This window comes from Psittacula echo (assembly GCF_963264785.1).
Source record: "Psittacula echo genome assembly, chromosome: 1".
Taxonomy (NCBI): domain Eukaryota; kingdom Metazoa; phylum Chordata; class Aves; order Psittaciformes; family Psittacidae; genus Psittacula; species Psittacula echo.
This window is the reverse complement of record NC_137735.1, coordinates 39,952,951-40,097,129: the sequence shown is the minus strand read 5'-3', so window position 1 is coordinate 40,097,129 and position 144,179 is coordinate 39,952,951.

Here is a 144,179-nt window from a genome sequence, read left to right as displayed (position 1 = left end):
GTTAGTTTGAAAGTGCAAGATTCAATGATGTTACTTTTCCTTCCTACCTTAAATAGGGAAAACTTAATCTAAGTTGTCCTTATGTGCAGCAGCTCTCTCTATATTTTTCTTAATATCAAATACCTGAGAACCAAAATATTTTAGTTTAGGTAGCCAGCCACAATATCTTAAAGGAACTGTATTTTGATGGGTTTTTTCGCCCCTTGCTTAACACGTCTTCATGGACTGAACTCTCCAGCCAGGTTACATATTCTTCAACACTGTAATCAGGGACTTTCTAATAAAGCAACCTCTTTTACTGCTGTTGTTTTCTTCAGAAAGCCTTTGCTACAGAGGAAGATGGGAATATGAAGATTATGAACTACAGCTGCTTGAGGTAATATGGTAGTGTTTCATTACTGAACTATTTTAATTGTGAGCCAAAATATTTCAGATTTTGTTTACTTTTGAAGCTGAATTTTTCCACTGTTTAATTTCCCTAAATAGATTTAATGCTATGCAGTCTGAAAATGGTCCTAGATAGCTCACGCTGGACATCCAAAATTAATGAAGCTGTTTTTGCTTATCCCCATGTTACTGCTCTTAACAATTGACATAATAATAGAATGGCACCATTTTGAAGAGTTGCAAAATTAAATTAATGTTAAAGCATGTAATACTGGAGGATAAACTTTGTAAAACTGTTGTCAAAGTAGGAATGTGTTCAAAAAATATTGCTGGAGGTTCATAATTCTGGAATTAAACAGGATTTTGGTTGGAATATGTGTATTTAATTTACTAAAACTTCGAGTTCGTACTTCAGACATTAGGATTGTGTAAAGCTTTTGTAACAGCATTGCAAATTAAATATAACTACTGAAAACATTATACAGCATCTTTATTCAAGAACTCTTTTGAGTAAGCATAAACAAAGTTTTCAACATGCTTTTTGTACTAGAATAAATTTTTCTTCACATATACAATACTACAGTATTTCATAGCACTATGCATCATAAAATGGTTTGGGTTGGAGGGGATCTTAAAGATTATCTAGCTACAACCTCTCTGCCATAGGCAGGGACATCCCTCACTAGAGCAGGTTGCTCAACAATGCAAGCAATTTGCTAACAATAAGTGTGACCTTCAGTAAGTTTATAACCGGATTTCACTCTTTCCAAGGTGGTGGTAGGAAGGAGCAAGTATTCTTACCAGCTGCAATCTTCAGCCTTTTTTAGTGCTGTCAGGCCAGAAATATTCACTCTTGGCTCTTCTTTGGGATACTAATCTGTCCATGCTGCGCACTGTCAGGTTTGGATTGCAGAGACAATCACATTGTTTCTGTGAGTTTATTGACAATGTTATACCTGCTCATATGCAAGCAACATAACCCACCCAAGATACCCCTGGTTACGCAGGAACTTTAAAGTTTGGTGACGACATTAAGTCTCAGCTTTGGAAATGGCGCTGTTTTTAGTAGAACATGCTTATCTATTACTGTGGTGTGCTAATGACATGTATTGCTTTGTCAGAATTGCCTTAAAAATGTCTGTAAGGGATCTTTACTGTATGCATTTACAGTGTTTGCTCCTTGTCAATTGGAGGAGACACTACAGCTTAGTAGGCTCATACACAGATTTTATGGGATGTCAGAACAAAATGATTTTTTATTGAGGAAGGGTCAAACAAGTTGTGCTTTTTGTTGTATCACACTAAACAATATAAGAAGCATGTTAAAAAAGCTCAGGGCTCTCACTAGAAGGCAAAGGCTATGAGAAATGATTTAAAGCTACATTATCCTGTTTCTAATTCCTTTTCTTTCTTCCTGCGGAAATGTAATTGCAAGAGGCTGAGAGAAGGGATTGGAACATTGGCTTCTATGTCAGCCTTGAAGAGAGTCATAAAGTCTCTTTTATGGGTTTCTCTCTAGCCCAGTTCTACTTTTCCAAATTAGAGGAGACAATATGACAATCTTAGCTAGCTCTGATCTTACATCTTAATTTGCAAACTCAGCAGCAATATCAGTGACAAACTTCACTGGATATGAGGAAATATTTTTGAATTTAAACAATTTTCCACTGACCTCCAGTAAAGGCCTTTTTTATAATTGTCTGCACGTTTCCTTAAAGACCTCCTCCCCCTCAAATTCAATAGGCTTTGATAATAAATATTCTGGATAACTAATGTCTGTCTCAGTTAAGATGTCTGTTAGATCTTAGATATAGAAGTCAAATATGCAGCTGGAAGTTTCAAACAATAAATTAATTGTGATTTTTTTTCTGAATTAAGCACAGCAAACAGACACTATGAATAAATTTAGAATTCTGTGAAGCAGCTGAAGCTTCTGAGAACTGGCTCAGATTGGTTTGTGTAACTTAAATAAACTTAAACTAATGTCATTATGTATAAAATCCCAACAACCCAACAGTTCCCTGTATCATCTATTCCTTCACATTTCTTGGCATCATTTAATAAAATACTTGAAGTTCCAGCATTTTGCTGCTGCTGCTTGTATACCTTGGTCATGACCTGGAAGGACCACCCACTCCTGTAAAAGAGAGGGTAAGTCTGTCTCTATGCTAATTTGATTTTAGACCTCCTTTGAAGAGAAAATACAGGTACCCTTCAGTCAGCTTCAGTCTGGGCTGAGCTACTTCTGTGATGCAAGTTTTGGTCTGTAGAAGCCACTTATAGCTGTGTGCATAAGGCAAAGGGTGTTTTGTGTGTGTATGTGTGAAGGAGAAGAGAAACTTTTATTTGTGCTTTTGTTTCTTTTCCACTTGAAGAAAAGCCAGATATTTTTTTAATTATGTTTGAAAAAATGTCCAAGAAAAACAAAAGCATTAATATTAGTCCAAATGCATCTTTAGTTAATGAGATGCGATTGATTATTTGGAAAGGAAAAAAGTAATATATTATGACATATAAATCTAAATGTACTGGTTAAAGATCTAAATAATTTTATTTCCCATAAAAGAAGCACTTGTAATTAGGAATGAAAAATGCAGTAAGCTGATGAAGAGAAAATAAATTTATTGAAGTGATTTTGCAAATCATGGTTAATTGAGCCACAAACAAAGCAACAAATAAAGGAAATAATGTGGTAATTGGAACCCTCATCCCTTATTGGCATACATTATGGCTTGCTATCTTTTAGCAGTATTAAATCATTGTATGTGAATGTTGCCAAAAAAACTCTTCATTTCCTTTTAGTGACTTCTTACTGCCCTCAGTTGAAGTTTAATAGAAAAGGAAGGACATGATGTAGTTTTAATGACAGGAAACCCATGGCTTTCAAATGAATAAATTCCATCACTGGCTGCCACAAAGTGTGCTAATTATTTCCTTTGATAAATTAAAAGCCGTAAAAGTCCAAAGTATATAGCATGTGGTTTACAGTTATAGTCTGCCTGTCTGCATTATTGAAAGTTCATATAAACCTCATTATTTTAATTTAATAAACATTATAATTATTTTTTACACCAGTAGGCTGTATAGAAAGCATATGTCAAAGACAAACTTGTCTGACAGGAGGGTAAATTGTCCACAAAATGAATAAGCAAAGAACATGATGTGTCATGTTGTGATAGATCAATTTTTTTATGATACTTTTGAATGAGCAGATGCTTAAATATTTTTCAGCTTTATAAACCAGAGACTAGTGAACTAACTTTATCTTGTAAATGAGTATTTCATTCTGTAAAGTGTGCTGTGATGAACAATACAGTCTCTTGTGCTTTAGAACAGAAGCAGAGAAAACTTGGGAAAAATTTAGGGAAATGTAGAGAGGAAAATGGAGATTTTATAATAAACATTGAAAGGCAGATAAAATAAAATCCTATTCTATCTGAAAAAATGAAACAGATATCCAACAGCAATGTGAGTAACCAGAAGTGGGTTTTTTTCTTAAGAAAGATCATATCCTATAAGGGTCTGAATATTTTTAATGACTATTGTACTAATGACATTCAGATCTGCTCAGTACCTCACAGGATTAGACCTTAACCTTAATATAGATAAAAGAAAAAAAAGGAAAGAAGACTGAAGAATGAGAAGCAAACCCAGTTTTTAGAAGTTATGGAAGTTCATGTCAGGTTATGATTCTAAAACATTTTAAAAGGCAAACACTTTCAGGTTAGCCAGTCAATCCAGTACTGTTACAGTACCACCTCTTTTGCTGTGTCCTGATCTAATGCACCTGACTCCAACTGTAAACTAATTCAAATGTGTTTTTAAAGTGGAAAAAAGAAAAAAGAGATAATTTAGCTGGACTGCATTACTAATTTTACTAAGCATAATGATTCAGTAATGAGACTAGGAGTTTCTGGAGACATGAGACAGCAGTGACATGCCGGAATAGAGGGCACAGGATCACACAGCAGATATCTGGAACCAGCAGACAGATGTACAGAGCTAGGTCTGGCAGGACCAGGAAAAAGCAAAAGATAGGCAAACCACTTTGCTGTCTTAAATTTAAAATGCATGTTATAGACAGCGATTAGAGATACTGATTAAAATTACAGGAATTGGAGCATGTATTGTTTTTCCTTGGTATTGGACCAAATGTGTTACAGAAGTGGGTATTCACAGAGCTGTGTCTTACAGCTGGGGAGCTGCAGCTCCCAAATGACTGGATCAAATGGGTGTTGTTACAGATTATATTGGACAGCTCTTTTGTGCTGCTTATTGGTCTATACTGTCTCCTTAGCACAAGTCAAACCCTATGGACCAATTCAAATGTACAGCTGGTCTGACTTGTGCTGGAGAGCAGCTTTCCTGCAAACCTATAGGGAATATTGAGGCCAGTTGCCATGTATGTCAATGACTAATTAGTTTAGTAGTTCCGTGTAAGACTAAGGATGTATTTTGCTTTTGCTTAGAAGTGTATGCCTAGACTTTATGAAGAAAATTCAGACTTGCATGTGCTACAGGGCTGAAGCCAGTGGAATTGTTTCTGAGTGGCAGTGATGCTGACTTGGTGTTATAATGACTCTATGTATCAGCTAGAACTTACCAGTTTAGTGTCTGACACTGCACCACGTTACGGGGAAATGTGTTATTCTCTGGAACAAAAAAAAAAAAAAAAAGAAAAAGAAAAAGTACCTAACTTTATGAACAAATGTCTGATTCTGCTTCTGAGAGACATTATTCTGCCCTTCAGTCAACTGAAATGGAAACATATAACATTTTTTGTTTGATGTGCTATACTAGCATTTTTCTGTCATTTCATTTGTATACAGTAACATGAAAAATGATTTTGAGGGAAATAGAAAGGGTAAGAAGTTTTCTGAATCTTTTTAGTTGAAAGGGAGTTTGAAAGAGAGCTGGGGGAGGCATTTTAATATTCTTGCAGAGGTAATTGGTGTTGCAAGGAAATGTAGGAGGCTGAATTCTTCCGCATTGCAACATACTGCAGCCTCAGAAATATACCATACGTTCTAGCTGAAGTATTCTTAATTGCAAAGATTTAAATAAAGTAATTCGAAAATGCCAAATCTGTGGTAGCGTTTGCAAGAATATCTCCTTGAAGGCACCTTTCCTCTATGTGTCACTACTCTTCTTCAATAATAAACTTATGAAAAAAGAAAATAAAGTGCTATAAATAGCATATATGAAGACATATTAGTGCCTGCTTGGAAAATGCTGACACACTTTGACCATGCAAAGGAATTCTGTTCCTTTGCTCTTCCTTTACATTTTTCCATCTTTTTTTAATTAATGGGAGGAAGACAACATTACTGCTTCTCTAGAAATTATTTCCTTCATTGATTTTTCCTTCTGTAGTCATAACAAATCTGCTGGCAAGATGAAAATGGCTCACATAACCGTTGACTATGCTTATTTTCATAGTATTTTATTTGGAATAATAATTAACTTTTTTATTAACACTGCTTTGAAACTAGCTATAAAGACAAAAGTATATTGTAAAATACTAGTGGGACTTGAATACTTGATTAATATTAACACCATAGAATAGAAATATTTTGTTTTAAAGATTTTCATTATCTTTTTATTATTTCTTCTCATAGTTGACCTTCAGAAAATATGTGTTTTGAATCTGAAATTTTATAGGTATTGATTTTTCTCTTTGATAACATATTATATTTAGAGAGAGATACATGAACAGCATTTGTATCAGGGGCAGAAAAACTGTTGTCTGTAAGTTGTGTGGAAATATAAGACTAATTAGTCTTGCAGTACAAAGGCAATCTGTGATGGACATGATATTTATGGAGCAGATAGAAAGGGAAAGACAGGGTTACTGTGAAAATCCTTCCATCTTACCATTTATCAGAGGTTAAAGAAGGTCCTGAAGGAGCTGGACAGAACTATGATCAAGTTGATAGTCTGTCACTTGCTGGCTTTTCAGTCAAAGCAAATAGGAGCTACTTCTCTGTGAAGAATTATTTCAGTTGACTATGAGAAACAGAAGAAGGAGGGGCTGTGGTTTCTTTCTATACCTGCAGGAGGTCAATGTCAGAGGCAGTGATGAAATTCTGTCCTTGATTTTTCTGGGCTGTTTACAGCTCGTGTAGTATACCACCACAGCATGTGTGAATGAGAGTATGACACAAGATCTGTCTGATGTTCTGGAGTAGTATAAATGCATGTTCAAATGTTTTCTTTTGTTTAGGCACTAGAAGTGTTCTTGATTTAAAAGCCATAAATCAAACGTTCTTCCATACTCTAAACATATCACTGCCATTCCCTAGAGAGTTGGTTGGGGCTTCTTGGTTTCAGGTTAGGAGGAAGCAACGATATTTTTCTGGGTAGTGTGGCTACTTCTGCTCTATCCAAGGAGCACAGAGCAAGGAGATGATGAAATTTTGGTGTGTTTTGTGACATAGGCCCACCTTTAAATTACAATGTATATTTACCTTGTTATTAACTCATCCTGTGTATCTTATTTTCTGGACATCTGTAATTTTAGGGAAGAAAGGTTAATTTTTATGGGGATCATGGTATTCTTGCTTCATACCAGCAGTGGTTCACTTAAACTGTGGACAAATTCAGAGAAATTTTAATTTCACTTTTCTAAATCCTGCATCATACCAGTAGTGACTGTGTTAACACAGGAGCTCTGCAGTCATCCTGACACTCAGTTTAAGTGTACTGAGAGTGAGGACCTGTCTACATGTTCACCAAAGCCCCATCACACAGCGGGGCAGCAGGGTACCTGGATACCCCATTTGAGTTAGTGTGCCCCCCCCCTCAGTTTTCTGAGGGAGGTGCATGGGACCCATTTCTAGGAGACTTTCTATATGCAGCTCATAAAGGTTAGCCAGCTTTACACACATTAGTTTTGTGATTTTGTTTTTGTTTTTTCCTGGACTTCTTTAGCAGTTGTTTTTCCCTAAAATTTGCCTTGTGGTCTATGCAAAGTGGCTGAGGAAGAGAAGATTATTTTTAGGTTGGTCTTCATGCATTATTGCTAATTGACAGAATAGGATGCATAGGTAGCACACTATTTTCTCATTTCCAGATGCCACAGCCAACACAGGCAGTGCAAAGCCGTAGATGTAATTACCCCAAGAAAAATGTTAGATGAAAAAAATTTGTTGAAACACTGGGTTTCTTATTGTCACAAACATTTTACCTGCTTTTATCTGGTATCTCTCCCTATCGAATGAATGAGCTACAAAAATATTATGCTATGATATATAATGTTTCCGTTGCCATGATGTGGAAAAGCAAGAGGGTTAAATATCAAATGGTTTGCTTGAAGCTCTAATTTGAAATCCCATCAGGGTCACTTGTTTACTAGCACTAATAGTTAACTAGTGCACAGCCTTTAAATTACAGCTTATTATAGCAGTGCTGTTCACACCACTGTGCTTAAGGACCTGTCAGCGTTTCCAGTGGAAAACTGTTTTCAAAGGCTTATGACTTTGTCATGAATATTTGCTCTGAAACTTGCCAAATGTCATCTCAGGCTAGAAACAGATTATTTCCCTTATTGAAGACTGCTTGACTTGAGTGGGGAATAAATCAGCTTTCAAATTATTTTGAAGATAAGAAGAGTTGATTGACATGTTTCCCCACGACCATAGCCTACTGTATTTAGAATAATGTAAATGAGGAGAGTTCTGGGACTCTGGGCCAATGAAGGGGTAATAGAGTGAAAAAAATGAACACAAAGGTACATTGATTTTTTGCAGCTTCGCAGTGGGTTCTGTGGTGGTAACAATACACATTGGCAAATTTCTCTAGTTTTTGCAAAATATTTTTGAGGCTTTTGCCAGTAGAATTCAGATTTTCCTCACTGCTTTGATACTTCAATGTAGTCCTTTATATTGACCTTTTCATTCCTATCTATTTGATCTAACTACACTCAAAGTGATTTTTGATTCTTTGCTGTCCTTAGATAATTTTAAAGCCTCAGAAGTGTAATATAGAGAAACTTGTGTCTCATTACCCCATCAGTAATGTTACCCCACAGCTACCTTCAAACCCCCTAGGATCTGGTCAGAAGATGAGAGCTGCTTCAAGACTTTAGCTTCACTGTTGTAAATGGCACTCAGAATCCTCCAGTTGGAGAAGTGTTATTTTTGGGGAATTTCCTCTTGCCTTTTGGAAAACAGATACTTTTTTAGGCTTCTCTTTGCCACTGATCAGTGGTCAAGGAGTACTTTTTTATCCAGAACATAACTCAGAGCTTCGAATGGTAACTTGCTTTATGAAGGAGCATCATTCATGTTTTTCTGTTAACATGGTGGAGGATTTCTTTCCTTCATTTTGTTGCTTTTGTTTCTTAATTTTTCTTGAACAAAATATGTGCCTAGACTCCAGCAGTTTAAACTTTGCTAAATTTTGTTGACTTCTTTTCAATTTAAGTTACCTGAATACTCATGAATCAAATTAGAGTCTTTCTTGATGCAGGGTGTTACATTGTACTAAAACTGGGCAGATAAGAGCTTCAAACTTTCAAAGGTGTTTAGTTTGTTTGTTTATTTGTGTTAAGGTATTGTTTGATAAAACTGTTATTTTAAAAACTCATGCATTGTGGACATGCACATTAACAAATATTACTGTTTGGAGAGGTAAAGATACTCTAAAGTGTCGGGGCTGTTGGTGGAGAACTCTATTGTTCATCCGTAGTATGCTAGTGAGCTAGGATTACAGGAATATTATTTTAACCCCTTGTCTTTGCCATGAACATCTGTGTAGAATTCACCCCCTAGGCTTCTGAACATATCATGAACACTCATGTCCTCACTGATCTGAGTGCAATACTAACAACGTTGATTCATTGTTGCAGTGATTATGCTCAATGCAGAAAAAAATTAACCTTGAAAACCAGTAAATTTACTTTCTTTCGAAATCTTTGCACCACATGCAGATGTTAATTATTTCCTATACTATTTCTGGCATTTAGGTGAAGGATCCATGTGTGCCTTCCGTGACCCCAACTAGGTTGTTAGCTGTAACAGAGAAACAGGACTTCAGAGGGAGTTGCTAACCTTCGCTGCATAGCTTGTCAGCCAGAGAATGATACAGAGCACCTTCAAAAGGTCCCCTAAGTAATGAACACTAAGGAAGGTTATAATAGGCCCATCATTAGCTCCAGCTAATATTTTGACCTAATGCCCACGTATACTACAGGTGTCATGCAGGGCCACCATAGGATTAATCTGCAGGATGTTTTGTGGCTATATGATGACAACACATTTCTTCAGCATGCTCCCCTGCTTGTAAGCCTTTATACATTATTTTCTATAATGTAAGTAAATTATGACCTCTTGCATGCATTTTTTAGATCTTTCCTCAAGCTCAGTGACCCACAGTGACCAATGACTCAAGCCCATAACCATGCAAAAGAGAAAAATAAATGGCAAGGCATTAAAAGTTTATCCTCTAACAAGGATATAACAAAATGTAAATACAGTTACTAGGAAATCTCATCCTTCCTCCTATTGTGTGTTCTTTTCTTCAAGTGGTTTTTTTTTGGTTTTTTTTTTTTTTTTTCCCCTGAATCCTGGTACCAACAATTTTGAAAAGGATGAAGACTTGCGCACTTCACTTTTGCATGCATTTTTAAGGATCTTCTGTAAACTCATCCCCTGCCTTCCATGGAGAGATTATTTTCATGACAAATAATTTCCTTCAGTCTTTCCATTCATGTGTCTGTTTTCTACTTTATCAAACTTACTTATTCACTCAAAATATTGGACAATCTTGCCTTCTTACTTGATTGTTAAGGATCCTAGTCATTATTAAGGTGTTAAGGATTCACCTTCTCAGAAGTTACAGCTTTCATTTCTTTTGCATTCATAATTTCTTTACATTGTTTCCTGAAGAATGGCAGCCACTTTGTAAACTGAACTGAGCAACTATTAATATTATTCATATTCTCAACCAAATTCAGGGAAAAAGTCATCTGACTCCATTTGTCTGCGATCTTCTCCACATTGTTATTAACCTGGGCAAACTGTTAAGTGAATTTCATGTGACTGTAATCTGGCAGTCATATTGTAGAATGCATTAATTATAAAAATTACTATAGTTTTTGTCCCATAATACCAAAGAGACATCAGAAGATTATGATCAGTTCGTTTAGTAATAGAATATTTAATATAAGAAGGAGGAAATATTTGACTGGTAAGTGTCTACTCTTTGCTCACACAGACAACACACTCCACTGAGATTTTTGTTCTTGTAGCACTTATATTAAAAATATGCACACTCAAAATTCTGGGTGTTATTTAAACTTATAAAGATGAAGAAACAGAGAATTCACACTAGTGCTCCAATGTCAGTGGATTAAAGCAAAAAAATCTAGTAAGATAGTAAAAACATATATTCTTTAAGAGTGATGCAGATTCAGCTAGAATTTCTATTGAGCTTGTAAACAGAGAGCTTATTCTCAGATTAACTCAAATACAGAGTGCAGGCTATATATGTGTGTGCACTCATGCAGAATTTTTTTCTTTAAATTAAATAACTGAAGATGAACACAAGTTGCTTTTTCTCTATCCAGGAACTTCTTAAGAGACAAGAACAGAGCTCACAAAGAAATGTTAGATGTTGGTTTAAAACCAGTATTACCAAAACTTACTGCATTTCTGAATACCTTTATAATCAACATTTAGGTTAACCTTGCACATTTGGTGCTGAACTACTTGTTAGAAATGGAATTTGCATAGCTCTCCCAATTTAGATAACTTATTAAAGGCCCTATTATTTTGAGGAGCTGGATAATGTTAAACATTAAAGGGCCATTGCAAAAAATTTCATCCACTGAGAGACAACACTTAGCAGAGAAGGGAAAAGAAAGAATTTTTAATGACATTTAACTTGACTTTATTTGGGTATAAGATCTTGAAATGCTTATATGGGCTTAGTGAGCACAAATTAATGTTTTGTTAGTATTTTCTTTTTTTTTTTTTCTTTTTCCCTTTCTCAATTGAGCTATTTTCATGGATTTTCAAGCACTCTCAGTGCAGTTTTTTTTTTAATAAAAAAAAACACACTCCCCAAAAACCCAAAAACTTTTCTTGAGACAAAGCTATTCAGTGCTTAAAATGATAAAATCTGGTCAATCCATGTTTGTTGTTTCTTTCTCTATAGCCACTAAAAATAAATCCTTCATGAGAACATTTCTTTAGCTCCCTTTTTCATTATTTCCAGAGGCAAAAGCTGGCAAGGCAATTTATAATTCAATTTTTGCTAAATCCACAACACCTAATATATATGTCAGGCATTTCAACGGCAGGGTACTTTGGGGATAGGTGATAAATTGTACTGATTATAAGTGCAAGCTGTTCTTCCAAAACATCATATCAAAAAGAAGGCAGGTATTATTAGGAGAATGTAATGTATCTTTAGAATGTCCAGAAACATAAGAGATAATCACTTCATGTGAATATATTCTCCCTTGAGTTTTACAGCTCAATATTAAGGTCTTACCATGGTTTTGATAGCACTCATCTGGACGGAGGAGCCATCATGAGTAGGTAGTCTTTCAGCAACCATATAGCTCTTAGGCCTGCAATAATTCGTTTCTCAAAAAAAAAGGGCTTACTATGAAACCTGAAACATGTTCATAATAATTTTCTATGTTGGGGCATATGAAAAGTATAAATATTATTTTATAATATAATCTCCCCTGATCTTTTAAACGTCCTTCCAATGTTTCCTTGTATTTTCCTGTGAGATACACGTAATTTTAACTGTTTACCAATACCACTGAGCAAACCCAAAATAGTTCTTCAGGTTCATCTTAGTTGTCAAGCTAATGTGAAGATAAGCAAAAAGACACTATGTTTTGAGATCTCTCGTCTTAGCTTCTGCTTTTTTAAACCACAAATCTTGTAATCTTACAAAGATGAGAATGATAGATCAACCAGAAATGGTTACAACCAAAAAATATACAAATGAATCTAGTTATTTGAGATTTGCAAGAATGATGTAAACTTTTTCACCTTTATGTTGTTGGTCTGAATTAGGCTCAATTGATTTTGACTTGGCTGCTCAGCAGATGTTTTTTTTTTCATCTTGTCAACTATAATCGATATCCTGTTCAGATTCTTTAAGGAACTGAATGTTTTTGTTACCATGGCATTGATTTAGGACCTATCATATACATATCATCCTGTGTTAGGCATTATTTCTCTCTCTTTAGCATTTCAGAAAATTGTTTTCTTGCTTTGAAGACGGGAATCCTTATTAATTTTTCTAAACAAATAGATAAAATTCAACTTAATTAATTTTGAAAGCATCAGTTTTCTTTCACACTTTTAATGAAAACACAGAATACCTTTTAAAACATTTTAGTTGACATTACCTGGCTCCATGAGCCCACTTTTAAACTGAGCCTTGCCTGAAGGAATACAGCAATGAAAATAGGAACTGAAAGTGAATGAGGAGAAAATCATTGCCCTCCTTCTGAAAGAGAGTTTCAGATCAATGACTTTGGGGAGCTGAGTGCAGAGAAGATTTTTTTTTCCCTTTCTCTGTTTTACATTGATCCTCCTCACACTCAAACTCTCAGTCTTGTCATTTTTATATCACCTAAAATCATTAAATGAGGAAGATGAACAAAAGTGGAAAACAAATGATCACTCATGAACCAAACCAGATTAGTGTGCAAGCTTGTCTAAAAGACTGATGAGATAATACCTGCAAAAGAATGGTCTGCTCTGACAGGAAAAGGAGAACCAATGTATCCAGAACACCCAATAGCTCATCTGGCAGTAAACGAGAGGTCAAAATGTCAGTCTCCCAGTCCTGCCCCTTATGGCGTTAGAAATCTATTAAAGAGGTCCTAACATCTATTCAGTACTATTATAGGAAATCTTTATAGCATGGATGGGAAATTAAAAATAAGTGGATATATGTATAACAAAAAGGTACTCTCAAAGGAAAAATGAAACAAGGTTGGAGAAAGATTGAAAAATACACTGCAAAAAGTCAATGAGAAATAAACTGTCAAAAGGCAGGGGGGGAGATGCTCAAAGATATTTGGAGAAATAGCAAAGAATAAAATGAGGAAGAATCATGAGGATGTTTGCCTTCTTATTTCAGTCTTTCCCTTTGAGATTCAAAAATAATTCCTTTAAAAATGTGGATAAGTGTAGCTCAATTCTGTTCATGATTGATGATACCAGGCAGGCATGGTTTCTGTTTGGCTGCATTTCTTGGGCACAGAAGGACACTGTGTTATAATACCCTGCTGGATAAAGACATGCTGAAATTCGTAAGGCTGTTAGTTGAACCTAATCTCACACTGGCAAAAGCTGTTACTACAGCAAGCCAGATTGAATCAGCTATTAATAATGCAAAGATGTCATTGCTTCCCCAAAGAGATTCTTAGCACAGCTTGTAGGAGAGATTACTATTATTCATGTTATTAGAAGCAGACTTAAAAGGGACATTGTCTATTGTATGAGTAGAAAGATTTTTGTTTTTTTCCTGAAAAGCCTTTGAAAGAGCAAAGAAAGGATCCAGACTAGAGGAGTTAAACCATCCTGTATTTTCCTCATAATTTTCCCTTAGAATAATTAAAATTTGGGCTTGTATTTATACAAAGTTCTTATTAGGGATACATTCTTGGCCTTCAAAAGCATAGTGAAGACAGTAATTTTTTTTAGAGTGAATGTTTACTTTTGGACATATTTGCTTATGCCTTGATGACACATTAATGGGCTTGTTAGAGACCCTATGACTTTAATGGGACAGTATTGAGGCTGGTGTGTAAATATATTCACAAGCCAGTGTAAAAAGCATAGTTCTCAGCCCTCTGGAATAAGGGAAGACTTTTGGTGCAGATGCAAAGTTATGACTTTACACTATCTTTTCTTACACTTGATTTTTTTTTTGGGGGGTGGAGGAAGATTTATTAGTGAATTTTGGGGACAGCATCTTGTATCTTCTACTCTTGTGCACGATTTTCTGAACACAAGTCTAGCATTTGAACCACTGGCATGGTGTTTCTAAGACTTTCTTAGCTGAAAGGGTTGAAGCGGATAGATGGGAAGGTTGTATTTTTTCATGAGTCTGAGAGACCTTGAAGCCAAGAAAAGCATCATCTTGATATTGAGATATAAACAATTGTTTTCAAAATAAGTATAAATGTGGCTCTTCCTGAATACTATAATCATTAAGCAGAGTGTTAAAAATGCTACTGGCCCTTTATCTGTGAGATTAAGAAAGACAATTTCAGCCTTCACACAGAGGCAGCCTTCAGCCAGTCCCCTAGTTATGAGAGTCTCTTTCTGTACACTCCCTAGAGAAGCAAAAGTTGCATAAAGTTCCAATCCTTTTCTCTTCTCTTCGGAGAAATGAAGAGAGGATAGCACTGACTTTCAAAATATTTTACAGAAACATCGTGTTGGGTGCATGTGTTTGTAAAAGAGATGCTGATATAGCATAGGAAGTGGTGGGTGAAATAAGGCAAGAACAGCAGCCCTGAGTAGCATCTGAGTAGTATGATGTAAATGCTGAGATGTCACTAAAGTGGCTCTTCGAGATTTAAGTCCTCTTCTGGTAAAAAGGAATGGACACAGAGTCTGGATCAGCCCCATGATCTGTAAATTTAGGCAGAAGTAAATCTTATCTCAACAAATTTGATGAAATTTTAGTGAATGAAAGCAAGTTCTTTGGGCAATGTCATAGGCCTGGAAACAGATGGTGGGATCAAAAGAGTAAAATGGAAGGTTTTCTTAAATTACTTCAAAATAAATGTGATTTGTTTTTTAGTTACTTCAAAGGCTTCTTTGAGAGGTATTCCTCCTGGCTTTCTTTTTACTACTGCATGTTGAGTTAAAAATAGGCATGTGTCCATCAGAATATGGAACAGCAGGTAGTTCCATGTGAGGTTCCCCCAGTTTCATTGTAAGAAGCAGATAGCTAGCATTGAGATATTTGTAAGAAACATTTCAGAGGCTGCTGGCATGAGGGAAAGATAACAGGACTGCAATTAATTTTATAACGCTGAGGGAATTTTAGTGAAGTTAAAATAAATAAATAGAGTTCTTGGGGAAATGGAAGTCAAACTTTCAATTACTCTAAAAGATTCTGGCTCATTCGATCTAGCTGACACTTTGATGTGTTTAAATCTTTGCAGACATTATGTAAGAACTGAATCAAGGCCAACTGCACCCCCTCTGTTGTTGCAAATGCAGAAGCAGTGGTATCTAAACAGTAAGAAGACCAGCTTTTTCAAGAAGGAAATTTGTAGAGATAACATGAACAGTGGCTGTCATTAAAAGTCAAATGACTACTTTTAGATGTTGTTGGTGAGGATTATCAGAAGGCAAATATGGCACATTAGATTATGCAACCTTCTTTCAGGGTTTTGCTGCGTTTTCTTGTCTTAAGAAGAGCATCTTGTGTTTTCTGATAAAACAAAGGCCATGTTGGAAAAACCTGATTCAGCAGAAGAGGAAAAAGTGCAGTATACACAGTATTCATTTAACTGTAATTCAACAGAAATTCCATAGCCAGAGATATCTTTTAAAGTATAAACATTTCCCATTCCTACAGTTAATATCCTAAAAGTGCACACCCATAGCAGTACTTTTACAGTAAGCAACAAAACAAAATATTTATCATGGTATTTACAAGACACCATTAAAAGCAAAGTTTGTGCTCTCAACAATTTTTTCTGTTGTGAACTGAGCACAAAAAAGTCAGGAAACATGAGGAAACCCAAAGACAGTATAATTCTAACACTTGGTTTTAATTAAAAGCTTTTTCTATACTTTATGCCACATGTTACTTGTATATATTATCAAGATACAGGAATGAATAGGAATTTCACTAAGGCTTGTTAACAAAATATTCAAGGCAGACCAGCAAAGAGAGGATCAAACAACAAATAGGGGAAGCTGTGAAGAGCAGGTGAGATTCTTTCCATGAAATCAGAGCACTAGCATGAGATTCCAGAAAGTGATCAAAATTTCTGTAAGGATAATGAATCCTTTAGTTTGTTTCATAACATATTCCTCTGAATGTATAAAACACCAGGAACAGCTACTTACTAGATCTAAAAAGCCATTAAACAAAGATTAAGTCTTTCCCGAAATGAAAATGTAAAAATGAACTGTTCCCCAAATGAAGGTCTTATGTGTACCTTTCCGGATTTTTTAACTTTGCATTTCACCAGTAACTGAAGTTCTGTGTCAGTATTCTAAGCTGAATTTCCTGATTGCAAAGAAGGTAACTTAAAGTGGCTCTGTGATTCACCTCAGACTGGTGAAATCATGGTACTGTAGCTCATTCTACAAATATTCCAGTATATGATGCAGGATTGTTGCCAAATAAAGTGCTCTCTGATGGATTTGTAAGTAGATAGGAAGGTGGATCAGCTGAAAAAAGTTGTTATCTGAAAAAGGATTGACTTCCAAGGCTGCCTGTGAAATAGCTTTAGCCATGAAATATGTGCTAGAACAAGAAAGGAAAACCACCAGATGACAAAACGGGATGGATAAAGTGCATGACACAACAAAACAAAAAGCTTTCTTTAAAACTACGTTGTCATAACATATTCCTCCACTGGGTCCATGAACAAAACACTTCCCAGGAAGTGCAGTGCAAGAGCAGGAGGTCGGCGAAAGTTATAGATGGGGAAGCAAACGCAGCTGCTGTAGATAGAAAATGAGAGGTTCAGAACGGGGTATGTAGCTCGTACCAGAGCAGCTCCAAATACTGTGCTGATCACAGGATGGGAAAATGCACAGGAGCAAGCATTTTCTGGGACTGAGCTGAGCTGGGTATAACTGAAGTGTTCTTACAGACAAGCTACTTTAAGAGCAAAATGATGTCACTGTTTTTACATTGCAAAAATGTAGTCGAGCATACCCTCGTGATGGGGAGTGCAGATACAGTGATAGGGCCAGCAGAGCTATGCTTGAGGTTAACTGAATGCCTAACATGTGTGTCCAAGTGGGAGGAAGCAGTGGTGAGACAAGAAATGAGAGAAATAATTCATTTAGTGTCTGGCATGATGACTGTGAATTTCTTTAAAGATTATTTCTGTATATTGTGTACATTTGTAGGCTTTTGTGTCTTTATTGCTGCTACAAAGAAGTACATCTCTCTGCTAGAACTAAATTATGATCACTTCAGTTTTGTGACTATTAATCAAGAGAAGGCATTTGCAAGCCTTTCCCAGCCACATAGCTTTTGAGGGTTTTGAAAGCTATAGAATGCAGTTTGTTATCTGTCACTGTGAGGCCGTGCCAAGTTCCATGATGCAGTGAAAGCGGAGTCATACGCTGCAGCTGACACTTTCCCACTGACCTCAGCTTGTTGCACTGCATAAACAGAAGCTATTACAAGTCAGTATGGTTCTTGGAGAGGGGTTACGCTGAAAGGAGTATAAGAAAGTTTTCCATGTTTCTGCAAGGTTCAAAGTGAACGATGTACTTTTTCTGTCACATCAGCTGACAAGGCTGTCATATCCTCAGTTCACCTCATAAATAACAGTCATAGAGGATGGTTGTATAAAGCTGCAGTTCAAAAGGATTGAAATCTGACATCAGACACTGCCTTTCCTCGACATGCTCACCCTTAGCCATGCTTAATGGTTGGTATGTTTCGATTTAATGCCTCACTTGATGAATCAGAACCCAGCCTTGTAGACAGTCCTGCAGGGTTGCAGGGGGAAGCCACTGGAGCAAAGGATGAAGAAATAATTGTTGTGTAAAGCCTGTCAGCACTGTGACAGCAACTGAGAGATGACATAGACCTGGGAGTGTGTCACTGGTCTTGGAGACCTGACACAAACCTTGCCTGGGTTGGTGGCACTGGTCAGGGAAGGGTATTGAAAGAAATTGGCTGTGGGGTCCAGGGAGTCACCAGTGATCTGGAGGTGGCGGAAGGCAGGGGGGTTGTTTTCTTTTCCTTTCCCCCACCCTTTATCCCCAGAGCTAAATGTGAAGGACTGGAGAAATAAAGTAGGGATTTATTGGGAGGGAGCAGATTTACTAGGAATTGGTGAGCAGGGGAGCACTAACCTTCTGCTCCTTCTCTGAACTGATCTGATCACAGGGCTCACAGCTCCTCTCCCTGCCTGTCTTTCTCTTAGGGTCCACAAAACAGGCAACGGGGCCATGGCACCCTGTACTGGGGCATTTCATTTCCTCCCTTCCCCCCTGTGATCTGCCAATGTAAACAACTGCCTACATTTACCTAAACCAAAAACCAGATCTGCCTCTAATCAAGTTGGGTGACTGTTGACATGTGTAGAGTTTGATATTTTGATAATATTATATGTCCGTGATAATACTTCATTACAGTTATGTCCTTGGCTATAATTCTTTCAACACAGTCACTTTTGTATAGCCCTTTGAGTAATAGGAAAGCATTGTAAGGCCAAGTTTTGCTCTGATGGTCACATTACAATTCAGAAGACGTAGAATTAATCAGCATTTGATATACCTCTGAGAAACAGCAAGTAATGCATTTATTTGTCTTGCATTTTCTTGTAAAGGAAATTATGTGTGTGTTTGGGGGAAAGGGGAGAAGACTTTTTTCCCCCCACCTTGTCTAGGTTTGCTTGCAATTTGAAACCATCACTGGTGTGTTGTCATATAATATTATACACCTCCATTTTACAGACTCTCAGTTATTTCCCTTATATTCACTTACCTACACAGAGGAGATCATTAAACTATGACTTGCAAATTACTATGCTGATCAGCAGTTCATATTATGAATATATGGGGGCTTTCTGCATATAGAAAAAGAAACATGTTAGATTGTGCTTTTAGTTTAATTTCTATGAAGTAATCTGTCTTGTGATAGGAACAGTAGAAACTTGTTCTTTTATTTTGAAGGATCGAAACCGTTAAATTACCACATCTTTCATAAAAGGTAAATACTCTGCCTATGTCATCTCTCCAATTTGCATTTCATGAATGCTCTAGTGGAGACAATATAATATTTTGTCATCTGCCAAAACGAAAGTTTAGGCGTGGTTTGAAAATGCATTTTGTGACCACTAAAATCTTTAAGAATATTTCCAGTATTTTCTTGAAGTAAAATTTTCCTTTGGATCAATCAATCAAAACATTTCATGTAGATAAACATTTAGTGTGCTGATGTTGGCCAGCTTTTAATAATCATATAAGGTAAATTTAAAGTGGAAATAGAAATAGAGCACTTTGACTGATATATAAAAACATTTCTATTTTTGAGACCAACAGTGTAATTGTATTTGCAAAGTTGCCCAATGTTTTATAGAAATTTGTTTTGAAGGTTGAAGGGATGAACTGTTAATTGTGCCTTTGTTTAGGATCCTAAAAATAGCAAATTACACCAAGAAAAAAATATTTCTACTCCATTAGGAAAATAGAGAATGAGTTCTTTTTTCACAAGATTCTATGCCTGCACTAAAATGCAGGTTTTGTAGTTGACTCTAATTTCTAGAAAATTTTCAGGAAAATTTGCCTGGCATATCTCCATCATCCAGGATTTTCAAAAGATTTACATTTTGGGTCTGCTAAAGCACACATCTGATGCATCTCCCTGCCTGTAATCTTGAGCCCCCAGGATTCTAGGCAATGCAAATGTTCCTCTTCTGTTGTTTGCAATGGAAGATGGAGGTGAACAAATCTGCACAGGAGCAACTGGCAGTGTCGTGACTTAATCCTTAATGAGAATTGTAAGAATGTTTTTCTTATACAGTCTTATCATTTGACTGTCATCAGTAGTCAAGACACCACTACAATCTTTTTAGAGGTAGTCAGGATTATGGCCTTTCTTGGTTCATTTAGATTTACTTTTCTGCTGATGTTTGGCCTCAAGGCAGGGTTATTTCACACAGATGGTAGAGTGTCTGCAAAACTGCAGAGCATACAAATTCGTGTGTCTCTTTGGGCATGGAGTTCAGCTTAAATCTTAATCATGTAAACAGTATGCACATCTATTATAGTGTTCATATTGCAGTTTTTCAGCAGAATCGTGGGAGCTCTTCCCTGACTACATGCAAATGACTCTGGTGGAGGTTTGCATTTGAATTCCCACTGCAGTTGATATGGAGGTATTTATCTCAGACGTAAAGTAAGTCTGAGTATACATGCCCAAACATTACATATTTCTCCACAACATCTCTACAAAGAGATTCTTGCAAACACCTAAATTCAGATGAGATAAATGCCTCCTCTCTTTACAGCACTACAGCAATTTGCACTGTCAAAAATTATCTGCAGGCTTGAAATAAAGCTGCAGGCTTCTTATTTCTCATATGAACATGATCTATCTCATCTTTTAATTTTAATTTCCTGTTGTTTTACGTGGAGTGGGAGAGAGTTGAAAGACAGGCACTGACACTGCAGATATAGGAGCTTGAATACATATTTTGGAAGTAGAAGACACAAGGACCAAAAACACAACCCAGGAATGGCTTCTGTTCCTCTTGCTGGCCCAGTTAGTTTTTAACCAATGGGGAAAGCAATTGACATAAGAACCAGGCAAGAACTAGACCCAACTGCTATCTGTCTATCAATGCCTACCCAAAACCTCTGAGTTTTTTGTGAATGTCTCCTTTCCATATTGAAGTCATCCACCCTGAGCCCGAAATTTTTCCCCAGCAGATGTTAAATCAAAACCAACATTTTGATTGCAAGTTTTGTTTTGATGATTCAGCATAGTTTGAAATAAAAAAAAAATACAAAAAAAAGAAAAAAAAAAGAAAGAAAGGAAAATGTTCCCACTCAGCTTAGTTAGATAAGCAAAGAATAAAGCAGTGTTGGGAGAATCTAACTGTCAAAATTGACCTGGTTGATTACAGTGTTAGCTGTTGGTGTTTCACTTACTAAACTAAATATTCACAATCCCTTTTCCACTTAGGTATTCAAAGTATAGACAGATCTTTTCTTTCTCAATGAACCTTTCATCCTTTTACTGACATTTATTCTTCTTTTTATTCAATTAACGCAGAAAGAAAGCTTCTGGCAAGGCAAGTCAGCTGTTGTCTGCCTAAAAGAGACATACAAATCTTGTCACATAGCTTTTATTTTTATGGTCAGGAACCCTCAGGCCTAGTATTAAGGCAACTTAGGCTTGTGTGGAACTTTACTGTCTCCTGCACACTCTGAAATAAGATTACATGATGGAGAAGATCAATTTACTGAGAACATTTAAGCTCAGAATATTAAGCTTTTTGTGCAATCACATCTCCTCTCTAGCTGTGTGGCAGAAAAGGGAGCCACAAGATCCTTGACAAATTAGATATTACCACATCTAACAGTGTATGTTTAAGCTTATCAAACTGAATCGTTGCATTGTAACTGTGCTCTTACGCAGACAAGGACTCCATTTAATAAATGCAGTGCCATTTAATAGTAATTAATCACCCAACTAAAATGTCACATTAAGGTCAAAGAGACCAGAAGACAAAAAGAAGAGAACATTAAATTCAGCTGACAAACATAGGAAGGGAGAATATAGAGCCAAAGAAAGTTCTGGGACATTGGCACTGGTAAAACATTTAATCCAAACTTCTTAACTTTCCGTTCAGTTCAGAAGTAATCACATTCACTTGGTTCAAAGCAGGGTCATTTTTGTAACTTTTAACTGAAATTTCCTCTTTGCGTGTGCAGTGACAGCCCACTGCAAGCTTGGAATTGTTGGTGCATTTTACAGATGTTGTGTTCTCAAGTATTTGCTGTTTCCTTCCTCCCTGCTTCTGTCTTTTTGCTATTATGATATTCTTTTATTTGGGTGGAATTTTTCTCACATATCCTGAAATAGAAACAGCTTGGACATACAGCTTTTCTAAGGTGGAAAGGAATAAAAATAAGTATGTAGAAACAAGGAGAGAATAAAACACCAAAGCATCTTCATTCATGTACTTTATTAATTTGAGAAGTATTTAGGAATAAATATTCTGAATATTTGCAAATTTTGGCAAAATTCAAAAGCATGCTGCCGAAGTTTTTAATACAGCTGTTGTTTGTCCTAGAACTAAAGACTGTAATCAAAGCACCCTAGAAAATCTCAGGTTTATGGAGTATATAATACAGAATTTGATTTCACGTTATGAATGTGTAGTGCTTTAGCATTCAATATCAAAGAAAGAAAAAGAAATTATTGAGTTGAATAAGAGGATTATTTGTGACCAGTATTTTTCATATAAACAGAAACTCTAAACAAAAGGCTCTGTTTCAGAGGAAGTACAATTATCACCTGCAGAAGTAAAAATTTAGGGAGTTCCACATACTAAACATGAAAGGCTGCAGAAAAGATAAATCTCCACTGTTGATTCTACTTCTGCAAAATGGAGTTTATCAACTGCAGTAAAAGGGTTTGAGTAGGTTTATATATGTGGCATTATGTATATATGTTTGCATTCTTTCTCACAATGTCTTTTTCATTTCCTTTCTTTTGTAAAATGTAGAAATAAGCAAGCACCATTCATTTTTAAAACATATATTTTGAAATGCCATTGTGCTAAATATGCTACTTTCTGTGCACGAAGAGCTAGCAAAATACAGTCAAGAATGAAAATGTGCTATTGTCAGTGTATGTTACAGAATTCAGACAAACTGCTGCTAAATAGACTTGTTCTTTAAAGCATCTATCATTCCTCCTTCCTGTTTCAGAGTTCTCAGTTTCATGTCCAAGAATTTTTGTATTAGTATTGTGAAAAAGAGTAATTCTTCAAAAATTATGTTTGGCAAGATCTGTCTGTATAACTTTTGCGTCAGTCCAAAGAATTTTGGCCTTTCCAAATGTTAAAAATTATCTTTCAAAATTGTGTAACTCTGACTTTGTCAGGAAATGCGTCAATTTTCTAAAATACTCCTTTCTTTTATTATCTTTTACGTCCAAAATTTATAATGGGCCAAGTAATTATTAATTATTTGTTCATATATGAAAGCTCAAACTCATAATATTGAATTATTTGGCATTAATTTTTCACACTTCACTGCATGATAAATATTAACTTGGTACTGGTCAGGGCTGTGACACATCCAGGGAGATATTTTCATGCGTGAAGTAGAACCAATGTTTATGGTGCTGATTAACACGCATGGATATACCTTTTCAAATTTTAATGAAGGCTTTGATGATGCAAAATTTGAGAGTTCTAATGTTCACATCTGAAAGACCTTTACAACCTTTGTAGAGGAAAAAATACCATTCTCTTTGAGTTATCTGTTGTGCTAATTTTTAGAAGAGCATATTTCCCTTCACACAGTTCACTGTAGTTCCACTCAGCTTCTGTGGCAATCCTATAGACTATATCCTATAGACTGTATAATCCTATAGAGTCTATCTCTTATTCTGTCCTGACAGTCCTCCAAGAAAAGCTCTCCTCTGCATGTTTGGCATTACAGAATAAAAAGTTTTAGTGTTTATTTCATAATCCAGTGGTTTTCAAATTATGATCTGCATTCTAACCTGGTGGGCCACCATGAGCAGTGCTTGGCTGGTCTGCAGCAGATCTTATGACCTGGGGAAGTTCAATTAGGGACTTCATCCTCTGGCCACAGTACAGCACCACAGCCTCTTTCAAACTGGGTACCCATAGCACTTGGAATGCAACAAGTCCTATTTTAGACCTTGAACATATATGAATGAGCTGCATGGGAAAAAAAACCTGGGACCTGTTCTCATGAAAGATGTGGATAAGTGAGAGGAATTAAAGTCACCCGGATGACTGGAACACCTAGAGATTTGTAACATTGGGAGGTTAGTTTTGAAATGTAGTTTCCCTTTTTGTGCTTTGTTTATTAAAAACAACGAGAAAAGCTCCTTAGTGTCAGTTCTGTCATGTGGCATGCTGTAAGGCACTAACAGATATCATAGGCAGTTTTTTGACTCAAAACCTAGCTTGCACCTTGTTTAAACAAATGTTTAGCAATTGATGGCTGTAGTAGTAGCAGATTCGCCTTTTTTAGGCTATTTTCAGCAGCTAGAGGAAAGCCAGTCATTTTTGCAAGTGCATTTCACAGCTTGTTGCAGAGGCAGTGTGGAAACTTTGAACTAAAATAGAACATCACTGACATCTACAACTTTGCTGCTTCTCAGCATCCCTATAGTGACTCTCTCTTCTCAACCTCTTGCATCTTGCATTCATCTTCATACGCCCTAGCTCTTCCCCTTCTCTTTTTCTTTTACTTCACCTTTGGTCTCTCTCTTTTTGTTTTCTTCCCGCCTTATTTCCTCTCCTTTCTCATCTTTTCAGCTCCTATAAACTTGCTGCAGCTCTGAATGAACCTTCTATTCTCGTGGCTCTGCAGGCCAGTACTTTTCCTCCATTACCTTTCTGTCTGGAGTGCCTTGAGAGCAAAAGGGCTTTGCTCTCCTCTCTGTCCAAGGGAAAACCCTTGTTCAGCTCCTTGTAGCTCTAAATTGAAACATGCTCTTCTGACAGACTTCTTGAGGAGTAAGTAATTTTTGTATGTACACTCTGAGCATGTACAGTGTGAGCTTTTGTGGAGATTTTTGGTTAAATATAGATGCAAGTATGTTGCTGTTGCTTTGGTAACCTTGCCAAAGTACACAGCTAAACAAACAAGTACACAAAAAGAGAGAGACCTGGCAGGTAATACTTGCCATAGCAAAAATTCTAGCTTAGTGATAAAAGGTTAGCGATGCTTTAAGCAAATGTTGATGTGGGAAGTTTTCACCTTTGCCTTATTGGTTCTACCAGTTTCATCTGCAATATATGTTTGTCTAGTGGAAAGACAGAGAGACAAGCTCTGAACATGTGTGATTTATTACAAAGGGCTTCTTCGACTTTGAACATATGGCAGGGAACAGACACTTCTTTCTTTATATCCTGTGTATTTGAAGCACTTTTAGAAAATGTTTCTTTGTGAAGGAAACTTATTAAGCAAAAATCTCATTCTAAAATGTATCTTTTGCCAGAAAATTTGGCTCTGAGATACATAACACTGTGCTGTCTATACGCTTTGCATTTTGTTACACAACACGATGGGTGTGACATGGTGTCTTTACTTTCTGCCTATGATTTGCCTGTGTTCTGCACATCTTTTCCATGGAGCAGTTGCCAGAAACTGAGGCTTTCTAAACCGAAAGAAATACAGAGTAGTTTGCTGTCGAATTGAAATGTTGTAGCTTGACTTCCATTTTCCTATAACCAAAGGTCACTGTGACAGGAAAAATGAACGCTTTTAAAATGAATTCAAGTTTAGTTAAAAAAAGAAGTCTTGAGCTAGTGTTTGTCAGACACTGCTTTTGATAGTGACATAAAACCACTGTTACAGTTGCCTCAGTTTAAATTCCCGAGACATTATTTACTGCAATAGATCTCAGGGCAGAAATAAATCACTGATCCAAATGCTAATTTCATCTTCACTAAGTGTTTGCATGAGGCCAATTATGTCAGTGCTGTCCCGTAACTAGCAAAACCTGGGGTGCTCTCCTATCCAAACTCCCACCCTCTCCATGAGAAAAGCCCGATTTAATTGGGTTTTGTCTTCTGTGCTGAGCTTAATGCAAAAATCTATCTGTGATGCCATGAATTGGGACATATACTTTTAAAATCCCTACATGTTTGCTATTTGTAGTGGAATAGAAGTCTGCTGGCTTGCAATGGAGGATGATGAGGATGAATATGCCCTTGGTACAGTCCTCTCCTGCCTTGGGTGATACTGGTGCCTTTGAAAGGTGTGCCCCCATGATGGGGCTCGCGGGGAATCGGGGCAAATGTTGTACATGTATATATGTAAATGCTGTACAGACTGGTTACAGTACAGAAAAAACAGGCAATGCTGACAGAATCTCTTTATTCCCTGAGCTGCTTGCCCTCTTCCTAAGCACTGCTGTAAGGAGCTTGGTGGGCTGATGGCTCCTCACCCCTTGATGAGATGATGGTTCCCCAGCCTATGCCTCCACTGGGACATGCTGGGTGCCTTTTATTTGTTTTCTTTCCTGGCGATACTACCCCTCTTGGGGCAGGCGCTTTAGTGAGATGGATCACACTCAGGTAACCGGCAGTTCAAGGAAGTCCGTCCCCGGGTTGTTTACACCAAGGCGTTTTAGAGCAGCCATTTAGCTTCCACCCAGTCCCACCCCGCTGACCAGCTGTAAGTGTAAAGGCCGCCAGCGGGCCCGCGGGTCGCTGATAAACTAAACCCCCATTTGGCAGGCAAGGAAGCCGGGATGATAAGGATGTTGATTTATGTTTTATCTGTCACTACATTTTCAGTAAAGCTGGGCAGCCAGCCTTAACGGAGCGAAGGCTGTTATCACCTCTCCTTAGCCCTTTAAGTGCAGCAGGCTCTTTGGTGTCTCTCACTGAACGCCGCTTCATTAATTGTGGGGTAAACAGGACATACAGCACCAGCCCTCACTGCGTTTTGCTCAGGCAGCACTTAGCACAAAACCAGCAGATTTGGGGAAGCGGTCCGGGTCCAGGGGGTGCACACATGAAAGAGTTTGTAGAAGTGCTTGGCATTTCCTAGACTTGTTGCTATCATTTAAAATGTATTGCATACCTTGAAGCGAAAGTAATGGCTAGCTTAATTGGAGATAACTTCACTGAAGTGGCCGTAGTTACTGTTTATGTCAGCAGTGAATGTGCCCTTTAACGCAGTGCACCTCAGGTATGGCAGCTTAACGAAGGAAAAACCTGACAACATCCATTACTGGGGAAATAAATGTTGTGAATTATATGTATGATTATGTACCATTTTCCCCTCATTTTGGAGGTGAGCATTATTTTTCTGAAAGCATTGTAAGATTTTACACATTATATTTAATGGCAAACACATTTTTAGTTTTGAGAAGCACCACGTGCCTTTTGGGGCCAGTGGAAGCACCCACAGAGAAGAGGGTGGAAGGAGCTGGGAGAGAAATGTGAGCATTGAAATACTTACATATTCCATCAAAACCAGAACATGGAAAACCTGAAATAAAAACCCTAAGCAATTCTTGTTACATCCTTTCTAAAATGTTAAATAGATAACTTTTGCTTTTCCCTCATTCCTGACTGATTTCTTTTCCTTTATTTCTCTTTCTCTCCCTCTCCCCAAATATTTCATCTTACCTTTCAGGTCTGTCATTATATTTCTTTCTAAACAAAACTAGAAAGAGAAAAAGAAGCTAGTTCCTGCTTGAGGTCAGTGGGAACTTTGCCATTGACTTTAAATAGGTCCAGAAGAGGGTCCAACATTGCATTTTATAGCTTCCTTTGTTTATCTTAGATTTTATTTTGAGTAAAGTGTCTTTTGTATGACTGCATTATTTCCACAGCGAACACCATAATAGTGGCCTAATATACATTATTATATGCATACATACTGAAGAGAGCATTGTTGATAGTTATACTCTTTTAAAAAAGAATAAAAGACAGTTATAAAAGTATGACACAAGGATCCTTGTGTGGTGCAGGTTCAATGTAGTAATAGTGTTCTCTGTAAGTCTGTACTTGGTGTTACTCCATACCAGTTTTCAAGTACAAACAAGAATAATGTTAATTTCTGAGAAACAGGTGATTAAAAAGAAGTAAATAAAACCCAGGCTGCAGTTTCTTCAAAATTGTTAATAATGCCTATAGCAAATCTATTCTTCCTGACAAGAAATGGGGGAATGACTAACCATTCTCCAGATTAGAATACGATAGGAACTGTACCAAGATGTTTGAGTTTAATATCATTATGCTAGTAGGCCAAGGATAACAATACAAAGTTTGGCAGAAATTTGGCTGATATCCAGGGATATCAGCTGTGGAGTGTGTTGGTCATTTGTAATACATGATTCAGAAGCATAAATGATGGTAGAAACTATTTCTGTTTCTTGTTGATGACAGTTATGAATCTTGGGTTCTTCTCAAAACTGTGTCCAAGGAATCCCCAAAGAGCCATCTCATGGATAGGGATAATTTATCACAATTACAAGTACAGTGTATTACAACCATGAGTAGAATAACCAAAAGAGCAAATAAATGAAAGAGATGTAGGTGGTTTTGCTGCAGCCATGAATCAGACTTACCAGCCTCCCTCTGTCTTGTCAAAAAATAAGGTAGACCCTCAGCCAGATAAAAGCTTCAGCTCACAAAGATCTGACAATTGGGCTGGACCAATGGCATATTTTTCTCTCACAGTCCTACCAAGGGATACTCTGGATCAGCTGTACTCAGGAGATATTGGTCTGAGAGAGCAGTGCCTCTTCTTTCACCCCACCCAAACCAGCCATCTGTTTGCGAATGTGTTGCAGGAACAAGACAAAGTCACTGTTGTGCCATTTACCTTCAGCTAGTTGAAGTTAAAAATCAATTTTCCCTTCGGTTAATATAGGTACTCTACTTTTAGGGCAGCTTTGATACTGCTGGGTTTGTCTTCCACAGTAAATTACAGCAGCTGCCTGGAGAGCATACAACCCATTTACTCCTGGTTGTCATGGAAAGAAATCTGCTGTTAGGCAAAACAGAAGCATTTGTGGAAACCCATCAGTGACTATAGGCCACAGAGCCTGGGGCTTACAGCAGCTGTAGTCCTTTCCTCTGAACAGGGGCACACAGGCGCTGTCCTGCACCCCGGGTGAATACCAGCATGTCACAACATACGCACTGGGGTTGGTGACACTGCTCACATCCCAATATGTTTCTGAAGATGAAAACAAATTGTAGTAATTAGATACCACAAAAAATATACTGTTGCAATGAAACATCATTCTAGCAACCTCAAGGGAAAGAACAACTGCTTGCTGGGAAAGTAGCCTTGGCTGCAGCATAACAGCCCAGTATATTTGTTAGACTGGAGCTGAGTAAGAAAATTTATTAATATAATCTGTTTTTTAATTGATAAATTTCCTACAAGCCATCATGGATTCTCTCCTGTGTATTTGTTTTCCCAGGTATTTGCTGATAGCTTTCTGCAGACATTTCTTTTGTGTTCATATCTAAATTTGCCTAAATGCAGTTTTCTGGTATTTTTATTATTATCTGTGGTGGAACAAATGCATCTCTTAGAATTTGAATCTTATAATGAATATATAGTCTGTAAATGACATATATTCCTGCACAGACTTAAGTTTCTGGTTTTCCAAACTTTCCTACCAGTAAACTGAATATTCATGGAAAATGGATTGAGAAAGGGTGTCAATAACACAGAAATACATCCAGTGTTTTATTCAAGTGATTATCCAGGAACATTTTTGGGCCATTTTCCCATTTTCTATTAAAAATTTTATAAAAGAAGGAAATAAATGCTCCCATTCCTTTATGAGTTAAGCCATTTTTAAAGTTGCTGTATTCCATTACACAGTCTCACACCCATTTGTTTGCCCAAATGCAGTTTGCTACTGGATCCAGAGCAACCGCCTTGCCCCAGACCAGCTGCTGGTGCTCTGTATTTGCAGCTTCCTCTTGCTCTCTGATACCCCATAAAACTGTTTATATTCACTGTAAAAGTATTTTCACTCTGTTTTCCTAGCGACCATGCACTACAAATATTCTCTGTGCCACTAACAATCATGAAATGAAAATGTTTAAAAAACTTTATATTTAGTGCCAGTACCTAATAAGTTATAGAAATGTTCTGAAGTGAATGTGCATATGCATGTGCACTTGTGTATGAATAAATTATTTGCCTAACATTTCTGTGCAGCAGAATGGTGGTGATGTACTTTTACTAGGAGTACTCTGAGACTGCATGCATTTGGTGTCTGCTGCCTGGTTTTATAACTCTTTGAAGCTTATTTATGGCCTGTGGAAGAACTGACATGTGAACTAGGCTAACTATTTTTGAAGCTTTTTTTTTGGGGTCTTGGCCATATCTATTCGAGATCACATGTTTATGCTGCATCAAAGTGAAGTTGTTTCTCCTACCTCAGATCAGGTGTTTGAGCTCGTTTGTCCTGCACTGCTTTAATGTTATCAATCATAAACAGTTTACACACTTTTCGCTGCATTGTTGAAGCCTCACATGTGTTCTGAAAGAGGAATTGGCCCACAGCTTTTATTATGGTAATACATTTGAAAACATTTGCTTCAATATTTGGAGGGTGAATATTCACCTTTAAAGGGACTCTGCTCCATAAGAGGGAATTATACAACACATTTTAGCTCATTGAGTAGACTTGTTTGCTGTTCTGCTTGCAGCTGACTGGTCTTTCTTAGATGATACGGGATGGCTGAGCAACACTTGCTAGCTTTGCTGCTTTCATTTAGTATCTCACACACAGTATGTATTTCCAGTGCCAAATCCCCTTTATCTCGCTCACAAAAATAGGCTGTGATGTGTTGCCAGCAGGAACAACATGCAAAGGGGTAAACTCTTGGAAAGGAAAGCTTTGCTTCTGCACAGAAAGTATTCAGATCCAGCAGCAGCAGCATTTGCTCTATTGCTCATCTGCTTTTGAGGCAGGGTGGGATTTAGGTGGGAAGAACCACTGTACCCTGTCTCTCTGAAGTTCAGGGACTGAGAAGCTGATATTTTACCTATTTTGGTTATTTTTCCAGCATCTAGGTTGGCTTAGAATATTTTTTCCTTCTTTTGAAACCCATGGCTACTGTCAGCGCAGTAGCTGGACTTCTTTTATGTCTAGATCTTGTTCCCACAGTTTGAGCATGTGACAGAAATTCTTTTGGTTTGTGCTTTTTATTCACATATAAGTGAAGAGCAATAAATGTATGGATCCTTTATTTTCATACTTGCTAATAATCTTGAAAATTAAATAAATTGGGATTTTTTTATTATAATGATTTTTTTTCTATTAATTTATTTACCATTTCTACCCAAGTACATAACTCGGGAGTCTTCAGTTGAATTTAGTGATCAGTTTCTTTTCCTGCTTTCATCAAGTGCAGGGACCAACACTACAAGGAGACAGACTGGGAAACTTTTATGTTACAAATACACCCCTGTTGCCTCCTGCATTACAAGAGTCTCACACTCCAAACATTAGAGCCCTTCACCTTGCACAACAACTATCTGACAGTCCACAGGGAGGCCAAAGAAGGTGTGTGCCAACGCTGACAGATCTGCCAGTGGCACTGCCAGATGTACCTCTCTCCTAACTGGATCTCGAAACACAGAGCTTAACAAACTGTCTGGACTGACAGACAACTTGGGGCTAAGAATGTTTATAACAGGCAGGTGCATGATAGCTTTATTTAGTCTGGGATCTCAGTAGAAGAACTGTCCTGAAAATTGAGACATTTGTGACATGGAGACTTTTGAGGTTTCAGAACAAAATCTTTCAAAATGCCCATGAAAATGTTCTCTACATCTCTTTGTCTGGCCATAAATACCTTCAGTTTTAAACAAGACATGATTTTGGTATCTCTTGGCAGTGGAGAGTTGTTTGTTTTTCTTCTTTGCAGCATTAAAGAAATTGTGTCTGCTCCTGTTCCTCATTTTATAGTGCACAGATAGATAATGTGTGATCCTTCTACCTGGTATTCTTCAACAACATTCATGTTGTTGTGAACAGGTACCTCTCTAATTCAATTAAGACACCATAGATTAGCTTCTGCACACTGAGGAACAGGGTTTGTGTTTCTCACTGTCTCTGGGAAAACAGCCAGAGCTGCCTCATGCACCCTAAATTCAGAGGGGCCTCTGCTTGTCCAAACCAGTTGAGAATATCTGATACTATAAAATGTGTGGAGGAGATGGTTTTATCTCTTAAGCATCCCCATCCATAGTTTCAGGAATAACTAACTTTTCCTTTAATTCTGTAGACTGCATATGTTTCAGATTAGTTTCATTTGTGTTTTTGGAGGTTTTATGAGTTTTTTAAATAATTTTCCTGGTTTCTGAGTAAGTTATATGAAACATCTGCCCTAAATTTAATCTATCAAGCTCATAAAGGGAAAAGGCAGACGTTTTATGAGTGATATTATAAAATTTAGATAATTATCTTGTTTGTTTTAGCAGTTTCTATTTTGGTCTCTGTACAGTATTCTTCCATTAAAAAACAATTTTTATATGGTGCACCGGTTGAGAGTAACATCCAGTGATCACATAAAACATATATCTAATAATTTTCATGTTAATCAGTAATACTGTATGTATTTTTAACTGATTTATATTCATTGTATAAGCATAAACCTAATTTCAAGTCTGTTATATGCTTCTCAGATTAAAAAGGAAACAAAAGCTTCTGCATAGGCAGCACATAATTCCACTAACCTTCATTAGCAATGCTACTTATGCAAGTGCAAGTAGGATATATAAAAGTACACCTAGAGCAATGGATATAGGGCATATTCGTGGTAGTCTTTTCCACTGTCATCTACATCAGTGTACTGAAGTTCTGCCATCCTTTATTTACTGTATGTACAAATCTTTTTAAAGGATGGTGGAAAAATATTCTGGGGAGACATAGCCATGTGCACGCCTGTTCTTATGTTCTTTACTAGACATCTGCCACTGACTGCTGTCAAAGACAGTATACTGTGCTAGTTTAAACCTGTGGTATGCCCTGATGTGGTTATCCTTGCTTGGTATGTGGTTTTTCTTGCCCAATTTTTTTAAATTTTTATATTTTTTGTTGTCAAAAGCAGCTCCTTCCATTAATTTTGCAGGATAGAACCAAGTATTTGAGCTAACATCCAAAACTGATGACAAGAGTATTTTATTTAGAAGATAGTGATGTGCTTGATGGTTTAGCTTCAAACGAAATGCCACTAGGGTTCTGCTGCTTGTAGGCATTTGTGAGAATACTCACCAAAAAAAACCTTATTAGAGTTGTAAGTGATCTTCCTTCTCTTAGAGCTGGACCACAACCTTTCAAAGCTCATATGGATTCACAATGATGTTTTGAGTGTCTTGGTCAGACCCTAACTATTTTGAGTAGTTTTTGGATGACACTTGCTCCAGCCCTACTTACACCTTCCTTAAACTCTTCTAGGTGATGTATCAATTTCTATCTCTCTGCTAGTTCACATATTTTTTCCTGCTTTCCACAAGACTTTCCTCTACCATGCTGAGCTTGCATCTTGGGATTTTGCACTGGTCAGGAGGTCCAACATGTATCTAGTTAAAGTAGCTTCTGTACTGGATTAAGCGGAAAGACCAGTCATGTGTGGCTTTAAAATTTTTCACATGGTCTGTAATAAAAAGGCAAAAATATGAATGAAAACAAATGCTCAGAAGAAATACAGCCCTTTTTTTTTTTTTCAGCAATGTAAAGCCAGTGCATATTTCTGAAGGCTTTTTATGTTGAGGAAGAGCTAAGAGAGGAAAGCAAGAGCAGCATGCATGTTATTTTTCAGTGCAGAGAGGCTGCATTCTTTTTCCTTTTTTCCTTTTCCAGTATATATCAATGGATAGAGAATTCATTCATTTGGAACTTGCTAAGTGGTGCCAGAAGGCAACAGAAAATAATAGCAGTGCTAAAGGCTTAGCTGTATGAATGATATGCAGTTTGTGTCCAGAATCTTTTAATTACAGTTAGTTGGAAATTCAGGGTTTAAAAGACAGATTTTTTTTGATTTTTTTTGTTAATCCAAAGACTATGCCAACACAGCTCCAGGGTCATGAACTAGTTAACATTCTGTTAATTCTCCCTTATGGATAGACTATGCATTTGTAGTTCTTGTTCTCATACTGAATATGAGAATCAAATATCTGAATAGTTTTTCTTGCTTTTTGTTTGAGGATTCTTGATTTCCACACACTCATGCACGATACAGTTTGTTGAAATGCTTCTTCACATTTTTGTGACCACTCGATGCTTTAAATTCAGGGTTTTGTTAGTTAGCTTCTCTTTGTTATCTTTGTCATTATTACTGCTGTCCCGTTGGATATTTTTAACCACTTCCTGATCAGTAAGTTTAAATGAAGGCAGCACCACCAACCAGAGATGTCTGTGACCCCATATGGATTTCAGGGTCTCCCTACAAGCCACTACCACAGTTTTATGATGAATTTAAACCCCACAAACCTATACTGTCAGTGAGAGGCACTCCTGCTCTGCCTGCTTCTCTGACGACTCTCATCTGCAGTCCTGGCACCCATGCCTTGTCTGGTGACACAAGCACTCACAAAGCCATGCCACCCTGTGCCAGCTTGTCCTGCAGCCATATCCATTATGTGCTCTATGGAGGCCTGAGGAGGAGCAGTCAGAGAGTGGCTTGGTGATTTTACTGTACAACAGCAGTGGCAGCCCCTTATCTTAAGCTGATCATGAGGCTGTGGGCTGAGTAACAGTAATAGGAAAATGTAGCTGCCTGCCTCAGGACATGGCTACTTACAATTTTTCTCCGTTATAGTAATTTCTGATGGCTGACTTCACTATTTATCTTCTCCAGGTACAGGTCAATGAACAGTCACTTAGACTTTGATTTTAAGCAAAGTTGAACTGCCATGTTGCCACTGCCTGCTTCCAAGCAACGTCAGAATCTGTGAGAAATCGGTAGTCTTTCCAGTACTTGAACACTGAATAAGTCACACTTGCCTGTAATCCCATGCTGGGAGTAAAAGTGCTAACTACACACCTGAGAAACTTCTTCCTGAAAGGAAAAGTAATTTTCACCATAGAAGCCAGGGAAGTAAAGGGAATTTAAATGCTGGGAGATGCTGGGGGTTCTGTTTTGTTGCAGTGTGAGTGGAGCCAGAGGGCAAATGCTTCCCTTTCCCTCCTGCTCAGCCTTGTTATTCTGCCCTCTGGATATCCCACCAGCCCACTGATGTCCTGAGCATGAAAGGGAAAACATACACTTTTGGGACCCTGCAGGAGTGCTGATTTAGTCTTCCTATTCTCCTGCATGTGTAAATCTGGTATAAGCCCGATCAGAGTGTGAAATTAAAATATTTTCTCCTTTATATATTTTCCTTAATACAATTTCTTTGAGGATTTGAAATGCCAGAAGGGATTGCCAAGCTTTCATCTGGTTAGCTTACATGCTGATTGATGAGTTTGATAATATGTGTAGTTTAATGATATTTACACTGTTTATCCAGGTAGGTATATTAAAACAATGTTGAGAAAATAGTAGACGTGCTAAAATCCTACGGTAACAGCTCATACATTAGTGGTGTTTCGTTGTGAACAAAGTCATTTTTCAGCCAAGTCATAAAGTAGCCTAAAAACAAGTGTGGCACTGTTTGCTTCAAATGAGACTGTTGCCATGTGACCACCATTCATCTGACATCATTACTGACATAGCTTTCGTTAGTATGATATCTGATTAAGGCTCCCAGCCATGGTGGAGCCAGACTAAGTAGTCTGAGTGAGGTGGCTGAGGAAAGTTAATGTGTCAATGTTACTATTGGGTGAGAGGGTCTGCTCAAAGTTTCCTTTGGAGAACAGGATAGAAATGGTTGATGATCTTTCTAATGGGAATCTTCTGAAAATATTTGAAGATCTGGTAGTAATTAAAGACGTGCTGAACTCCAATGAGAGATGTAATCACTTCAGCAAAACATAAAGGTACCACTTCTGAATGAGGAAAGGTGAATATGGCTAAGAAAAAAAAAGAAAAAAGAAAAAACAAAATACAAGAGATTAATCATGCATTGGCAGAAACCGATTAATTAAATCTATGTGTTGCATGTGAATAAATGCCTGGCTTGTGTATGTAAATAAAAATAAGTTTTGTTTAGGTCTATATTTCTATTTTCTAAAAAAAATTATAAGGCTTGATGAATTCTGCTACCTTAGGAACAAATAATTTTCAACAGGTACTGTAAGATACACTTGCAGTGTCCATCTGAGATGGGATAAGCTCCACTATTTCTGCTTCAGCTTTTAAAATGCAGAATGATTACTACTGTATCTAGTAATTTAGAAAACATACTGATTAGCCTGCTAAAGCAAAAAAAAAAAAACCAAACCAAAAAAACCCAACAACAAACCAAACCCAAAACCAAAAGCCAAACATAATTTACTTTACCATTATGCAGTGGGATGATGGAACAATTTATTTTAAAAATTACATTTCTAAAGTCTGATATTAACCTGTGCTCCAATTTTGCTTTTGGACAAGGGACTTCTGCTATTGTTCACTTTTTCATTTTTAAACTAGAATATGGTTATTTTCCTTGCACAGATGTCATAATGCTTGATATACCTATTATGCTTTGAACTGTTATGAGACTAAGACTCATCTTAGACGGTAATGGGACTAAGATCCACAACTAAGAACCCCAGAGGGCTAGAAGCATTAACATACCTGATGCTAAATGACAGCTCAATGACTTGGGAGCCTGCTTCACATTGTCAAAGGTGGTAGAAAAGCATAAACCCCAGTAACTTCCAGTGGGAAGTGTGAATCTCAGTGCTTAGATCCCCTTGGAAAAAGGATTTAGGTAATTTAAACTATGATTTTCACTGTCAAAGAGAGGAGTTAATGATTTGGCATAAGAAAGATATAACACACATGAATGAATAGGTTACATATAGTTTTAATAACAATTTTTAGGTCAAGGAAATCTTTAATGGTAATGTTAAATGATGGCCTGACCCATAGTGTCTTGGCACTGACTTTGTCTAGATGACCAGAACTCAGCAGTTCAGAAGGTGTACTGCATTTGCATGGCACTTTTTCTTAAAAACACAGCTGTTGCCACCATCAACTGATCCATTACAAATCCAGAAAGGGGAAATCTCAAAGGATATGGCTTCAAACAAAACTCTTCAGATAAGACCTTTTTTTTCTTGTACAAATATACTTGAAGAAGAATAGAGCGTATTTCAAAGAAATGCTATAGTATTCATGGTATGGATTACTCATCCACATTCAAAATGTTTAATGGCCTAAATTCTGTATAATTTGGCCTGTGGCCAGCCAATGGAAAATACTAAGGTTTTATGTGGGATTAAGTTGGTGCAATTTGGACATTACTCCTCTAATAGAACCAGTGAAATGAATGGATAGACTTAAACATTGAGCTGCAGTTTATTTTTGCAAGAAAGTAAAGTCTATCTTCATATACCTTGTAAAAATGTAAAAAGAGATATTTGTTTCAGCTCAAAGGAATAATGGTAAAATCTTTGAAATTTTTAGAAAATCAGTATTAATCTATTATAACATTTTAAATGGCTGTTCATATACAATTAATCTTCTTTACCTTTAATTAGAAAGCTTGTAAAATGATAGATCCATTTGACGCTAGACTCAGCAACACATTACTTAGATGAAATCACACTTAAGAGTCCTGTGGACTGGACCCAAGTAGCTTAGCTGATAAGGCTCTGGTTTGTCATCTACAAGACAACAGTTCAAGACTCCTCTGATTTCTTAAGTCAAATTAATTTAGTTATGTCAGCTATGCTGCCATAAGATGATAATCCAAGCTGCATGGATGCCAGACATACTTTTACCTTCTTTGGCTAGATTGAAACTGTGTCAGAAACACTGGGGGTAGCTAGAATTCATTGCAGGTGTGAAGAGGAAAATGGAGCTTTCAAACTGCATGAATTACGAAGTAAGTGTCAATATATACATATTGGCTCCCCTGTTTCAACTGGTCTAGGATTTTTTTCCTGTAAGACCTGCTAAGTCCCAGAGTGAAACACTTCAAGCCCACTTGAACTTTGGTTGGATTTAAGACTTATCTAATTAAGCTTACTTAAAACCCCAACAACCAAACACCCATTCCCCCCACTCCCTACCACCCCCCACCTTCTCTGTGCAGAGGTCTAGCATGCTTTATTATTGTGACTCAGCAGAGGAACTGATCACTTTGGGTGTTTCTAGGATCAGCCAGCGTTTTGCAAACCATTCCTCTGAAGACACAGAGTCTCCAGTGCAAAGCTATCTCTCCTAGGGTGCCTATTTCCTCTATGAATTTCCATGGTGACAGTAAATCTTTTCAGGAGAGATACGAGGATAACAGAGCCTAAATGCTTACAGAGAAAACACAAACATTCTTGTGCAAAAGTGACTCATTTAGTGAGAGATAAAGGGGCTGGAATTTTCCTAAGGAAATGTCTTATTCACTTGTATTTTCTGTCTGTATCTCTGTCAGAAAAAGCTGCCATTCCCTCTCCTTCCTCAAAAACTTCCATTCCAGTCAAAATGCTACAGATGGAGAAAGGTCTCAGAAATGTAAAATACATCCCGGTTTTGTCAAAATATGTGCCTGGATAGGGAAACAAAATCTCTTATCAGTCCCACTGATAAAAATGACTTTCAGCATGAACCATCAATATATCCACTTATGAAAGACTTATTATGAAGATTCAAACTACAACATGTGTACTTATAGTACTGCTAGCATTGCGCACAAATTGCCATCCTGAAGTAAGTATGCTGTATAGTAAGAGTGTCTGGGAGAAAATGTTGACAGAAACCAGCATAAAAGGAGAATGAAATAATTCTGATTCTGGAAACAACTGCCCAAATTTATGTAGCATTGCACATAGATCTGGAAACACTTTTACCATTCAGTAATATTAAACCTGGAAATAATGAAGCTAAAATAATATCTCTCCTTATTTTGATGCTAAGGGAAGACATTTGTGTCTGTTGCATAAGTTTAAGATATCAGGGGCTGAAAGAGAGGTGCAAATAAAACTTTAGAAGTAGTGTTGACTGTAGGAATTCTATCAGTTTAGTCTACTTCAAGCATGGCAACTGATAGCTCAGCTTGAAAGGTAACTGATTTGGAAATGTGCCATGGTCATGTCATTTCCAAGAGACCTTGATCACTGTGGAGGCATGTGATTAAAATTCTTATTCACTATTAAAAAATGTGCTTAATTAGTCTTCTCATGCAACCTCTACATTGATATCTCAATTACAGGATTTACTTGGCTGGTAGAATCACTTTAGTTTTTGCAATAGCCCTAGTGATGATCAAATTTCTCAGGAATTATTGTCCACAATCCATCAGAGCTTGTAAAACTTTTACATTTATCATAGAGCAAATAATCTGGTAAGCAGCCAAGCCTTCATTTTCCATCAAAGAAACTAAAAAGGATTTAATTCCTGGAATCTGATGCAAATGTGTTTTCCGTGAACTGTTCTGTATCCATGCACAGTTCAGAAGACTGCATCAGAGAAGTTATTTAATGAGTAAAATATTGTTGTTTCTCCTCCTCCCTCCACTAGAATTCCATATATCAAGTTTTCCAAGACACATATGCTCTTTTTAATGATTTGAAATACTTTCCTAATGATTAAACTCTGCTTAGCTGCAATAGGCTCTTCTTGACCTTTTAGAAGCCAATATAATGTATGCAACTGATGGTAGGCTATAAACATTCATTTTAGGCCACTAAAAACAATGCTTGGAAAACTGAGTTGTCCATACCAGCTGTGCTTAACAGCTTGTATGATAATCATTCCTAAAATTATATTATGACTCAGTAAAGCCGTTTGGCAGTGCAGTAGTGCTGTCCAGGTGTCCATACTGTCCAGCTACTTGAACTTGCAATGTCTAAATTATTCAGTTGCATTTCTGCAGTACTTCTGAGTCATGTAGAGCATTTTTTGCCTTGAACTTCTGTAGGCTGCTTGACATTTAGAAGGCACTTTTTGAATATTTGAAAAGTGAAAATCAGTTACTCTATAAAATGTGAAAGTCATACTTTCACGTTAGTAGTGGTTTCTGTTTCTTGTGCTTTTTCAAGGTTCAATAACTTCCAGCTTCAAAATACTGGTTATTTTTTTAGTGCGCAGCAGAAAGCTACTCTCTGGCACTTTACCTCTCACAAGTTTCAGGAGATAACAGGAGATACACATGCAGCAAACTGGATAAAGACCAGCTTGGCCAAAGACAAGTAATGCTGTGGACAAGGTGCCATCTTCAGTGCAACTTCTGGGGTGAGGCAATCAGTCAGACTCACTTTCTCAATGACAACTGAGACAATTTTCTCAATGAGCAATTGTTTATTAACATGTGAAGTTATCAGCTGTGCTGCACGTGGAAAGTGGTATATGCTGCTGTCCCAGGCAGTATCTTTAAGTGCTTTGTGGTAGCTCGGCTACAGTAGGTACTGAGAAGTTGGGCAGTGCTGCAAAATTAGGCATCTACACTGCAAACACAGGCTGGCAGAGGTACTGTCTTTCTAAGTTGTCTTCCCACAGCTGCTGACAAGAAACACTAATTTGTATGTTGCAAGGAAGTTTCTTTTCTACTCACACACCACCCTTATTTAACAAGTTGAAACATTTAATATAAAATCACCTTATTAACTGTATAGTTTCCAATTGTTCAAAGTGTTGTGAAGAAGAGACAGTTGTGACATAGAGGAGAAGGAGATCTCAGCATGGAGATAGTTGAGCTGTGCATCACCTTTCATTACTCCCAAAACAGTTTGTATCCTGTATATATTCGTTCCTGCGGAGATTAGGATAACCTTTGCAGATTTCAACAGATACAGATGATACAAGAATTGCATGTTAATTCTATAGCCTGAACAACCAAACTTGCTCAGGCTCCTGGCCATTATTCAGAGTTCACATCTCTATGCACACTGTGTCACCTTCACCAACTCTTTCTTTCAGTAATTCTTTCATATATGCCAAGCATCCTGTAGATCAATGACACCCCGATTTCCACCTTTGGCAGGAGTAAGACATTCTGTCATCTTAGGTCTCTCTCTTTTCCTGCATAGCCAAGTTGCTAGTTCTTCTGATGTCTTGACTCTGGATCCCTGCTTTTAAACTTGTAAAATTTTTCCTGTTTTTCATTAAGTTTTCCTGCTCTGTTTTCTGGGTTCTTGTCTTTTGCTCATGTTTCCAAGTTCACTTTTTCATTACTTCCTCTTCACCTCACATCTGCCGTTGCTCTGGTGCCTGCTGTTTCTTTCTTCCTGCATTGGAGTTTTTGCTTCTTCCCACAGGCAACTCTGGAAAGGTCTTTTTTTTTTTTTTAAGTAGACTCTCAGCCATTATCTGCTCATACATAAGATTAATTTGCTGCCTTTGAGGTATGCAGGCAGTAGAAGGGAGCAGTGATAGAATTAAACACTGGAAAGCCCAACTGTTCCCTAAGCAAGGTTTTACTTGTGTTTTAAATCGCATGAAAATCAAAGCATTTGTGTCTATGTCCTGGAACATTTTGACACTTATCAGCTGAAGCACTCCCAGGTTGTCATCCTGTAAAAAGAGTGACTGGGCCTGGTGCTGGCTTTTGTTTTGCCATGCCATTCAGAAGCTAATACCATGATATAAAGGGAGGGGGAAAAAAGATTTAAAGTGCTGTGGAAGTTCCGTGGAAGTTTTAGGGAAGTTGTACAGTTCTTTTATATAACCATTTTTTTTTCCATACTTGTATTGAGTAGCATTCAAGTTCGTATTTTCTCAAACTCCAGACCAGAATGGTTCATAGTCACTTACTGGTATTTCAAAGTTCTTTCTTTGTTTAAATTCAGTACTTTGTGCTTCCAAAGGAAAGAACCATGCATATTAATTTGGACTTGTTTTCTTTGCAATATTACTACAGTAGGTTTTTGGAACATCTTGGCGTTGTGGTGTATTTTTACCATATTTCTGAGAACACCATGAATAAAGAGCTCTGACCAGGTAATCTCATCCTCTACTTCATTATGCTAATGTGTAAATCCAACTGGCACCTTGTATCTCAAAGAAAGATGGAGTAGATCTGGAAAATATTCAGAGAGGGGGGACAGGACAGACTCAAAGCAAGGTAAGACTTTCTTAGAAAGAAAAAAGCATCCTAGGAAAGGAGCAGAATGGGGGAGGCAGAACATGGAAGAGGCCAATAAAATTGTGACTAGCATAGAGAAGTTAGACGTTGTTTCTATTTCTCTGAATATTGGAAGTAAGGATCATCAAAGCAAACAGAAAGTGGTTCTTTGTGCAGTTGGATAGTTCAGCTGTGGAACTCCTTGCCAAAGGATGTGACAAATGCTAAAAAAAACCCTCCCATGATTTGTGGAAAAGTTTGACATGTTCATGGAAGAAAAAATTATTTGGTGTGTCTATACATACAGAAATGACTTCTGGTTCAGGAAATTCCTTAGCTAAAAAATAAGCAGATTCTGAAGCTACCTTAATTTTCATAAGCTTTTTTAGGTGTACCACTTTGGAGACCACATACCATCCTGCATGGACTGTAAGTAGTGTACTCAGTACTATTTTCTTGTACTTAATCACTTTACAGAGTTGAGAATTGACAGGTGATTTTTGGTTGTTCTAACAACCAAATATCTAATCACCAGTTTTAAAAAATAGACTATATTGCAAATATTGTAATGTGGAGTCTGAAGGAAAGGAAAAAAGGGGAACAAGAATGTTACAGTTTGTATGGATTTATTACTATGGATAAATTGATACTTCAAAAGAGTTGCTGACTGTCCTTTCTTGGCTACCACTTTAACAGCTTGGTTGAAATTATGTATGTTATAGGCTCCCTTGAATGACAGATATATAGCATCCATTGTCAAACTCATAGGTCTGAGAAGTTTGCATAGAGGTAGAAATGTGATCATGTCCCATATATGCAGAATGCTGATTGTGAGTAAAAGCCCAAGTTGAGGAATCTACAAATACAGCTGCTGGGAGGGTATTTCCTGTTCTAGTTCTCAAGGCAGGTTTGGAAAGACTCATTAGTAGGACTCTGGTAAGGAAAATAGACTTTTCCTGCAGCTTTTTATTCTCTGTAAGTTCTTGAAGAACTTGAGCACTCAGAAAAATTTGCCCTAGAACTTAGTGTGTATTTGCTATCTATTTTTCTGCTCTGTTCAATTTTGTTTTAATGAGTACTGTTAGATAATGTGAAGTCTAGTAGTAATGTTGGATTTATTTTGAAGCAAGTCTGATTTTCATTTTGATCTTCTACATTTTGCCTGCTCTTGGCTTTACAGCATATAGCTAAAATCTATTTTCTGCATGCTCTTTCTTGACAGTTTTGATTAAGACACAGAGAAAATTCAGAAGAAAGCTACTGCAAAACCAGACATAACAGAACATAATACAGAAAGGTATACTGGGATACAGGGAGATGTTTTTACTGACAAACTCAATACATATATAGATAATAAAACAAATTGCACTTATTTTTCCTCTACTAAATTATCTGTACATATAAGCTTTTAATCAATTAGCTAATTCTTCTTAATTTAGTTTTTAACAGCAAGCTAACATAGAACTGAAAATCAAAGGAGTTCAAGAGCCGTAGAAATAAGAATTAGCAGCTCTATTTATTTAATACTTTCCCTTACCCCTGGGGGAAAAAAAAAGAAAAAGGAAAAAAGAAAAGCTAAGTATGTCCTTTCTTCTCTTGTAACCTATTTTGAATTTGTGCCAGGGTGGGTATGAAACTCGGGTGCCAGCTCAAACTGTAGACCCCATTATTAATCTGCCACGTGTACTTTGGCATAATCCTGAGCTAGGTCTGTGTGTAGATTAGGAAAGTGAAGCTGGCAGAAATTTAGGTCAAGAGATGGCAAAAAGCCTGTGTAATTGTCTCCAGTGCTCACGATTAATTCCCAGAACAACACTGAGGAGAAAGTTGCAATGACAAGGGCAGGCAGGCCCTCACAGGCTGAACAAAGTCTCAAAATGTCTGTAAGTTTTGGGAGGTGAAGGTCATAGGAGCAATATTAGGGCCACTTCAAGTCTATGTCATAAACTATCCATAAAGAGCTCTTGTGCGGAGCAAACCTTATGTTTTCTCTGCGTATGTTTGTTTTTCACCAGCACCCCATCAATTCACAGTGCAGGGTTAATAAAAATCCACACAAGTCTCAAGGTGTTTCCTTTAAACTTCTTTGGAGGTTGTGTAGATGGACAATAATATGCAGCTGATGAGATGCTCAGACCCCTAGTGGTCTGTGCTCTTTATTGCGGTACATTTTAACCAGTATTGCGTGCATCTGGCATGATTAAACTATAGGGCTGAGGTTTTTAACAAAGTTTATCTGAACAAAAATTTTGCATGCAACATAAATCCCAGGAATCTGTCACAAGAAGAAGACCTGAATCATCTTGGCCATACTGCCAGCATATCTAATCCATTTTTTCACTGCTCAACAAAGACTAACTCTAGTCTGGTTAAGGAGAAGATGAAGCTCTTCTGTCTGATCTTCCTGGCCCTCAATTAATTTTTATTCAACTTTTTAAAAGGGCATCTACGACCTTTACTCTCATTTTGTCTTCTTAAACATCTTCTGTATGTCTTCAGATTCCACAACATCTTGCAACATCGCGTTTGAATTGAAAATTCATATTACTAGCAAGGTTGAAAGAAGCAAAGACTAATACCTTGGAATCACTGCAGCAATCGATCAAGTTTAATTGCCATCAGGCCTACTTAAAAGATAACTGATTTACCTACACTGCATTACACAGTAAAGGATTATTATATGGAAAATACCAGAAAGAGACAATTATTTTAGCAGGTGTACACTGATTTGTGGTTGAGCTAATTTTTAACCTAATGAGCTAAGTTCCCATGTTTTGTTTGGGCTTTTTTATAGCATTCTGAAGAAAGATCAAGGTTTTCCATAGCTTTTATACCATTATAAAGGTGAAAATCCCAAGTAAAAATAAAATCTAACAATTACAAGGAATATTCTTTTACAAGTCAGCTAGTTTTACCAATGATTTTTGTGACTGTCAGAAAATGTACATAAATGACAAAAAGCCAGATTGATGCTCTTCAAATACATTGTGTTTTTTTGAATTTCACTCCATTAAGATACATATAAAAAACCTAAAAATTATTTGATCAGTGCCTGTCAGCTGCACAAGGCTCTGTGATGTTTTATCTCCAATTCTAGTCATTTAAAAGGTCAAATGATTTTTTTTTTTTTTAAAGACAGCTAAAGCAGAGTGTCAGGAAGTGAGATAAAGGAAACCCTTTCATGTTTGAAAATATAGTCTTATCTTAAAGTTCACTTTTCATTTAAAAATAAAGGCCAGCTCTGAAAAGAGCAAACAATATTTTATTATGTAAAGGAAGCAAATACAATTGATGCATTTTGGTGATTTTTTTTGGTAGAACATAAGTCTGTTGTTTTGTACAATTGTCAGTCTGTTACCTGTCATAACAGCTGTGGTTATATATATATATATATTTATTTATTCTTTTTTTCATGAATGACCTTACCTTTGTGGCAAAATGTAATTAATGAAAGAAAACTAGACCTAAAGTTCTAGGATAGACTTTGCTATAGACAAGCCATTTCATCACTGGATTCAGAAATTATCCTGGGGAAAAGGAAGTTTAATAAATCAGTACTAACAAGATCATGACTAAGAATATTGTCTAGACCTCTTTATGAATAAGAGTATCCATTTCTCAGAATTGATAGTAACACATTTATTCTACAGGAAAGTATAACCCTTTTTTAGTCTTCTCAACAACACTATTAGATCCTGACCTTAAAAAATTGACGGTATGCCACCAACTTAAACATTACCATTCAGTACTGATGCTTCTGGGAAACACAGGAAAAAAATGAGGTAACATTAACAGTATGGGTAGTGAAATATCTGAATCATATGCAGGTTATTGAACGTGCTTCCAAACCTCACATCCTGATTAATCAGGAATTACCACAGTTGCACGTAATGTTGGCAACAAAACATAAAACCATTTGACACCTTCCTGGTTTGGAACATATTACAAATTTGAAATGCAGACCTGGCCAAGTGAAAGGTTTTCTACATGTTTTACAAATTGCTGAACATAGGTTTATTGTAATTGAACAATTTTAAAGCAATTTAGTTAATTCAGTAAGCAAAGTCTGGACAGCAAAGATGTCTTCAGAATATTGACTGGCTATAGACTTGCTCTTAGGCGTTTCTGCGTATTAGTTGCTGTAATATTCCCTCCACTTCCTTATGCTCTTTCTTGCAAAGAGCTTTTGCAAGAAAGGAAGTAAAAAGTCTTTGCAGAGTGACCAAAAGTGCAACAGATATTTCTGTTAACCTCCTGCATGAGGCGTTAATTGTAACCTCCTCTGGAATTCTTATGGAGTTCTATCTAGGCTGCTTAACAGAAATCTAACGTTAAGATAAAGACATATATGAATTAATGTAAGGCAATTACCATACAACTACAACATATAAAAACATCTTGCTAACTGAAGATTGACCAACGTGACTACATCTCTAAGCTGTTAGTGTCAGTGATTAGCTCATCATGACCTCAGGACCACACACTACATTAGCTGCTTTTGGACATGTACTATCATCTGAAAGTAAGTGGTTCTTGGAATTTAGGTGTCTTTTTCACAGCCCTTCAGCTTTTTCTGATTTAGCCATATGCATATTTCATATTTCTTTCAGCATTAATATGCTGATAAGGAACTATATAATGCAGTATACCAGTCAGATGAAAAGTGTCTACAGAGTTCTTGGTTATCTATAGACAGATAACATGGTAAACAGAGGTTAATGATAGGTAGCAGGATTGAGATCTTCAAGAAGCTGTGTAACAAAATAGAAGTTGTTGTACAATGTCTATTTAGGACCTACTGAAATGTTATGAATGTAGTCACATAGAACTGTGCATTTCCTACTAGTGGATTTATATTTTCACATTCAGTAGAAATCATTGTATTTTTACTAATTCCAATCAAACCTATTATGGTTCCAGATGAATTCTTTCTGTTTTACAGAAATGCTGGAAATATTTGCTAGCATATCACAGTAAGCAATTCTAGCAATTAGAATCTTTTTGTGTGAAATTCTCATATGCTTCTGAGAAATGTCTCATCTTGCAGACAAAATTTTATTTATTTACAGGAAAACAATCACAGAAACAATGCTGAACTTTATTTCAGAAGTTCTTGAATGATTAACTATGAAGCAATAGTGTTAGATGTTGCCAACACAGAATCATAAATAACTAATAATTGGACAGAATTATTTTGAGTCATTCCTTGACTTGAAAAGAATTTTCTATTAACCTTGGTAGCAAATTCCATCACCTCTTTTTGTTTCCTCTGGGGGGACATTTTTAGATGAAGAAATAAGCCATACCTGTTTAATGAATTATCCATTACAAATAAGTCCCTCAATTCCAGTCATCAGGTCAAACCTTTATTATTGCCTGAGAAAAATCTCATACAAACTTTCAAGTACTCTAAAATGTGACATGAAACAGGAAGCATTATATCTGTTTTGTTGTGAAAAAGCAAAAGGAAATATTTCTGCAACAAACAACATCCAGCCTTTCAAATTGCTTAAGTGAAAGTTATGGCTTATAAAAAAATTAGCTGCTTCTCTGTTTACATTAGGTTTTTACAACAGAAAAGTGAGGCATTTTATTAAGCTCCTCCAAATTACAAATCTAACACTCTCTCATGCAAACAAAAAGTGACTTTTGAACCACTGGTATCAGTAACAATATCCTATTTCTCCTAGTGAAATATATGGGCAAGTTAAAGCTTTACTTCTATACAGAATTTTTGCTTTTTGCATTAGACATACTTTGTAAGATGCATAGCTCAAAGCTTCCTTTTTATTCAAAATATTTTAAATTGAATGCAGCGTGGTCCACAAAATTTTAAACTAAGGACTAGGCAAATGATTTGGCTAAAAGAAAACTAACCTGAAATTTTATGCAAGACTGAAATAAAACTCTGTAGCTTGCAAAAATGTGATTTAAAATACTCTGCTAATATTATATGTTATTGTAAGGAGGAAGGAAATATATTTTTTTTCTTTCTTACTGCAAGGCTTGCAAGACAGTCTACTCTGCAAGGCCTACAGCCTTATTTTGGGGGAGCTGAATTGGTTCAGATAAGCATCCAGACTTTTAGATGTTTAGATGTTTATTTAATTGAACCTCTAAACCTTTTGAGGTTTGCCCATCTCTGATTTACAAATCCTCTCTGGGGGAAAGTTATCCAGCTGTAAGCTCTACAAAAGCACACCTGGCAAAACAACATCTGCCTGACAATGACTTAGTGAGCCTTAGTAAAGGCTGACATATGTGCATGTACAATTGGACCTTATAGCAACAAAGCGGTTTACATATTAGTGTACACTGGGGAGACCTGACTCCTGACAGAAAAATATGATGGCTTTTACACTTTAAATTACAGTGAAGCTGTATCCACAGATGGTGTAGGTACAACATATGCTCTTGTACAGCTAGCAGGTAAAGGAAGTTACTTTCATAATTGCCTGCTCCTGATTTCCAGTATTTGCTTAGATGCAGTTGTGGCAATTCAACATCAGTATTTTTGGTGGGACTTAGTTCCAGCAGCTGATACAGTGCTGAATGGAAGCCTATAAGCTCCAGTAACAATGCAGAGGCTTTTGTTGACACTTCCAGATGACGAAATATCATTCATTGTTCTCTATTGTGACATCTTTTTCATAAGGTATAGGACACAATTTGTTGTGCTTCAGTCAGGAGAGACAGACACTGAGTAAGTTAACAGAGCTGTTTTGAGATTAATCAGCTGGAAACCTTTCAGAGCCATTACAATGTGCCAAATGGCCATGCTTTGAAGATAGAACAAAGTAAATCATACATGGTCAGGTTCCTGAAAACTAATAAAGGAGCTTTAATTCTTAAGGAAAAAGGGCTGATACATAGCCTGTTTTCTCACACTGACCTTTGTTATAAGATTATAACAAAAATTACAGCAAATATTCATACTTGGCCGAATTCTGAGCACAGGATATGGACCAGCTGACCACCAGTATCTGAGTGAGGGTGGGATAGAAGGAAATCTACATCCATGAGACAAAGCAACAGTGCTGCACTGCCCACTTCAGAGCTTCAGGAGCCCTCTGACAAAGGCAATCTTTCTTTTATTTATCAAACAATGTACTCACCTGGATACCCAGCCTCACTCTTAGTCCTTCTCTTTCCCAGCATGCCTGAGAGCTTTATGCTTGTGGGATGGAGCTGTGCATCACAGAACTTTGCTTATTCTTAGAGGACTGGTACTGCTTTTAAAAAGGCAGGCTTGAACTTTTATTAAGGTGGTCTCAGAGTACCGCCAGGGATAAAAGCTGTCTGTGAGAGTTACTGAAATCTTCTGCTTACTTCTGATAAGCCTAATCTAAGCCCAGAATATCCTCATCCATTTTCAAAGTAACATTTTCCCCTCTCTTATTTTGAGATTTGCAGGTTATGGAAATGTTCCTTCATTTCCAGGTAACGAGGGGTGGTTGTGTCATAGCATAGGATTAACAGGAATTAAAAGTTTTGTGATGGTTGCAAAGCAAATTTCTATAGCCTAGGTGATAAGGAAAAGTAAGTTTGCACAGTTTGCAGCAGGAGGGACAGCAGGTCCTGCTGGCGGGACATAATCAAAATCATTCCTCTGTTTCCAAGCTGTTTTTTTTTATGTTGTTTTTAACCTCTTTAACTCAGGTCATGAAACTGCTCATGTCTGAAGCCTGCACTGCACAGTATGTAAAATCTGAGCTGCCTCTTCCAAACCATTTCCTGTGAAACTTTGTGTTGTGGCACTTCGCTGCCTCTCAGCTCACTTCTATACTCCAGACAGTTCCAAAAGCTTAGGTCTGTTGATGGGACATATGACGAGATGTGACTCAAATTAGGCTGTTGGACAACAATGTCAAAAGGGATGATGATCATCAGGGGGTATAGCTGTCTTAGCAAAGGCACTGCTCCTAATGCTGTGCATTACACTCACTACCCTTTTTTCTGTATTCACTGCTGCAGGTTTTTTAGATGTTGAAAATTCTTAAGTCAGATTTCTTTTTCCTGGAAGTTGGTATAAGGATTGAATAGATGCAGGCTAGACTGCATCTGGAAACAAATAGCCTCTTGGGATCTGACCTTAAAGACCAAGGGCAAATCTTTTAATGAGAACTTAGGCAGTGTCTTATAGCAATACAACTGACTTGTTGGGAGGTTTGTATCAAAACTGAATTTTCATGAGGTTATAGCATTTACACACTTCAGAAGTGTACCTTTTGTTTCATTATCTATATTTCATTTATTTCTTTCTTTGGTAAAAAATGTTCTGTTTCCTTTTTTTTTTTTTTTTTAACTGAGTAAAATTGTTTTATTTCAGTAATAGAGCAAAAGTTCTGTAAATAATTAGTTTTTTATAAATATTGGAAATTACTCAATATCTTCAGATTAATATCGCAGTGTGAAAGACTGAGAGTAAATTTGACACAAGCATAACGAAAGAACCTAGCCAAAAGTACAGCTTCTCTGATTCAGCAGAAATCTACAAAGCTGACTGAACAGCCAGATGAAATATTGGTCCATTCTGTCATGAACAATGAAGATTTAAATGACTGTCAACACAGCTTCTGAGGAAGGCTGATAATTGTTAAATCATCAGATTTAGTCAAATAACGGAAAGGATACCAGTAAAAGTCAGGGGAAAAATAAAGCTAATTAGCTGAGATTGTTCATGTAATTCACAGGCTTTATTCTGACTGTTCAACCCAAGGAAAGGAAGAGTAGAGGACGAGAACTTCAGGTATGGACTAGAAAGCTGAGTTTCTCTATTTACAGGATAGCTTAAGCTAGCCAAAAAGCATCCAGAAGTTGAACAGAATGGTTACTGAACACACCACAGCAGGTTACTTGGCGACCTCATTAACAGGTGGTTGCTCATGAAGGAATACCTCATCACATTGGGCATATAGCTAATTATTGGAAGGACAGCATGATTACAAATGTAGATGGCAAGAGCTAGCAGTTCACCTTTCAAGCTTATCATTGTACCAGGATCCTTAGCTGAACAAGACTTAAAGAAGTGTCTTCTAACACTGATAGCACTGATACTGTTGGGACCACGAATGTTAAGTCTCACGAGTTAGTGAAGGCAGGTATTAACATATGGTCTGCAATACTGCTGACTTTGGTGGTCTCAGTACTTCTTTGTCAAATTAGATCAAAAGAATTTGAAAAGAACTGAGAAGTTGTTGGGTTTTTTCCAAGCTTGGAAGAAGACAGATGATTGTATGCTAAGATTATTCAGGAGACTGGAGAATGAGAAATCTGAAGAGATTGGACAGGACTATGCCAATTAAGCATATAGGAATGTATTCATTATGCTCAATTATGTATTTAAATTCAAGTATCAAACATCAGTACAACATTTTACAGAACTGGTACCAGGAAATCAAGCTTCAAGAATTTTTTAATTAAAATTATTTTAAACCATACTTACAAATTTTGTATTTTAAAATGTCTCCTGTGTGTTGACTGCAAGATGTTTTTCAGGCATTTCTGAAATGTCTGAAATCTTGAGGTCTAATCCTGTATTTAAGTTTTTGAGCAACTTCAAAACAACAGAACCCCAGGTTGTGTTTCAACAGGGAGTTATGGTGAGGTGCAGGAAAAAAAAGGCTGTAATAACTGTGCAAAATATTGCCTCATCACCCCTCCACCATTTCAGTCATACCACAGATGTTTCTGGATGCTATCATAGCATCTGTGGAACCATACTGCAGCTGTTCTCAGATTTTCCCATTTCTGGAAGCCTGCCCCTCCCTCCGGTCCAACCACAAATGTCCACACAACAGAAATTCAGTCTTCCTCCAAGAGATCAGTCCCAGACACCAGAATGCCTCCGATATTTTTCCACTCCTATCTAAGGACCTTTTAAATTACAAAGTCATTAAAAATTAATTAGCTGCCCTGGTTTAGAAGTAGCGGTCATTTTTTCTCCTTCTTAGTAGCTGGTGCAGTGCTGTGTTTTGACTTTCGGCCTGGGAATAATACTGATAAAGCCGATGTTTTCAGTTGCTGGTCAGAATGTTTACCCTGACCAAGGACTTTGTGAGTCTCATGCTCTGCCAGGGAGGAGGAGAAGCCGGGAGGAAGCAGGGACAGGACACCTGACCCAAACTAGCCAAAGAGGTATTCCATACCACAGCACGTCATGCCCGGGATGTAGAACTGAGAGTATCCGGAAGGGCTGGATCACTGTGGGGTGGGGGAGTTATCGGTTGGCAGGTGGTGAGGTGTTGTATTCTCTTCCCTTGTTATTTCCTTTATCATTATTATTATTGGTGGCAGCAGTAGTGATTTGTGTTATACCTTAGTTATTAAACTGTTCTTATCTCAACCCGTGGGAGTTGCATTCTTTCGATTCTCCTCCCCATCTCTCCAGGAGCGGGGGAAGAAAGGTGTGGGGGGGAAGTAGACTGTGTGGTTCTAATTTACGGCCTGGGCTTAAACCATGACATTAGCTCAAAGTAAGACACCAACACTCTTGTGAACTAAACCTAGCAGAATTATATGCTAAGTTATTTCCAAAAGTTGCTAAGGTCTTCAGCACAAGTATGCCCAAGCTGCAAATCAAAAGGATAACAAAACATGCAGTAAACCACATTTTAATTAGTCACAAAAAAAACCCCAAAATTGAATGGACATATTTCCTGTCTAAAATTTAGGCAACTTGCTTGATGACTGTCAGCAGTCCTGTCACTTTCAGATGTCACCAGCCATGACCTGCTGCTGCATTACTTAAGATTTGAAATTCCATTCGCCATTCCTTTGCTCTTTTTTGGTTTGAAAAAACTTCCTACTGTGGTGTCTAAATACTTGGGAAAGCATTCTCAAGACATACAAAACTTATTCAGGATATCCCAGATTTTGTTTAAAAAGAAAGAAAAGGGAAAAAGAATAAGCCTTCAGAGTCTACTTGAGAATTTGTATATCTGCATATATCTGACTCCTGATGTCTGTAACCACTACTATACAGAGCTCCACTGGTTTCTTATTTGCAATAACTGTTAGTAATCTTATATCCTACTTCATTTTTACAACATGGCACACTAAGCTTACCTTTATGTGTCTCATGGGAACACACACAATATTGTTTAAACATGTACCTGTAGCATGCTTGTGTGCGCAGCTACAAATTAAAAAAAACGCTCTTAAACTGGCAAACCTAAACTGTATTCTCATAAATAAGTTACTCTAAACTAGTCTAATATTATTTTTTTTCTGAAGAAATTTGATTTTTCTGAAGGATTTTTTTCAGATTTGCCACAAGAGTGCAGGAGTTAACTAAGAGATGCAAAATAGCAAAAATATAATGCCAGATCCTGGAAACATTAATGTGCACTGCTTGCACACTAGATTTTAAACTTGTTTGCCTAAGCAACAGGGAGAAGTTTAGCCTATGCATCTTATTTCAGGACCATGCCTTTCAAGATAATTTCTAAACTTTCTTGTGTTCTAAACTTTTCTTATGGTGCAAGTTGTTTTGATTCTTGTTCACGTTTTTTCCATCCTGTTCAAAAAGGTGACTATTCTCCATTTAAAAAGAAAATCTTTCAAAATATGTTATGTTGATCTTTAAATGCTACTGGGATGAAATATAGGGGTAGTTACAAGAATTGAAATGAGTGATCGTTGTTAGCTAAGGAAAAAACCCCTATTTATTTTCACATCTCAATTGTTTGCATGCAGCTACTAAAATAAAATGGATGAAACGTGTGCGGGAGTAAATGCATTTGACAGTATCTCAATAGTACATAGAGAAGGAAGAACACAAATCCAGTCTAAAGGGGTTTGGGGGAGGTTGTATGTTCATGACTGAGTCATGCAAAAGGGCTAGCTGAATAAAACAGCAATAATAGGGAAAGAACTCTCTTGATAGGTCTGAGAAACCAGTATCTAATTTATATAAAAATAAATGGAAGTGGAATATATGACTAGTAGAGGGTGATAGTGAGCTGTGTTAAGACATCTCCCCTCATGTACCCTTCTCATCTTGGTAGCACTTAACTGAGCCCATGTGTTAGTTACAAAGACTGCAGGCTTGGAGTATGAGATTTTCTTAATTTGTCTCCCAGGTTGGCCCTTACAAAAGACAGCTTCTGTGAGGCCATATAATCTTTGGGATGTTGGTTTTAAAATGATTGCCAAAATGATAGTTGGGTCCATCAAAATAAAAAATCTATTCTAAGCACATTCTTGGGGATTGGGGAAAACTGCCACCCTGCTACTGGTGCATTAGGTGAACTCTTTTGAGAAGACATGACATAGAATGCAGAATCATGTATTGCTTTCGTCAGCAAGCAGCCTTTGATGCATTTTTTTCCTAAATCCAGCCCTTAGGTAACAGAAAATGGTAGAATGTGTTTAATTTTGGACGCATTCCATATTTACTTGCAATAACTGCCCTGGGAGACTCATTAATGCTTTAAAGCTTCCTATTAAATGGAAACCTCACAGTATTTTCTTTTTAATAAAATAAACTGAAAGGTGAAAATATTTTCTGTTTGTTTTCTAATTATGAATGCCTGTCTCAAGAAATTATTCTTCATCTGCTGGACTATTTTAGTTTTATATCCTATCACAGGTAAATGAATAATGAAAAAAGCATAATAAAAGCAAATAATAATTATTCTTATTGACCTGAGGCATTTAATAAAAGAGAGTCTAAAGAAACAGATTTCCTATAGCAGTACTTTCTTAATTATACTAAGGTAATTAGCTTTAAGAGGAGATAATTTCAGTTCACTGAGGTTGCTCTTTTAAGTTTTTCTGGGAAATTTGGATTTTCTATTGATAGTAGTTTTAACATGTCACACTGGAGCCAGAGTGAATTAAAGTGAAGAGCTACACAGTCTAAACAAACAGTCCTTCCTATTATCAGAAGCCTGACAACATAACATCATAAACTATAGTCACATGCCCACAAGTAATGCAGGAACAATTGAAAAAAAAACTTCACTGCAATCCATAAACATTATATGATGGCTTTTATTGAGCTAACATTGTAAGCTGTCTTATTTTCCAATTTAACATGTTGCATTCTTACCAGTCTTTGGAAAATAAACAAGAAATTCTCCCTCTGTTCTGCAGTCTTCCATTCTTTCTTCTGATTAAATGGTGACATAGCATTCTCTAGCAATTCTGCATGAGAATAACTAACTAAATCCTCAAAAACATCAATGAGTAACTTCAGTTCTTATTTTGGAAGATAGGTAGCACATATATATAGTATATTTTTTGTAGGTAGGAATCTTTTAGTAACTTATTTTCCACATTGAAATTTTCTACTTTAATCTATGATTTACATGTCCATATTACTTTTCATATAGGCTTGTGTTTTCCTTGTCCCTACTAATTTTTCCCTCAAACCACATCATTCAGTTTCTATTTTTTTTTCTTATTATTTTGGATGTGCCCACTATTAATTGACACACTAATTCTCTTTTCTCATTCTGAGTGCAGATATTCTGAGTGCAGATATTCCTATCATTTTGCCAAACCTTGTCTGGGCTTTCTCTGCACATCTCCTCTACAACCATCATTTTATTTCTCTTCATGCTACTTTCTAACTAAATGAGAGTTTAAAGGGTCCAATTACTGCCTGATATGAGGATATCCCACTTCTTGATCACTTCTTGATATAGCTATTCTCATCATAGTATGTCCTCATTATATGTAATTATAGATGGAGAATTCAAGCACAAAGAGATTAAGTCTCATGTTCAGCAAACAAACGTCTGACACTGTTCTGAGCCCTGCCACCCCCATCAGTCTCCACAGGTGCATTCTGCAAGATGCTTGTGCTCCTCTAGAAAGTTTACTTTTGACCTCTTCAGTCTTCAATGGCAATTTCAGATAATATCTGGAAGGTGGACTGGAAAGTTTAGGTGCAGTCATGTCTGGCAACATTCCCCAGCTCATACCCCTGCTCCTTCTCTGGCTGAATTGGGGCTGCAGGCTTGGGCACAGTGAATTGTCAATCACACCATGATGAGCAAGGGGATGAGGCCATCTCAGCAAAGGTGATGAAGAGCCAGAGGACAACATATGTTTCACAACATCAGAACAAATCCTGTAGCTACTGAACCGTAGCCTCTGTCCCTGATATCCCTGAGAGCAGATGCCATGCTTTTCTCCTCTCACACTGCTTTGGTTAGCCCTCCATCAGAGCCTTCACCTCAACGTATCTACAACAGGAATGGGAAAAAGCTCTTTCACCTTTTGTATTTCAAGTGTATGTTATTATAGACCTTTTCTTATTTAATAGATATTCTCTCTTTTCACCTCTGATCAGGTGTAAGTTAAATGATAAAGTTGATGACAATGCCTCTCATGCATCATCCTGTTCTTTGTACCTACAAACAAAAGGTGCTTGATAAAGACAGTGCCTCAAGGACTTCCCTAACTGGATGGTAAGCAGAAGGAGAAATTTTGCCTACCTGAGTAGTGTTTAAAGATAACCTGATAGCCCACAGGGTGAGTGTCTGCTTCTTGACGCAAAGTTATCAAGCCTGATGCTGTAGATAAGGAAGGCTATAAAGTCTCTTCACATATCACCCTGTCTTCTCCCAGTCTTCAGATAAATGTTTTTCATAGGTGCTGTTTATTGATCATATATGTGTGGTGAACTACAGCTCTGGAAATTGTCTTAAGAATTAAGGCCAAAGGCTGCAGAAACACCATTAGGACCTATGTAGAGAAAGAGAAATCGCAGTGTAACGTTTTCTAGTTCAGGACGCAGTTGCTGTTTTTAAAACTGGCTGCCTCAGTACAGAGCCCAAAAGCATTGTCTCCCCAGGTTTTTCAAAGTACCAGCACTACAGAAGTGGACTGTAAAGTCTTCCGTTAATCCATTTTTAGTCATTATTTTTCACTTATAGATGTTAAGGATATATTGCAGCATTTTTCTGATTTGGATTCCTTCTTTTATTTTTTGCGTTTCATCATTCAACTATCTACTCTTGCAAGAAATTTTATTTACATATTCTAATGTAAAATAGCATTTGGAAAGTATAAATGAGAGATGGAGATTCTTATAATGCCTAAATAAACAGTAAGCTCTTTAGTAATTTCATGTTGTTTTCCCTCTCTATAATAAACGTTGTAAGAAAAATTAAGCTAGAAGTTAGTTTTATATTATTATGGTTCCATACCAATCATAGCAGCCATTTTTAAAAGGGGTAATTAAAATATTAAGTGAAAGCCTAAGTGAATTAGGCACCCATCCCATTTTAGAATGACCTGAGTATTAGGAGCAAACATTTTACCCAGACTCTTAAAATCAAGACCAGATGCCTTTCTAAATACTATGCTGTAATTCAACCATATTTTTATTGGACACAGTACAGGAATTACAGGGTAAAATTCCATGGTTTCTGTTACGTAAGAAGTCAGACTACGTGTTGATACAATCCTTCATGTCACTAGAATCACAGCATAACTGAAGATGTCATCCCATCTTCTTTGTTCAAATTGCACTTCCTTGGTTCTTGTGATGTCATAATCCCAGTCGATCTCCAGCCACTGAAGTAGGTTCTGAATGAAACTCTATAGGCACGATCTGGATTTTTTATGTAGTAAAGTGGAACAACCCCCCCCCAAAACAAAACGAAAAACTTTGGGAAAACCTCTCTGTGGCACTTCCACCATACTTTATAGCTTATTTATCTTCAGGAGCAAGCTGATGGGAATGCATATCTGTGTCTTTGCTTTCACTTTAATGCTGTTATCACCAGAAAATAAATTATGAAATTTGTGCTGGTTTCATATCTTAAGCATCAGCTTTACCAGCAAAATCAAAATACTGATACAAAGAAATAAAATTTATTTCCAAAATAGGACTTCCCATGACTTTGTAAATGATAATGTCTACTAAAACCCAAGCTTTTCTTACATCCTTGGGTTCATTTCTGAAGGAAATCGCAAGGTGCCTTTTGAGTTTCAAAAATCTCTTCTTTTGATTGCTCAACATTCTAAATGCATATTATTTGAAAGAGTCCTAGCAGTGTTAAAACTTTTCAAGAACTCCAATGCCATCAAAGCCTCTGCATGTTCAAACCACATTCAACTATACAATGAGTTTAAAATGGTGTTTTTGTTAGGCAAGATAATTTGAATGGAGGAAAATTGGGTAACGGTCCTGTCTAATGTAGCACTCAAGAGACAAGAAACCCCACCACCCCACCAAAAAACAACCCACAGCAATCAGTGTCGATGGGAAATGGAGCAAAACAATAGGTACATTTTGACTTTAGGATTATTTTCCTCGGGTTTGTGAAGCCATTAGAAAACTCTAGTACCCTCTGCTGGCCAAGCAATAAATCTGTAGCCCCGCAGCAGAGCTGGCATTCCCACGGATGCTGACATGCAAGAGGGTGAGCAGTAAGGAAGCAAGAGCCACGTTGACATTTGCATCCTGTTGAAAGAGAAAAAAACCCCAAACCCACAACCCATAAAACAACATATAAGAAAGTCCTAATCAGGGAAAAGTGTTAGGCTACTAGGAAAGTATTACAAAAAAGAACATTGTTGTTTAATATACTCAATGCTGTAGTTTTTAAAAGATTTTTTAACATTTTAAGCCTCAACCTAAGGTTGTTAGCTTTTCAGAGTATATTGTAACAGTGCTATAAAACGATTGCAAGTGTGCTGGTACCCTTCCTCTTATCGTTCAGACTGGGACTCACTGCTGCTAAACAGAGGGAGCGTGGCATGTCTAGTTCACTGCTTTAATGCTTTAATCTTAAAAAAAAATGCATATGTATTTCTTTGAAGTGGAGCAATACCTTCTGTTGCAGAGGTACATGAGCTCACTTTTAAGCAGAAATCAGTGAAGTAAATTTTTTTTATCCTTTTAAAATAATGTGTATTTAGTGCCTTACAGTTCACAGGGTTAAAGAGGTAAATGGTTTCATGTATACCACAAGCCTCTGCTAAAAAGAGAACAATAATGATGAGGCAGCCACTTTTGCAGAGGTGGAAAGTAACTAGTTAGCATAGTTAATCTTTTGAGACACATCCCTGGCATTAAGTGGATTCTTCCCATTCAGCTGAAGGCGCAACAGCTGGATTCTGTCATCCCTGACTGGGGCAGTCTTGTTAGTATAGGATGACCTCTGGAGCACTAACACAGATAATACTGGCACCTCTCTTCGCTCTAATCAACTACCAGTCTGAGCAATTCTACAGGAGATGGGGGCATTAAGGCCATATTATTCTAAACAAAATTCAGCGATGGTAGCAGAGTATTGTGACAGCAAAAGACAGATTCTACCTTTCCCACCAAAGTTTTTTAATGTTAAATTTAGGGAAAGGTCTGTAAAAACAGCACAGCTCTGTATTTTCTATCTTTTCTTAAAGTCACGGTTTGCAAAACTAGACTGTTTGTGTCAACTGTGTCTAAGCTAAAACTCTCACAGTTTTACTGCCATATATAAAACTGTTCATTGCAACCACACAAAGTTAATGCGCTCTCTCTTCATCTCTTTCCACATAGATGAGAGCTGTCAGGAAAATAAAGATTTCTGGGCATTTAGCTGGAATGTGAAAAACTCATGTTCAAGTTACTGTTCTGTCTTGCTCTGGAGCAGGGCACTGAATGAGTATCTCCTAGATCTGAACTAACTACTCCTGCAGCTGAACCAGGTGCTGGTTTAGTGATGGAGTTCTTGTAGTTTGACCATTTTCAAGGAATTTTCATAAAATCCTGATCAATTCTCATGATGTACATCAACTTTAACTGAAAATATATCCTCTTTAAAGTTTTCAGTCATGGCTAATTTAGCAAGCTATAGATTAAAAAAAAGGGCAATAAAGCTTTCAGTAGTTAAGAAACAGCAAAAAATCAAGGTAGCTAACTTCATCCAAAGGGATTCATATGCCACACAGGCATTTGGTATTTTTCTGCTTCACTTTGCACGGAAGAGCAACAGGCATGCCATTGATAAGAATGCACTGGTGCACAACATGCTAATTATGTTAATAGGATAGGTTTATCCTTATCTGTTTATCCTTAATATTCTGTTTATCCTTGTCTTTTATATATGATTTATAAATAGAAAAGAACCAATAGCTACACTGCCAACTAATTTGGGCTTTCAAATATAAAATGTGCTGAGCTTGAGTTTTCCAGTGTGCTTCGCCTTTTACAACAGTTACAAATGCTGTCTGGATCCTTGGGATACTGGAGTGTTGCTAAAGTACCTTGTGCCTGGACAACACAGGCACATTGGCTTTGGTTGTGTTTGAGAGGGGCTTCAGTCATGCTTGAGAGTTTTCATCTCTGAAATTCAGATCCTACTGTTTAAAGCACAGCAGGAGTAAATGTCTGCATCTAAGAGTGTTTACATTAACATTAGTGCCAGTAGAGAGGAATACGGTATCATTTATCCCCCAAATAAATATTAGTTAGTTGAGAAATCCCACCTTTGATTTTTCCTATCAAATGAGAAAAGCACAATGATAGCTGTGAAAAATTTAGGTTGCTTACTTGCCTACAGTCCTTCATGTCAAAGATGAGGATAAACCTAATTCTTCAGGGGAACTTTGCTTAATTGCAGTATGCATTGTGTTCCACTATCTGTTGTAGCAGTATACAGCTGCAGTTCTCTGTTGGGAGGCAAACACATTGATCAGTGTTTGCGACAGGAGCACAGGGTGTCTATGCAATTGAGGACTATGCCATAATGAACACAGGCAGGGAGGTCAGATGCAGTGTTTCTTTGATCTGGGAGAATGCTGTAGGAGAAGTAGGAACGTAGTGTAATTTCCTAAGCTTTTAAAAGTGCATGGAAATTGAAAGCATGATCCTTAAGAAATTCATCAACACTACTGGACTTTAGTAAAGTAACATATTCCTTTATGCCTCAAACTAATGATAGCAGATGGAGGGTAGATGTCATCCTGTTTGTGACTCACTAAAGCAGGCTTCTTGAAGCTTTAGTTTTCATAGATTTTGACAGAAAGTAAAAGAACTTTGAGGTTTGTGAACTCATCTGGTTTTATAGTGAAACTTTTTTTGAGCAGCAGGAAAGAAGAGAGGCAGACTCTGACAAAAGTTTCAGTAAGTAAAGGGATACAAATGCGGGAAAAAATCGGAGAGGTTTTTATTTTAACTTTAAAAAAAAAAAAAAAAAGAAAATATAATCATCATGGAAATTACCACTAACTTGTTGCTTTGGATACTTACTGGACCCTCTATTTCAGACCCTTATCTGCCTGACATATACCATGGCTATAATCTTGAACTCCCATATCCCACATGAGTTTCCCTGCTGCAAATAAATTCTTGTTCTTCTGTAAGTTCTTTCAAAAAAGCCCCCTTTAAAGTGCAAATGTAAATAAGATAAACTTCAAACTCTTCACAGCCTGCTGCTTAGAAAGATCAGATTTCAATTTCAGATTCCCTTAAGGGCGTGTGGGTTGGTGATTTGCCACTGTGGTCCCTGATACCACCCATTTCTTTCCACCCTGTTTCTATTTCTTCTATTAACACCTTCCAAGTAGTTTCTTTTTTCTACTATTCTTTTCAGTCCTTGCAATGCATTTCCCTGATTGAACGCTGTCAGCAGGGGGAGCATCAACAGCACAGGAGTCTCTCCCACAAGGGCTTCTGGGTCTTCATGGGAAGAACAGGGACGACCTACAGAATCTGAAGGACAGAAATTTGGCCATTACATATATCAATAATAGTTCCACGCTGGAAAGTGTTGACTCTTATGTGAAAGATAGAAAGGTCATTATATTTAATGAAAAGGAACAGACAGTAGGATGCATACATGTTAGAGTTGACATAAAAACCAGAGAACACAGGAAATGGAGCACTGTGCTTGAAATCTTTCCCCAGTTTATTTTTTTAATTACTTATTTCAGTTATTAACTTTTTCTTTTATTCCTTGTTCGGAGACTCTCTAGAGAATGAGTTAGTTCTTAGCTGGTGAATTTCAAGGCTAATGACTTATGTTGATACTGACCAAATAAAAAATAAACCAATTTTGAATTGAAAGAAAATATCACTGGTAATCTGCAGTGTCTGGACATGTTATATCCCTGGCTGATTCTTTCCTTTCATGAGTCATTGTTTTCTGGTAAATGTTGATTACCCTTCCATGTGCATTTGTGAAAACATATCTAAGCTAGGCTGCTGTAAGTAGTGAAAATATTAATATATAATCAACATATGCCTAAAGGAAAAGGTGTACCCTGGATTCTATCTTAAGAATCCAGAATCATCATCTGTAACACAATACATGAATATTTCTATAAAATTATTCAACGGTGTAACATGCAAAATGAGAGATGATAGCAACATTGATAGCTATGCAAGAAAATCCCCAAGTAAAATTCACGGTAAAGTTGTTACAAGGAAATATATGTTTGAACTATTTCTATACACAGATACTGGAACAAAAATATAATGTAAAGACTAAATTAACTCTGAATGTTCAAGAGAAGAACCAAATGCCAGACACAAATAAACTTTTAAAAGTCTCCAACCACAGCGGAGTACAGGAGCCCCACATTTTCTGAAGTGATATTGCTCGAGTATATAAGCTTGTGCTAAGATTTGCCCCTCTGTTGGCTGGAGAGAGCAATTTGTCATTCACATCATGGCCATAGCTATTTACGAGACAGAACATCCCTGTGACTGAATTCTCTGGAGAGCCTGATAGGCATCTTGTGAATGCATTTAACTCACACCAATTATACTGCATTCACCTATAGTAAATCGTTTCCAGAGGAAAATATGGTGCTGGCATATATGGTGATGACAGTGGTGCACTTTTTTGTCATTGCCTAGTGGTTAGATTACTCTCCTACATTTCATTTCTCCTTAAGCTTGTGGGACTTTCAGTTTGCCATCCTCAGAAGAGGTCCTGTCCCAGTTAAGGAAACACACTGATGCACACTTTTCAGACCAGCAGTGAATATTCAGGACCAAGATCAGGGACAGATCAGAAAAGGACTGTAGTTAGGGCTCACTGCTGCTGCCAGACACGCTGCTTCTCCAGAAGACATGAGAAGATCCCTCCTTCATTCCCAAAATTGCTTCTGGTCCCCAGCAGCTAGAACCATCTAAGGCTCCCAGAGCTTTGGCACTGGCAATGCAGGTTGTGGAACCATGATTTTTTTGGTACCAGAAGTTGTTGGCTGATGTAGGTATACGTGCTTTTTGCCTATGTTTACATTCCACCCTAAGTACTTCTTGTAGCACAGAATCAAAATATGGCCCAATTTTGAAAATATACGTATCAATTTCATTTTACAGATACAGAAGTACTCTTCCTTCCTATAGAAGACTGGAAGCACAGAAGCGTGGTGTGGTATAAGATCACATACGAAGACTCTGGTAAAGCAAGGTCTTAAACTTTTCTCTTTTAAGTCCTAAAGCAGACCCATAGTGAGCTGATCCACTTTCTTCTTTTCATGCCCTTGTTTTTTGCTAGCGAATATTGTAAAGTTGTGATTTTCTTTTTCTCCTAGGCTGTTCTTCTGCAACATATGTATGTCTTCAGTTCTGCAAGTTGGGCAGGTTCCTTTTTTAAACCAGTTAAGCCAATTGGTATATATAGTATTCCTATGTTTAAAAATGCCTTTGAAGACTCATTCAAAATTCATTGAAGCCAATGACATCTTTGTTTAATTTCAATGGAATATGTATCAAGATGTGGATGCAAAGAGAAACTGTGGGCCTGCTTCTTTATTGAGAATCAATGTAGGCATCCTTGAAGGTGTAGGACATAATTTGCAAGTAGAAGAATGAAAGCATCTAAAATAAAGAAGCCTGAAACAGAAATGGCTGTTTCACGCTTTCTGGAGCATGTATCTGTTTGAACAAAACTTTAACATACAGATATATTCTCTGATGAGACTTTTTCACCCAATTTCCTTCTATTTTGAATTCTGCAAGTCTAGAGAGAAAACATATCTTACCATTTACAATAGATTTAGGAGAACATTGTAATGTAAAAGAACACTGTCAAGCAAGTGAAAATAACTGCCTGTGTTTAGCTTTACATACCAATGTTTTAATTGGGCCAACAGCTATTATTCATAGAATCATTGAATAGTTTTGGTTGGAAGGGACTTTTAAAGGTCATCTCTTCCCTGCACTGGATTGTTCAGCCTGACCTTTAATTTTTTCAGGGATGGGGCATCTACCACCCTCCTGAGCAACCTGTTTCAGTGTTTCACCACCCTCACTGTAAAAAAAAGTCTTCTTTATATCTAGTCTGAAACTACCCTTTTAGTTTATAACCATACTCCTTGTTGTATTGCTACAGGTCCTGCCAAAAAGTCTGTCCCATCTTTCTTACAAGCTCTCTTTAACTACTGAAAGGCTGCAATAAGGTCTCTTCTCCAGGCTGAAAAAGCCCAACTCTCTCAGCCTGTCTCTACAGGAGAGGTGCTCCAGCCATTTGATCATCTTTGTGGCCTCCTTTGTGGACTCGCTTGAGCAGGTTCGTGTCCCTCCTATGCTGGGGGCCCCAGAGCTGAATTCAGTATTGCAGGTGGGGTCTCACAAGAGCAGAGTAGAGGAACAGGATCATTTCCCTCTACTTGTTGGTCACGCTCCTTTTGATGCAGCTCAGAACACGTTTGACTTCCTGAGCTGCAAGCACATGCTACTGGCTCATGTTGAGCTTACCATCAACCAATACCCCTTAATCTTTCTCCTCAGGGCTGCTCTGATTCAGTTCTCTGCCCAGATTGTAGCTGTGCTTGGGGTTGCCCTGATCCAGGCACAGAATCTTGCAATTTGCTTTGTTGACCTTCATGAGGTTCACATGGACCTACTCCCTCTGGATGGTATCCTGTTAATTTTAAAAGATTGTTTCAAGCTTAACAAAACTACAGCAAACTGAAAATCCTGTTAAGCCCATACACTCAAAAGTTTACAAGCTCCCTGGACAGATTTGCTACTGATTGTAACAACACTGTGGCCAGTTAGTTAAACAGAATGATTGAACAATTGGAAAGTCTTCATGGGTCAATTTTTGGACTGTTTTTAGACAGAAATTGAGAAAAAAAACCCTGTGCTTTAAAGCAACTCTAGCACGAAAAAGCCCGCACAATTTGTCAATGTGCTATAGGTAACAGAGTTAATTATTGACATAAACTGTTTTGATTTGACCTTAAACAATTTTTCTGGGGAAGGGAGAAAAATGTGCATCAATCTAGAGAGTGAATACATGATGGGCAATGTTTAAGTATTTTAACTAAAACCACAAACTTTCGGCTCCTGGCAGTAGTTCACTCCTGATAAATACAAGATGACTCTGTTGCTCTGTGAATGCAATAGTGCTGTGAGACTGCAGAACCAGCTTTGAACTGCAGAACACTTGAATGTGAGTGAGAGGTTTGCTGATGAGATATGAACAGACAGAACTGTTATTTTTCTTGCAAGTCTTCAGTACATCTGAAGCCAGTACTGTTGCAGCTTTACCTCTGGTTGAACTGCACTTTACTTTCATGCTAAATTTGCATATACAGACAATAGAAGTTGTTACAAATAGAGACCAAATGGATTTCTGGCAAATTATAGACTTCTCTCAAAGACTTTGTGCTGTCTTCAGAACAAAAGCCCAAATTTCAGCATCTTTCTTGGCCATTAAGGCTTTTGAACATCTTTCGGCTTTCTCAATTACCCATCTATCTCAGCAATCAGCTTATTATTACTGAGGAAAAGCCCTTCAAGAAGAGTATTAGCAAGTCCATTTCAGTGATTATTTTATAAGAATAATGATTATTTTGTTTCATTAATAGCTTTCTGGTTCTAATCAGACATTTATTTTTCACATTCACCAAACAAGGGCGTACAGCATATGTTAAGGGAACTGTGTGTGTAACATATGGCTAAGAAGAATAAATGCTGCATAAAATGGAGAGAGTGAAAGAAGAAGAGTAAGGTAATATAATAGATAATGAATTCAGCTACATTATAGGATTTTATTGTTATGAGGCTGCAAAGATGAAGGAATACTATGGGTCACACATGGATTTTAAATCCTGGTGACTGAGTTTTACTTCTAATATTCTAAGATGCAATTTCTTTTCCCTCCTGCTGATCAGATGACTCTGTAGTCATAAAAAAACAAAGACGGAAAGCTTAATTCTTGTATATAGTTGTACTGCCTAACTCCAGCTTCAGCAGAGGTAAAGCACGTTAAGTCCAGACACTTGAAATGGGAATCACCACTGAGAAAGGCCTATAATGTGTTGGCACTGGGGTAGATTTTCTGTATTGCAAAGCAGCGCTTGGATAATTTCTAAGTACCAAAACCACATACTATGGTTTATATTTAAAAATATAAGCTCTAAAATAAATTTAAAGATTTTTTTTAGAACTTGGCTGGACTTCAGAAAGTAGATTTTCCCATTGCTCTAATAATCTGTTATTAAGGATTGAAGTCAGGAAGCATCTTGAGCTCAAATCACTAGAAAATACTAGAAAACAAAAATATTTTGATTTCCTAACCAAGAAACAAGATTTTTAAGAGGTGTTCTGGAAAAAAAATCACTTGCTGCATGATAGCATGAAATATAGATGGACATTTCAAGCCTTAATTTAGTGTAAATTGTTTCCTGATATTTAGACCCACCTTGCTATAATTTGAAGTTTGGCTGATTCTATGGTCAAAATCCCACATAGTTTCAGTCTTAGCTGAAAGTCAAATCTGCACTTGGCTGGACAATCGTCTGAATAGCTATCAATACAAATCTGAAGAAATTATCAGAAGGTAAACTGGTGCAGAGCTATCTACTTTAATCTACACATAGCCTTAACATAATAATACCTTATTTCACAGGAGTGCTAATTTTGAAAGTTAAACACATGAAATGCTCACATTTTTACCTTTAGGTTGTTTATTATACAGTCATGGTTGTACATCATATACTGTCTATAATGTTGCTTAAATAGATTATAATTTATGATTGTTATAGCTACAGGTTATTTAATACCAATATCTAAAACCTGTGCTCATTAAGATCCTAACCTATGTCTCTCCCTTGAGAAGCTTCTTATCATAGTTGGCAATATCAATAATTTTAACTAAAGTAAACAACATACCACTGCATTGATTTTATGATTTAGAGGAAGTTACTAAGAACCCGCCAGTTCTTAACATGTAATTTAGGATCAGCTAAGCATATACAAGACCTTACTTATTGGAGAGTTAGAGGTGTATAAATACATATCAGTTTTTCTTTTCAACTTTTGTTTCAAGTGTACCTGGTAGATTTATTGCTTGACTGTGCTTCAGTAGTCTGACTCCCTGCGGTGATTTCCAAAAGTCTGCAGGCAGGAATACACCCTTGCTACTGCAAAAAACTATGACATCATGGATGCTTAAAAGAGAATGAATGATGTGGTTAGCCATGCATTCAATATATTACTAGAGAGGGGGTTATATGGAAACATGGCCTTTCTGTCAGGTAGAATGAATGAGATATATAATTTGTTTTGTCCTTCTCTTAAAAGAACAAGGGAAAGGAGATAATCTGTCTTAATAAGGGCATGCTTAGAGTATCAACCAACTAGAAAGTAATATATTTTTAAACATCCATATGTGATTCCCTTATTAAATTAGGATGTTGAGCTAAATTTAAAGTATTAACATATAAATCAGTCAGTCAGTTAAATTAGCCAGTTTTGTACTGATAAATGGGAGTTAATAAAGCAATTACTTCTTTCTGAACCATAAGGCTCTGGTTTCCAAATCAGTTGTATGAGTTATGGATTACTGACATAATTTACAAGTTTTCATTTACATGACTTATATCCTTGATTTCTGAGGAATTAGTCCTTTATTGTATTAAAGACACAACCAAACAGCATTTGTGCAACATTAAGGTGAGGCCAAGCAAGAAAACTCTCTGACTTCTCAATTTATGGTGACACAGTGTTCCTTACTCTAGCTGCTGTTGTTCATAATGTACAGAGTTAAGGACAGAATTGCTGCCTTAATATCGAAGGTCATGACTTTTCAATGTGTGTGTCATGACCTATGTTCTATAGCTGTAGAGTTTTGCCCTTTTTTTCTCTCATTTCTGTAAGCGCACACCAGTAGCAGGCAGTTCTGCACCTATGTTGGGCATTCACTATGAAAGAGGTGGTATTAAAACTTGTCAGTGTATTGCCACATAACCTTCACATTTTCTATTTTTATGAGGCTCAACTTTGTACAGGTTTACATCATTGAAGGGTTGGAAATTATTACAATGTGGGCAAGGTCAAGCTTATATAGGGCTTGTCGTAAATAAATTTTCATTTCATTTTTTTCACACGATTTTCTCCTTTTAATGCTTACTGCCTGGTATTTATCTTATTATTCTACTCAGGCAGAAATAGCCTGTCTCTTGGGCCACACAAGACTTGAAGAGGTGCTCAAACTAACTGAAGTCAGGTAGAAGTTTACTAGAAGCCCAATCAGTTATTTAAAAAGCAGTCCTAAAATTCAAGAAAGAGGGAGTGGTTTGCAGAATAAACTTCTTACTCTACTAGGTTAAGAGCACAGCAACATCAATGATAATAGCCATTATGAAAGAGAGTAATAAGAATATTTCAGGAAGACTTAATGATACATAGCAACATCTGTGTAGTTCAGTGTCATCAGAGCTTCAAAAAAAGCAAAACCAAAAACCCCCAAATCAATGAAATATTATTCTGATTGAAAATGTCATGTTTCTCATTTGGTTGGGAAGCAACGAGCAGCAAGATGAGAAATAAAACCTACTTAGGAATGTCGTAGGCTACATAGTGCTTAAGACACTCCAGATTAAAGTAAGGAATTAATAAGAATGTAGACAAAAAACCCAGGCAGAAATAAGGGAATCAACAGCCTATTGAAGGAGACTACTCGGGGGAAAAAAAAAAAAAAAAAACAACAAGAATTTTGTGGACAAAACTATGATTACTCTGAGATCTGGACCATATGTCTGACTCCATTTTACAGACCAGCAGAATTAACAGGGGTCTGACGAAAAGAGTAACGTTACTTATTTGCTTTGTTATGTTTACCTTGCAGACAATCCAGAAACTGGATTTAGCACTAAGCATGGGATGAACCATTTTAGAGATTGGCTTCAATCTCACCAGCATAGCTGTTCAAATATCAACAGTTAACAGATAGGCAAGGCTTCTAGAATCTGTCTTTCCTAATGGCATGACCTGTTTTGAACTTTGGAGACAGTGAATTTAGCCACTCACTATAAGGATATTATTTTCATTAATAAAGTGAACTTTCTTATGACAAGAATTTTAGGGATTTTTCCCCACTAAAATGTATTAAAATGATCTGAAATACCCCAAGATTATTATAGACCACTATATGTAGGATGCATTACATATTCTAAAGCTCATGGAGTCCAAGTTTCAAATATTAACGAACCAAGCAACAACTCAGGACAGACGTAGTCAGGTAGTGATCTCCCTGGTATGCGCTTGAGACCAAGTATGCTTTTCAGATGTCAAACTGTACAAAAATGCTTCCAAAGAAATATCATAATGGTTTTTCTGTAATTTCACCAAAGTTTACCCTCAAGCCTTATGTAATTGGATGGTATCTGCTATGTCAAGCAGCTTTGACCAGAGCAATTTGGGCTGCACTACTGGCATTAATATTGTCATAAGACAATCAATAAGTCTGCCAGTTATGTTGGTGTTATGTACCAATTGAACCACATGCCTGGTTAATAGAAAAGTAAATGGATTTAAATGAAACATAAACTACCCAAACACTATGGAATAGGATATACTCCTAATAAAATATCAAAGCCTCTTAATAAACTTAATTAAAAAGGCTAATATTTTGTAGTCATAACAGAAATGGGTTAAACTGACTAAACTATTCCAGTGTTGACACAGGACCAGCCAACCTGCTTCCATTTACACACCTTGCTTTTTTGGCCCCAACAAAAATGAAATTTATTAATCACTTAAAAGAAATGGAATTTTGGCAGAACTTAATTTTTCCCTTCAATTACCTATCATTTTATGGGATTTCAGATAATATGGCTTCCTTTAACATACCTCACAGGAGCTTAAAAAAAAGCTATTTGTTTACAGTATACAGAGCAATGCTAGATCTGGTTGGTCTGGAGGCAAGATTTCCAAAACTTTTGATCTGCAGGCTCTGGTTTCCAGAATGTTGAGATCCGTGTCACAAAAGGAATCTGTTGTACAGAGTTTATTCATCCCATCACCACAATTATAAAACAGAACCAGAAAAAGGATAAAGGCTAATAAGGGGTGATTAAACGTATTGAATAACTACTGAATAACTACTGAATAACTCAGCTCACAAAAACAGTGAAAAGAGAAGGCCTTTTTTCTCTCCCCCCATAACTACATGGTGTCACAGACTACTATGGCATGGAGCTGCTAGCCGCAGTATGCTACATAAGGCAAAAATACAGAAGTATTTGGATTCAAAGGGAACCAAGCTGATTCCTGGAAGATAGATGCATCAGTGACTTTTAAACATGTCGGAAACTGTTCAGTGACTGACAGAAGTTGAGGGATTTTATCAGATTTTTCTGTGCTTGCTTTTATATCCCTATGTGAGCACTGTTGGTGGCAGGATACTGGGCTATACAGACCTATAAGTATGAAAGTGCAACCTGGGAGAATACTGAAACATGGTTGTTTTTAGAAGCTGTAAATAGGTATTGTTCAGACTTGATCTTGAAGGCAGGTTACATCAATACAAAACTGTACGAGGCTGGTGGTGTGTCTAAACAGAAAAATAAACAAACCTCAGAAGAGGAAAAATATACCCACTCTATAATTATGAACCTGACTTCTAATGTAAAGGCAGAGTTGATTCTGAATCTCCAGATCACTATACCAGTAAGGCAGAGACCTTAAATACTTTTTGTTATCCATATATGTTATATACATGTGTATTCTATACAGAGAGAATTCAGCTGTTACATTCATCTCCTCATCCAGATACATTTTCATACCTGATAGTTCTGAGTTAGATTAATTGTTTATATTTCTTTCTTTCTTTTTTTCTATAGCATAGAGGACAATTGTTCTAAATGACTACATGACCATTATAGCTAATATAAACAAAAACCAAAACGCTTTTGTTTTTGGAAAAAAATAAAAAAAATTGGCTCAAATTCAGGCTGCGTGTACTTAACATTCCCCAAAATATTGCAGATGAGTGGAATGAAAGGCTGATTTTGATAAATGGTTCCAACTCTGAAGCCACAATGCAATACTTGTAAATTCTTTTGAGATTATTAGATCAGTGGTTTAGCATCTATCATTTGAGATAATGGATACAAATAACTCATCACACATCCCTGCTATTACTCTTCCTTTGGTATAGCTGATATTGCTGATATTCAGTTGCTTATCTTGGGGAATTTGATGGAATATCTTTCGGTTAAAAGAAGGAAACTGTTATTTTCAAAGGGAAAAAAAAGTACTTAATCTAAGAGAATAAGTACTTAATTCACTTGCACACATCAAAGGACACCAGGTTTATATGTTGGTTTGGGGGATTTTGCTTGTTTGTTTGTGTTATTTTTAGTTTGTATTTATGTCTCTGAGATTGTATTCTCAGATCTTGTGCACAAAACTGGAAAACTGCAGAAAATCTGCCTAGGCTGCAAAGATGTGATGGAAAATAACCCTATACATTCATTCTTTGTTTGTATTACCGCGACATTCTATAATGGCAAAACCAACGTAAACCATTTTGGATGGTTTCTTCACTCGCCTTTCCCCAGAGAAGCTTGGGTGCCTCTCTGTTTGGCTCTGCCACGTCATTGCCCTACATGCTGCTCATTGGCCGATGCAGCCAGATGCCCTTCCCTCTGGAGGCAGCGCTTTTGAGCACACAGTTGTAAGGGCTGTACAGGTGCCAGGAAGGTGCAGAAGGCCAGAGGGATTTTCCTACTGCATGCCAATGGTGGACCCTCAGGTCTCGCTCTCGTCACCTTTGCTGAATCTCCACTCTACAGAGAAGATTTATATCCTTTTGACATGGAAGAGTTAAACGAGGGGGAAAAGGAATTTTACACAGCCCTGTAAAAGTCATGTTTTGCTGGCAAACAGCAGCAAACTTGCTAGGCTTTCTTCATTAGAGCCTTGCCATTTAAGCCATCAGCGTCATTTTGTGAGGACATCAAACATGTGTACACCAGATGCCTGCAACGCAGAGCAGCACTAAGGACCTGACTCAACTTAACAATAATCTGTGGACAGCGGGTGTGAACCTGAGCTGGGCCAACACCTCATCAGACTGCATGGCTAATTGATTTCAAAATTAGAGTTGGTATTTCTGAACAATAATCTTAAAAGGCAGCAATAAAATACATCAGAATCCTTTGAGCTAGCCAAGCTTTCATCCAAATGGCTTATTACAAAGAGCTGGCACACCTGAACTTTGGCATAGACAAATAAATCCCAAAACAGTAAATGGAAACCACATTTGGCACTGGAGGTTTGTCAAGAGAAGTTTGTAGTCATCAGGAAACAAGATTTTAGATTTTTTCCTTAGTGGCAGGAAATCATTCACTGGATGTATTTTACTCCAACTGCTGTGATTTATGCAATGAAAGTAGTGTTGAGGAGAATGCTATATTTTTTTTTTTTTTTAACATTTCACAACCTTCAGGATCCCAAAAGTGCTAAAAGCACAGCAAGGGTTACAGTTATCCCAACAGTGATAACTTAATTGCATCTGTCTGCCTCCTTCTTTGAACTTTGAACTGCTAGTTTGTGGCATCATGGTCCAAAAGGATTTAGATCTGACTTTTGTGTGGCTACAATAAATTATATCCAAGTATCTGAGCAATGCCTGGAATCTTATCTTGAAGGCAGGATGAGGCATCTCACTGAAGGGATGGTATAAATTCAGAATACAAAGCTTTCCAGGATCTAGAATTTCAGACCAGGTAGAAAAGATTGCTTTTTCCTTCAAAATAGTTGAATTATAAGAAACTCAAGAATATGTAAATAAAATCATTAATTTCCTGAAATATTTCCTGAAAAAAGTGGCTCCTTAGAGCTGCTGAAGATAGGACTAAACAAATCTGTGAGGTCAGAGGCTGATCTGTGAAGCACCTGAAATCCATTCGGATGGCTTGGCTTTTTCATTGTTTGTAAATAGTTTTATACATTTGAACGTGATGAATAAAGATGTAATACTTTAGATGCAATTAATTGGTCTAAGTTAAATGTTACCCAGTGATTGATTACTAGATTTGTCTTTAAAATTAAGTTTCACAATTCTGGCCTTCTCAACTTGAGTTTGTGATAGGCGAGATAGTTCTGTTCACAGTTTTGAGTAATTCTGATCTGTCCTATTTATGTTCATACTAATACAGTGTCAAACTTAGCTCAGAATGTGAGTCTTGATGGTATGTATTACATCTTCACAGTCTTAAGACAAGTGTGACTACAGAATTATGCATTACTTTGCCTGTGAATATAAGCAGTCTTCCAGCTACGCATCTGACAGACGTAGTAAGCTCAGCTTTAGACACTTCAAAATATTGTTTTTTCTTTCAATTTATATCTAATTACAATTTTCAGGCATGGCCTGATTCTCATCTTACTTACAGTGTGAGCTTCCAGATGTATCCCTGGATTTTCACTGCATTATTCATACAAACAAAATTGGTCTGTGATATGCCAACTTTCCGATTATACAAGGCCCAATTCAGTTATACATGTTTAAAACCAGCCTAATGCTATTACCTGCCAATCTGTAGTGCTGCGAGAGGATAATGAGACCTTGAAGATTCATCTTGCCCTTTTGAAAAATTTGTCTACCCACACAGTTGCATCTCTTGATCTTGCCAATATATTATTGTGTCTCCAATGGTCTAGGCTCGTGAGAGCACCTTCTAGTCATGTACTATATTTTAGCCATGGTTAATTTTAGAAATGTTCTTCAGCAGCACAAGTTTGGAGTACGGGTAACTCACATTTTGACCCATTATTAACTGCAAGGGTTGCTTCTCAGCATTTCAGTGTAGTAAAATGTGCTGAAATAATGTGTCAGGTTTTTTTTTTTATAAAATACCTTTTTTTATAAAATACCATATAAAATATGGGCAGTTTTGGTACAATAACTCAGGTTTCTCACATCCATACACTAATTGACTTAACATCGGATTACTAAGCAGTTAATCTCATCTATTTGTTTGTCTTTAAAATAAGGTATAACCTGACCTAAATGTGGAACATCCAAATAAAGACTAATGGAACAGATTCAGACCTCTCTTACATCTGCTCAAGTTGACTGGCTTCAGCAAGGGTTGCATAGGTGCATATGAGGGCAGATTTGGCTCTAAATTTTTGCAGTGCTGATAATGACACTTCCGTTTGTTTGTGTAATATAAAATCAAGGACTTGTTTTTGTAAAATTGAATAAGAAAGAGACTGAATTTTTTAACTCAATTCCAGCACGATTTGTCAGTTTTCCCTCCTACTTCTACATGTATTCATATGCAAAGCAAAGGAATACATCAAAGTGACACAAACAGCATAACAAAAATCTGTCTACAAAGTCCTGCACCAGCTGGTACTCTTACATGTTTTCGATTAGAGTCCAGAGAGTACTAAGGCTGGACCACCACAGGAGAAACTGCTAGGGGACACTGTGAATGTTCCCATGCACAATATTAGACAAACACCTGGGTCAAATTAATCTAGGCTTATCCACTGTGAAAATTCACAGGGTTTAATGGCTTTTCTTACCTGTGAAAGGGTGGTCTAGTTATAGGACTTCTGTACAGAGTCTGATGAAGAGGGGCAGATTCCAGTTTTTTGTGTGTTAATGTTAAAGGTTAAAATTTATAATAAGAGGCAAACAGGTAGAAGTTAAATAGCAAACAGAAAAAATAACAGCAGAGATATGAATTCGTCAGTTTCATTCATTTTTGAGTTTTGAAAAATGACTCAGATGTTACTGAATCAATTTTAAAAACCAAACTATTCTTACAGCTATAAGGAAAAATAATAAAGTGAATTCCTCCTGTATTCTGCAGAATTATTTTATTCTAACAAAAGATAATGGTGCATGTGTGATGTCTGTATTTCTGTGTACTTAGTTTAAAAGCTTTTCCACTATTTAAATCTTAGGCTATGCAAAGACACTTTGTTAGAAGAAGGTTCTCTATTTTCTCAAAGTTTGATTATTCTGTATCTTTATTTGAAGTTAAAATATTGGACAGAATTGTGATGTTCTTAAAGATTCTTCAACTAGGGCACAGCAGAATCAAAAGAGAGGTGATATGGAGACACTCATTTACAAATAAAAGCTTGGCTTTATCACATAGTTTTAAGAATATGTTTCAAATATATCAGCAGTCCCATTATCTGTCCTGTGTAAAGAGAGGTATTGAGCAGGTTTCCTAGTTCTAGTGCTGCAGTTAAAATAGCTTTGGATTAGGGTTTGTTTGTTTGCTTTATCCATGCATTAGTCTTTGATAACAATGCTACAAACAAGACTGTGCTTGTCTTCTATATGGAGATGGATGAACTGGCTGCCTTCAAACAAGGCCAGGAATTTGACAAGATAACATGAGGGAAATCAGAAAGTAACTGGAATTTTTACAGGGCTTCTTCTACACTCTTAGCATCTACTAAGGTTATTGTATTGCAAGTCCCTGGCTTGGTGCTTACGTTATGGAAAGACCAGTGAGTATCTCAGTGTTCTCAGCTGGCTTCCCCAACAACATGAAGTGTTTCGATGTGGCCCACCGCAGCCAACAGCAAGGTGTGCTGTCATGTAGTGTTACTGCTATATCTGCAGCAATAAGGCAACAGTTTTCCTAAAGAAACAAGACTTGCATTGTTACTGCTACAGGTAAAGCAAAAGTCTTGCAAGTAAAATTTAACGTCTATTAAATATTACTCTTAATCTGACATTTGCATACATATATGTCTGTCAGTATATCAGACATAAGATTTGGTTTTTGTTTCCAGTTTTAAATGAGCTGATCAACAACCTATCAATACAAAAAATAGAAATAAGCCAGAGGGACAAAGGAAATGAAACAGTTTCAACAAAACAGTAATCTGCATAAATTGATATATTGGAGGATAGGCAGAAAAGGCTAAACGAATGTGTTATACTTAAAAAAAAATAAAGATTTGAGGATTGCAAATTGTTACAACTTAATATAACTCAAACCCCAACTTGACCATTTTAATCACTAATTGCATATAGAAACACATAATGTGGTACCTAAAGGTTAATGAACGTATAATTGTCCCCTAAAGAGAGCACTACAGGACCCTCCCACTATTGCTGTAACATTGGAAATTTGGGAGGAAGGAGAATTACATGAGTCTCAGGCAAGGAAGAAGATAATACTCAGAAAGTCCTACAACCTGACAAGCACTGCAGACCAATATGAACTATTTGCACTGCACAGTCAGTTGTGGTGATGTGATGACCTTCTGGGAAGAGAATGGAAGACCTCTGGAAATGCATAGCTAAAAACATCGGCATGTTGGTCTTTTGGTTGCTTTCTAGGGCTCTGCTTTTACAAAGTTACAAATAAAAATCCCAAAGGAAAAGGATCAAGCAGATGCGAAAATAGTCGTGGAATAAATAATTTTTAATACTTGAAATAACATTAAAGAGATATGATATATAAGCATACCACATGGAATAAAGCATTATATTGGGCTGGAGTTCTTCAGGTTTGTTTTTTTCTTCCCAGATGTTTCTTTGTTAAATCATAAGGGCAGTTTCAGAATATGTAATACACAAGGCACAGCCTATTAAAGGCAATGATGGTACAATATTTATCCTTCTGCTACTTCTCCAGTGTGTCCGTTTGGATCTACTAGCCTTGACTTCATGCTGATGAGACTCTACCAGACATCAAGAAAACTGAAAATTGCATCTTTCTCTGTCATCGACTACATGTTAGTGTCACAGTGTGGCTTGACCTCTCAAAACAATGTCAGCAACCTGCTGATCTAAAGAAAAACACACACCTTAAAGACAGTGTATTAATGAGCGTGCTAATTTCTTTTACATGGATTAAAAGGGCCAAATTGTCATTTAAACACTTAAAAATCAATTGTTTATGTTCTACTAAATATTCCCAGCTATGGGAAAATGTGTGATACAGCTCCACTGATTTGAGGGAAGTTGTGCTAATATATGCCATCTGAAGATGCTAATGGTAGAAATGAAACAGGACAAAGAAAGTTATTATAGTTTGAAAGTGGACTAATGTAAAAAGAGACAATAATAAGGGCACCAAGTTATCTGGTGTGTAGTATTAGGAGAAGAACATCAAGATTAAACAACATGCTGTTTAATATGCCTAATTCTAAGCATATTATTTTCAAAATTGCTTTAATTTTTCTAGTTACCACTTTATCTTTCTTGCTGTGGAAATCAATCTCTGCCATTTTTCTTCTTTTATAGCCTCATTTTTCCTTCTTTGTCCAGCATTATCAAACCATGACACAAATTCAATTATGCTGCTGTGATGCCAAAACCTGTGGTCCTGGCGAAATGTATCATGCAGCATATCTAGGTAAGTGAATTAAAAAAGCATCTGAGCAGGTATCTGGTGTGTGTCACAGTTCATTCTTCTATAATAAACTATGTTCTCCTTCTCATTCATTTGTCAATCATAGTAACTAAAGATTATTGTTTGCTGTATGTACGTGACACCAGCAATTTGCAAAGTCTGTTGGCAAGAAAATCAGGTTAGAATGACAGAGTGAGAAATTAAGCAGAAGTCTGATGTAATTAGCTACAACAATCAGTGCCCTAATTTCTGATTTATTGTTTCCTGTTTTCCTGCTGCTTTCAGTCCATGCATACTGTATGTGCTTCATATAGGTCAAACAATTGCCTTATCAGTCCTGGCAAACCAAGAGGTCAGAATTAACAATATTTATTTAAACATGCAGGATGCTTCCCACTGCCATTAGGAAATAACTATTACTAATAGGTCTTCGGTGCTATTTCCTCATCTATACAACTTTGCAAAGAAATAAATACGATAGGGAATTTGGATTTCAGACTTCTTCCTAAATATTTCTTGCAGATAGATTTACTTGACTAGTAGCATTTTGTTTTGTTAAACTAGCCACATTGAAATTGCACCAAATGACAATCTGACAAGATATTAATGTGAAATATTTACGTCTACGTGTATCAGTTTAGTAACAATAGGCATGGCATATTTTGTATTATTTAATGCCAGACCTTAGAAAAAGACTATCCAAGTCTTGGTCCCTCTGAAATCAAGGAGAGCTTTGTGCCTGACTGATGGGATTACGTCTTAGTCTCATAAATTTGTTCTGGCTGCCTTTTTCACATTACACAGAGTTCAAGATCTTTGGATGAACAATCCCTTTTAGCAATCCAGGACTGTGCATAATTTACACAGTTCTTGTAATTCCAGTAGGAATTCACATTTCTGCTTGTTTTGGTTTGAAATCCACACAATAAATTGTGCATATCAAGAGAAATATATTTACTACATGTATTCAACTCTTCAAGTAACTTGAAGACACACTTCATAAAAAGTAAAGCTAGGAGAGACCATCAGAGGTAATCTAGTCTGCTCTCCAAACTATTTCTAAAAGTAACCATAACCAAAACATTCCTGACAGAAGCTGGCCTAGCCTGTTTTTTTAGAACTCCAGAAATGAAGATCCCACAACCTCCTCATGTAATCTATTCCTCTGTCTACTCCAGTACCCTTGTGGAGAGATAAGAGGGGGAAAATTCCAATCTAAATATCCTTGTTGCAAATTAACTTCATTACTTATTTTCCTTCCTATAGTAGATATGAAGAGTAATTTAATATAACTTTCTTAGCAGTAATATTTCATATAGTTATGTCATGTATCATAGTCTTTTCTTCTCTAAAATAATCTATTGTAGCTGTTGTTCCTTGAAATCCATATTTTCTTGACCTGTGATCTTTTTTTACTTTTGTCCTATGCCGAACCTTGTCCCATCTTGATAGAGCAATTGCAAAACTGGGTGTTGTACATACAACTCTTGTGTTTATCCTTCCCATTGTAATATTTGTTTTATTGAAATTTAAAGACACTTCTGACTCATGTGATAAGCTATAACATCCTGATCCTTTTCTGTAGGACAGCTATCTAAGCTAGCCATTTCTCATACAACATTCATGAAGCTGATTGTTCCTACTTAAATGTTGGATATGTCTTGATTGAATTGCTTTCTATTTATTATAGCCTTTTTCTGCCATTTGTCCTGATTATTTTGAATAACCTTGTCCACCAAAATGCTTGCACTCCTCTCAGCTTGTTATCATATAAGAATTTAATAAACCTCCTGTGTGTTGTACCACCTAAGGTATTAATGAAATGGTTGCACAGTACCAGACGCAAGACAGATTTTAGTAGAACCCTAGCCTTTCAGCATTTTTCCAGTCTCTTCAGCACTCTCATTACAGCAGTGTCAGGTAGAAAAGTTACTTTCCTGTTTGTTTTAGGTTTTGGGTTTTGTTTGTTTTGCTGTTGTTTTATTTTTTTCTTCCCAATTAGGTTATGCAAAAGAGTATTGACTGCTCTAATGAAGTACAGATACAGTATATAATTTTTGGCTGTTACTTATCACTAGTTAATCTTTCAAGTGCTTAGAATAGATGCTTTATTTTTCAAGAGTCTGAAGTCGGGCTAGCTCTTCCATGGTTCTCTGGCTTTCCCTTTCCCCACTGTTGGGAATAAGCACCACGTTTGTCCTTTTCTCTGTGCTCCAGACCCTTGACCTCTGCAGCTTCTCTAATTTCTAATGATTCTAGGATTTCTTCACCACTTAAATATCTATGTGAAGTCCTATATAACTCACTGTAGCCTGAGGTTTTACCCTGTTGTTGTCAATGCTAATCACGGAACTCATGTAATCTCAGATAACTACTTTTCGTGAACCATGAATCAAAAGAGTATTAAGCATTTTACCCATCTTGGCATTATCTAGTGTTGCTAACAGTACTGTTGGCTTTTTATTCCTTTTGACTAGCAGGCTAATTTATTGCTTATAAAATTCAACTGCTAGGAGAAGAGCCACCTGCTCAGAACACTGGGCGACACTCATTTGTCAGGGCAAGTTCTGGAGTCAGCTGTCCAAGCCCCAGGGCAGTGCTGGAAAGGAGGAGTCATGACTGCAACATATAATTTAGGATCGAGGCAATACGAAGCAGCTAGTATTTATATTAGTGACATCTACTGCCTATAGGGCTGTGTACACCAGAATGGAGGGAAAAGGAGTGATGGAAAGGGAAGAACATAAATATGAAAATTGTCAGCAATATGAATTGCTAATATTATTTTCAGGAAATAATATCAGCTACAGAATATGTCACACAGAATATTTTTGCAAACAAATATTTGGACTAGGACAAATTAGTAATTTTTTAACTTAAATGAGGGGAACTGCGGATGGATAAACGACGGTTGAAAACTTCAGAGATTATGTATTACTGATCTATTTGAGGTAGTTTTTCTAAACTTCAACTATTTTCTGTTTTCAGCCTTTTAAGCCTTTTAGTTTGAATGAATTAAAAAGGGCTTCTTATGTGTATTTATTAGTCTAGTGGTCTGTAAGCATATCTCCTTCCTATTAATATCAGTGGTTTACTCTCTGTTTCTCTGTAAATGCTCTTGTGTGTTCTGAAAGCTGCACTCACAGGGTAAGGTTTTTTCCTCCAGCAGGAATTTACTGTCAATTCAGACTTTCTAATATGAAAATTTAATTTCAAATCTTTACTTTTCTTCCTTTCCTTTTTTTTTTTTTTTTCTCTTTCTAATTATTCTCCTTGAAGAGAAAAACTGTATTACAAATTTGGAAATGAAAGTTGACCAATGCTTTTCTCAAAGTTTTGTTAAATGGATGAAGACATGGGCTTATACATGAGGTAACATTACCCAAATTGAATTTTTATTTTGGCTGGTTAATATTCCCTTAGGCTTTGGTCTTGTTCCCATTGCTATCAGAGGGAAATCTCTCATTAAGTTAAAAGGGTGTGGAATCAGGTGTTTAAAAAATTGTACTGAAACATGACATGGTTACAAATGCTAGTAAAATTCTAAGAGTGATCTTTCAATGGCCGTAAGAATTCAGGGCTGATCTGCTCCAACTATGTGTTTTGAAAAAGGCCAATGCACTGAAATGTTGTAAAATCCTTCCCCATTCTCCACTCTGATAAATAGTTAAGTGTGGAGTGCTTCTCAGGAATCTTGTGCACTCTAATGGATAGCCATCCATGGAGCGTATGTGTTTGGTTAGATTTCAGTACGTGTTCTAGAGCTTTCTATAGATACCTTGAATGCTGGGGTCTTGGTGCCCATCCCCATCCCTGGACTGAGATGAGAGCATGGGCAATGGCCTTACCTCAGACTGGAACACAACCTCAGTGTGCACTACAAAATCCAGAAGGAGGGAAGCTATCACACCTTCCAGTCTGTACGGTAAAGGAGGCAAGACTAGAGTGCAACAGACTCAGTTTAGGCACAGACATATAACAGCAAGCTAGAGCAGTGCTTTAGCTTCTCTTTTTATCTATTCTAATATTTTGTCTGCTAGCATTCTGGTCTCGTCTGAAGTTTCTACTTGTTTCTGGTTTACTCTTGCTACTTAGAATGCTTATGATTTTGGAAACTTTACTTATTAGCATTACTCATTTATCTTGCATATCAAAGCACTTCCTAAACAGGAAAAGCCTAATTCATTGTTACTCACACATCAAAGTTTAGGTAAAAAAGGACAGCACAGCTAGAACTTAGTTTTCAAATGTGTGTGTTTGAAGTTGCTGTGGGAAAATATCACTGTGCTGCTTTGCTGGTTATCATTCATGGCTGTAGGAAAGTATCTTAAAGCTTCCTGGGATCACAGAATAAACCACCATAAGAGCTGATATATAGCTGAAGAATTTTATTTCCTGTGGTTGACAGTTCTTTGCAAAGTAACATCTTAGCCAAAAGTTCAGCTAACATCAATCATCATATCTTCGCAGAAGCCAATTCACACCACCTTACAGTAGATGAGGATAGCTGTAGGATATCATAAAGATAAAAGACACACTGATATAAAAGGTGTTTTTACTCTATCAGGCTGGACAAAATGTAAGGAATTGTTTTCTCAGAAAGAATAGCTTCTTGGCCAATTAGCATTGTTGTCAAGAAAATCATCACTGAAACCCTTCTTTCTGAATTTTAAGCAGTTCTATGGTAATTTTTAACAACTTCGGTTTGGTTTATTCATAATGCGATGGTCTGTGGTGTTCGGTTTTGTGTTCTACCATCTTTGTTCCACAAAACTGAAAAGCCTGGCACATTGGGTCAGATCTCATTAAACAGAGGAATTTAGGAATGCATGTTGTCAAATTATAACTTCTATGAGACATTCCTGTAACATTTGTCACTTTCTAAAAAGAAGCACCAGAGGTTATGTAGAGCAAAAACTGTAAACCTCTCTACTTGCTTCTGCTTAATACTGCTGTGGGTCTGACAGTTACGATTTCTTGTACAGACACTCATAGAGCAGAGCACCGGGGAACAGAAAAGGAGGAGCCTGGAGTGAACAGTAGATCTGTGCATTTTTTTCATCCAGTTCAAACAGGAAGTTCTTCAGTCCATCCTAAAGAACCTCAAAGTTACAAACATTATGAACATTACAACATTATGAAATGAAACTTGAGTGGAGAGAATATCACAAATCATAGACAACATTAACTGCATTGGGAGTGTCATCATCAGACACTATAGTTTCAAAGCACAAAAATCCACAAACACTAATGTCAATTGTGTCCTAATATTCAGCTGACCAAATATGTAGTGTTTTTACTGCCATAGACTTAAAGTGCCAAGAATTAATATTTTGGCTTCCAGGAAAAAAAAGGAGCACTTATGACTTGCTTAATTCACTGTTTTTATGCTCTTGGTTAAAGTTGAAGCTAAGCACATGATTCAATGATCTGAAGAACTAGCAATATTTTTTAAAAGAAATAAGTAATTATTTCAACAAAATTAATAATTTATACATTTCTATTCATAGCCAGTTATTTGCAGCAAACGTAAATCTAATGTGACATTTTGAGTATACCACTTAAATTAAAAGTTTGTGGCTAATAATCGTTGCCCAGATTACTAATGCTAGATATTAGTTCAATTTTCTACTATTTCAGGAAAGTGTCAACCCAACAGTATCATAGTCTGCAACCACCTTAATATTTATGTCCACCAAATTTTTGGTATACTAGTTTTTGGGGACATTTTTCCCCCATAAGTGAGTAAATCTTACTTACTTGCTTCAAAATATTAATGCCAATTTTCTTTGCCAGTTAATTTGGGGATAGAAAATATAACTTGGGCTTGATCGCCCTTGTTTGATAATTTAATACCGATATTACTCACGTTATTAGTTTTACTGGTAAATCAGGGAGCAAGTTGCCGGAATCCAGCTGTGACCCCAGGGCAGGAACTTTCTGCCGGCTGTCACCTTCTGACAGTTCAGGCTGTTAATTACCTCCAACAGCTGGAGCACAAGCACCTCTCTGTCTGCCAGCTGGCAGCCTCCAACTCGCACTGGCAGCCTGAGAAGATTTAAAACCTGTAACAAAAGGCTGCTATGTAAACAGTTTATTGTATAATACACAATGGCAGCAGTAGGCTCACATCAGGAATCAAAGGTAGTCTCTGCGCTGGAAATGATGCAAGCCCCTGATTGCCTCTTTCCATCGGTCAGCAGACAAAACTTGAAGTCCAAAGTGAAACAGTACAAGCTAAGGCTTCTCAGATTCTGACTTCTGGTATGCAAGTGTCTGAACTGTTGCAATACCATATAACTGTACCTACTACTTTAACATGTGAAAATAACACAGCAAGATTTTACTTGGTTGGTGATATGTCAATCACAAACCAAGAGGAACTGCAAAAATAGTCTTTGAGGTTTTCTTCTCAGAAAACAAATATAGACTTCATGAACACATTCTCAGGTCCCCGCAAGTCCTTAAAGTGACACGAGTGTCCCCTGGAGCTTTAGCTGATGTATAAAGGCTCACAATTGCACTTCTGAGGAAGCAGTGTTGCTGTGCTGTATGTAAAATTTGTGAGCTGCTCGAAAGTTGTGGAAAATAGGTTCCTCATTCCAAATTCATGGAAGGGTTTCTATATGGTCATGTCTGTTCCGAATGTGCAGCTAAACCATTGCTGGAACCAGACAATGGGAAATGCCCAAGGAATGGCTTGCGTTTCAGCTTCTGGAATAAGTTCTTTTTTGTCTTACATGTCAATAATTTAAGTTCAGGAAACTGAACCACTCTAAGCAAGGGTCAAAGAAGGTACCCAAACCCTTTTATTAGCTTCAGCCAAGTGCTGAGAGGCAGCGCAGGATTGCCATCCATCCCAAGACTAAGAAGGCTCAAGCCCCCATCTCTCTTTTGCCTGGAGAGCAGCGTGGTAACTTCCAGGTGAGCTTGGGCCACCAAAGACCCTGAATTGCAAAACTGATGAAATCAAAAAGAGCAAGAAGGAGCATAGCTGTGGGCCAGGATGAAACATTCTTTTCTGGAAGGGAGATGTTCAGGATTGCATCCCTATTCTCTGTAATGCTTAAGTATTTTTATGTGCTAGCTGCTTGGTGCACTGTGTTTCTGCAACAGAAATTTGTGGAGATTTACAGTCCTAAAGAAACAACAAAATAACGAGTGTTGTCACAGTTTCCAACTGTATGTATATAAATTTGAGTTGAGTATATATAGGTAAGGAATATTCCATACTACTAGGTTTGCATTCCAATTTATGAAGGTTCAGACATCTGCTATCTCTCTATCATACTTAGGTGAAGGATATTGATACTGGTAGTAAGCCAGATCTTCCTGGGGCTTTCAAATGGTATCATTAGAACAGCTGAAATCAGTCTTTAAGAAGCAAGTGGAGCAGTAAACTTTGCATTTCAGGATAGGATATAAGTGAAAAAGAGATTTGTAGAGTGATTGTTATAGGACATCCTTTCTCTTTCTGTCTTTGTCTTACTAGGTTTTTACTCAAAGTCAAAATAATCCATTCATATCTTGGTATAAATATTATTTCTTACATGGAAATGAAATTTCATGTCAGTGGTACATTTTCCATAGATGTCATAATATCATTTATTAAATTTATTCTGATAAATTTTGCAGTTTATGTCCTTTGAAATGACTCCTAGAGGAAAGGAACAACTCTTGGTTTAGAGGAAAAAGTTATTATTGAACTAGTGAGTCCTAAGGATTTCTACAGTAGAGGTGAGCCTGAGTTCCCTTACATAAATACAATTCCCAGTACTTGCAAGTATTTCACCTACCTCATCTTTCAGATAGAACTCAATACAGAGTTTGCGTTTGAATATATTTCAGATCAGGAGTGGACACAGGTCTATGTCCTCCCTCCCTTGCAGACAAAAAGAAGCTGGAACCAGAACAAAGATGTTCAAGAAAGAGAAGGCCGAGCTATCAGCTTTGCAAAAATTAACAAGATCAGCCCAAGTACCACCTGCATGGTCTGCTGCTTTCTAAATGATTCTGAGCCTCCCAGGCCAGGGATGTCCATGTAGTTTTTAAAAAGGAAACATCTGGGAATGGCTTTTATATCACTATGGAGCATGCAGTTTCACTCCTATGCTTGCAATTTGTGTATTCCTGACAGCCATTTCAAAGCTACGAGCTTAATGAGGCTTAATCTCACAATATCCTTTAAGATAAAATGACTCCTGAGATGGGATGTACCAAACTGTGGTTTTGGATACAAAGCAGCTTCCCAGTATTTGCACCAGTACAAACAGGAGCAAAGTTTTGTCCAGTGATTTTTATGCATAATGCTATATATATATGTATTCCACAGTTTGAAATTTAATGCACAAGAAAGACAAAAGTAACTTTAAATCAATGTTTTGTATGATTTATACATATGAAGCATTGCTTATAAATTCTTTTTACATTAATGTTGGAGGATGCTTTGTAAATGATGCCCAGAAATGCAACCAACTGCCAATATAAAGAAAGCCTGCCTTCACTATAGCTGAGCTAAAGCAAGGTCCATTTCTTTGCGTTCTCCTCTCTAAAGTTGTGGCAAACTTTTTGACAGCTCCCTTTCCTGCAGACAACTCCCCTCTCTTGCAGTTAACTGCTTCACTGCTGGCCCAGCAGTCAGATCTGTCCTGTGCAGCCGTATCACAAGGATGCTCCCTTGAAGCCAAGGAGAATTCAGCAAGACATAACTGGTATCTACCATCAGCAGACAAGCTATCAGATAACTCACTGAAGCAAAGCCATTTTAAAGTAACGTTACAATATTTTCTATGGATTTCACAGATCAAAAGCACCCTAATAGTATTAACTTTCTTTTTTTTTTTTTTTTTTCTTTTTCATTTGAATGAACTTCTATTTTATTTGGCTGTTAAAATAGCAAATATAGAACTCTGTCAGCATAGTTGGTTTTATCATATTTGAACATATTATTTAACATATTTTATAGAAATTATATTTTTTTAGGAAATCAAATGTCTTCTAGCCATTTTACTTGTAATAATCATTAAAATACAATTTTTGCTTAAAGATTATTTTTATTCCCATCTGCTTTCCAAAATAAATTTAATTTTAATTTGATGTCTGCTGGAATGTTTTTACTAGAAAATCTTTACTTAGGATGTTTCATAATTACAATGGGAAAATTCACAGTATTTTATTAATGATAATTTTATTTTTTTATTTTTCTTTCTTTTTTTTTCTTTTTCCTAAAATAACCAGTAATCGTGGTTTATTTTATACATGCAGTGCTGTGGTTTTAAAGATACTCTGCTATCTGAGCTATTTCAAATCTCTTAAAATTTCAAGTGTCACATTTTCATTCACGTAATTTATTTTTTTGCTGGTGGGTGGGGGCTTTTTTAATGATGAAAACTCCCTGTCTTCATCTCTTCTTCTTACCTTTTGTTCCTATCAGCCATATCTTTGCACAGACATTACATATTTTCTATAGCCCTGTTTCACACCGAACATGTCATGTGTCTAATTTTATGTGTATGAGTGGTTCCACCTAACTCAATCACTTTGTGGAAGTTCATCACAGTGTTGCTAATGATGCTGGACCACGAACACAGGGAGAGCACATGTTCCTTGGCACTCACTGTCCAAAGCCCATCACAACCTGTTGAGTGACAGTCCTGCAACATAAGCGAGTCTGGTGGCCTGATGGTCTGGTCTGATGAAGACATAAAATTCTGCTCTTGAGATTGGACGAGATGTGGCTTGTGGGGGAGGGATCCTTTAATTTGCCTTCTTTTTGTGATTTCCAGCACCATAGAGCAGAGGGAAGTGAAGGAGAGAGAGGTTCAGGAGGAAGAGGCATTGCTCAGGCTTTCTTTGATCTGCTCCAGGTGAAGCTTTTCTGACCCAGGCAGAGCAGATCAAAGAAAGAACCCAGAATACAGAGCACTCGAGTGTTTCATGGCTGTAGAAAATACTGCCACAAAAGTGCCCCTTTTTTATCTTGAAAACGTGCTCACCTTACATATAACCTGTCATGGCACTTATTACCAAAACCAGATGATCACAAACTATTGATTATTTTATGTACCTCCATCAGGAAGGCATTAACCGTGTAGTGTCTCAGATAAAAAACCTGTGACTGGTAAATGTAGAACTCAATAAAACCATAAGAAACAAATGATAACAAATTGCACATCTTTTTTACTTCTAAAAATACCTTCACTTAAAGAGATTTTAATTTCAAATCTTCAGTAACCCAGTGATAAGTAGGAGACTTCCTTTGAACATTAATAAACCCTAACTCTTAATAATTCAGTCAGAGACAGCAAACAAGCTGATGTATTACCATTTTCTTCAATCTACAGTATTTAAAGAGTAAAGTAGTATGACTGAATAAGGCCTAAATCCTGGTCGCAGTATATATGTTGCACTAAGCTATGTGCTGCATGCTTTATCGCCATCAGTAGATAACTTTTTGCCCCAAAGGGGCCTCTTGCAAGGGCTTATCCTTGTGATTAACTTCCTGCGCTGTGAGCAGTCTCGCTGATCTCCGTCAACTCCTCGTGGACTTTGTCGGGATGTCCCACAGTTCTTGCACATCATGTGTGGGACAGGCTTCGGCACCCGCCACAGGAAAGCCCCTTCACTGAAAAGTCACAATAGCCTTGCTTATGTTATTTGCCGGCTCCTTATTCGTGCCTGGAGCTACCAGGCAACCGCAGCAGCAGGACTGAGCGCTGGGTCCCCTCCGAGTCAGAGAGAAGGGTGCCATCTACTGAGGCACTCGCACCCCCGCCTGCAACACGCAGGCTTTTCTCAGCTGTGTAACAAGCTGGAAAGCTTGTAAGACCAAAGTAAATCCACAGATTTGATGACACTCATTAAAGGGAGGATTCCAAAAGAGCTGCGTTTGTTCATATTACTCTATTACTCCATTTGAGGTGTGCTAAGTAAGAGGGAGCAGCTTTATGATGAACAGGGATCTGATGTGAGAGATTGCTTTGGTGCATATGCTTTAAAATAACAAAATTCATTATAAAACTGCCATTTGCACTGCTATAGGCTAAGATGAATTGAATAGTTACCATGTCATCGTTTCAGTTGTTAACCCTGAATTTACTCTGTGTATTTTTTACGGAATCTGGAGTTTCTATTAAGCCTTTGTTAAAATCCACCTCATGCTGATGGCTATATAGTGAATTATCATTTTATGCCATACATGGAACGTCAAGCCCATTATCCTGAAAACAGATTACAGAACTATTTCTGGCACTACAAAATCCATCACTGTGATATTTTGTATAACGGGGGTCACAGATAAACTGCGTATTTTCCTCTTTCAATAATATTTTTAAAAGTTGTGTTCTAGTACTTTGGTTGGTATGTTTGTTTCAAAAGCCAAATCTGTATTTTGCATAACAGTCTTCTTTCATTATCTGCTGGTATCTGTCTTCTTTAATAAGAAAAGGGCACTAAAGGCACTGGAGAGAGAGTAAATACCTTTATATGTGACTGTGAGTAAATCACAGGCTGTGTGTAAGCCCAACACATGCTTTCCGTTCATAATCCACAGGGGAGTGTACCAATCATGCATTTTTTACTGCAGCTCTATGTATCCGAACATTTGACCAGGTAAAATTATTGGAGATGTCAGAGAAAAAGATATATTTGCTGTTCTTACTTTCACCTCATCTTAGAACATAAAACCCTGTAAATAAAACGTAATCTTGGCAAATCATGCAGAAAAAGTCAAAATCAAGTTGTCAAAGTAATAAACAGCCCAATACAGCTGACAGGTTTCTTTGTTATAAAATAATATACACATGTCAGCTGTAAAAAAAATAAGCTGAGACCTAAATGTACTGGTTTTAAAACAAGTATGAAAAGTTCTTGTTCTCAGGATGGCATACAACTGAGCTATAATAAAGTTAGAAAGGAATTTTTGATGGTTTTTTCCCTAAACATTTTTCGTCAACCTACCCTGATCTAAAAATTGATTGCAGTCTGATATATAGCAAAAGCAGGGAGGAGCATCAGCCAATAGCTGTACTGATTTGGGGGGATTTTTCTTCTTTTATCAGTGAATGACAATTGTGATTGGAAATGGTTCAAGCTTATTCTGTTTCTGTTTTTGTCATTCTTACCACCATGTTACAAAATAAATGTAGATTTTCAAATACAGATGTAAAGTCCATGACTGTGTTTGGTATTGAGAAGTATTTATGGCAGATCAAATTGTTCTCTGATGTTTTTGGACAGTTTTTACAATCAACAGGTTAGGTTAACAGGAGTTGTGAATTATAACTGAGTGGTATTTATAAACAAGAGTCAAATTTATACATGCAGGAGGATATTGAGAAGTTTGAATAACATTGTCAACATGCCTACTGCCGATACGGTCTTCTTCCTCTCCTTTACTACTCAGTTGTAGGATTCTTTTCTCAAGATAGATAAGCCTCCAACCAGGTATATGTGTATTGATTTAAGCTTCCAAATAAAACAAAGTGCTGTAGCTGTTATTCCAAAGGTTATTCCCTGTATTTCCTAGTGTATTGCCACTGCTTTAATGCAGTTAAACAATGTTTAAAATATTTAAAGCCAGGTTCATGTTTCTGAGTAAATGCCTGAAGAAAACCAATTTAATTTAGAAGGAGTATGGCTTAAGTGTCTTTTGGTATTTGATATAATCATCTATGATCTGTGATCTTGCACTAGGCAATTGAATACTGTTTTCTGAGAGAGCATTGAAGAAATAAAGGTTAAGCATACCTGTTAAAAAGTTTAAATGAATCCTTTTTCTTTTTCATGCTTATTTTTGTATAATTGTAATTTACAGAGTTTCTGAGCTCATGGAAGCCCTGTTGTGACAGTCACTGGACAGAAATGCAACAACAGAAGGCAGTACCTATTCAATACAACTTGTTACAACATACTGTTTTGTTTTGTTTTGCTTGTTTGTTTTTAATGCTGCCCACACCATTAAATTGTGAGGAGTCATCACAGATTTAATGTAGTCTATCTGGGCTATCTTTACAGAGAGATGTCTTGATGCCGTAGTCTGGCCTTTACAAACCAATGTTTTTACTAAATTGCCTTAAAGTTGTCGATAAGCAGAAAATAATCAAGAAAATACTGCCCTCACATTTTCTAGTCAAACGCGAACAATATGTATGTGAACTTTGTAGTCTATTGTGGGCATGGAGGGCTATGCATCCTGATATCCAGTATTTTAACTCTGGCTTATAATTCTGTTGTTGTTTGTCTTTGAACACAGAATTGAGTCACTCCATACTTTACTTTTTGCATATTTAAGAAAAAGGAGAGATGGCAACAGCGTACTTACTCACCGCCCCTTTTAAGGTATGATCAGTTAACGCTGCTACAACACTTTGAAGATAGGCTTTCCAGAACTTAAGTACGATTAGACATACAGATAATAAAACATACATCCTTATTTAGGATAAGATGCAGCTGATTTAAAATACTCAAGCTTCCTGGCATAACTAACTGCTTGAGATTAAGAGGGAAACCTTTCTTGCAAGCAGTTTATTACTCAGGACATTACTTTTGGTGATTGTGGGGTAGCTTGCATATTTCTTTGAAGCATCACACATTGTTGGCTGGAACAGAATACTAGGTTAAGCAAACTACTGGCCTCACTGAGAATGACGGGTCTTAGTCTTGTGTTTCTAAATCCTCCCTGGCTGGTAGAGGCGAACCCTTTTGCTTCTATGTGCCTTACCTGGCTATGGCTACACTGTATAGCTAAGATATGTCCCACCTTGCTAAGGCCTTGGTTATTTCAGTTTTTCACATACGTTATATGAAATTTTAAAGTTTGTGGTTCTGATTTAGGTCAGTGCACATAAATGACCTTTACTAATTAAAAACTCTTAAAGAAACCCCGGCTCCTTTGAACTAGAGAGCAATTAGAAGAACTATTGTGGTTACAGATTTTGGGTTGGGTCATCTCCAATGACAGAACCAGAACAGCATCCCACTGGAATGAATACTGCAACTCTTCTCTAGCCATTGCTCCCCCATTTTGGATGATGGGTTAAACTCCAGAAGGTTGGCAGAGACTTTAGATCACCTTGTGTCACTTAATGCAATGCCCGTGAGCTGGTCGTTTGCCATCTCAGTGCTGGAGTAGGCAATGCAGAATCTGTTTGAAAAGTGTTTCGCTGAGACATACTGAAATAGCGAATTGCTGCCAAAATAGAGTCCTTTGTTGGACTATTTCAAGAAAAAAGCAAAAATAAGGTAATAGATATGGACTTATTACTAACAAATAAGAACATTCCTCTGTGAGAAAATGCTGTCTGCAGTTTTGCCCTTGTATTTTTAAATGCACACAACTACATGCAGTACATGTGTGGTATGTGTGCATGTGTTTGTATAATAACTAGCTTAAATTCAAGCCTGATTATTTTTTTAAACGTGCTTATCAGACAGAATGTCTCATTTAATTTTTATTCAGTTCATATTTTCTGGTTTACTGCCTTATTATATTCTTTAAGTTCACTGACTATTTCTCTCTCCACCCTTTTTTCCCTCTTGTCACATACTTTTTATATATAAATATATGCATATGCACAGAGAAAGAGCAAAATAATCACTCATGAGCAATCTTGAAACCCTTTCCCTTCCCTGAACAGCAACAAGAGATTTACATTTATAAATAGGGACCCTAGGGCTGGGAGGCAGAACGCTAACACAAGACAGCAGTGAAGTTAGGCAGATAAATTTTTCAGTTCTTTTATCTAGTAAACATCCTAATGATCAACATCAAAGGCTGAAGAAAGAAGCAGTTCTTTTCTTTTGTGCCAAATTGAGAAAGAGTGGGCTCTTTTACATCTCATATGGGAGATATGAGGAGCCTTTGAATGGATCATTGCTTTTTATGAGTAGTAATGAGGTGAGAAGTATTCTAGTGTGTGGCACAGGCCTTCATTAAAAGCGTGAAAAACAGAATGGCTTATGGTTAAAAGGAGTAATTTGTTCTAACATACTTGCTAAATTGTGCTGTAACTATGCCAGGTCACTGGACTATATTTTCCATAAGATTCCTGAATGCATTTGTGTGTAATTATTCTGCGTGTATGGAGTTCAGGGATTTTTCCAATGGCTTGTGCTAAGTAGTTGACAACTCTCATTCCTTTACTGGAAACTTCTCTAAATGCTATATTTTAAGAGGTGTGGAAGAGCTTAGATTCTGTTGCTCAAGCCTATATTTCCTCAAAAGAATAAGAAATAGCAAAACAACATAACAGATCGTAACAGATCGTAACAGATCTGAAGATCTTACTAACACCAAAAAAACAGGAAAACCATCCCCACAATCTCCATCCTCAATGTGCATGTGTTTCATCAGAGGTGCATGTAAACTAAAGGCAACTAAACTGCTATGTACTGCTGCCTCTTACAGTAGCATGTTTGAGCAGCCTGATTTCCTAAAGCATTGCTCAGCCACTCCTCACATCACAGCAGACAGCAAGCAGAGATGGTCGTCACTTTGGAAAATCAGCCACTTGTGTTCTGGTGCTGCTGAGAAACATGATAACAATTATGCAGCGGCACAGATCCACAATGCGCAAATGATTTTCAAGTTCTTATTCCTGCCATCCTTCAAGAGAGAAAACTTTAATTATACATGCAGTACAAATTTCTGCCCAGGTAATTCTTTACAGAGGACAGAAAGAGGTATGGTCCTGGGAATCACACTCTTGAACTGTGAATGATTGGAATAAATTACACTGGCAAAAGAATAATTTTTCCAGCACAGGTTATGCACACAATAGGTGTCCTTTTGTAAGCAAAACATTCATAGCATCCAGGTCCGACCTTTAGGCATTAAAACCATGCAATCTGCTGAGGATTGTGCATCCAGTCGGCAGCAGAATACGGAAAAGAATGCAGTCTACAGCCTTGCCCTGCTCCAGTCACTGCATCGCACCGCCTCTCTGCTCTCTAAACACTCTGTTCCCAGGACTACAGAGAAACTGCCTTCAGTCCTTGCCAGGCAAAAAAAAGAGGAAGGTCTTGCTTTTAAGCTTGATCTAACCTAGGGGTAACAGCTGAGATTTTTGATGAAGCTCCTTTACAAGAAAGTGCTAACGTAGCTAAAAAACAAACAAAAGAAACCCCAAGAGAAAATATCAGCTTCAATTTATGCTTTTGAAAACAAAACAAACAAAAAAAGTAGGGGCAAAATAAGAATAAGCAATACATCTTTTTTTTTTTTTTTTTAGTTTTTTTTTTTAACTGTCTTATTTTAGGACAAACAGCAATACCTAAAAAGAATAAAAATCTTACCAAAATATTTTAATTAACTCAAGCCAAGCTTTTGTTTGGAATGCACATTGATGAAAATTTATGAGATTTCAACTTTTTGCCCTGAGTCAGAGCAGGAAAATGTTTGAAATCTCAAACTCATCTCATTCCTAGCTTTGAACTAGGGGAAGGAATAGGACTCTGTGTGTGTGTATGTGTGTGTGCATGTGTACTTGGCAGCAATTAAAATATGAGAGCTGTGCTTAGAGCCATATGCTTCCCCCGAAACTGATAAAAGTTGCATGTGTATAACTGATGGAGACTTTGTCCCATAATGTTAAGACAGCTGAGTTAAATTTCTTTAAACCAGCTTACTATCTCTTCCTGTACAGGCTAGTCCACTTTAACCTATTTATATGAATGAGAAAATAGATTCTGTGCAGAACACATGAAATCTAGTCCTATTACCATTTGTCTTCTGAGTGTCAGTCACTTAGAATCCTGAGAAACAGATAAATAAATTTCTCCCCGTATTTTCTAGCCATATTGAGAAATACAGAAGACTTCAATGTTTTATGTTGATCAGTATGTGCCAGGGTCATTCCTCGTAATTGTATTCACAAAGTTTTGTTTTGAAATATTAGTGACAATAATTTAAGTTCCTTATTTCAATGATGTGGGAAAAAAAAGGAAAAAAAGAATAAAACAGAGAAGTACAATCTGCTTTGCTAAAATAGCCACTCCCCCAAAAGTGTGTGTGTATATATGAGTGTGCATGTATATATGTAAGCATAGCGTATATAATTATATACATTTATATATTATTATATAACCACATACATTACGTTGTTTGAAGAAGTAACAAAATGCAATGTTAGATTTTCCTAAATTTTAGATTTTTTTTCTTAGTTTTTCTGGCAGAGAGGTTAAGTGACAGGACAAAGTAGTATGTCAATAGACATCTGGAAATCGTAAGAGTCCAGCCAACAACTATATTTTCTCTCTGAGTACAAGTGAGGTAACTCATCCGGGTTCGTACAACAATGGGGTGAACTTGGGTTGCTGTGAAGGTTTCAAAGGATGCCTCTGACAAATGTCGGCTACTTGCTTACTGGGAAGATTTGAATGTTCTGGTGTTGAAAGACCTCTGTGGGATGAATAAAAAGATGAATATACTTTCAAACCAAATTAATTAGAGTTTTATATCCATACACTCTAAAGTTATGGTATTAATAGAAATTGTCAATTGCCATGTGTTATGAATCGCAATTTTTAATATACATTTTGGCACTGATGCCAAAAAACTCTATGGTTTTAAACAGTATTTGAAATGAAATCTCTATTTTTCATTGATGTCTTGGAATTTATGCCTGCAAAGATGGGTTTGGCCACCTTGCAAACACCACAGAATTTGTGATGCAACTGCAATTATAATGTGCTTTAAACCAAACCTGACTTGAATATAATGCCACCAGGCTGCCAGTATTGCCTGACTTTTCCCTTTCTCCCACTTCAGCTGCAGACTGGCTTTGCAACCATTTGTTTGAAATAGTTTATTCTGTGAATAATTGTTTAACCCATAATTGCTTAAAAGGAAGAGAAAATAAAGATGAGCAAATTGAAATCACTTGAGGCTATTTAGGAAATGGGAAAACACAATACTCCATGGACACAGCTACCAGAAGGCAGAATCCTGACTACAGTTTTTAGTTCTGGAGCCTAGTTTACATATTGAAGATATGAAGATCTAGAAAATGTTGGTCCCAATCCAGACTAGATCTTCCAGACAGTATTCAAATACATTTTTGTTACACAGAAACTAAGGTTTCTAAGTTAGCAAAGCACTCAAGTTCTCATAAGAGGACCATAAATGCTGTTATTAGTGCTTTCTTTATCAACAACAATTAAAAAAACAAAGAATACAAGCACTGTAAAGAGTGTTTTGCCCTGTGCCTCAGTTTCTCTTTACAGTGTGTTTACAGTTCTCAGCAGATTTCTATATCTGTGTTTCATGGAGCTCAAATGACTTGATGGTATTCAAGATCCTCATTAACGGACAGAATCTGAAAGGGATATGGTTGTGTATATAGTTGCTTTGTGCAATAATGTCTTAAATTACTCCAAACATCTCTTGATTAATCTTGAGCCAAATTATCTTCAATCATTCGTCTGATATTTCTTGCTTCAGGGGATCTAGCAGCAATGATTAAAAAAAAAAAGCAATATCAGAAGGGAAGCAAATTTACAGTGAGTCCCCATGTCGTTTTTAGGAATCTGTGTCAGGGTTCCGTTACCCTATTTATGCATGAAGCATCACACATAAGAGGAGCATATATGTCCACTATGTTTTTCTCATTGCAACCAAAGTACTGTTACTTTGTTCCTGTTACCCTATTTATGCATGAAGCATCACACATAAGAGGAGCATATATGTCCACTATGTTTTTCTCATTGCAACCAAAGTACTGTTACTTTGTTCCTGTTACATAAGTCTTGTGCATGACCCAGAATCAACCTAGCATTCAGGAAGGACTGGATATTTGATTTATGTTATTTTTTGCCCAGTACAAGTTTCTCAGGAAGACAATTGCATTCTTGAAAGTGATTGACCACATACTTCTGCTGAAAGTTTTATTTATTTGTCTTCTTCCCATGTCTCTTGCCTTCAGAAAAGGCAAATCTTCAGCTGGCAGGTCAGGGTTCATTCAGGCTTTCCAGGGCTGCTTTTTGGGTTTTGGGCCCTCATGCTGCGCCATTTCTCCTGCAGGGAGCTGCAGCCTTGCTTCACATTAATGTCCATGTGCTGCCAGAATTTTTGATTTACTCAACCAACAGTTCCTTGTCCTCTGACAGGCCTGAGTATGTGCTGAAAAGTCCAGTTCACCAGTGCAACTCTGCAGATTGAACCAATCTAGTAGATTTTGGATGAGGAGTTTCATTTTCTTGTCCTTGTCCTGAATGGGGCCGTACAGCTCAGATCTTATTCAAGTTAAGAGCTGTGCTGGTATGGAGCTACATGAACTCCAGCAATCCCCTGCTGCTAGATGTTGTGCATTTATGAACCCTAATGACCTGCTGAGAAGGTAGGGGGAAAGGAGAAGAGGACCAGGGTAAGAATTAGCACATTAGTGGTTTCAACCATAAACATAATATAAATATAAATATATTATCTTTGCCCTGGTAGTAAACTTTTCTTTTTGGAACTTATAATCGTATATTCCTTTACGTCACTTCTGGAAAAGCTGAAAGTCTGTCCTGTGGAATAGGATATTTCTTTATTAAATCTAGGACTAAATCTCAGCCTGTTGCTGAGTAGTCAGAGGTGCCAGAGGCTGGAGCTGGGTAGACAACTAATCATGGCAATCTCCCTCCACTGTCCGAATGGAAGCTGCAGGTCAGGACATCTCTATCCGTTTTCTGTGCTTAAAGATACATCTAAACCAAACAAACCTCGGTGACTTTGCATGTTGATAGTGCTGAAATCTCACCAGTGAATTATTCCTCTAATTAGAATCCCCGAAGTGTGGAGTGCAATGAGAAAAATAAGTCATGGCACTAACTAGAAGTGTGAAATAGAAGTAATCCAAAAGGAATAATTTCCCAAGACTATTGTTCAGTTAACAAATAGAAGAAAGTGACAGTCAGTGAAAGGGAAAATGACTTCTGCCTTTTTTTGGTTTTTTGATGTCTTTTGTTACTTGTCATAGCACTGTACTGATCTGACATAAAGCATTGTCACAGCTGAGCAGGCAATAAATTGGAGCTGGGGTTGAGCGAGTAACTGGATGAAACCAGGAAAAAATAGGAATGTCTTTTTTTCATTTTGTTAATGAAACAAGCTGATAATGATTTGAGACCAAACCTGTGAGTTATGGAGGTTTAACTTCCTGTGCCAGGTCCGTGCACATCTCAAAACACCAAAGCAAAGGAGAGTTTCCTGGTAGTAATAGTTGGACTGACTGTGCCCTATGCAACAGGGGGCAGTGGGGATACAGTGCAAAATATAGAAATATATGAAGTACTGTATAGCATTCTGACCTATTGAAAGTGAAATACATGGGCCACTGCTTAAATTGTCATTTCCCACAAAAGCTGCATTATTCTAAAGTGTTTTCTACCATTTTTCTTTTTAAATGCCTGGAGGAAATTAATTTTTATAAAAATGACAGTTAAGCTTGACCCTCCGTCCTTAAGCTCCTATTTGTGCCTTAGAGATCCAGCACATATGGTACAGTATGTTACAACCAGCTGCTAATTGGGCTCCCTGCAAACATGGCTATTAAGGTCAGCTGAATCAAATGAGGACAGCTCAAGCTTCAAATCCAAGGGATATATGCCCTTCTGGTGATTGCACAGAGCTCCCTTTGCTGCTGGTGAGAGTAAAATGAATTTATCCAGAAAGAATAGGCTCCTAGCCAGCTTTGTTATTATTCGTAACACTTTTAATATTATTATCCACTTATAAGTGCATTTGGAGCTATACATCAGAAACTGCAAGGCCCATTCCTCAGAGACTTTGCAACAAAAGCATATATACTTTGGATCATATAAGATATAATGCAAATTCATCCTTAAGTTTCTGTGTATAAATTATTTTCAGTATGTTTGGGTAAAAAAAGTAAAATTAGAAAGCTAAAAATTATAATTTTTTAGAACTTATTAGACTATTAGAAATCTTAGCCTTTCTATGTTGAGAGAACATACTATAGTTAGACTACATGATCTTAAAGGTCTTTCCAACCTAAAAGATTCCAATATTTCAAACAGTATTATGTTAATTTTGTTGAGGCTGGCATATAATAATAAGGTACTACTTTTAGCAAGCTCAGTGAACATGAGACAAAATTTAGGAGACTCCAACAGCACAACAGCACTGTCTAATAATAAAAGTCTAATCTACATGCAATCTTGACAGTGGTCATATAGTGTATTTGTTTTTTAGAGTATTGTTTTGTGAACATCCTGCCAACAGAGCGTGAGCCTTGCATACATCTTAAGCTTGACTATCAAAGTCAACAGAAAATCTCCCATTGCTCCTGAATGTCTATATTAATAAACTGTGTAAACAAAACATTCATGGATACCTCACTGGGTCTGAAGTCTTATGGAACTGTTGCTGATTAAGAAGTCTCTTTACTTAGCATTTGTCTTTCACATTTATTTTTCAAAGTATTTCCGCAGCAGGCCAATGTGACTGAAGTTTCCTGACCCTCTGCCAATCACAATATAACCTTCAAAGGAAAGAGATAACCTCCCACTGAAGTAAGCAACAAAGAAATGTTCTTCAGAAGAAAATCCAGTAAAATTCAAATAGGGAGTGCAAAACTGGAACTGTTTGTGAGAGCCAAATACTGAGATTAGTTTAACTCTTTAACTGGTTAGCCCCATAGCAAAAGGTCTAATTTAAATCAGAGTCCTACCTACCCAGCCATGCTGCAGGGAGCAAAAGATAAGACCTTCTGTGGCAGACACTTTGAAAGGCAGTGAGAAACAAGGATCTTTCAGCCAGGACTTCTTAATGTTTATCAAATGGAAAGACCTGAGATAAGCAGGACCTGAATCCTTGTTTGCATTAGAACTGAGTGAGCAGTGAAGCCTTAGTCTCTTGAGGCATTCTGAAACACTGATATTTATTTTCATCGTAAGTAATAATGAAATTTGGAACATCATGTTTTGTGGTGTGGGGATTTTGTTTTGTTTTGTTTTTGCTTGTTTTTGTGTTTTGTGGTTTTTTGTTTGGCTTTTTTTTATGAACAAATTCCAAATTAACATGATTTTAAAATACTGAATTGTTTTGACTGCATTTGCTTATCATGCTACATTGCCTCATGAGTATAGTTACCCAGAACCCTTTTGCCCAGATTCTTCTCAGGGCCAGGTTTTCTGGCTGGATGACATTTCTTTTCAGTCACCAGATGTACCATATCTTGATCAAAGGAATAACTGCAGAGAATAATAGAAAGTGCAGCAGGAAGTGCTACTCCTATGACAGCACCTATGACAATGATGCGTTTTTATTTATAATCCTCACACAAAGATGATAGCCTCTCCCTGACATAAGCAACCAAAACAGTGTTCTTTAAAAAGAAATTCAACTGACAGAAAATAATAATAGCTTTTTTTTGTGCTTTATGCAGGTTTCACAGAAAGGGCAATTTCTACTGAGCACATTTGATCTGTGTATTTCCTCCCTATATGAATAGCAAAATGATGCTGTTTAACTGGTGACTCAGTTTGTTTCAGTGTCAGCAGTCAGCAGTGTTACAAAATCATAACTAGACACTTTGCTTGTTTTCAGCACTTTTTTTTTTTTTTTTTTTTTTGTGAATGACATTTGAACAACTTCCTAGAAACTCCACCTTTTGGGTTGAAAGTTGAAACTCTTTGTCTTTGCTCTGTGGTGGTCAATGCTTTTTTATTTTGTTTAAATTCTGAAGGGAAATAACTCAGAATCAGGTTCTGGGTGGCCCTTGCACAAAGTATAGGTAATGATACCTTTTCTGCTTTTGAGTAACCTACAGAAGCATGGTGCTCATTTGGAATGTATGTTAGGAAATATTGCTCACACCCTTGCTATATTCTTTGAGTGGAAGAAAATTAGTCATCCATGTGAAATGCCACAACAACCCACCATTGTTTCAACCAGCACCAGCCTTGATTTACAGATATGAAACCAAAGAAGAATATGCTGTCTTTTTTGCCTAATGTCTGGTCAAAGTTTCTCAGCAAAATGCTGTGTTCTCTCTCATAAATCAAAAGATGCTTCATTTGTGTGGGTGCTTGCTGAAGTCTGGAGGAAGAAGAATGGGGAGAGATTATACGATAAATGGTAGCTCACAAGTTAGCCAATTGTGATCATAGAATCATTATTGTAGATAATTATTTTTCTCACTGGAGGTCAGTCACGTCTTATTCTGAGCATTCCTCACAGAATAAATTAACTTAAATTTACCAGCGCTAACAAGGCAGATTTAAGCTGAGGTAACAAATACAGTGTTGCAAAAAATGTTCAGAATTAAATACTGTCCTTGAATTCTTTTCCTTGCCCAGCTTTTATGAAGGCCGCATAAAGTTCTGTTTGGATATTAAAAGCAAGGTAACATGAAGGAGAAAATGGGAAGAAATCCCAGCCTGTATCTTTAAAGCTCTTGAATGGTGTAAATTATAACAGTGGTTTCACATTTTCATGGGATCAAGGCAACAACAGTAAGCTCATAAAACAGATACCACTAATTATGCAGAGGAGAAGTCGTAAAGTCACTGGTGGAAGCATGTTTTATATTCAAGAACACATCATTAAAATTTTAAGACGCACTATCAAATTCTACATTTTAATACTACACCCAACAGCATTAAACCCTCCCAACAAGAAAATCAGATTGTTTAATGATCATGTTTGTCACACAGGTTTTATATGTCTGCTGTTGAAGCAGATGTGGACTTTTCTGTTGCTGGACAGCTTTTATCACTGGACAATTTAAAATAATTTTTACCCAAACAGTTTATAGAAAAATTAAATACAATAAAAAGTAAAGAAAATCACCAAACAGTTAGGAATATTTAACTGCAGAAATATTTAAATTTACCCTGTCACATAAAAATCTTTTTATAGCATTGTCAATTTGTTTTTACTTCTCTTGTATTTTCTTTTTTAATTAAAGAGTCATTTTAAAGTAAAAGAATAGTGATTCAAGCAGTCTACAACCCAGCCCACAAATGTTAGGTATATTAAAGGAATCTAAATTAAACGTGGCTTTAACATAACCATTTAAATTAAGGAAAAATCTAATAAGAGACATTTCAGGCTTTGCTGCTCAGCTCAGTCTTTTGGAAGACCAAAGAGTGTCCCAAGTGATGTTTACTATTGTCACAAAGTGACTGAGGACACTGTGAAATATACATATGAATTTTAAGGATCCAAATTCTTCGATATATAAAAAGATGCAACAGATGCTAAATGGATTCTTGTTGAGACATCAACAGCACAGGCAACACTTTCAAAGCTGATTCTTGTGACCTACAACAAATACTTCTGTTTGTGGGTTTGGACTAACAGATACAAATAATGGTGCAGTTGCACATTCACACACGATGTCCCTCCCACACCTCCGGTTTGCTCCATTCCCCTTCAGAGTGAGCTGAGTTGCTTCTAGTGTTTGGGACCTCTGCCCCTCTAGAAAGAGTCAAGCAAATTAAGTGTAATTTTACCAGTCTTAGTAACTAAAAACTGAAATACCTAACGTTGCATTTAAAGGACATATTTTTAACATTTAACAACTTTTCTTTGCTAAAACTTTTTCGAAAGAACTAAACCGGTCTATCTCTAGTTAATCACTATATGATGTCCAGGTATCAGCTAACACCATAGTTAAACATTTATCTGACAAAAAGTCAAATGAGAGTTTCAATTATTAATGTGAAATTATCGAAGGGAGTTCTGTTAGGACCCAATGAAGAGTTCTGCCTGAAAAAAGAAAAAAAATCAATGGCTCAATGTGGCCTAATATTAGGTCTTTCTAAACCTTTCTCTCTCCAGAGCCAATATATGGCCTCCACTATCTGCCAGCATCTTTTTAATGAGAAGCACACATCTAAAACTTCTCACAGCTCTCAAAATTTAGGAGTAAATATTTTTAAATTAAAACCGTATGCGAAGCAGTGCAGATTTGCTGGTGCAGATGTTATTTTTGGCTCATTTTCTTTAACCGATTCGTAACCAATATACTTCAGCCTGTGTTTCCAAATTTATTATTATTCTGAATACCACAGATACAGTGAAAAACCTTAATAGCACAATATTACAAGGTATTTTAAGCAATGTTCTACTTAGCAGAAAAACTGCCACTGAAATTCTGTGAATACCTGTGTGTCCTCAGGACACTATAAATAGCAAAAGCGGGAAAACAGAGAAAATGGAGATAAGAATGACTTTCATATAGAATGGGACAAGAAGTACCATTTTTAATTGAATTCTACCCTCCCCCTCTCGCGGGTGGTTCACACAGTCCTTCGGAATTTGGTTTCTGACTGCACTACATAGTTCTGCAAACATGGTAATGTCAGCTTTTGGTGGGTTTTTTTTGCTGATGGTGCTCTCTCATTCATTCTAATTATTTAGGATTCATAATAACGTGTGGGTTTGGTGCTTAAATTCATGCTCATTATCCACACTGACATTTTTATCTGGAAGAAACTGAAGTATCTGGTGAAAGTCACAGTCTTCCACACTGCTAATTCTTAATTACTTTAGAATTAGTTAATTCTCTGCTTATGAAGGACCCTGTTGTCAGCCTTATTATGTTGGCCAATGGTTTATTAAAGAAAGCATCATGCATTTTTTTTATAAATTGATCTCGTTTGCCTCATTCCTTCAAATGTTGGTTACTCTTGGGACCTTGAAATCACATTATCTCAGAAGAACATGGGCATCTCTTTAAGTCATGGACTTAAAAAACACTAATTTTGGATTTCAAAATCCGAATCAGCTCAGCTTAACATTCAGAATGGACTGTATGGTGACAGAAAGCTTAAAGCACAGAGATGCTGTTCATACCATTTACAATAGTCTGTTCAGATAGTTTCCTTAGAGACCAAAATTGCCAGTTTGTTCTTACTTCAAACATGAACACATTTTTTTCTTTCAGTTGTATTTAAATAAGGTGGTCAGGTTTTGACTATGTGTGATTATGCTATTCTTACTGTTCTTTACTGTTGTAAATAAATATTTTTAATTTGCATGCCCCGTACGGCTAATATGGGACTATTTTTTAACCCAAAACATACTTAAAGAATTAAAAACTAAACAATTGTGCAAACTGGGCAAAAGAATTTTTTTAAGCAAGCCAAGAAACATGAAATTTGAGAATGAGAAGCTCTTCAGCTACAGACATGGATACTAAATAATAGACTAACAGATTAATTACACATAAGCTTACACAGGCGGTCTGAACATAGGTTTAGAAAAAAGTCTGGGTATTAAGGATCCAATCCACTAAACATCTACTAATTTTGTGTACTACTATGATAAGTAGACCAAGTTCTAGAGAACTGGTCAATGCAGTAAACAGCAAATGCAGCTTTGCAGGATCAGGTCTTTGGCAGAATTGCATCGAGTTTACAGATACCTCATTTTTATGTCTTAAAACATTTTTGTTTGAGGTCTTTTTGTTTAGTTTTGCCAATTATCTCTTACATCTATATAAGATAATTTCCTATCCTTGATGCTGAAACTGTAACTTTGTAACTTTTCAAAATTTTTTTTATTATTACCAAGCCATAATGTAGAAAAAGTAAGTTGTTCTGGGGTTCTTACATCTTCTGAAATGATTTTCCCAAAATTGTGGATGTTTTGCAGAGCATCACATTTTTTTTAAATGAAACAAACCCCAAACCTGCAGGTCATTCATTTTTATTGCCCTCTGGAACAAAACAGAAACATGCAAGTGATGGAAAATGTCAAAATCAACATTTTCACTGAATTGTTAAAAAAAGCCCTGATATTTTAGTGCGAAAAGATTCAGGGGAAAAAAAAAAAAAAAGCCAAAACTTTTGAATGACGTGTTTACAGACTGGCATACCATAACCGGAAGCATAAATTTTAAAACATATAATTCCCTTTACCCAATCTAATAATGACACCCTGCTAGAGACACTGGCTAATCAGTCGGCAACTAAATCTAGGCATAACCTATCAGACAAAATAAAATTCATTAAATAAATTTTGTGTTGTATTTTGCATAAAACAAAACTCTATAATTGGATTAATTGCTACCTTCATCAGATTTAGGAAGGTCAAGGATTAAGAAGGCTCAGAGAATGATCTGACCTTTCATTGCAATTCTGTTCCCACTGAAATCTTTAGCTGTCAAATTCACAACTGTGGGTTTCACAGGAGATTGACACAAAGTAGGTTTGATGCTGAATGTTATTATTCATGCCTCACTTTGCCTAGCCATGAAATAGTCAAAACTTAACAGAACAGCTGTTTTGAAAAGCAATATGAAAATCATGTTAACATGCAAATTTTTCCATGTTTTGATGGGTTTTGCTACAGAAAAGGAACTAAAGCAGAAAAATCAACCAAATTAAATAGAAAAAATATAGAGCAAGATTAATTTTTCTGTATATAGGAAGACAAGTCTTGAAGTTAATACAGCTGGGTGAAAATTTCATATAAAAACTTTTCTATGAAAAAAGAGTTTATGATTTCGATTTTTCGTTCAAATGTCCCAAACAGAATGTTTTCAGCCAAATCTTGTCTGGTTTTGATTATTTGGGAGGGAGGAGGTTGAGGAAGAATTAAAATTTTACAATATGACTATATAAGCGCTTTTCTGCACTTGGTTATGTACATTTAAGACATATCTCCTTCCTGGCATGATTTGCAACACAATAATGGAGCAATGTTGAGAAACCCATGCTATTGCTCTCTACTTAAATTCCCAGAATTGTCAATCTGGCAGCTCTCACAGTACAACATTTACATAATTTTTAAATTACAGACAATTACACAAACCCCTTCTCCATCAAAGGATCAGATTCCTTCCCCACCCTCTCCCTGAAGTCAATAGCAAAGCATCATTTTTCAGCAGTGGAAATAAAAGTGTTTTGGTCATAGTTACAGAAGAGCACTGTATGCTTATAATTGTATTTTTGCTTTTGCTAAATACTGTGGTATTTGAGAAAGTATGGTAGTAATGCAGATTCTATAAACAGTAGCTATGAAGTCTTCGATGGCTAGCACTGTTCAGGAAGAGCGTGCATGGTGACTATAGAATGATAGAAATAAACAGGTAATGATGGATTTGGGGGTTTGTAAAACTGCGAACTCTGGTGACTTGAGATTAAAAGAGGTTTACCAAGAAAATTATTGATTTTTTTTTTGTGTGAGGCAAAATCAACATCTTCCTAAATTAATGTAAATTGTAGTTGTCAAACAAGGAAATGTAGTTTCCCTAGTGCCTCCTTTCTGTTGCCATCAACCCTTCAGCTATATGAGAATTACATTCTTTACAACTGTTAGTGTGAAACAACACAGGATTGTTCTTCTCTGTCACTAGTACTGTGGATTTTTTTAACCAAATCGTAGACAGATGGATAGACACATGCAAATACGAATGACTTACCACTCATTTCATTTCAGACGGCAATGTAAGCATATGTGCTTATGTGTATATAATACACAATGTTTATGTGTAGGTCCACATACGCACACATGTATTGTGACTGGTGTTTGGCATATAGCTGTGAGACAAACAAGCAAGAGACAGAATTTGATTGCTTTTTCTATGCTTTTATATAATGATTCACAAAAGTGTTTAGTTATAAAAGGCTATACCCAAATGCTTTTCCTTTTGCTAAAGCAGCTGTTCATATGAAAAAGAAAAACAAATCCAGCAACTTTTCTTTGATTTTACTGCAGGATACATGCTCAGTTGCTCTTCTTGTGATGCCCACAGTGCCGTGTAGCAATGGACCTTGCCCCTTTTTGTAGTTAACCAGTGAAAAAAGCTGCATCTGCTTATTCTCAGGCATTAATACAGCTAAAGGAATAAGACATCACAGGCCTGTGAATGAGGAGGTCTTTTTAAATTTACAAAGCATTTGCTCCTGAAACCACCTCAGCCAGTTTGGGGAAAGGGCTTTTGGCACCAAGTCACCCTTCAGGGAAAGACTGATAATGATCACTAAAGACATACTACGGGCTCCTGCCTCACTCACTTCAAAGGCCTTCTCTCTTAATCAACATTAAATCATCATTTTGCCTTGGATAGGGACAGCTGTACACAATCTATTTGTTTTAAAACAGATTAGGAATGGGTTTTCTGCCAGAGTATAAGCTGCATGATAAATGTACTTTAAAGACCTAACTAGGAAAAACATTGCTCCCTTGTTAGCTAGATCCTGATACTAGCTGAGAACACACAACATTGTCCCAGAACTGAATCCTTTTTCAGTCATTTGGTAATCTCCAAGAGCACTCAGGAACTCAGGAAATATGAAAGGTTAAGAAAATCAAATATCTGTTGATTTTAGTTGTGCATTCTGGTGAGTTGTCTGTAAACAGCAATAGTTATAGTAAACAGCATCAGGTCTTCTGGATCTTGTGCTTTCTTCTTCCATTTTTTTTTTGAACCTTAGAGTTGCCCTATTTCATCCTCTGACAGTCTCATAAGGTGACAACAAAGGCCTTTTATTACCCAATTAAAAGCTGATGGTTGAATAGTTGTTAAACAATTAAGTAAAGGCCCTAAATTACAGGGGGGAAAATCCATCCCCTAGATCCAAGCAGGAAATATTTTTACACACTAAGCATCTTTATAAGCTGGTTTTCTTACACAATATAAATACACTGACGTGCACATAATTTAAAAGTCTAGAAACAAGGCATATTCCCAGAATATGACAGCAAGGATTGAAAAGCAGTGGTTCCAGAAAAAGGTTTGGGAGTCAAAATGAGTACCCAAATGAAAATCATTCCCAATACAATTTTGTGATGAAATGAGCTACTCAGATTTTTAGCATGTGTAGAGAGAACACTGAAAATGGAAGACTGCAATGACTTCTATTGTCCACTTTTAAAAAAGAAATTGAAGACTTAAAACGGGCATATAAAAATATTAGAAATAATATGTCTCACAATGAGAAACTTGGAAAGTTCAATCTGTATTATTTTTCAAAAAACCCCAAGAAAATAGACAAGCAACTTGATCGTATGTTGCTTGTTGTCACTGCTTCCATGAAGAGAAAACAGTGTTCGTAATCCTTTACATACAAGAGATATACAAAATCAGTTTAAGACAGTGGAAGCCAAAGTGAGACAAATTCAAAAAAAAGATGAGGTCTAGCTTTTAAGAGGGACCAGTAAAAATCTATCAGATCATCTCTTGCGGTCTTTAAGCCAAAACCAGCCAAACTTTTGGGGGTATATCTTAACCAAGACTAGCTGCTTTAATTCAAATTGCACTCCGTTCAGAAGGAGCATACTGAAATGCATTGCCTTCGAAGTAAGAGTGATGTAACTAGATGGGGTGATCTAATAGCCCTCCTTGAGCTCAAGCGTTCCTCTCATGTCCTTGGTTCAAGTACAGGTGCCACTGCACAGCTAGGGTTTTCATGCAGCTACCTTAACTGTGAACATAAACCACAGACCTGTGCATGTGAATTGATATGCCTATGGGTGACTCCGGTTACACAAATGGTATACATGCAAGAGATTAGGACTGTTGTGTCTACACAGAATGACAATCATGCCCACCTATTAAGAAGGTATTGTTCATCTCTAAAAATGAACTGTTATTAAGACCCTGTTCTGAATCCAAGAAAGCAAATTACTAAAACAAAAATTCAATTTTTTCATGTTTTTATGATAAATCACAGTTTTGCCTTAGGCACTTAATCTCTTAAAATATTCACTTCAAAATTAAGAATGTCTGTTCTTGACGTTTCATGACAAAATTCAGACCATTCTACCCTAAAAGAAGTCTGATTAATATTTCTTTGTTATATATATATGACTGTGCTATTTTTTTGTAGAGACAATACAAGATGAGCCAGATTGTCAAAAAAGTGGAACCCAGCATAGCAAGGCAGACACTACCATTGACTTCAGTTCTGCTAGTGTGTTTATCACATCGTGGTTGGGGAGTAATTCAGTAACACAGCTTAACTCCACAGCTGTCATAAGGAATATTAGACTTCCAAGAAGCTACTGCCAGACATGGGAATAACAGGGAGAAGAAAAGATGACCAAATTACATAGCAAACACTACAAGGAAGCATCTAAACAAAGGGAGATCAGAAGATGAATGGAGTAAAAACTGGGTAGTTTTTTGAACAAAAAAAAAGGAATAAAGCCTGACAGAAGAAAATCCTGGTACTACGGAACAGAAGAAACTACATCACATGTGTAAAACTGTATCCTAGCTAGAAAAAGCATTCACTCAGCAGTGCAGAAGTATTATTTTAAGTGAAGGGAGGCCCATTCCTTGTCCTCCCAGAGAACTTATTTCTCAGTGGATGAGAATGCACCAGATGATCTAGCTAGCAAGCAGGATGCAAGAAAGGAAAAAGAATATAAAATGAATCGTATGCATTTGAAAAACAACAGAATGCAAATCAAGGTAACATAAATTATAGAGAGAGGGAGTGAAAGTTACTCCAGGGGTTTTATCCCCCTCCCCCCACAGGATACAAGCTATTTCCTTTGACTTTACAATAGTAATTTCAGAATGCTACTTCTGGCACTGTCTGAGCTGCATGTATTTTCAGCACTTGGCAAGAAGACATTTAGAAGATAGAGGTCGTTCTTTTACTTGGGAAAGGGAATTAGACTTCTTGCACTGTGACAGTAAATAATGGGTTTCTTCACTGAGGTCACCATTGCACAGACAACAGTAAATTTGGTATTTCCTAATTTTTAACTCCTTGACTTTGCAACCTACATATCTTTCTTCACTGAGTAATTTGTCCACATGGAGTCCATTTTTATTACACGCGTGTTCATGGCTGGCTTCAGGCACAGGGAGCACGTACAGTCCAAGAATGGACTACATGTGGATAACACATTTCAAAGAAGTACAGTTCCTGAGAGGTAAATAGCTTCTTACTAATGTACAGTACCGAGAAAATTAAGATGGAGTTCCCTTACCACTGACAATACAAATTACTGATCTTCCACAATTTGTAGTCGATAGACCCAGTTCTGATTTCTCAACAAATTTTCACTACTAAGTAATACTACAAGGTAACTTGAGACAATTAATAATTTGATATGACTGAAGAATTTCATCCTTTTTTAAAGTACATCTAGCTGACTAAAGATTCAAGAAGTAATTTCCAATAACATACATCATCGTATGATATTTCTAAGATAACTATATCCTATGTTATATATGAATGCTGAACAGCATGACCAACAGTGATGGCAAAGGGAAAGGCTATGACTTTAATTTATGAAAGCAGTTATAGGACATACGAATAGCCATACTGGATTAGATCAAAGCCCCAGTCTGTAACAGTGACCAGCAGCAGATGTTATGGGAATATAAGAAAGAGATGGTAGCCCCTCCTTTTCTGTGCAATCAGACGCTGTAAGTTTATACCACCAGACTTTCCTGCAGAGGAGCAGATATGCAATAAGGTAACAACTGGCCTGTATCTTTACCTGTTTATTGACAGAATTCTCTGTTTTCCATAATTCTGTTTCATGCTGTGACAGATTTCACTGTCTTGACAGAAGACAAAAAGAGGTTTATATATTGCTGATATTCACTGAGCAAAGAATATCATCCGCTTCAGAGGAGCTGTGACATGCTGGATGCAAAGATCAAGCAAAAAACCCAAAGTGTAAATCTGAGTTTGATCCTATTATATCTGAAGAAACTGCTGAGATTGCTGGCTGCCTGCCATCTTTAAGTGTCAGTGTGTAAAATACACAGGCTCAGATAGATAACTGACCCTTATTGAACTAAAAAATTGTAACTTTGATTTTTAGTTTTATCTAGTATTAAAGGGAAAAGTAAAACTCAATTTGAGAAAAATAAAACTCTTAAAAAGTGCGCATTCTTAATCACTGAGTGTTCTCATTTCTTTTTTGTGGGAAGAGACACTTGTGATATTTCAGGGCTTGCTTTGTCAGTAACTATAGTTTTGAAAAATTGGTAAACTTGAAAGAATTCAGACTGATAGTTCCATTTTCATGTGGTGCTCTATGGCTGCCAACATGCAGTATCACAAAGCCTGGGAACTCAAATATGTACCTGTCAGATACAAAGAAAAAGGGAGGAACTGAAATCATGCATAAACTGTACTTAGTTTGGATCTTGTTGGTCCTTTACAGATCTGATGAAGAGAGTCTGAATAGCAAGTTTGTCCATAGGAAGCTATTCTGAAAATTATAATGGGAAGATCAGAGCTTTAAACCACAGTGGAGCTGGTTAAATTCATCTGTGTGCGTGGGAATATCAAGTATTGCGTAAAAGTGAGTCAGTGTTTGTGTCTTTCAGCTTACATGCCTCCTTAGATGACAAAGGGTTAAGCATGAGTTAGGGATGCATGTGAAAATATATGGGTGAAGTAGTAAAAAAAATTCTCTTCTAGCTTGAGCCACTCCATCTGTTCCCTTAATTCAGTGGCAGACCTTGACTGGACCCTGGGATCTGCTAGTCCCACACTTCATACAGCTTCTCTCTGTAAATTAAGTTGTTGGCCTGTGTTGCTGAGGGTTTAGGAAGGTGAGTGATGACCTTGGTTTGAGTATGTTTGTATAGAAACATGTCACTGCAGGATGATGTCTTTCCTCCAGGGACATAGGGCCCAATACTAACCATTTGTTAAGCAAATACCAAAGCTAAACATATCCAGTGTATGAAAGGATCCAATGCTCTTGCCAAGTGTAACTTTCACTCATCTTTGAGACATCAATGTACACTATATTTTAAAGGTTATTTTTAGCACTTGTCTTTTAAACTGTTTCCCATATGATGTTAACATCTTGCAACTTTAAAACTAATATGAGTTATTTTTATTATTAAAATGGGAAATCTCTTTAATATACTGTAGTATGGCAATATGTTTAATATATGTTTTAAAACAAAGATCTAAAATAGTATTCATTCTGAAGAATGAGGACACATAATTCCAGAGAAGCCCCACAATGCTTTCAAGTTCTGTGTTTCTTTAAATAGCAAAGATTAAAAGTAGGACTTTAAGGAGGATATAGTTCTCCTTTATTCCATCTTCCTGGCAGCATTTTCCCAGCAGTCATTCACGTTCCTGAGTTCTGGTGCATGTGTGTTGTTGTTTGGAGAATTGGTTGTGGTTGTTCTGTTGTCTGAGAAAGTCGTCTTGTTAAATGACACAAGTTCTCCTGCAGCATTAATTTTGAAACCGGATAAGACATTCAGTCAGTTCAGTAGTTTTCCTTAGTTTGTGAAGTCCACAAGAAAACATGAAGCAATAAATCTGGATTAGAACCATATTTTTTAAGCCAGGTAGTTTTAGAACTAAATTCTTAACTGTGGATTTAGATCTGAACTTTAGGCATCTGAGTCTGAAAATGTTGGCCTTGTTTAATATCTCTATTCAGGATTGACTAATGTACAGTCAGGATGTTTTTCCATACAGCCAGCCTATAAATGTTACCTTTCAAAAGTTCAGCCCCTACTCATTTGGTATATCTTTAAATAATTTATCTTCTTTCCCTAAACTTTTTAAACATCTCAGCCTATTTTAGGTTGTGAAACAGTTGTGAAATCGCTGATTCGGAGCTAGAGCTTCTCCCAGGTATGAGGGGTAGCTGCTGCAGGGGACAGCCTTTGTTTGAACAGGAAAGAATGAAATCTTAGCACCATCAGAGTCAATGGGAGCCTTGCCACCATCTTCCACGTGGCCTGGATTTTACCCAGGGATCCACCTTTGGTCTTAAGTGGTATAAATCAGACGTGACTGCACCAAAGACTGTAAGGATGCAAATTCCAAAACTCATATGTGAACGGAAATCAGACCAAAACCAGTCAGCAGGACTATGAAAAGCTGGTCAAAGGAAAGTATCTGTATTAGAGGAAGGTGTGTTTTAATATTTTCTCCCCTGCAAAGTTGTCTTTAAAATGTGTTTCAGGAAAGACAGGCTACCATCATGTGGAACTATTCCTAATGGATGCATTGCAGAAAGTAAATAACAAGAATGTTGTGTACGTCTGGGTTTTTTTCTCTCCCACAATGAATGGCTAAAGAAATTACCTAAAATTTATCACAAATCATTTCTAAATGTCTTTTTTCCTCCATGTGTAAACAATCTTTTTGTCGTACCTGAATTTTTATAAATTCTCCAGTCCTGCTCACTCCAACTTAGAAAACCACCAATACATTTCACTTGTTATTGTCTTGCAACTGTGCCCTTCAATTTCATCTATTTAAAGAACTGTACTAGTTGGAAATGACTTAATGCGAGGAATGCACTCAAGATCTTTAGTTGGAAATAGTCTTTATTTACAACCAGTTTTGTATAATTTTTTGGAAGCTGTCATTAGATTGCTTTTCACATAAGTCAAAACAGAAAAGAAATGTATTTGAGTAGAAAAGAGGGAACTAAAAGTAATTTCATTCAAGAAAAAGCATATGCTTTATCTGGGTCAGCCCTGAATAACAATAAAAGATTGGACAAACATCTGGAGAAATGCTCCAAATGTTTTCTGAGTGAGAAAACACTTTTAATAAATTAAAAACCTGTTACATAAAATAATGTATTTATACATAAAATAATAATGTTACATACATTAAAATGCCAAGTGCATTGTTTTACACTGAGCATAAAGACGAGACTAACAAAGCCTTTTAACAGCAGCCAGGATGTTATTCCCAAAATAACTCCAAGAGATGCAAAGGCCTGCATGGTTAGAAGGCCACAGCTAGACATCCTTCAATACAGGTAAAATGTTCTGTGGGAGCTGGGTGAGAAGCCCCCATACCTGCCTTGTCCCAGAATACAACTGCACTTTGTGACAGCTATCAGACCCTAATGGAAAGAGACCAAAGCCTTTAAAGGCCTCTTAACACCAGAGAGGTCTCAGAATTTGAGTTTTTCCACCAGGAAAATAAGCACATATTAGGGGGTCATGTGAAACAGCCAAGCTCTGGAGGTGTGTGCTGGGCTGGTTTTCAGCTTGATTCTAGTCAATGTGGTGAGCTGTGAGCTGCAGCAGTTAAAGAGCTGGACTATGATCTAAGGAAGGTTTCCTTCCAAGCAGAGAAGTGACTGGGTGAGTGTGGTAGTCAACTCTGAAGCTGCCTGAGCTTGAGTCGTCAAAATTGTAGGAACTGGGGCTCTGCTTTTCTAACAGTCCTCCATTCTGTATTGAGTTGATCAGAGCTCAGTATCCCTCCCTACCCTACCTACTACTGTGGACTTCTCCTTTAGCAAAAGTTTTGTTTTTCTGCTTCAGGTAGGAGACATACACAGAAACCTCCCACAAATTATAAAGCTCCTCACCCTTTGAGCTGACATTGAATGCCATAACCTGACTAAAAATTGAAAACATCAGATGCTGAAGATATGCCAGATCTGCAAACACTTCAGACCTTTCCTGTGACAGAAACTTGTCATTTAGCAGGGATGAACTCTCCACGTACTTGGTCACCATTCCTACCTACAGAGGAAAGATGGTTCACCATTTTAGATTACCCCAATTCCTACACAGGTGGAGCATGGTAGCTGGGGAACAGCTGTTCCTTCTGCTTCTCTATTTCTTGCTCTGTTTCCTACTACTGCTTCTTGCTGCCAGCTCTGAGGAAGAACGAGATACAAGACATGAATCATTACTTGAACTTTTTTCCCTTTATTGTTGTTTCTCCAAGAGCTCTGGTAAAGAGAAAAGTGGATGAAACAAATGGGATAAGAGGCTCTACAAGAGAAGCATTTTGAAAAGAGATGATAGTATAAAAGGTCAGCATTATCTTGCTCTTTTTCTTTCTGTGAGTTGTTTGACACAGGCATAATTCTATCAGATTTTTAGCAATGCATGATCTGACCTCAGTTCAAAAACCAAAAACTTCCTTTCCTTAGGGCCTGTTACTGTGTGCTCCCAGGCAGAGGAGAGGTGCATTGGCTAAAGAAAGCCTGTTTATATGCAACACTTTAAATGAATTTACAAGCCTGCTTAAAGACTTAAATGAGCTCTTGTCTAAAAGAGCTCCCTGGGTGGCTTGTTGTCTACTTGTCAAATATGTGTATTTTTAAACTACTTGATGTAAATCTGATAACATATCAGTTTCATCTGCATCTTTGTACCTCGTGGGTTTTTGCTACTCTTTCTCCTGATAACCTAGCAGAAAAGCAACACCTTTTAAATGTGATTTCTTTCTTATTACATTCATCACTCATATTGTAACCTTGCTGAACCTTTTTTTTGCCTTGCTTACTACCAGCGCCCGTAGATGCTTTATAGTTCCATAGCCACAAAGCCTGAACAACCAAGGAGAATAAACAAGAGAGCAGTGGCAGGAAGAATACCTTAAATATCTTCTTGCTGCATGTTTATAAATGCTGACCATGGAGAAATACTGGAAAAACCAATTACACTTTGAACACTTCAGATTTTATTTAAATACTTGGGACCTGTGTTCATTGCATCCTTTTACCTTTTTTTTTTTTTTTTTTTGTGATTTAATTAGATTTATGCTATTATGTCACCTCCAAATCCTCACCAGAATTAATTATTCTGCTAAAAAATGAAAAGTGTGACTCTTTGCCACTTGCAGACAGAAAAATAATGGTTTCAAATTTTAAACTAGATTTTCCCTAAGTGCATAGTTAGCCACATTTTTGAAGGAACATCTGCAGATGTCAGTCAGTCAGTGTTCATGTGCATGCCTGTGACCATATTTCTATTTAATTAAGAGTTTTATATTGCTTGTCAATTTCAAAGCTGTAGGCAAAAAGTATTCAGAGTATTTCAAAGCTGTAGGCAAAAAAGTTGCTGAAAAATGTATATTTCTATGGGAAGTACATGACATTGTAAACAGAAAATAGGCTGATGTTTCAAAATTCATATTTGGACTCAAAAAGTTGATAACTTGCTCTGGTTTGCTGTCTTTTAGAGGTGAAATCAATGTGTGAATTTTTGGCACAATGGGTGTCCAAATTTGTCACACTATTTTCCGATTATGGGGTGTTTGGATTTGTATTCTGATGGACTTGCTCCCTAACAAATTACAAGAATGTCTCCAGGCAGGCTATCTGAGTTTTTCCGCTGTACATTTATTTTTTGGTGATAATTTGCTATTTGTGTTAAGGTCTATTTAAGAAAAGAAAGCAGTGGAGTACCTAAGGAACAGGTACTTCCTTGATCTTTTCCTTTAAAAATTAATGCAGGTTCAGTTTTAGTTTTATTACGTTTTCCCTTCCCTGTCTGGCAATCCCCTGGAGAAATGTTGGCATCTGGGAATGTTAACATGGTAATGTAACCCCAAGTTCACATTGCTGTGAAGTGGAGGAAGGCAGGGCAGAGGGAATAAGTGAGACCTGAGGAAGAAGGTGTAGTGGAGAAGGAGAAAAGAGTAGGCTGGATCAGGCACACTGGTTGCTATTACCAAACTGAAAGCAGCCCTTGGTCCTGCACATGCAGTCCTGGCACTCTGGGGTAAAAGTCTCACATGCTGAGTTGTTGGATAATGGCAAGGAGGAGTTCAGTGCAGGAGGTTCTGGTGTCTGAATGAAAACAAACCATGGAAATTTTATATAAAGACCAAAATTAAAATGATGCTGAAGTTGGAAAAACTAGGATTCAAAAATAGAAGCATCAAATTTACACATATCTTTATGCAATCTGAACTCTACAATCTTAACTCTGTTATAATGTGGATATTCTTTAGGCTGTGATTTTTACTTTTGCTAACTCACAAGCTGTGAAAATGAGCAATGTGAAATTTATAGCACAGTGGTGAGTTGCACAGATGCAAAGAACTTTCCAGCATAGAAACACTTGTGCTACATTTGAAATGATGACCTCTTAATTTAATATATTTTTGGATATGTAACTTAAGATCGAATTTGAAGACTAATTTTCTTCTTAGGTCCTCGGCAAGAGTCACTGAGATTTTAGAACTTGAGAACCAAACGCCTAATGCAATCATGAACTATGCCAGTAGTAGTTTGGTTTTAGTCTGTTAATGCTTTCCAAACTCAGAAAAGTAATAATTTCAGCCATCTGACTTCTGTAGTGATGGCAAAATGCTAAATTTATTAAGCACAACAGAAATTATCAAAATACTTTCCTATAGTGCTGAAATAATAGTTGAAAATACTTTCTCTACTATGTGGCATGTTAAATAATGATCTTGGGAGAAAATAAGAAGATAAGTAAGAAAAATCAACTTAATACAATGATACATCACTTGTTTGCTATTAATCTTACAGAAAATTGCACTGAAAACTTAAGGGTTTTAATGAGCAATAAGAAATTTTGTTTGCTTCCTTTCGATTCAACACTTTTAGTTGAAATTGATAGCCATTGAATAGCATAAATAGCGTGTGCAACAGCAGTTTATTTAAGGGGTTTCTATTGCCACCTAGTGGCAACCCCCTACCTCCTTTCCTGTGCACTAGCTTGAGTTTCTCAAAATATTTTCGATTATCTGGAGCAAATGAGTTTCGTTACTGACAAGTGAGGGAGTGATGCAAATGATTTCTTTTTTTAGACATAAAGAAGACAGGCATGAAGTTAAGTTTCCTCATTATATGACTAAAAGAAATTCTTTGAGTAACTAAGATTCCCGCCAGCTGACATAAATTAAGACCCGTACAATACTTTAGAAGTGAACACTACTTAGAAAAGGAGTTGTACAAGTGTCCTTTTTTGTTTATTTGTTTTGGTGGTGGTATTTGAAGGAGATTATATGGTTTTGACATGATTCTGTCTTTCACGGATCTTAATCTGCATTTCTCCCTGATTTCTGCTGAATTGATTCATTTTTGCCCCTGATGCAAAACCTGCTTCTGCTCTTATAAAAAGAGTGAGAAGTTCATGTTGGTCCCAGCAAGGTACATTGAGATAAATTGTAAGAAATGTGAGGTTTCAGTTCTTGTGACTCTTGATTGATAATGGTAAATACAAAACAATTTTCTAAGCTTTTGACCTTGCACTCTCACATCTGAGAGTTAAAAAGGAGAGTCTTAATACCTCTTACTTATGCCAATAACGTCTAAGGGTCCACTGAAGCCAGTAGAAGTACTCATGTCTATGGAGGCAAGACTTGCTCTAAATAAAATTAGAATCAAGCCCACAAACTTGAATAAAGTCCAGAAGTTTCTCTTTGTACCTGGTCTCATGTGGATAATACAGTATTGTAATATAGATTATAATACATAACACCTGCATGTAAGAGCTTCTTATATCAGAGTTTCATTTCTCCACAGAAGTGTTTAAAAATATACTTCCTTTTGAATTGAAAACTTTCCTCAATATAAAATTCTAAATTTTTTCTTCAGAATAAGCTCAAATGAGATTTTATTTCTCAAAAGTTGTATTTTAATGACATGTAAAAACTGTAAACATTAATTTTGCCTCCACTGCTTAAACAGAAATGGTGTGTTCTGAGTGATAACCACTCCTTCTTTTAAAATAAACCACACAGTTTTGTCTTGGCAGACGTTCAGCTCTAGAAGACTCATCTGCTTGTAAAGTTTTCCTTTGCATACATGGTCACTCAGTTTAAATACATTTTTAAAGTACAGAGCAAACTACAGAATGGAAAAAAGTGTGAAAGCTTTGATATATATTCTGCCTTTACTCTATGTGTATAGAATTAACTCTTTCCTGGCAAGTAAGTCCCCTACACTTGGTGCATCTTTTCAGAGTCACCAGAACTGCCCATCTGAAACTTAGACTTCCTGCAATTGGAGGCTTTTCTGAATATTTTAATGCACAAATTGGCTGGGAAAAGGAGAGCTCCTAAGACCTGACATGAGACTCTGAGACACATAAATTTTCCCATTCGGTCAGAGCCTTCCTGTGTAACCTTGGCCAATTCGCTTAGGCTCAGATTTCAAATTTATTAAGATACTTTGGTTGTTACATTTTAAATACTCTTCTGCCTGTTTTCCACCCATAAAATAACATGCTGCACAGTAGCACTTTTTTTCCGTGTCCTGTACACGTTTATGGAGAGTATTCAGGAAAAGCAAAGTGCTTACCTGGCTTTTGTCGCTGCAAATCCCTCTGAAAGGCTGCAAGTTCTTCAAGGTTCAGTCTGTCTTCTCACAAGAGGATCTACCTCAGTTAGGATGAGGCCCCATACTGGGTTTAGACTTTGAGTCGCTGCCATGTTTCAAGCAGTAAAATAAAACAGGAAACCAATGTGAATGGTCATTCTTCAAACTGAGTGTGGCTTATTCACACTGAAAATTCTAATTGCAGAACGAGCAATTACAATGATTGCACTCTGAAAGACGCACACAGTTGATGGAACAGACAGTACACTACAGCGACTATATCAAGGCTATCTGCCAATTCTTCACCCATGCTTGCTTGACAACTCCAGGACAGGAGCTAAGTTGGTGTCACTGGAAACAGCAGTATCTCAGTGATTCCTGATGGGAAGTAGATCCAGTAAGAACCAGCAGCGGCTTGCAATTCCAATTTTTTTACTTAAATGCAATTGATCTATCTACCAAAATATGTGTGCATATATGCATATATATATATGCATAAATGAACACTTGAATTGGGAAAAGGCTGTCTAAACTCCTAGTTCACTGGGCAAATTTTCAGTGTTGCCTTGCGTTATTTCTTGAAGTGTGTCAAAGTTCATCATTCCTATAGGCTTTTGTAAGCAAAGAAATTTAAAACTAAATTTTTTTTTAACTACTTTTATTCTCTTTAGAGGCATTTTTCAGCTGAATTCCCTGCCTATGCTAATGCAATAATAACCTCTGAAGCACAATTTAAGTAGCTCATTTATACCATATTCCAGATTGCATATGGTGGGGGGTTTTTCTGTGTGAATTAAAGTTTCTTTGTTTTTTTAAGGGCAAATGCAGCTTCCAAATGCAAGGGTTGTTTGTCAAATAACACCAGAAAAAAACCCCTATCAAGTTATATGTTTAAACCTCTCTATTGAGTTTCAATATGATGAAAAGGACAAATGCCTTAATTTTAGGAGTGGTAGTAGCCATCTACGTAATTTACCTGGTTAAAGGCAGGAGTTAATGAAAATTTCAAGTCATCTTTACAGATTAGTAATGTGTTAAGTTTCCCAAGTGCTCTGTGTTGCCAGGTTAAACTGTGGTTTACAGGGTTAGGCACTTGTGCCAGGTACCTGGTGTGCTGCTTCCACAGTGCAGTCTCGCTCCAGCCAAATGTAAACTTTCCCACTGTGAGCAGTGGAGTGGCTGTGTTTAAACTACATCAGCCTAAGAAAAATTTCTGTAAGAACATAACATAGAAAAACTTGACAGCTAAATGATAGGGTGAGAAGGTCACAGGGAAATGCTGGTCACTTGGATGCCTGAGATTGTAAATATCTTCCTGAAATGTTATGGCGTTTGTATGGCTGCAGTGAGTGAGAGGGGGGAAAACAAAAGAGAATGAGGCATGTGGGAAAAGATTGAAATGGTCAAAGTACAGGGAAGTAAGTGCTTCTAGTTTCTCTCCAATGGGCTTAGTGATGAGTGATGGGTTTTTCTGAGCCTTCAGGTTGCCAGGAATGTAGATGCTCACCACAGCAGCCCTCTGCACAGCAAGACAAGTGGGCCCTGTTCAGATTCTCACCAGAAACCCCCTGATACTGTAACCAGTACCATACTTGGTGCTGCAAAGATTTTCCTTAATGTCTGAGGATGTTTTGGAAAATGGGAAGTATTATTTTATTCAACAAAACTAGACATGATGCTGGAATATTCCTTTTCTTGTATCATTCTGGTACTGTAATAATCAATACTACAGCAGCTTCTGAGATTGTGTTACCAGCTGGCAGTGTGCAGTTTACCTTTTAGGTAGCTCTCTCATCACAGTCTGACTGCAGCTCATTTGGTTTGGGCACATCTGTGAATACCTGGGTAGATGGGTACCTCCTGGCCTGGATGCATCTGCTCGGCCTGGGATCTCTCCTGCTCTAACAACGTATCAAGAGGTAGACGAAGATGTGTTGCTTGCTCATCGTCCTTGCCATGACCTGGAGACACAACAAAGTGTGCTCAGGCTTCAGGATTCTACCTTCACATCTTCTCTCAGCACTAGAATAGTAGCACATAAATTCTTCCATTCGACAAAACGCATAATTCAAGTGAATAGGCACGTGAGTAACCCCTTTCCTCCTCAGTGAAGCACAGCATGTATTTAAATCCTATTAAAGCCTGTTGGACTTAAACACATACTTAAAGTTTGGTGGAGTTGAAAGGCAGACATGGAAAATGAAATTGAAGAAACTCAATTCTGCCTGTTAGTTTAACAAAAGGTTGACTGCACACTCTCTGTAAGTGGATTCTAGCTGCAGCATTTTACTTACTAAGATTTCCCAATACAGACAGGTAATATCTATTATGGAGGATTGCTATGCTTCACAGGTAGATAGGATTTAGCTAGGTGGTAATTATCTTCATTCCCCAGCAGATTTGCCAAAATTGGATACTGAGCACTAGCATGTATTTTTCACTCCCATAAATATTGGACCGAGCACAAATATTTGAGAGAGATATTTCAGTCTACTCTGGAGATAGTCTGCGTTTGGAATGGATATTTTCTGGAAACTCATTCTCCAGGTAAATGAACTTTCCTTAAAAAAGCTCTTGTACACTAAGGGAAAATGAAGTGCAATCCCAGGGTCAAGGAAAAGATGTTTTTTCTTAATAAATATTCTTAGTTTAAATAAATAAAACAAAACCAAGAAACAAACAAACAAACCAACCAACCCAACCAAAAAAAGCCCAGCACCCTCTCCCCCCCAAAACCAAACCCAACAAATAAACCAAAACAACAAATAAATTAAAACAAAACACCAAAATGAAGAAAGGGGCCAAAAAAGCCCCCAAAACCAACACCATCACCACCTGTTTTCCACTAGCTGATGATTCTGGAACTCCCTCTGGTAACAACAGCAAGACATGCTGCTGAGGTGAGAGAAGAAAAGCACCAATGCTATCAGGCGCTTGCTTTGCTCTCTGATGGCACACAGTTAATTTCCTAACCTCTGGAGAGATGGCAGGGAAAAATGCTAAGGAATGAATGTGGAGTCCAACTTGAAATATAGGGAAGACAGTCTTTCAGAAGTTGTAGCTGTATTTAGCATCAGAGTTCATGAGATCCACATGTCCCATCTTCTTTTTCTACAAATCCCAGAGGGGAAAAAAATATTTATTATGATAGCCTGGAAGGAAAAAAAATGTCTGTTCATCAATTTCCCCTTTTTTAAGAGATAACCACTGACTCCAACCGTATGTTATCTTTATCCTGAGGCAGCAAATTTATCATAATTTATTCTGGTATATTCTAAATTTACCATGTTGATTACCACTGTATAAACAACGTCTGGCATTTGCCTCAGCCAGAGAATTGAGGCTGGTGCTGATTTGGAGTAGAGATCTGTGGAAGAGCTTCAATTTACTGAAGTGGCTGTAATATCAGTACAAACACCAGAGATAGATAGCTAAGAATACGGTGGTTTTAAAAGGAAAAAAAATAAGGATTCTTCTCCTATGTAATGCTAATGAGCCACTTACTGAAATGTATCTGTTTGGAAAGGGAAGTCCAAATGACATAAGGTTAAAAAACATTAGAAAGTGGTCTGCAAGTACAGCCGACTGGACTCTCTCATGGAAAAGCTGCTCTTAAGGCTTCTTAGGGATCAGTGGGTAAGGGTTAAGAAAATCTTTTTGTAATTACTGCATACAAATACAAGTAACATGAAAGCATTCTCATAAGGTTGGACTAAAACCAGTCCTAATCTTGGTGAGTAAAAAGGGTTTAAAAGGAAAACCAAAAAAAAAGAGAGGGAGTGCCTTAACTGGAGATAAATTTCTATTTACAGGAGAAATGAGAATTTGCCAAGCTACATATTTATTGAAAAATAACTGAGACCCCATACAAGCAAGCAGATGGAGAAATCTTGTGTCTCTTCCCTCATGCAATTTCAAGGTGACTCCTTTCTTCACAGCTCTTCAACTGTAATTCTAATTCACAAAGCAAATTCTGAAATTAAATTCTAAATTTATGAACAAAACTTATAAATAACATGATGAGTTCCTTTATAAAAGAGCATACTCAGGATTTAACTTCTTTTTATCTTTCTTTATATCCTGTTTGTCTGTTGTCCTGTGCAGCATACTTATTACAGAACACCTGCATTAAAACTATGAACCGTGCCTGACTTTGATGAGGCTGGAAAAGTCTAATTTACTTCCCTGGCCAGAATTTCCCTCTGGTCTTTTTTTTCCTTCTGTGAGACATACCCAGACAAGGTACAATGTATCTATATTAATTTTGTCAATTAAATGTAAAAAAATAGTAATTAAAATATTCAATAGCTTATTCCCGCTTCAATTATGTGTTTTCTATTGAAAACAATAAAAAAAAAAAGACATCATTTTGGTGCTCTAGCTTGTGCATTAGCTGATTGAAAGGAAAAATCAGCTTCTGCTATGTGTAGGGTGTGCACTGTTATAATCTATCTGAACTTTTGGGCAAGAAGTGTGCACATGTACAAGCTTAAGAAATGCATCTTTGGAAGCACCTCAGAAGGCCTGTCTCTAATATTCTATGGTTTTGTTTGGATTTTTTGATCTTTGCTTAATAGTGTTAAGGTAATACAGACATGAACTACATTTCTGATTGGTTTTGAGTTAAGCTGAAAAGATAATTTCCACCTTTTTCCCCTCCATCTTGACACTTTCAACTGATTATGCTCTTCTACCCCTGCAGAGAATTCTTAAATTTAATATCAAAATATGATTCATTATTAATCCTTCCTTTTAGTGAAGTGAACAAAGGAGGTTGTTTACATCAATAAAGTATTTTCCTGTTTTCAAAGACACAGGGCATCCTAAGGAGGGTGAGGATGTTAAATGTAGCTTCTCACAAGAGGTGCAGTGTCAGAAAATTCTATTTGCCCTTAGAGAACAATTGCCCTGAAGCTCATGTATAACTTCAACTCCTTGAATTACACCAGTCACTTCCTAAACTTACAATATTGGTTGCTTTGTGGATCAAACCGGACTGCACAAAATATTGCAGAACTAAGTATTAGTATTGTTCATGTCTTGGTACTCGGTCGAGTTGTTTTAGCCTCTGTTCAGCATCTTTGATTCATGCTGCTCACACAGATCAGCAATACAAGAACAATGCTGAATCACAATACAAGAAGAATGCTGTTCTTCTAAACAAGAACAGAAGGAAAACACAGGGAACTCTGTATAAAGTAAAAAAAAAAAAAAAAAAAAAAAACAAAAACCAAAATTCAGCACAAGTTCAAAATGTCTTTTGTGCGTGTCACCGTGTGATTAGCAAACTCACAGCTTGACCCAACCAAGTGTGAGAGTATGCTCTGAACTTTGTGTGTCACCTCACCTGCAACATTACAAGCTTGCAAATAAACACTGTGTTTCAACGCTTTGCTTCCTTGAGGTGTATAAAATGTGGTAGCTTGCATACTTTAAGTCCAAAGAAAGCTGTCAATTTTGGTCTTTGCTCTTTACTGAGTTATATTTTGATACAGAGCACTCTGCATTACACTGCAATTCTATGAAATTTGGCTTATTTTTTATTTTTCTAGTACCTGTCAACCAGGAAACAAGATTATTATAAGAAAAGCTGAAATAGTATGATTTTTTGACTTTGATTTATTTTCTGGTGTGCTGAAAGAAAGCTATAAATCCCTATAATTGCAGGTCAAGTCAGCCTCCTGCCTCTATGCATATGCAAGGTAGGAAAGAAAGCAAGAGCGTCAGGACTCTGCACTGGCATTGGGCAACTCCTTGGCCTCCTGTAGCACAGATTTAAACATCTTTATGTGCAGCAGGGCAGAAGACAGCCAAAGGCAGCCATAGGAATTCAGTAATCAGTCTGTGCAACCTTCTGTGGCAGCTTTACCAAAGTCTCTGCAGCAACAGTACTGACTGTAATCTTCAGCCTGTGTGTTTGAAGCACAGAATAAGATGAGGGTGCATCTCTGCAGAAGGTAGCTTCTTTATCAATCCAAATAAATAACAAAGGATTTTTGCTTAAAAAAGACAGTACCTTGGACTCAGCAGATGTTGCAATGTTTGATAACCGTATACTGTGATTCTTTTCCCTTCCTTCTCCATTCCTGAATCTTAAACTCACTTTTCTGTAAAGTCAGCAGCCACTGTGAAGAATCCTCTGTAAGTTCTTTTCTGTGTTCTATTATGAGTGGTTTCTTTATACAGCCTCAAATATCCACTTCTTATAATGCTAAGTACATGTTTATAAGAATTGATTTTGACGGAGCAATTTGAAATGCTAAATTTCTCCTAATGTCATCAAAATCATCTGGGACTTGAAGACAGAGACATTTGTTTCTACTCGATAGCTTCTGAATAATGCTGTCTTTGAATACTGTATTTGGGGTAACCAACGAAAAATACAATATCCCCTTCTAAACAGTTTAGAGGACTTTTTGGCTGGAAGACAGACACTGAGCCTTTGCTAATGTGTTTTTTAAAGCCCAGTATTTTGAAATACAATATTTTATTGAAGAGTTCACAACAAACACACTCTGCCAGGAAAAAAAGCTGTGCTAATCCATTTTGTGGTATAGCAGTTTCTCCTGTGGCTTTAGCAGCTAAGCCATGTTGTTCATACATCAATTTGGAAAGCAGTTTGAGATCATTCAGAATGGTATGGTTAAAAATAATATGGTGAAAAAAAATTCAGGTATTTACATTCCATTTCGTGTACTGCCATGTTCCCAGTAATGCCATTAAGAAAAGATTGAATTCTTTTCCAAAATACAATCTAACCTAAAAATGTGCAACTTTGTCTTGTAATTTCTTAAGTATTATAAAAATGTGCTAGCCTTCATACAAAAGAATATACTCTCTTGCCCTAACAAAGTAGAGAAAATGGGTAAACTACTACATTTAAGTCATCATAAAATAGACCCACTGCTTTTGACAAAGCTATGTAATAACTTGTTAGAGACACAGAGACTACACAGGAGACTTGCTTGCCACAGACCCACACGGCGTTGGGAGAGATGCAAGTGGTTATCACTGCTGCAGGGTAGAGGGTGGGTTTTTGCAGTCTTGGTCATGCTGCTGTATATGCATTGGTTTTGAAGCTCAGATGAGTTGCTCTGGCCCAACTTCTTATGAGTCATGGTTACCTTTGAGGGATGGTACTGCCCACTCCCGGGAAGGCACCAGCCATTTGATAAGGGCTCAGGGAAAAGAGTAATAACACTGTGGAGCGACTGTGGGGTTTTTTTGGTATTCCTTTGGGATTTATCCTAGGAAGGAGGTGAAGAGTGAGGAGCTGGGTAAAACAGCAACTTGAGAATAAATAAAGCTATAGCTCAGTGAAAAGTACCAGTGAATGTGTGCCAGAACATACGCTGAATGAAATGCACTGCAAAACATGACATTACATTAATTAGAACTCCTTAACACATTGTTCAACTTGGGAGAAAAATGGATGTTCAAAGAATATGCTGCTTTCTGCACATAGAGTACAAGTCACCATGCTCTAGTGCACTGTAGTGAAAATGGTGGCGATGGTAATATCAGCATTTGGGGGAAGAAATTGTTACCAGAAGCGGTGAACATCACCTTTGTTTGTAACTAGACTTTTGAGATCAAGAGCTGAGAGAAATGTCACAGCTGTCTCCTAGGAGACTCCTTTACATTCTAAAAAGGCATAGAGTTGATTTGGGCATCCAAATACTACTTTGGGTACTTCTAGTAAAAATATGGAGGGGCCAAAACCTGAAGATTTCATAAATAGAATTGGCAGTCAAACAGCCTATATTTCCTGTGAAAATTGCTCTTTATGCAAAAGCTGACGTTTCCCCACACCTGCTTTGCATTGCTGACTTCTTTTCTTGGAAGTTTTTCTTTAAATTTGGTTACTGAAGATTAAGCAGATGAACTTCTCAACTGGCTTGCCAGGACGGACACAGGCTCTTGAAGGTAAAATTTAGGTTTCCCAGAATAATATCACTGTATCTGTTTAGTTTTACCCATATATTGCAAGCTGTTTCCACTAGGATGAGTCTAAATATTAAAAAAAAAATAAAAAAAAACCCTCAGCCTGTTTATATTTTCAGCATTTAATTTAAACAAGATATTATGATGTCTTTGTATTTAAAGTAAACATTTGCTGCTTGACACTGCAAAATGCAATGCTGTAAACTAACTGGATCTTTTCCAGCTCTACCTTGTGTGCCTTGGTTGGCGTAGAACCAGATTTTAACATTACTATTGGGACTACATTTTCAAAGTAATAAACAATTAAACAGTAGCAATGTGGTGGTGAGGAAATTTTTTTACTGTAAGACTTCAGCTGGCTCAGGTTTCTGTTTCCAGTGATTTTACAAGCAAACACTAAATTCCTTCTTTATTCTTTCCTTCAGATGACTTACAATCAAAACAGGGCAGGAAAAGTTCAGTATCATAATTTTATACAAGAAATTAAATTTTATTAATGATTAAATTTTGTGATTCTCTGTCAATTACACAGAACCAGACTTTTGAATCAATGGTGGCTAAAGTGTTATTTTTGCTGTACTTTTTGTTGAGTTTAATATAGGATCAAGAATGCATACTATACAAAGTCTTGATAAACTCTAAGTTGTTTTGGTTTGACTGCAGACAGCAGAGCCATGGTCTGCAATAGTCATTGAGCAAATAATGTACCAGTGAAGGAGAAGAAAGCTTTGAGAGCCATTTTGTTAGGACTTCTGTTCAAGTGTGTTACAGCCTTTCAACTCATATTTTCTCTCTGGATCTCAAATGGAAAGCTATATGTTCTCCAATATATTAAAATGTCTAGAGGAAGGTTCTGTGTAGATGCCACATAGTGTCTCTTTTCAAGAGGTAATATTTGGACTTAAGTCTTGTGGTATGTTAAACTTAATGGTAACTTAATATCCAGTCAGAATAATGGATGGACTTGTTAGTAAAGCGAATCTTTTAATTTGCAACTCACAGAGAACAAACATAAGAACGAAAAGACAAAAAAACCAAATGTCATTACATACGGAGAAAAAATGTTACCATCAAAAAGGTCTCATCCTATATTTTGAATGCACTGTTTAGTTGCAGTGGAAATATTAGACAGTATGGGATAGAACGCTGGAAATCCTGAGAAGGATTGGTTTTCCTTTGGATTGATAATTTCTCTGCATTTCAGCAGCATGGGCCTGGAGAAGCGCATGGTGTACCAGCAATGCTCTCAAACCTGTGGTACACAGACCACTGGGCTGAGCTGCAGAATGGGCTGAGACAGAGCCTCTGAAGATGTCACAAGCATAGCTGCTTTAGGTGTCCTCTCCTGGTAACAGCATTCATGTAAATATTACCCAAATAGCTTTATTTCCTGCTTCAGCCCTTTCTTACACTTGTTCCACGTGTGTTTTAGCAAGCTTCATTCTCGCACAGATATGATAAAACAATGCATGTCCTTATAAGCTAAGATCAAGACTGTCCCACAGGTAAAGATGGTTTAGGATAATCAAGGAGGCCACTTCCCTCCCCAATTCTAAGTAGGCTTATTTTGTGCTGCTTTCCCGGACAATTTTCTGAAACATCCAACTGTAGGGTTACAATTTAGATCCTTGTGCAGTTGATGTTCTTTCCACTGAATTTGAAGAGCTTTGGATCAGACCCTAAGTAAATAATGAGAATTTCTTCCACCTCAATTTATGTTTAATTTCCAAACTAAGCACTTATATCTTTCATCTTTATATTTTTTTTTTCTTGACTCTGCCTTGTTATTTTAAGGAAGCAGTAATATATGCAGCATCTATATACACAGAGTGCAATATATGTATATATATATATATACTCCCTGAAGTCCAGTAGACTGTCTTTGTGAAGGGATGAACATATGACTGCAAGAAACTATTCAGAGTTCATCCAGAATACATAGCTGCTCATCACATTTTATCCTGGGTTCAGTCAAAGGTATATTTAATAGTAATTTAAGGTTTTCTTTTTTACCAAGGCAATAAATAGTCCAGAAAAGATGCGCATTCAAGGAGAAAAAAAGCCTTCTGTTACTATCCAGCTTGCTGCTTAAGTCTGCAAAAATCAGGAAATGTTAATGCATGTTCAATAACAAGTTCAAGAATAAAGCAAATTATCTTGTCTCCTGACCAAAGCAAAGTTGTTTCTAACTGTATATTTTCTTGTGTTCAGTCTCAAAACTAAGTGCTTTTAATTCCATTCCTGTGCATGTGTGCATTTATGCAAGGACCTTTCAGTACAAAATCATGTAACACTAAGGATATTGGCTTCTCCCTTCCAGTTTCCAAATTAATTGTTGTCTATGAATGATATCATCACTGGAATGCTGTCTATAAGCTGTTTTTGCTATGACATGAAGGAATTTGCATCATACTGTACATTCTGTCACACACTAGCTTTCATTTTCATTTCTGAGTGGAAGGATGAATATTGCCATTGGAAAGAGTGGCAGCAGAGGAAACAGCACACCATACATCAGATTGCTGCAGCTGTCATGCCTTGACAAAGCACCGTGTGAGAAGCTGGCCTGGGTGTAACCCACCACCCTATAGGGATAGATATGAAGTCCCTCATTTGAAGTAACCTTAGCTGAGATAATGTTAGCATAACCTTAGTTACGTTAACTTTAAGTCTCAAAACCAAAAGGCATGTCCAGAGAGGAATCCAAATTCTAGGTGCCTCTCTGCATTGCTGGTGAAGAAGGTAACAGATACTTCAGTGCCTGTGGTTAGGTGGTGTTTTGGCAAGTTGGGCTTATTGGAATTTTATGATACTGAGAGAGGAACAATAATGATTTCAGGGAAAAATTAATATCTAGCTATCTTCTATGTAAATGTTTGTGGCCAATAGGAGATAAATATGAGAATTAGAAGAGGGATTGTTATGGTGGTACATAAAATCTTAATTATACAGACCCATTGTCTGTAACTTATTTCTTTATTTCATTTCTGTACTAACCCTACTTTTGAAATAAATTAAGACAACTTTTTAGCCTTTCTCTTCTTTAAATGACATGCCGAAGTGGTTTGCGATGCTGTGCTTCAGAATAGGGGAGGGGTTAAAACTGGGGGGGTTTAAAATGTATATTTTTATGTGTATATAAATAATATTTTACTGAGAACTGCCACATATGTGTTTTTCTAGCAAAGCAAAGAAGGAGGACTGGAAAAGCTATAGGCCAGGAGACAGATGGAGAAATTATGATGGGAACATGCTCTTTAGATTGGGGAAAGGAAGACCAGGGAATGCTGGCAAAAGTACTGGCTCTCTAGGAAGTAAGAAGGACCAGAACACAAGAACATATAAGGCTGCAAATGTAATTGCAGCATTAATATTAATAAATATAAAATTGGAAGTTGCTCCTGCAAATGTAAGAAACAGAGGGAAGGAGGCATGAGGGTTCATACCTTCTCTTTACAATAGCTTTTAACAGAAGATCTGCAGTGTCTGATCGTATAATATCCTTTTCATACAGATCCTGGGAATTCAGATTTGGTGACTTGGGATTTTTTTTAAGAAAGGAACAAAACAAAACAAGCTCCTCCCAGGCTGTGAAGAAAGTGTTTAACTTTGAGCAAAATCTAACATGTTATTTGAAAAAAGGAACAGAGATATCCACCAGAACAAGAAAATCTGCCTAGCTATTCTGAACAAACAGTACACAGCAGCCTCTCCCATCACATGCCCCTGTGCACAACCAGCCTGGGAACAAACTTCATTGTAATCTTTGGTCAGTTCCAGGCTGCAATCCAATTTCAAAATTAAACCAGATTAGCAGACAATTCTGTTCAAGTGCCTGGTGTCTTAATGTTTCTCTTCAGATGTCACTGTGGTCTTTCTATGGAAAGAATCATAGAATGGCTCAGTTGGAAGGGACCTTAAAGATCATCCAGCTCAACCCCTCTTCCACTAGACCAGGTTGCTCAAAGCCCCATCTAACCTGGCCTTGAGCACTACCAGAGATATGGCATCCACATCTTCTCTGGGCAACCTGTTCCAGTGTCTCACAGCTTTTGTGTTCACTTAAAAGTGGTAACAAGTTGATAGTTTCAGTTAACTTCCCAGTTGACTGGGAAACACTGTGGCTGATATAACAGCTACCTGTTCTCACGATCCTGCTGAAATACAGCCTTATTTATATACAACCCTTGTTGCAGGCCCAAAGCATGCTTTTGAAATAGTTCTTATTCTGTAGCTTAAATGAGTTGCAATATTTGCTCTACTGAGAGGGCTCTACTTAAATATCTGGTACAATCATCCAGTGAACATGCTGTCCGCATCATGTTACGAAGTTCTGGCTTACTATAACTATACAAACAATTCTTTATGCAAAGTAATTGAAAATTAATATGGACAGTGACTTAGTGAGAATATCCAGGCATCAGGTTTGAACAGCAAAAGAATTTAGTTGATCTATTTCAATGTAGAATATTTATCAACCTACTTCTGTTGTTTCTGTTATAAACCTAGAAGTTGTCACCTTCAGATTCTGTATGTGTATGTCCATTGCTGATTAGCTGCTGAAATTAACTGCAGACGCTCTAGAGTGATTATTTATTTAAGATCCTTCTATCTGAGCACATAGTCTGTAACATTTGTTTAGACAATATAGACATAGATGTTTGAAATCATGCCCTACAATGTCCATTTCTTTTGCTAAGTATTAAAGATAACCTAGACAACAGGTTTTGCTATGGATGTAGCTATGAACACCTGACAAGTATTTAAATCTGCTCTGATGATTCTCATGCTTTTAAGTCAAATTATTAAAATATAAGATAAGCCACTTATGATGTTGTAACAGAGAGTCTGGGCTTAGCAAAATAGCAAAGTCTAATTCGTCTTGCCCCAGGAAAAGACAACTTTGGATTTCTGGAACATGCATCAGTAGTTGCCCAAAATTAATCTGGCTTATGGGTAGGGCCACTACTTAAATGTCTCCTGTGCTTTTATTTGAACTGCTGTTGGGCATGCAGGTAACTGCATGTAACTCAGGTATGGGCCAGTAAACAAGACCTAATAATTATTTTTTATTCTGTCTTGTGGAAAAATTCCTTTGCCCAAAATAATTTCTGAGATTATATGTGAGAAGTTAAGCAACCAGAGAGAGCAGATGATGATGATAAGCCCACTCTTACTCATGTACAGCCTCATAAAGCTGAGCGTTATGTACAACTATACAGCTTTTCTGCACTTTGTACCAAAGATAAAATGTCATATGAATACATTACTGTGAGGGACAATTTTTTAAGCTAAAACCCCATCCATGGGAATACCTTCACAGAAACCTGTAGACATGTCCAAATTAGAACCTTGGTGCTCAGATGCTTTTGCCCTAAAGCATGTCAGATTCTTCATATTAATTACAGTATCCCTAGAGCTAGTTTGACCAAGTCCAGAGACTGGACTTTGGCTTTGATTCTCTAAATATAAAATATTTATATTAGCGCTTGGCTTTGCTTCTCTAAATATAAAATATGTCTTAATTAGTTGTTGGTTTGGGTTTTTTTTAAGAAGAGGTAAGGAGGATATGCTTCTTCCCTTTTCTTTCAATGAAGAAAAGAAACCAGAGGAGGGTGATGAGAACTAAAGCCAAAGGGCTGGTTCAGTGCTGCATGGCAGTACTATGCTGTAGCCCTGTTCCAAGGTGGCCTAAGCTGTTGTAGCTAAGGTGACTATAGAAATTCTACAGTAGGGAGATAGGAAAAAATAGGCTCACAGTGAATGCTGACTTGAGATCTCTTTTTTCAGGTGTCTTTACTGATGCAGATAAAGGAAACAGTAAGCATGCAAAGTAAGAAAATAAGTAAATGCTAGTGATCTCATTCAGATATTTGCTTTATATTCATAATTACTTATGTTAATAAATTTGAAAGACTTGTGGCCAGTTTTTCAGGGGTACTAAGCCCTCATGACTACTGTTGAAATTGTTTAGTGCTGATCACAGATTCAGAGAATATTAGGAATTGGAAGGGACCTCAAAAGATCATCTAGTCCAATCCCCCTGCCGGAGCAGGAACACCTAGATGAGGTTACACAGGAAGGCGTCCAGGCAAGTTTTGAATGTCTCCAGAGAAGGAGATCCTCAGAGTCTGTGCAGTATAAGTCCAATTTTCACAGTCCAGTGTATGTTAAGATGGTCTCACAAGTTTACAGCTGTTCCAGATCTGAATTTTTGGTTTCTCTATAAGGATAAAAATACCAGTCATCTCATGGGTCTTCATACGAAGGTGGTGTGAAAATAAATCTGCAAAGCACTCCATTAAACTGACTGTGAGGGAGAAGGGTGGAATTGGGTTTAAAAATATGCAGTTCATAGCTTTGTATTCAAAGCTGGACTTGGATAACATGCCTCTGTGTAATACTTAAACATACAATGAATGCAGAAGACATAAAAAAGTCTTCTTTCAATAGGAGTCCTGTTGAAAATCTAATGCAGGATCATAGAATTAAAGCTGGACAAAGGTGCATTTCCACAAAGAAGCAACTGATGTGGGTAGATTGCGTGAATTCAGGAAGTGTTATTCTGGCATTTCCAAACTTAATCCATCAGCCTTAATATTTGTTAAGTATCCTCTGGAGGATACAAGGTGTAAAATGTTTCCCCATTTTGCTCAAAGTGTTGTGAAGAGCTAGTTTTCATTTTAAGTATAATAATTTGAATGTTTATATTCAGGAAAGTAAGGGTACCTTCAAGCAGAAGCTGGTATGCATGATAACAACACCATCCTTGGCATTCTTCGTAGTTAAAAGGAGCCATTTTGAAGTTCTGTCACAGATTCTTTAACACTTAAATGCATAACATCTTCATCAATGTTGAAATGTATGATACTATTATTAACAAATCTACAAACGTTTGAAATATTTGGCTATCCCCATATTGTAGCATGCCAGAAATTCAGAATATGTGGTTTGGATCCCTTCAATTCCGCTCTTGTACAGAGTAGGTGCTGAATCTGGGAGATTTGATACTAGTAATAAATAAAGAGCAAAATCTAAAACAGGAAAGCTTCTGAGTTTCTCTGAAAGTGAAATCCAACCACATTCTAACTGCATTTAGAAGAGGAATCCCCCCAGTCCCTCCGCCTTCTGTATTTTTTTTCCTATACAGAGAAAACCTATAAACAGAATCCAAATGAAAGCTACCTCATCTTCCTCTCAGTCTTCCATTTAGGATGAAAAGGGGTACCTTACTCATCCATGGACTACTCTAGACAGAGCAAATGTGTCTATATCTGGTGTGGCTCTAGTGAAGGGAAATTAAGGTATGCTTTTGTTTGTTTCCCATTCACCAGAATGAATGACTGATATTCAGTGTGGACAAGGGAGATGCCTTGTTCTTTTTTAGTATTCCTGTAGTGTCCTAAAATTCTGAGTATGAGCTTTAGCCGTGAGCTAAAAGCACTTGTTGGTCTATAGACATTGTGAAAAAGGATACTGTGTAAAACTACAGCATTCGAGCGAGTTGGAAATCATGTGGGGTCCTTGAGGTTACATATTTGAGGGTGTTGTCTAAGCTTTTCACTATAGAAATTTTGACAATTTCTTTTGTCATTTTGTCATTTTAGAAATACTATATCTGTATAGAGAAAAGATTGAAATACTATGAAATGTGCATGGAGTGGTTTGGTGGCTGTGATTTTGGCACATGATATGGGAAGTATAACCATATAGTTCTCTTGATCCTGTGTCCTAGTGAAGTCAATATACAGCTTTTATAGATTGCAGTGCCTCGGGATGTGGATCAGAGTCCTCAAAATTTAGCTTTAGAAAATTAAACATAACTCTTACAAGCGAAACTCAACAGTCTTACAAATAAAGCTTAAAGGACTGTGGATAGTAGCATCTGCATAAATCCTACTGTGTTTCATCTCTTTCAGTTTCATTTCCACATACGATGTACACAGTTTATTCCTTGGTAGTTACACACATAATGGCTTTTTAAATTTGCTGGTATCATTTAATTTTCCCATAAACACAAGTTTCCTTGTGAAAGCAACTAATGAAAGTGAGATTACATTGCAGAATCTTAGCTGGTGAAGAGATAGGGAGAAAGCTGTAAAATAGATACATTAATATCATTCCCAAAGCAGAATGAAAATCTCAGCTTCAGCAATGTACACCAAAAAAAGTTTCTTTTCAGATTTAATTTCCATGAGAAACTATGTTAAATTAAAACCTTCCAGTGCAGTGTCCTTCCATTTTTTGATTTTTACTACCTAGAGATCAAACAGTTTGACACAGCAAAAATTCTGGTGAGTTAGGAAGAAATGCTGATTGGTTTGTTGGCTGGTGGCCGGGGGAATGTTATGACCAAGTAATTATGTGTTCTGGACAGATGTATTAACCAGGCTTCGAGCTGGAGCCACTGGATATTATTTTAGTCATAAGACTAGAGGAACTGAATCATTTTCAAAGAGCTGGCTGGCTGACACTGCTTTAGTGATGCCTGTTCCAATGATTCTTTGGCAACAACTTCCAACGCTGCACTTATGACACAATAAACAAAAACTACATTAAAGGTTTGTTTTTTAATCATAAAGAAGTTGAACATTTCCACTGAGCTTTTTTGCTATTTATCAAGAAGCACTGAAGGCTATTGTAAAGCTTCTATCCTTGTTTCTCTTACCAAAGAAGGGGAGCTGTTTAGCAAAACTGTTTTAGATCTGGTGATAGCAAGACTACTTCAAAATTCAAGGTTTTTGTCAATCCATTGACTTCTTAGCGTAAACCTGCTGTGTCATATTTGTTTATTCACTCACTTTGTGAGGTGAATAACAATGCGGTTTTTTTTGGACTGACAAGTAGAATGAGCGAGGTTTTCATTGTCAGCTTCAAGTTAAAGGAGGGTGAGATTTCTCCTGTTCTGGTAAGTAATAGCATTACTTTGCAAGATCCTGGAATATTATATTGATAGGTGCAGAAATAAATTGGAAGGGAAAAGAAATCTGTATTAAGTGCAGTCTTCACCGAAAAAAAATAAAATTTTGCATATAAAAGGGTATAATGTGTGCATATATTTAATATTTAATCTGTTTTAAATGTGATACTTGAGATATTTCAGCAGGTTTTGTCACTTGATAACCAGGAATTAAAAAGGTCTTTGAGCTTTGAAGAAAAGTTGTTGTATTACTTTTTAAGCCATTTGATTCTCGCAATTAATTTGCAAATGTACATTGCCAACATTGAGGTTTTTACTGGGGGGAACGGGGGTGGTATTTTCTGGTTTTTGTAGTTCTAATCTAACTTCATCACTGGTTCTTTCCTAAGGACACCATATAGAACAAGAGCAGCCCTTCAGAATGAAGCAGGAAAGAGTCTGTTGTTTTGATTTCTTTCTGCAGTGATGGATTATGAATGTAAACTGTTATGTAAGGTCATTTTGAACATTGCCCTGGAGGCAGTATGTCAAGTGAAACATAGCAAACAAGCCAAAGTTTCTCTTTCTTGGATTCAAAATGGATTTAAATGGAGAAGGCTCTTTTCTGCCCTCAGATTCTAAGGGCACAGTACGTGACTGGAAAAATACAGATATGTACCTACAGCCTTGGCAGCTGGTTATAGGAGTCTTGAGAAGACGCTTTATTTTTAGGTCTCCTACTTGCTTGTTTGACTGTGGTAAATGTCAGGCTGTCTGTACTCCAGGTTCACCTTTTGTAAAACACAGGTGATAAAGTGTTGGTGCTGACAACAGCTACCACAGTGCTAAATGCCTGAGACTAGAGCTTTCTTTGGTTTGGGGATGGTATGAATAAATGAACAGAAAATTCCGATGAAAGAAAGAGTATGCTATGGCAAAATGCAAGAGTGAGATCAAAATTCTTCTTTCAGAATTGTGCAGGGGTAAATTCTCCTGTTCCTTGGTGATCCAATGTGTCTTTTGATGTTTCTGTGGATATTGGAGTGCCTTATATAGTGTGGATATTGGAGACCCTGGCCAATTACAAAGGAGCAATTTGGCCTGCATGTTGGTCTTTCACCCAGCTCCTGTTGGCAAAAGAAAGGTTTGTCTGCAAACTTCTGCCCCATTTAGCCGCCAAAACTTCAGAGTTAACTTGCTAAAACAGTGAACAAGAGAAAAGTGGGACCTTGATGATGTGTTCTCTTTCTTCTCAGGGCAGGACAATGTTTCAGAAAAGCATGATGTTTCTCTCTGAAAGAGGAAAAGAAAGGGAATTGTACAAGTGGAATAGTAATTGGGCACTTGTATAAATACTTATTTTATAATTGCTTTGCTTCCTTAATATTTTTAAAAAACTGTAACAATGCAACATTGAATATTGCAAAGTTCTATGTATTTCCTAGCTTGATGGAAAACTAACAAACAGCAGACAAATAGATGTTTCTCTAACAGGGAACCACTGAAGATACCTACGTGCTTCTGTATCATTGTCAGTTCAGTAATGAATTTGGTCACTACTCTGGTTTGATTCTCTCAAGAATCTTTTCCTGAGAAGACTTGAAAGAAAGTAATTATTTCTTTCATTTTCAGAATCATGGAACGGAATCAGAAAAGCATACATTTAATTTCCTAAGACTTCGTGCTCTATATCTTTGTCTGCATCCATGTATATACATCTGTCTCTGTGTGTGCATAAATTGTTCAGATTATAATCTGAGAGCCACTAGTGGAAGACTAACAGAAAAAAATTGAAGCCACAAGTGACACTTCCAAATTTCTTCCAAACTTTTCATTTGCCTAGGAGTCTGGCCAAGAGAAGGTCTGAAAATTGTAAGAGCTGCTTTCTTCACTGGGGCAAATATGAAGCACCCCAAGTCAATAGGAGACTCTTCTTTTGCATTCTTCTGATTTGGAATGAGCCCGATGGATCCAACAGGTTGATGTGATGAGAAGCTAAAGTGATTGCATATGCATAAAAAAAATCATTCTGTCAGACACGTCTAAATTATGCTCATTTAAATCCCCAGAACATATATGACTGCTCAACAGGCATTAATTCCTTATCCACCATAATGAGCTTAAATTGTGAGCTGGGAGCCCTGGAAGATTTAATGCAAGTTGATTCTTTCCCTTAATTGGAAAAATTTGGCTTTTTTTTTTTTTTTTTTAGTAATAATAATAAAAATTAGTCTTTTTAGTTTAGTTGTGATTTCTTTTCTTGTACTCACATCCAAGATGTTAACGCTGAAGCCCAGACACTGAAGTCTCATGAGGCAAATATGGTAATGGTTTATAGATTACAATAGCTATTATCTCATTTACTCTGGGAACAAGTTATGAAATATAAAAAAATGAACAGTATAATGAATAAATCTACTGTAACCTAGACCAAAAGTTGTTTTCTGAAGAGGAAAAGTGGAAGGTCATGCAACTTCAGGCTGGTACTGTTTTAATAAAGTGTGCTGACAATTGTGTCAGGCAACTATGATCCTTAGACTGCAACTATACATTATCCTACAAATTGTTGTAAATGGAAATAAACAATGGTGCTCAGGGGGACTGGCTTAGTTTACAGAGAGCAAAATAACCCACTGAGAATATAAATGAAGACCATATAATTTTCCCTTCAGTTAATTTCTTAAAAATGTGTATATACTAATAAATCTATGAAATCAAAATTGGAAATATATTCCACATTGGATATATGGGTGCACATACAGAAATGGGATGGATGATTTTTGTGAATTTGAATGATAAATAATAATTATGATTAATAATGACAATCCTAAGAATTGCTGGGAACCAACAGCATATTTGAAGAGTGATCTCTGAGAAGTGACATGTTGCTGTTTCTTTGGTATTTGGAATTTAGCTGGAGGTAGAAATTGCTACCTTGAAAGAAATGAAATCCTGATCATCTGCAGATTGGTTCCATCTTTTCCCCTTCAGTCAAAGCAACTCTTGGATCCTGGCTGCCTTATAATATTAGGGTGTTTTTTAAAATAGATAAATACAGCATTCAATACTGTCCTTAAAAGCCAGAGCATTTTCATTCCATGAACAGTTTGTAGATGAAGCAAAATGCCACTTCTGCTTGCAATGCTGTGTGCGCTAGATGTAACACACAGGTTAGTTTGGTGCTTGGCTAGTAGTTTGCATTCAAGTGATTACATTAGATGTGTGATTTAGAGGCTGATTAGCTTTGCTCTGCTGGATTGGGATTGGGATCTTTTTATTTTATTTTTGTTCTGAATATAGATTTTCTCTTTTTTTTTTGAGCACAAGAACAACCAGGAGGAGTCTGCTGCTTTTAAACACAGACAGCAGAGGCAGAGTCTGGTTTACAGTTTTAGGGAGTATTATAATAAGAGCAAATCCATTATCAGTATGGTGCTGTGTGGGCACTATATTTATATTTAGAAAGCCACTTCACAAGCATGATTTTTTTTACAAACTATATCACTTCTATACTGCCATGACTCGTGGTAGAAGTATATTACAGATACAAAGGAAAGCAGACTACGAATGATGATATTTTTTTTGTATTCAAAATAAAATAAAAAACCCCAAATCCTGGTGCTAGCGGGCTAAGGATGAGGAAGTTTACAGGATAATTTGAATGGGAACTAAAACAAAAAGAACATTTTTGTCCTTTCTGATTAATAGATGTTTGTACAGCACCATGAAGATGAGAGGCATGTTAAGTGTTATTAATTAATATTCTTTCAAGATATTTATAAGTTATTTATAATATTTGTGTATTTATGACACCAAAAATGTTCCAATATAAAAGTGAATTATCCTAGAAAAAATGCCAAGCTTTTGATCTGCTTATGCATCACATCACTGCAAACCTTTTCCTTTCAACCTAGAGTTATATTCAAAAGCAGAAAGATATACAGCTGACGTTTCAAACTGAACGACACTACGATAAACTAGGGTTTCTCTAGAAGATAAAATACATCATAAATCGGTGTAACACTTACCTCATTTTAAATATTACTGTCTCCTTTTATCAGGTAACACTATATAACCTCCCTTTACCTCCTTTCTTCCCATATTTTATTTGGTATATTAATTCTGAACAATGATCACATCCAGAATTTTTTTTAATTAAAATCAAATATATGGCTTTAGAGGCTGAGGTTATCTGATAAAAATATTTTAATTTAAAAGATACCAACTCTTTTGATTCTCTGATGAATTGATAATAATTGAAACATACAGTGTTAATTTTAATCTACAGCTGGTTGTTTAAAGAAATAATTCTTACTCTTCTTCAAAGTCAAAAATAAGTATATATAATGAAATCCCTTAAGAGGAAGAGAAATCTGGCCCAAAGGGCTTGTTTATTGCAGATTGTCAAAAAAAATCACCTATTATTAAAAGAGCTTATTACGTTTATTTAGAAAGTTATTTATTTTGTTATTTTTTATTATTATTATTTTATTATTTTATTTTGGTTTTCTAAGAATAAAGAAATTCTTGTCTGACTATAGTAGCTCAGTTGTTTCTGCTTTCATGGCACTTTACCTCCACAGGAACTTCGTATCTCTTACAAAGGTACTTGCCTTACAAAATACTGTCTCTGTCTTAATCAACCAGGAAACAGATCTCACTGTAGTGAGGCTTATGGCCCCCCACCAGCCCTCCAGGCCTTGCCCTAAGAAGTATGCATGTAACAGGGAAAAATTTCAAACCAAAACCTATTTGTATGTCAGGAGTGTGGTTGTTGTGAAGCAGTTCACCATTGCCCCCTTAGAGAAGAAGAGGATAGGAACACTTCAACACTTCCAACATTTCAATAACAAATCAAGAGCATACAAAACTAGAAAAAAGAAAGTAAATGCTGATTTTTTAATATTTTTAAAATTTATTTATTAATACTGTAAACCATTATCAGAACAATTTCTTTTTCAGGTATTCTAGTCAAATTTCTATTTGAAAATTGATTTCAGTACAACCTTTTAAAAATGGATCAGAAGTTTACGAGTGGTTAATTATTATTTTTAAGGAACACTCAATGTAATATGAATTTGAAAATGGGGAGGGAAACAAAAGCATAGCTCCTGAGTGGCAGCTACTATATGACGGTTTCTATATAAGAAAAGCTGGAAAACCAAGATACTGAAAAAGTTGGGGGGGGGGGTTTGCTTTTGAGATTGTTGTACTTAATTAAATATTAATTCCAGGTGGGATGTCACCTGGAATTCTTTCATTTAGAATGATTGATTTTTAACATCTAATCTCTTTTTATAAATCACTGTCTGAACATGACTCTGTTCAGAACAGTGATTTAATTCCATTGTGACTATTCTGACCTGACATGTTAAGCAAGCTTGGATTACTCAGTAAAAACTATTATGGAATACTTGTCTGAATAACCAAAAAAATAGGTTTACCCCTTTACAGAAATCTGAGATGTCTTTATTTTCCAAGTCTTATGAGAATAAAAAAAAAAAAAAAAAAAAAAAAAAAAACACCAACTCAGTACAAGCAAAATTAACTAAATTCTAATAATCTATCATGTTTTGCTTCAGGGGTTTTTACATGACAATTTAGGTTAATCTATGCATTCACTGTATCTAAGCCACTGGTAAAATTAAAATCTTGGAAACAGAGAGGAGCTGTGTGTGCCATTGAGTATTGTGTAAGAGTAAAAACTATTACTATGCTACCCACGGGAAAAATAGCATCAACTATGCATGCTCATAGACCAAGTACACTGTAAGTGTGTGTGTGCAGATGTCAGGATATGGGTGGTTATTCCTTCCCTTTAATATGCCTTATGTCTAATCAAATATCTTATTTAGGCAGCTTAAGAAGTATCGCAATTTTCAGAAGAGCAGGACACTTTCCACTGGTATTATTGGGAATTGTTGGCCAGACTTCATTAGCAAGCTAAATAAGATCCTGAGAGTCCAACTGTGGGCATATACCTGTAATGTTTTTGTTCAACAGCTTTAACCTGTAAAATATCTTCATCTATGCATAGTTGATTACTGTCACTTTTTCCAGACCTTGCAAATATTCCTGGAGTCAAGCTTATCCTTGTGAGTTCTGTAGATTGTACCTGAATATTTTTTTGTGTACCAGTTTTCACTTTGTACATGTTGTTTTGCCTTGGTCGTGTACTTACAGAAGAGGTAGGATTTATTTATGCCTACTATTCATTATTTTACGTTATTTCTGTGAAAGTTTCATGAGTTCTGATAAGATTTGCCATTTTGAGTGTTTCCTGAACATGTAAGTGTGTTTAGGGTTTGAGGGTGGTCAAAAACAATAAAATCAGAAAACGGGATTTTAGAAACAGGTAGGTAACAGATTTTAATTCGTCGACATTAAATTAAAAAATGCTGGTGTCAGAACTGGTGTCTTTTCTATTTTCTCATCATTTAAAGTTTGAACTTGATACTTTTGACTCCCTTATATCTACCTAATTACTGTTAGGTAACTGTAATAACAGAATTAAAGAGACATTCTGGATAGACGTTTTAAGTCAATACTAATCCTTGGTGAGTAGTATTCCCTCTCTAGGGTAAAATCAATTTGTTATTGACTCCCCAGAACATATTCAGCTGGTGCTTTTCAGTCTTTCTCTGCAGTAGGAAAAAATAAGTGAATATCAGCATACAAGCTTGCACCCACCAGGTCAATAGCGTGTCTTAGAAACAGGTTTGTGACAACCAGGCATCTGATGGGTTTTACTTGTCTTTCATCTCCTGTCTATACTTTCTGCTCCATAAGACAACAGGAACAGCCAATATAAAGAAATTCAGACTGCTTGAAAGTTGTATCAGCCTGTGCTTTTCTTGAGTATAGCTTAAACCAGCATACTTCTTCTCTGTTCCACACCGCCCCGCCCCCCCCCCCCCCCCCCCCCCTTTTAAGGAATCAATCTTTTATTATCTCCCTTCACAGACGGGCAGCATTAGTTTCTTTATTTTGTATATTATGTTACTACAATAGATAACAGGATATTGCAGTCTTTGTGATGATTTAGAACCAAGGAGGGGGTTCTTTCTTTTTCCTTTTTTTTTTACGTACTGTTTCTTTACCTCCTTTGCTTTTGGTTTTGCTCATGTTGGATTGACCTGCACATGTGCTGTAGACAGTCTTCTGGCTTGCATGCATACACGCACATGTGGTACATATACCAACAGGATCCACCATGACAGTCTGCATGCATTCCTGCAAATAAAACTTCTCTCTTGAAAATGTGGCTTATTAGCATGTCTCACTACAAACAAACGAAAAACCCAGTCTCAAATTCAGCATATCCTGAGAAAGGAATGCTCAGAAGCGATGCTAGTATCTGGGAGAGAGGTCTGTGTTCGTGACTGCTTGTAGCTTCCCGTTTCTCTACAGGAGAAAACCTAGTACTGCATGGGGTAGTCTTTCAGCTTTGAAAACACACACACAGAGTGCAGTGACTGTGCCCTAAATACGTGCTTAGTGCATATTTTGATGATGAATCAATACGTGTTGTTAAGAGCATTTTTGGTTTTCTGATGATACAGAACAGAAATAATAGTACTGATCACAAGGAAAAAATATTTCTAAAAATTGACATATTCACCAGTTAAAATGTCAGTGGAACAGTCTGCTAAATGAGTACATTAAATTGTTTATTCTTCATTTTTTGTAAATCATTTTATTGTCTTGAAAAAAAATCTTCACAAATTTTCAGAAGAAAATCACATTAATTCCTTGCATAACATAACATTTATTATTCTGGTTATATTTAGAGCAAAACTGTGAACTCAGGAAGTTCAGAAATAAGTTGCATTAATGAAATAGTCCTTTTTTAAGCAGAAATAAAGGAAATAATTTTTAAACATCACAAACATTGCCACAAAGCTTTGCATTTTGTAAGTCTCTATCATTCCTTAAATAACTTTATTCCCTCATCAGAGAAAAAAGATCCAATTTCTAACTGTGCTTTATACTAAAGGTATGAAAATTCGTTAAAAAGGAAGTATAGGATCAATTTACTGTTAAATGTATTACAGAAGTGAAATGTTAAAACGCTGCAATGGTATGTTGGAAGCATTTAATTTTGATAGGCATGATGTATAGCTAGGGAAGTAAATGTACTCAAATAATTATGCTGTCTTTGAAAGACTAGGCAATTTAAAAGTAGATTATCCAATGAGACTGAAGTAGTAGTTGTCAAATTTTCAGGAAGTAATTAAACAAGCAGAGGGTCTCTCTTTTTTACTGGCCATTCCTGGGTTACATAGGGATTATGAAGAGAGACAAGAAAAATGACAGAGCAGGCTAAACAGCACATCAAACTCCCCTTGAAGAAAGCAAGCTTTTTTTTTTTTTTCCCCTTAGTGGCTTTCTGACTTACAAATAAGCCAGGTAACATTTTGTGATATTTTTGGTGTAGGTATCTGAGACAATGTGCTCTTTGGAAAAGCAACACACAGCATGGACGTCTTTTGGGTTTTTTTTTTTAAATGCTTCCCAGTAAAATCTGTGTTGACCCAAAAGACTCGTTCCCTTTTACAGTCTGGGCTTTTTGGTTTGGTTTTTTTTTTTTTTTTCTTTTCTTTCATTTTTCCTTTTTTTAAGGCTTTTGTTTAGACCTTGGCTCCTCTGGTCAGCTGCCATCTGGCACTCTGCCTTTTCTTTCCAAGAGTAGGGCCACAATTGGTTTTCCAGCTGCTGTCAGTGCTGCCTGAGCCTTCACACAGCTCCACACTGCTCAAACGGTGCCTCAGTCCTCCTCCTGCGTACACAGCCTAGCTTCCTAACGCTCTGTTTTTCTCAATTCAATATGTAAAAGCTGCCTCTGGGTTTCTCTGCAAGATGGTCAGCTAATGAGCAGCTATCCACTTGCTTCTTGGTTTGG